General features: G+C 40.1%; 3 protein-coding genes, 1 long non-coding RNA gene and 3 pseudogenes across 16 annotated transcripts; 3 read left to right on the top strand and 4 right to left on the bottom strand.

The window, feature by feature from the left end:
* Positions 1 to 1,030: 1,030 nt before the first annotated feature.
* CLK4 (CDC like kinase 4) lies at positions 1,031 to 26,939 on the bottom strand. Of its 6 annotated transcripts, none has more exons than XM_059888225.1 (14): positions 26,854 to 26,939; positions 19,442 to 19,602; positions 18,577 to 18,643; positions 14,482 to 14,704; positions 13,304 to 13,394; positions 12,834 to 12,900; positions 9,344 to 9,460; positions 9,086 to 9,252; positions 8,793 to 8,887; positions 8,413 to 8,542; positions 5,564 to 5,646; positions 2,572 to 2,651; positions 1,785 to 1,875; positions 1,031 to 1,699 (listed from the first exon to the last, which is right to left on the bottom strand). In XM_059888225.1, exons 2-14 carry the CDS (start codon positions 19,542 to 19,544, stop codon positions 1,559 to 1,561), a joined length of 1,455 nt encoding a protein of 484 aa, XP_059744208.1. In that variant the 5' UTR covers positions 19,545 to 19,602; positions 26,854 to 26,939; the 3' UTR covers positions 1,031 to 1,558. The 6 variants fall into 6 exon arrangements, with proteins under 6 accessions (XP_059744208.1, XP_059744207.1, XP_059744209.1 ...); XM_059888224.1 differs by lacking the exon at positions 26,854 to 26,939 and adding an exon at positions 22,700 to 22,784; XM_059888226.1 differs by lacking the exon at positions 18,577 to 18,643 and having other exon boundaries at positions 26,854 to 26,937.
* On the top strand, positions 22,853 to 75,189 carry LOC132345731 (uncharacterized). 2 transcript variants are annotated; one of them, XR_009495237.1, is made up of 5 exons: positions 22,853 to 26,314; positions 64,540 to 64,609; positions 64,692 to 64,804; positions 73,828 to 74,027; positions 74,576 to 75,189. It is a non-coding gene; the product is annotated as an uncharacterized lncRNA (long non-coding RNA). The 2 variants fall into 2 exon arrangements; XR_009495238.1 differs by having other exon boundaries at positions 73,828 to 74,018.
* LOC100140058 (mitochondrial fission factor-like) lies at positions 42,230 to 43,979 on the bottom strand (annotated as a pseudogene).
* Positions 54,409 to 79,746, bottom strand: ZNF354A (zinc finger protein 354A). 6 transcript variants are annotated; one of them, NM_001256565.1, is given in 5 exon segments: positions 54,409 to 56,525; positions 72,807 to 72,902; positions 73,843 to 73,969; positions 78,512 to 78,599; positions 79,586 to 79,746. In NM_001256565.1, coding segments are annotated over 4 exon segments (1,821 nt in total). In that variant the 5' UTR covers positions 78,545 to 78,599; positions 79,586 to 79,746; the 3' UTR covers positions 54,409 to 54,960.
* Positions 79,747 to 106,085: 26,339 nt separating this feature from the next.
* PROP1 (PROP paired-like homeobox 1) lies at positions 106,086 to 110,122 on the top strand. Of its 2 annotated transcripts, NM_174678.3 has the most exon segments (4): positions 106,098 to 106,593; positions 107,765 to 107,997; positions 108,984 to 109,342; positions 110,025 to 110,122. In NM_174678.3, coding segments are annotated over 3 exon segments (681 nt in total). In that variant the 5' UTR covers positions 106,098 to 106,484; the 3' UTR covers positions 109,323 to 109,342; positions 110,025 to 110,122.
* Positions 110,123 to 114,682: 4,560 nt separating this feature from the next.
* Positions 114,683 to 116,635, bottom strand: LOC788672 (elongation factor 1-alpha 1-like; annotated as a pseudogene).
* Positions 136,590 to 137,546, top strand: OR7A132P (olfactory receptor family 7 subfamily A member 132, pseudogene; annotated as a pseudogene).

The raw sequence follows: 144,179 nt of genomic DNA on the forward strand, positions 1-144,179 counted from the left end.
GAGAATGTAAACATTAATTTGGGAACTCGGAAGTACTTGTAGGGAAAGGTTGGATGCTTAGGTAGTTCAGTGGCACTAGCAGTATGGAAATAGGAAATTAAAAGAATGGCTGACTCCTTAATCTCTGTAACTGTGTTCAGGAAAAACCTTTTCATCAAATGCGCCTTTAAAAAACCTTATTACATATAACATAATTGAATTACACGTGGACTGCATCAGGGGCCTTAACATAATTTATGCAGTGATGCTTTGCCAAAATTTATTTCAGCTCTTTAAAATTTCTAGCCAACTTCAGGAATGTATCTTTACTGTATGTGCAAATGCTGCCAGTGGATTCCATACAGAAACCCACCTTGGTTTCACTATTTGTCATACTAAAACTTACATGCACTTTATGTTCAAAAGCAATAAAACTCAAGTCTTTGGTAATGCACTTCAGAAATGGGGATACCTTTAACAAAAAACCTGTATCCGGATAATCAATCATGAATTCTACAACAAAAATTATTTTTACCTTGCAGACTGATCAACAGCTTTTTTTTTTTTTTAAACTAACATTTACCATTATCGTTTTTAGTGTGAAATTGGTAATAATAAGGAAAAATACCTTCAGGCAAACAAAAAGGTCATGTTAGCTAGGGTCTGAAAACTGCAGTTTTCTTATCCAAGTGTTTTCCATTCAAATCATGTTTTTTTTTTTCCCCCAATAAAGATTAACATAAATATAAGCTGCTTAATAATAACCTTAAAGTCTCATAGGCTGAGGTTCAAGTATTTATACTTCAAATGATAAGGAAATAGATACTAGCAATTTCAACACCTGAAGATTTGGCATTAAAAACCTCAGTAATCAGAACTTCTATTCCTATGTTTGTGATATAAATAGCCACTGGAAAACAGGGCTTTCCAAGCTAACTTCCCATTTAATCTTAAATGAAGGGTGTGTGTGGTTTCCTTAGCCTATCACGATGCACAAGTTGATGTCTTTCCATGCTACTTACCACCACTGACATGACCCAAGGAAACAGAACACAGTACTTAAAATTTAATGAAATTTCAACAGCAAACATTTCCTATGGGATCTGGTTTCTAATATCTTCCTACTGAGAGTTAATAATACTTATTACCTGTTCAACAACTACAGAAAAAAAAATTAAAAGTGTGAGGTATAGTCATTTAAGAATGAAGTAGTCAAGATTTTCTTTTACTCAAAAAAAAAAAAAAAAAGAAAAGGAAAAAAATCACTTCAAAGAGTCAACTTTCATGTACAAAACACAAGATCAATCACAATTATCACTGGACACAAAGGATATTCCAAAGGTTTTTAAAAATGGTAATTAATCTCAAAAAAGAAAAATTTTAGCTTTTATATTTCATTCATTATCAAGACCATGTTTGCTTAATAAGATAATTATGCTATTGATACAAAACATACAGTATTTACACTTAAATGTACAAAATAATTTAATGTTTACAAAAATATTAGAATGTTGAGCTGACTGACACAGTCTTAAGTAATCTCTTCTAGAGAAGTATAGTAAGACCACTGATTTCCATTTCATTTCTTTTTTAATAAGTCAAAGAAAGGATGCTGCAATGCTTCATCCAAAGTAATTCTTTTCACTGGATCATATTCTAACATTCTTCGAACTAGGTCAAACAGTTTCTCATGTTCTTCATCATGACAAAGCATAAATTCCTGAGGAGAAAAATGATGTTAAAGAAGGACATTAAAAAATAGTTAAAAGTTAAAAAAAAAAATTTAATTCTTTTTTTTTTCTTACCTTCAATGGTTTGCAGCGTCTCCTAACATATCTACCAGCAGAACTATGTTCATCCCAATCTAGCTGATTATGATGAAAATACTTGCGTTTTCTACAGGAAAGAGAAGTCTTGGTTAGTTTAAAAGAAGATTCACATGCTTACCCTGCCCTTACCAGAGAACAGGGGTAACAGACAGAACCCTGAACCATAAGCAGCTCTCTCTATATACATAAGCACACAATTTCTAAATATCTCAACAATAATTATTTATCAGATATCTTAAACTATATCTTTCTTAATCTTGTACCCTATAAGGTTTTAGTATCCCACCTAAGTTGTTCCCAAATACCACATGTGTAACAATGCCAGCTTTAAAACCAGGTTCCTATAACCATTTGTGTAAATTCTGATGTCATTAGATGTGGAATGAGGCTGAAAATCTTTAACAATTCTATGGGTGACTTGTGATAAAGCTATGTTTTGAAACCTCTTATATAATATCTTATCCAAAGACATAGAGCTAGTTAGCAAAAGTGTGGAATTCAAACTAAGACTGATATGATTCCAAATCAAGGTCTTTTTACTACTCCATGTATTATTTTTGTATTGACCTAGGAAAACATTTAAGCAAAGGTTAGCCTGAGTATAAAAACACCATTTTATTTACTAGATCACAAAGTAAACACTGCATTACTTTTCAAAAAACTTGACTTCATGAAAAAAAAATCCAGAAACAAAGATGGATTTTCTGTAGTTTGAATACAGGCCACTGTATGCACCCAAGGGCTTTAATCTTAAGAAACATACCTTGTTTTCTGAATCATGTGTGTTGGTATGGGTCCTAATATTCGTTCCATCATTGCCAGGTGCTCTTTACTATCATGAGTCTAAAAAAAAGTAGGAAAAAGAAACTTAGCACGTTCCATTTCTGTACATGCAATAAAGGGAAACAAAACAGTGCTTCTGTAAAAGGACCAGGTTAGACAATTATACAATTCATATTACACTCCATTTCAGAGGACTATAACTGCATGAGCTGTATTATCTAATACAAGCCCAGTAAAACTGAAGTCTTTCTGAACTGGATCAGTAAGGGCTGTATAGCAGATGGTGAATATGTTTTTAAAATGTATTTTATTGACATAGAGTTGATTTACAAAGTCTGAATAATTTGTTTAATGTAAAACTGAACAGTTTTTCCTTATTTATTTGTATTTATTGCAGTGTCTAAGATGCCTGGGGAAGATTACCAAAAATCTGTCTCATTTTATCAGCTGCTTAACTAACCTCCATTTACTGAATGGATAGCAACCCTGTAACACTTCCTAATCCTAGATAATAAAAATACAATCCCAGTAATTCTTACAACCCAGAGCTAAGTATGTGGGAACATGACTTTCAAGATACTACCTCAATATTATATAGTTCGTAAATGAGGAAACTTGAGCTGTGAATCCAAGTGAAAAAGTTTTATTCTTAAATCACATAGTAACAGAGTTTTGGCTAAAGTAGAATAAACTGTTAAACTGACAGCTGAAATAATACACTCCTTGAGCAGAGGCTGGCAATTTTTCTATAAAAGACCAGATAGCAAATATTTTAGGCTTGGATGGTCACAAATGGTCTTTATCACATATTCTTTTTCATTGTTTAAAGCAGGCATCAGGCAGGATACAGTTTGCCAACCTCTGGAGAGCAGTCTGTGAGCAATGCTTTTTAAACCCATTAACTACTGTGCCTAGCACACTGCTTTCAAAATGATATTCTTAATTCATGACAGGAATAAATAACACAAGCTCCATATCTTCACAAAGCACCTTAGCTGAAGACATTTTGGAGGGCAGAATCCAGATATAAACCGAATCTCAAACCAAAGTTAATAATCCATGCTTAAGATCCCAGTGATTTATAATTGTAAAACCATTTGAAAAATTTTTTATGTGTCAGAATGAAGAAAGCATGCACTGTGCTCAGCTTTTTCCTTGGCCCTACAGCTTACTACCACAAAGTCAGATACCACCTCCTAGGAGTGACGCAATAGCGACTTTCTAGATATCACTTTAATCTAGAGTACTTTTAACAAGCTCGCTACAGATCAGACAAAAGCATGAAGTGCCTCATAGCAGTAAACACATGTATTCTGCAACAGCCACCTAAATGACTTTTAATTCATCGCAGCTTCCTCCTCATCCTGCACTGTCATAACCTCAAATCAACCTTGACAGAATTAGCCAGGAACTCCCTAACAGCCCTCACCCTGCCCAGAACATACTTTGATCATATTACAACCCTATTTCAAGTTCTTCAATGTTACACCACTTGAAGCTTTCAAGAGTTTGAGCTTTCAGATATTAAGTAAAATTATGAGAAAAAATGTGGAGACCTAAATAACATTTTCGCCCTTTTACTTTGCCAAGTAAGGGCTTTTATCTTTTTAAAAATAACTATTATCTCATAAAAGGGACATTTTAATACTAAAAAAACACCAAAAAACAAAACCACCAAACAACAAAAAACAAAGAGGGATAATTTCTACTTGAAAGCCAGAATGGCAACTCTACAAAATCGTTTTCATTTTAGACCAGTCTGTATCTGGAAACCACTGACTTGTAGGATCAGCGAAGAACTAACTCATTGGAAAAGACCCTGATGCTGGGAAAGATTGGAGGCAGGAGAAGGGGACGACAGAGGATGACATGGTTGAATTTTATCACTGACTCAATAGACATGTATTTGAATAAGCTTTAGGAGGGCAGGGAAGCTTGGCACACTGCAGTCCCTGGGGTTGCAGAGTTGGACATGACTGAGGGACTGAACTGAACTGACTTGTAGGGTAAAACAAATATCTTTCTATGGCAAACAAGTACACTACAAGTGTCAGTACTTGCCTATTGACACTATTTTTCTATGTATCCAAAACACTTGATAGCACTATTCATTCTTCCTCAACTAGAGTACCCTTCTGTATGCCTGCTGCATTTATGAACACAATTTCTTCTTCCTGATATGGCCATCACACACTCTCTAGCTTTATGACAAACTCCTACTCCTCCTCATAGCATGGACTAAACTCTCTACTCCTCAGTGATGCCTTCTCTAAGGAAACTTAACTGTTCCGTTTCTGGGTTTCCACCACACTTTTTACATTGTTCCATTTTAACAAATAGCACATTATACTCTTCACAGTTCTTGCATTATCTATCTTGTGTATGACTTTCTTGAGGACAGAGATATTGTCTTCATTTTTGTACACATAGTGCTTAGAAATGTGCCTAACATGTCACAGATGCTTAATACAACGTACTGTTTCTGAATTCTTTTAAAAAACAAGTGCAACATAACCGGAACTGAATGAAAACTGACCACAGATACACTAATTTAAATTTATGAAAGCATGTCACACACACAAAAAATGGATCACATTCACATGAACCATGTTTTTCGTATTCAATAGGAACCATATGTTTAAAATCTCCAATCACATGCAGAGTGAATTATGACCATTCACTCAGAGTAGTATTTCATTCCATTATGGTTTTAGAGGATGACTACTTTGCATATGCAAATTTTAATCTTAAGAATACTGACACACAATGGCAACTTTTCAAAACAGAAACCAAAACTTCAACAGGCCTTTAACATTTAAAGCTCACTATAGAGCCGTGCAACTAGAGGAACCCCTGCTCACCATAACTAGAGAAAGCCTGTACATAGAGCAATGAAGACCCAGTGCAGCCGAAAATACATACATACATACATAAAGCAAAGAATTAGTAAATAACATTTAGTAAATACATACCTGAAAGACTGTGAAACCAAGGTAATATTCAATAAGAATGCAACCAATGCTCCAAACATCACAAGGCTGAGACCAACCTAAAGCTATTTAAAAACAAAACCAAGCATTTTATTATGTAACAATTTAACTGTTAATACACTAAATCTTTTCCTGTGTGGGTGCTCTCTTTATACAGCCCATTTAGAAGAATGATAGTAAATCCACAGCTTACATTTTTAGTTTTATATCAAACATTATTCAGTATCCTTTGAGTCCTCCATATCCTTATATCAAATTATAGTATTTTAACCTAGGGGAAGAGGCTTTTTATGTAAAACAAGAGACACTAGCAAATGTTTCATAGTCTTTTAATTGCTTGTGCAAAGAGGAACTCTGTTATATCCAGTTCATGGCTGTTCTATGAAACTTTACATTTTATTAATGCAAATACAGATCAACAATTATCCTCAGAATGTAATTACTAACCCCCTATCAATTATCAGCTTGGTATCTGCGTTTCTAGTTTCCATTAAAAGAAATACTGTACTACATAAATTATGTAGGAATTATAATAGATATTACAAATATTCTAAGCACCCATAAGCAGAATTACACAGTCATTTAAAAGTCCACACAGAGGTATCTCTATATGTACTTTCAGATTGTCTACACATGATCTATATTATACTTTCTCCTTCAGAACCCTCAACAGTAGTATTATTCAAAAAAGAAAAAGACACCTAGCCTTAAGTCTGTATTTAATTAGAAAGAAAAGAGGAAACCACACAGATGTTTTCATCTTTCAAAGTTTAAGTATTTAATACAACAATAATGTACAAAAAACCTACTTTAAAAAACATTTCAATTTCTTCCAGTAATATCACTGAATTTAAAGACAAAGAAACGATATATGCAAGGTATGATTCAGTTATTTTTGTTAACCCTTACAGGGCGTATCATTTGAACAAATGGAAGATGGAGCCTGTTTCTACTTACAGTAACAGTAACACATGAAAATTTTGCAAATGATTAAGAGCTTGGACCTAAGATGAAAGTTTTCTTTTGCAACCACTCCCTTCTCCCAGTCCAGCTTTCTAGCAAATGACTGTAACCTTCTGTAGCATACCACTGTACATCATCTCATTCTGTTATGGGTTAGCTCTAACACTCTTTGGAATTTCACGTCATTCAGTTTTACTGGAATTTCCCAACTTCTGTTTATTACCAACACCCAAGATGTAAGATCAACCGTCTTCCTCTTACATCTTCCTCTTCAATCTAATTCTGCCTTTATCTTCAGGAGTAACACTTCACACAAACACATAATGAATGCTTCTAATCTTTCCATCTCTTCATTTCTTCTCCTAAAGACCAAGAATGCCAGTTTCGGATTTATATCAGCTGTTTACAGCCTGGCCACCCATGGGACTGTATCAATACCAAGAATCACTATATCTTACCCAACCTAGAAAAAGGCCATTAACTGAGTGTAAGATACACTGCCGTTTTACATACCAATAACAAAGAAAGAAATGCCAATTGTTTCGTGTTCTCCCACAATGTTAAAATGTAGGCAAAAATCTGCTTCTTAAAATTGATAAAACACAGCAAGTTATCTTTTATTTTTTTGGCTGCACTGCACAGCATGGGCACAGCATGCAAGATCTTAAGTTTCCTACACCCACTGCAGTAGAAGAGCAGAATCTTAACCACTTAACTGCTGGGGATGTTCCAACAAGTTTCTCTCTTTTTAAGCTCTGAAAATACCTCTCCACCCACATTTCTTTCCACACTATTCTCTTACCTTCCTTGCAGCCTTCAGTCCTCAACCATGAACATACTTTCTAAACTACTGCAACAGAAGCAGATTCTTTCAGACCACACTAAGCAGAAATCCTAGTAACATCAACCTCAAAGACAAGCTCTACACCTGCACTGTCCTATGAGGTAGCCACGAACTACACATCGCTATTTAAATCTAAAATTTAAATTAACTGGCCACACTGCAAGTACACAGTAGTCTACTTACGGCTACTAATGGCTACCATATTCGACAGTGCAGATGTAACACTTCTATCATCATGGCAAGTTCTACTGGCTAGTTCTATAAAATATTCTTAATTTCCTTACCCTTTTACCAATCCTCTACTCTAGATAAACACATCATTAGTTTGATTTCATACTCCTATTCTGAACTACCAGTCTTCTTGGACAAAAAGGTAAAAAGTGGAAAAGACTGATTCCATGAAAATGTTTTTTACTATCCAACCTCAGTTGAAACTTACATTCAGCCAAGTATTATGGTTATTCCATTTAACTATTATATCTCCCAGTGTCACCTGATCTGATTTTTCCCCGCTGTTTCCAAGCCCCTCAAAGTCGTCTTTGACTTCCCAGCTCTATCAACATGACCTGGTGACTAACATAAATTTTGAGGCACAAGATGCTCTTTCCCTAAGCTCCCTCTTATCATCCACCCTGCACACAGATGTATGCCCACTAGATCTTCAGCATTTTCATTACCACCAAGCTCTAGTGATGAGACAAAAATAGGTGTTCCCATCATTTCAAAAACCACACTATGATGTCATTAAGCCAACAGAACTTGTTCTCTTATGATCACATAAGACTGACGTGTTCAAAAATAACGACCACTTGGAATATCTTTACAGATGGTATCATATTATTCCCACTCAGGAAAAATAATTATAGCAATGACCAGACAGCTTTTATGGAAACAGAAAACATTTTCTGTACACTACTAAGAAAATCATAGCTATCCACCCACTACCTGGCCCCCACAATAGAAACTGTAGAGAACAAAAATATCTTTTTCAATTAAAGTATCAGGAAGTCTGGTGTCTACTGACCCAAAATGACCTCTGGAGCTCTGTAATGCCGTGTAGATACCAAAGTACTATGATGTTCATCATCGTATGTTGCACTTCCAAAGTCAACAACTTTGATATCTGTGTTTTTCAGTGTGCGTTCATCACGTTTCTAGAAAACAGTTGAGTAAACACAAAGTTCAATATATAAAATACTTTACAGCACTATTCCAAAAGGCTTGCCCGTGAATTGCCTTTTTGATTTTCAATATAACCCTTTGAGAAAGGCAAAGGATTACCCTTTTTGGGTTAAACACCAGGATATAATAAGTCTTAGAGGTAAAATTTCTCATCCAAGCATCGTATCAAGCTAAATTAATTTTAAAGATAACTACCGAAATTAACACAAGTCTTTAACTTACCATTTTAGAATTATATTTGACTACATAGTCAGACTTCACAAATAAAATATTTTCAGGCTTCAGATCTGTATGGGTTAATTTATTATGATGCAAAACTACAAAAGAACAAAAAGACATTATTAGTTTCACTCACAAATTTAATCTATATTGCGGGAAGGGAGGAGTGGTGATAGACGTAGGAATCAAAAAAATTTCATCTTGTAATATGTGCAGTTTTAGCGACAATGCTTTGATATGTTACTTATATAATAAAAACTTTATTGGTATTTAAAAATTTAAGAAAGTGTACTTACAATTTATTGACTGGCAGATCTGATATGCCATTTGCCTGATGTGGTCAATTTGAAATGGCAGAAAGCTATTTTCTTTAATGAAATCATAGGTACTAAGTCCCAAGAGTTCGAATACAATACAAACATGACCATGATGATCAAACCATTCTAGCATCTGGACACATCGGCTAAAACAGATCAAAATAAAAATGATTCAGTTTATAGAACTCTGATTATTTCATGTAACGTGATGGATCACAGTTCCAAGTTTATACTTACAAAACACTATTGGGATCAGTACTATTTAAATGCTCTAATACTTGGATTTCTGAACGAGCTGCTTCACGATATCGTCCCACGTTTTTTACAATTTTCACTGCTACATGTATGCCATCCCTTAAAAACAAAATGAAAATGATAAATGTACAGGAGGTGGTTGAAGACATGTGTCCTAAAATAATCTTTCAGGGCATGTTATAGCAGCTCCTTATTAATGTTTTTTTTTTAAAAACATTTTAACAAAATTCACTTTACATGGAGTGATGATTCTCTTAATACCTGTGAATGCTAATATTTGTTTCCAAAAGTTTAAATTTACTGAGATTTTTTTCCCCCCCTTTTAGAGGAGGATAAAAATATAAACCTTGAACAGAATATACTACTGCTGAAAGCATTTGGTCATTCACTAAGAGAGACTGATAAGAGACTGACTGTGACAGACGGTACACAGGTATTAGTGATTAAAAAGGCTTGTCCTATGTATCTCAGTTTAATGGAAAAGACAGACACAAACAACTTATCATAAAGGTTACAAGTGCTTGATATGCAGTAGACAGAAGAAAGAACCTATTGATTGGGGTTAGGGGAGTTTAGACATCTTCAGAAAGGAGGAGACACACAACTGAGCCCTGAAAGACAACTAACTGTCAATTCATTAGATTTGGGAGAAAATTCCAGCAAAGGAAACACCATCATTAAGTCATGAAGCCGAAACAATGTTTAGTTCATTCAGGGATGCCAACAGGTAGAAACAGCTACAATCTAGGGCAGTGTGCTTTAGACTGGGCGTCCATGTGCACGTGTGTGCTAGGCTGCTTTAGTCGTGTCCAACTCTTTGTGACCCTATGGACCGTAGCCCATCAAGTTCCTCTGTCCACGGGATTCTCCAGCCAAGAATACTAGAATGGGTTGCCATGCTCTTACAGGGGATCTTCCGGACCCAGAGACTGAACCAGGTCTCCTGCACTGCAGGCAGATTCTTTACCAACTGAGCCACCAAGGAATACTTCCTACAAAGTATAGAGGGAAGTGATGGTCAAGTGGTTAAGACACAGGCTTTTACTGCCATGGGTTCAGGTATGATCACTGATGATGAACTGAGATCTTGCAAGCCATGTGAGGAGGCCACCTCCACGCCCCCGCAAAGATACAGCTCTGAATGATTTTGAGGAAAAAGGTTTCCAAATCTGCAACTTCCTTTTGTCCTCTTTCCTAAAGCTGACCTTTTTGAAGACAAGCCAGCATTCAAACCTGTTTTCTTCACTATAGCCTTTTCATGTTAGAAAAGAAAACCTCATGGATGTGAAGATTAGTATGGCAAGGTATGTGCCCTAGGATGTCAAAAAAAAAAAAATCTTTGAGGCAAACAAATTTTCTAGTGGCTGGATAGCAAATCTTTCCAATTCGCTTAAGAAGGCCCTAATGAAGTTACAGGCTGGTAAATCATTCAAAAATTATTTTGATGATGCATATATCTCAAGGCTTAAAAGAAACACTATAGGTAGCATGGAAACATATACACTACCATATGTAAAACAGATAGCCAGTGGGAATTTGCTGTATGATTCAGGGAATTCAAACCGGGGTCTCTGTGACAATCTAGAAGGGTGGGATGGGGAGGGAAGTTCAAGAGGGAGAAGACATTATGTATACTTATGGCTGATCCATGTTGATGTATGGAAGAAACCGACACAACATTGTAATGCAATTATCCTTCAATTAAAAATAAATGGATTTAAAAAAAGAATTACTACAAAACTGCTATGACAAAACTTCTTGTCTCATCTGTTTAATTGTACAGCCAAGTTTTCTAAGGGCTAATATAGCTATAAAAATGAAAGATGGGTAACAGTGTTAGTTAATGCTACTGTAGTAACCATGTGTGGTGAGTGCTTAGCTGTGTCTGACTCTTTGCAACCCCATGGACTACAGCCCGCCAGGCTCCTCTGTCCATAGGACTTTCCAGGCAAGGATACTGGAGTGGGTTGCCATTTCCTCCTCCAGGGGATCTTCCCCTCCCAAGGATCAAACCCAGGTCTCCTGTATTGCAGGCAGATTCTTTACCATTGAGCCACCTTGTGAAACCCATTTTAGGTCTAGTACGAAAATCTGTAACAGATCTTTGTGTACTTGATCAAATTGAGTACTATTAACTGGAGTGTCTCAAATACTCAAGTCTTGGAATCTCAAGATACTTTAAGAAAATTTTAATGGGACAACTAGTGAAATCTGAATCTAACCTGTAAATTAGTAGACAAAATTTGAAAATACACATAATATGCAAATATAGAGAATGAAAGAGTAAATACTATAAAATGTTAACATTTGTGGAATCTGGGTGAAGAATACATAGGAATTCTTTGGATTATTTTAGCAACCTTGATAAGTCAAAGTGGGGTTTCCCCAATAGCTTAGATGGTAAAGAATTGGTCTGCAATGCAGGAGACTTGGGTTCGATCCCTGTGTTGGGAAGATCCTCTGGAGAAGGGAATGGCTACCCACCCCAGTATTCCTGGCCTGGAGAATTCCATGGACAGAGGAGCCTGGCAGGTTACACTCCATGGGGTCACAAACAGTTGGACACAACTGAATGACTAACACTTTCACTAAGTCAAAGTATTTCAAAATATCTTAAAATGTTACTTTATGTTCACATTTTTGTGGTAGAGAGAAAAGGGTGATAAAACAAGACATTCAGGAAAATGTTCTTTATGAAAAGTGGAGTAAAAATAAGTTCAAGGAAAAACCATTTCTAAGTAGTCAAGAAAAGTTTGTTCCTGGATGACAGGAAGTATGAAGCTATTGTACTTACATTCCCCCAAACATAAGGATACATGTTTACTAAAAAAAATCAACACTTAAAATAATCTGGAAATTATACCCTCAGTTATTTTATGATGAGAAAGTTAGATGTCAATTTAAAAATGTGCACTTTTCACTCAACAGTTTTACAAGTTTCACTTACAAAAAAACTTGCAACCACAGAATACATATTCTAGAGCAAAACATGAAAAATGAAGCAGAAAGGATATCAAGTAACAAAAAGGTTATTATAACTCAATCTGAACTTTATTCTGTAGGCTTTAAGTAATTTCTTCATAGTTTAAGAAGCTGACCCTAATGTGCAAATAATATCTTTTGGAAATAAAGGTTTTTGAACCAAGATTAGCCATGCTTTATTGTCTCTGCAGTTCAGAAGTAGGGTAAAGCACTCCAAATCTTTTTTAGAAAGTTAAGGGCCTACGTTCTGAGAAACTCCTCACTGGAACACTCACTTTAATTTCAGTTGACTCCATCTGATAAGAATGTTCAACATTCCTGATCAAAATTCACATTCATAAGTAAATAAATCATACACAGTTAAAAGAAATTTTGAATACTTATACCTCCCAGGAAACACAGTTAACCAGTTAAATTCAATTTTATCCAAATTATGGATCCTTCCCCACCAAAAATATTAGAATATTCAAAAAAGAAAAAACAAACTTACATGTCATGATCAATGCATTCTACAACTTTGCCAAAGGCCCCTTCACCCAAAGTATCCACGATTTCATCTAAAGTGAGGGGGGGAGAAAGAAGTATAAGTACCTGAGCACAAAGTATCAGTTATTCAAACAATGAAAGCTTAAGTGTGGAATATTTTCAAATGATCTCTATCAAAGCATAACTAAGGTTTCAGCACTCAAAATTATTTTATTTTCAGCTGTTACAAAAACAATTCAGACAGAGCTATCTTTCTTGCTCTAATCTCAAATTCCACTGATTATTTTGGAACTTTAGTAGAGTAGAAATATTTAAACTCTATAGAAAAGAAGAAATACAAAAGAACAACAAACAAACCCACGAAAAACAAAACAAAAAAGCAATGAAGAGTTCTTTAGCCCCCCGCTGACAAACTATTCTTAAAAAGATTATTCTGTCTGCAAAGTTTAAAAAGTGTTGAAAAATATTCTATACATCTTGCTCTTAGAACGTCTCCACTTTGACAGATCAGGTGACCCTCCTCATCATCCTCTATACTCCTGGATCTTTTCCTTCGGTGGCTCTTCTGGAACGGCAAGTGGGCAGCACCAAGATCGTCCAGCCAATCAATATATCAGAGTGAATTCAGGGCAGAATACGCAATTCATTCAGCGGGGAGATATTCAGGCATTCAGATAAGCACCAGGCCACGAACAGTTGGCAGGAGCAATTTCAAATTCAGTCCCCAGAAATTCACAGGGCACAGTTTATGTTACAGAAGAAAAACATGGCAAGGAACAGATTTTCAGATAAGATACTTAAAGTGGCAATAGAAAAAAAACAACACAATTGTCTCTTTAAAATATTGACTTAATTGAAGTCTGAAATTTAAAGAATGCAAATGTCATGATCTATAATCTCTTGTTATAAAATAGCATATGCTGTGAGTTGGGATGTCTAGTTTGTCAGAAAAATGTTTTGAAATGTCAATATTAGTTCAACAAATTTATTATTTAGCAATATTTTTAAACATACACGATTAAAATATAAGGGGACAATAAAGGCTAGTTAATTTCAATGTTCAATGCTAGTTCTATTGAAGAAAACTTGGGAAGGAAAATAATTAACTCAGTTTACTTATCAAACAAGTGAAGATATGTGAATTAAAAAAAAGAACAGGCTTTTTGGACATTTAACTTCCCATTCGGCACCCACTTTCAGAACTCCAACCTAACTAATTGGAACAATGATGCACTGTGTTATGGGACTGTGTTATATTCAGGATTAAATATCCACCAGTGCAACGTTCTATATTTGTTTCCAAGTATTGGGAAATAGGTTTCTTTTAGAAAAAAAGTTTGAGATGAAAGAAAAGATGGGTGCCTTTACTTTTCATAAGATTGTTATAAAGCATAAAAATATTTTTAATATTAAAATGATGAAACTCATGATCTGGTCTACAGAAAATGAGTAAATGTAGGTAAATGAGGGCTAACTAATATCAACAAATACAGATTAGTTGTAATAATTTTGATACTTCCTTTAAGGATTCAAGTAATTTAAAGACAATTACATTCATACAGTATTATAAACTTTTCCAAACTTATTAGCCCAATAAGAGCTTTTACACACAAGTAAGTATCCACCCAAAATAAAAACAAAATGAATCATACCGAATGTGACTGATGACTTGAACAGTGTCTATTACGCTTCCTTTTAGGACTGCTTCTCCTGCTTCGGACTGAAGATTTACTGCAGTGGATTCGAAAACTGCTTTCAACGTCTCTGTGATAATGTCTAGGAACATATCTTTCGCAGTAGTCATTTCTGTATTCATCAATGTATCTCCGGTCCCGATAATCTCTCTCATTCAAGGACCTTGCTTCTAAATAATGACTGAAAACACATTAAAGTATTAAAAATTACACTCTTCATTCTAGAATAATATGGTTAAAAATAAAACATTCTCTCAAGTACTCCTGGTTTAAACAGCTAACTCAATAAAAAAAAGTACAAACTGATGGGTCAATTTATACTTAACTCATAAAACTTAAAATAATTTTACTTTAACCAACAAGTAAATGTGTTCATATATTTCTACTAATATATACTACTATCAAGAAATAAAGTTTGAGTCAAATCATTCAACATATTCAGTGCTTACTTAAGAGTCCCTTTATCTTCTGATCAAAGTTAAGACCAAAGAAAATTCACAAAACTGCTCTTCTGAAATTCATCAGTCTTAGGATATACCCATCTGTAACTAAGCTCTCTTCCTTTTTTCAGAACTGTACACAATACGAGACAGGCAAAAAAGGATTCCTTTCTTAATGTAAGTGAATTTTAGATTTCTCTGGCACAGAGAATTCTCTCAAGAAAGCTGAATCAGAGCTAAAAGGAATCAAATGTATTTCAGCGCTTTCATTTTATAGATGGCTAAACCAAGATCCCTAGAAGGAAAATGATTTGCTATGGTTGAAGAGCACATTCTAAATTCTACTGTGTGTGCCAGCTTTACACCTCATCTATCCCATCTTCTCTCTTTATTTCGAGCTTCCTATATCCTCTGAGAAATAGACAACACAGTTTTTGAAGGCTGCTTCATGTGCCAAAGATATCTAAAATACATTCCTCTTAAATGGGAAAAAGATCTTGTAATTGCTTGCCTAGGACTACTCAACCCCCTGCTTCCCTGTGCATTTTGAGTTTCCTGTCATTCCTGCGTGAGAAATAAACAAGAATTCAGGGAAAATAGCATCGCCTGGTACCAGAGTGCTTAACTTCTGAATCTACATATCCCTTTGAAAATCTGATAAAAGATATGGACCCTGTCCCATAAGAAATGCATAAACAAAACTTGGTGAGAAATTTCAGAGGCCATGGACCTCAGGAAGCAAATGGATTTCAGTTAAGCAGCCTTGATCTGATGGAAAGAAAAAGACACACATTCAATTGGCCCAGTTTCCCGTCCCCCTCTCTACCTGGGATGAGAGTCCTCTTCAACAGAGTGTGAAGCTTCAAGAGGGATGCACATGGAGCACTGAGGGAGAGAGGGGACACCTGCCCAGTCAGACACATCAGCTAAAATAATCCTAATAAGCAATGGAGTGACAGATGTTGACTAGATTGCCCTCACCAATAGGTTTCTTTTCCCCAGAATATGCTGTCATTCTTTTTCACAAAGGAGCTAAATGGTTTAGGCAGAAGTAAAGGAGAAGCATCTCTAAAACTCCTACTCAACAGGGCTGGCATCAAATCCAGGCTGGGGAGATGCAGAAACCCCTTTTCCCCTTTCTCCAGTGTCAGCCTTAAGTTCTAGCCACTGGAGAAACAACTCAGGATGTTAGGGCAAGACTTTAGGTCTATCAGTTGCTTGGAACCATATGGGATCGACATCAAGCTAGACATTACTATACTCTGAAGGGCACCTGTTTAATCCTGTAAGGCATCCTTCCCATAAAAGGCCAAAATTTATCAGAAAAAAACTAACACTATCTTTAGCTGGACTGGTGCATGAGATTAGAGATGCTGATAACCATAATCTTCAGAATAACACACACCAGGGTGAAGTAATACCATGAGAATAAACTAAAAAGCTGAGGACTTCTTCAACCTGTAACAACCAAAGCTTAGAGATTACATAAACAAAATCTACAGAATTATAAAGGCTACATGGACAGAGTGAACAGGATGAACAGATTGATTTTATTTCTAAAAATATTCACTAATCACCCAGTGAATATTTCACAATAGTTCTTCAAAATAGCCAAGACTAATGAGGCTATGCTCATTCCTTTTTATTTCCACACAGGTCCTGTGGGAGATAAAAAATATATATGAGGCAAAAATCTCTGCCAACAAATTAATGACTCAACAATGCAGGAAATGCCAAAAGCCTATATATGAGTGCTTAGGGTCACAGAGGGGAAAATCATCTCAAAATGCTTAAAACGGTCATGGAAAATCTCATGAAAAAGAGAAGAGTTGCATCTTAAAGGGAAATCAGAATTTGGACAAAGTAAAAAGTAGAAATGAGGGGAGAAAAATGGCATATTACCATCTTACATTTATAGAGCACTTTAACCACAGTGGCTCAGAGATGAGTTTGTCTACATATACTTAGGAAATAATTTCAGCAAGAGCAATTTTCAAATAGGGATGCATAAGCAAATAAGCTGCAAACAGATCATCCAGAATCTTGCATGCCAGCCTGAAGAGCTTAAAACAGTGTTTCTCAGAGGATGGTTTGTTTATTAACTATCAAAATACTGAATTATTTAAAATGAAGATCCCTGGCCTCAGGTGAGGCTCACTGAATAATCTGGTAATATGCATTTTTAACATACCTCCAAGGTGATCCTATTCACACTACAGTTTGAGAATCACTTGTGTAAGGCTTGATACTCTTAGGTTACAGGGACTTTCCTGGCAGCTCAGCAATAAAGAATCCCTCTGCCAATGCAGGAGACACAGGTTCGATCCCCACGTTGGGAAGAACCCCTGGAGAAGGAAATGGCAACCCCTCCGGTATTCCTGCCTGGTAAATACCATGGACAGAGGGGCCTGGAGGGCTGCAGTCAGAAGAGTGCAGACACAATTTAGCCACTAAACAACGACAGCTCTATGTTACAGGAAGACATTTAAGGATACAAAATGAGTGTTCATAGCTACATCAGTTTTCCTATGCAGAATTAACCGATCAAGCCTGTAGAAAATGGGCAATTCACAGGCTACTTACGAATCAGGAAAATAAAGACACTTCACAATATATGTGAAAAAAGGTACAATAACTCATATACAATAAAACTGCTTATAAATCAGTAAGGAAAATACACTTTAATAGAAAAAAAGGCTAAGAATACAAAAATAATGTTCAAAATGAACTACAATTAAAAAAAATAATGTTCAAGTGGTAAGTAAATATATGACGGAGGACAAACTCAACAGAAATTTAAAAATTCAAATGATAACAAAGCACTATTCTTGGCATTTCAAAATAACCAAGACTGATGAGAGAATGAAGGAGCAAGTTGTAGGGAATATAACTTGGTACAAACTTTCTGGAAAAATACATGAATATGTAGCAAGAGTCTTCTAAGAGTTCACACTCTGAACTATCCTGTCTCTTCTTAGAATCTATTTCCAAGAAACATGAGAGGCAAAGATTTGTACACATAGGTATTTTTTAAAATAATCAGAAATAATTTTATATCCAAATAATGGGGGATTAGCATCCTATCAAGATTACCTTTATACGTTTCTGTATTTTTCATTTTTTCCAGTAATTTTATTAAAAAACACTCTTGTAAAGTTTTGAATCTTAAAAAGACTATTAGACTACTCCAGATTATGGAGAGAAATTACCACCAGACATCTCTGGTGCCAAGAAGAAACTATTAGTCTAGTGGTTATTGGACAATCATGTTTATACAGTTAATTATTACATAAATGAACTGTTCATCAATCATACCAGTTCTTTTTTACCTACATAATGCATAATAAACTTATGAATAATTAGTATTATGACATTATGCCTTACAGAGTATTTTGTATTTATTTTAATATAGGATACAGATATTCTCTATAGTACTGGGATACGGATATTTTCTATAGCACATTAATTTAGCTCAGGTCATTGAAATCCTGGCAGAGATTCTCTTTTCTCTTCATACAATGTAAAGAATGATTAGTCTGCATTGATTACCAATAAGCTTACTGTTCTGCAGAACAAGTCTGTTTTAGCATGGAAAAGGAAAAAAATTACATACTGTTTTTTAAAGTAACCCCAGCTGGCTAATTTAGAAAGCAATCTGGCAAACAGTCCCAATGGAACATCTGCACAAAACAAGGAGAAAACATAGAACCAACAAAAACAAATGAGAAAGGGAAATTCATGGAGGACAAAATGAAAGAAACTACTCACCTAGGCTTTGTTTAATCATTTAGGAACTTTACAAAATTCCTCCAATTCTACATAAATGTATTACCTCCAAATTTTACACTGGTAAAAATACACTAAAACAGGACACATGCCATTTGGTATTTTTATTGCGGCCCTTCCCTAAATTACTGGCTACTGCCTACGCAAAGGAATGGTTCTTAAAACAGCCAAGCTTCGAAAAATTCCAAATATATTTACTGGTCTTATCTACAATACAGCATAAGCAACTAATCCCCAAAGCATGTTAACATTCTCACAGGGCACACTATTTTTCTAATCTGGGTAACTCTCCCCACCCTTCATTCTCTCATTTGTGGAGCCCTAAATAAGTGCCCAATGTACACATCTGCCTAGTATTCACATACAAATTGAAGGCACCTGCTGGTCCTTTAATCACTCACTTCACTCGTGTGTGTCCTATCACCTTTTGTGTCTCGTTTCACACAACTACGTTACTGGCAGCAAGACTCGGTCAACTATCTCCCATAAGTCCTAAATGGATTCATGAGGGTAGGCACTCTGTTCTACTCACAGTAATGTCTAGCATATAACAGGCACTCAGGAAATCTTTTCTGAATGAGTATTTGTTGACGGATTTATAAAAACAATTTGACAGATGAAAGCTATACAAGCTAATGGCAAATCATTTAAACTATTTGTGTTAAAATGGTAGTAGTTCAAGAGTAATTTACCAATCAGATTCTTTAAACTGGTGATGTGGTTTACAATATCTGTTCTCTTGCGTACTGCTGTGGGATCTCCTCTTCCGTTTGTGACTTCCACTGTAGCTTTCATGTCCCCAGCTTTCTCTGCTATCCCAATCAGGGCAGTGAGTTCTTTTGGAATGCCGCATCTGTTAATGGAAATGAAAAGTGAGTTGTGGAATCAGATGGCTTGTTTACTAAATACAGTACTTTACATTAATATTGATTAAATACAAAAACACCCAAGACATGGGGTCGCAGAGGTTCTAAAATGTTTGTAGGTAATGTTTCCCAAGGCATGGGGGCACTACCCCACTGGTATGTCAGATGATTGATTCTAAGTGGCACACAGATCCTGGTACTAAATAACAATGTGAGACCTTAATACTTTCTTTTTCAATTCTTCTGGATAAATTCTCAGTTCGGTGCTTGTCTTCAACTAACATTCGCTAACTGCTATTTTAAAAATAAAGAGTCAGGATTCAGGCTTAGAGTCTTTTCTCTTGTGTCTCCCGTCTTGGCAGGCGGATGCTTTACCACTGAGACATCTGGGAAGCTTTCTTACCTTTTTCCTATGGTAAATTGCTACTAACCTCTTAAATTATTGCTATTATCAAACTGTAGGTTATTGATGTTAACTGTAAAGGTGAGCTAGTTTAAAACAAGTATCATGCCTCTTTGGCAAAACATTGTAACACAAATAACTGAAGTCAGAGAAATACTTAGGGATACTAATACAGGAGATGATTTTGTTTTAAAGGTAAAGAGCCACTAATGCAGATCCTTTTTCTCAAACACTCAAGAGTTCTATTCTCTAAATCTTGAGAATGACTCTCAGCTTTGAATAGAACTCGGGGTGTGAATAGAACACAGTATTCAACTGAGAACCTGAAGAGCAATAAAAATTTTTATGAACTCATTTCTTCTAACCACAAGTTTATTTTCAGATCATCCTACAGCCTTCTTAAAATTAAACCTATCTGTTGTAGATCTCGCGTGACTAAGAAAATGAATGTGTAAGGATGCGTATGGTCACACTGAAATCAGACAGCAACCTACAAACTTCATTAGGTTTTTCAGGATCTGTATTCTAACAAGTCATCCCTATCTGCCTCTCCACATCTTAGCTCTTTCACAAAGCAGATTTGTTTTTAACAGATGTCCAAACTCTGTTGAAGGCCGTGAGTTTCACAACCCAGCAAGGAGCTGAAAAAGGTAAACTGGAGCAAAGCCAGCTTAGTTAACCTCCTTCAGTTTGACCAAATGACTCAGTAACAAGCAAATGAATTCAAGTAACACAACTTAAATGATTTCAAATGGTTTAAGAAAGATTTTGAAATGAGGCATCTCCTGGGAGGTATTTCCTAATATAGGTAAATATAGGTAAATGCCATCAGAGCCTGAAGCCACTAATATTCAGATCTTTTAACTCACTTCTCTTGCTGATTCTAACGCTATGCCCATCACACATACTTCTGATATGTAGCTTCTCTTTTAGCTTGCTTCAAAAAAGGAAGACAAAAAAAAAAAAAACAACAGCAAAAAAAGGAAGACAAGGCACTGGTTAAGTCCAACAAACTCTACAACTCTAGTGAGGGTTCTCACTGGAAATTGGTAAGTGAGCATTTGGATTTGACCTATGACATATTCATAGGTCATCTGAATATGGGAAACTGAAATAAACCACACTACAAATTAAGGAGCAAAAAGACCATCAGAAAAGCCATAAAAAGAACTGTATTTTTAGTGGAATTCTTCTGACCCTTTGATTACCCCAACTGTATTTTAATCACATAGGAACTTTAAAACTGCTTAGTTAAAAAAAAAAAAAAAAACTGCTTAGTTAAGCATTCTTAAATCATACCAAGCAAAATCCCATCTGATGATTGATGCTTATTATTATGACTAATACACATAGTTTTTGCAAAACATGTCTGCTGCAGCTTTTTTCCTTCTACTGTCAGCCAGTCATAACTGGCTCACCTGTGAACATAATTCTTATATAACCAGTTATCAATGTGAAAATATTAAAATAAGAGACTTGGGAGACCCAAAGTTTTTTTTCTCTAGCCAAGTTCACTACTTTCATTTTAATTCGTCTGTTAGGAAGCCCTCCTTCACTACTCTTCAGAAATATTTCCTCAGGAGGCCAAGAAAAGAATCCCAGACCCAGGTTACACAAATTAAGTTCCTTCACATACAAAACAAAAAAACAAAAACAAAAACCCACCCCCTAGAATTATTGCATTACCTCTACTTAATAAAGAACTCTACATGTTAGAATCATTAGACATCTTCCAATAAAAACACCAAATACAAAAAACATCAGATATGCTTATATCCCTCTTGGAAACCTGATTCTCTACTGCCTTTAACACTCTATTTTACCCAACAAATTTACATCTATATATATGGCTTTAAAATATCTATAAAGGTTAAAGTTATGATTAGATGGCTCCAAGAGGGACGTAACTGGTAACAAAAAGCCTGAAGGTGTATGTATGGAACACAAGCATATAAAGATAGCTATAAAATGAGATCAGGAGATTGACCCGGTCAGTTTGGACTGCTGTTTGCAAAGGACAGGATAAGCATACTACGGTTGCTTAAGTAATCAAGGACAATGTGATTCAAAAGCAACAGAAATGCAAATCTGCTGCAATAATGACACGCTCCACTTTAAAAACAGTTTGCACAATGGCTGAGTCTCTCCTATTTACATCTCATAAGCACGAGCTAAATTCCACCGCCTGGACTCGCAGACTTGCAGTTCCTCGGACGCCCAGTCCACAGTCCCAGCCTATCCGCCAGGGCACCTGGCCAGGGCCTTTGGCGCACTCAAGAGATTTGACCCCGGAAAATCCCCGAACGCTACCAACAGCTGAGGCCAGGCACCCAGGGGAAGGCTTGACCTAGGAGTATACTTGCTCCAGGCGGTTCTAGAAGGGTTCCTGACAGGTACTCACTCTGACCGGCGGGACGAAGCACGGCCTAAGAAGCCATGATGCGAGAGGCCTGGGTGCTCTGAAAAAACCTAGCGGCAGAGCCGAGGCCTTTTATCCCTAAGATTTTACATCTACTATGACGCCTGGGCAACTTTAGGTTTTAAATGTCACAAGCAGAGCTGTGTCCCAAACGCACCCCGGTCGCCGAGGCCCCGAATCCCGTCGTTTTTCCGACACCTGGCTTCGAGACTTACAAAACCGGGAAGCCGCCCAGCCCAGAGCACACTGCCCGAAGCCTTACCTCTGCAAAAACAAAAGGCCCTTTGGCCGCGAATTGTCGGCAAACCGCCGTCTTCTCTCTCCAGTAGCTGCGACAAACACCCTACAAAATGGCGGCCGCGCCGTCTCCCTACAACCCCCCGGCAGCCTCTAGCACCGCCCACACCAGGCGAACGCGCCTGCGTAACAGAGCTCCCGCGCTCCCTCTCCACCCCTAAGGGGCGGGTTCCACGTGACGTCAGGAATGGCCCCGCCCTCCACCACGCAGTTGTCCCCGCGGAGCAGTCACTGCCCCGAGACCTGCTTTGGTTGAGGCTGCGCCCTAGATTGTTTTCGTTCTGGGAGCACCTGGGTCAAACTGGGCGGAAACGCCCTAAACTTGTGGCGCCTGTCTGCAGCTATGGGAGGGATTATTCTGAATGCAGCACCTCTCAGCAGAGCCAACGAAGGCTCCGTTTCCTGCTCTTCCGCCCAAGTGGGCTGCACCATGGCACTTTGGCTGCCTGCCTTCCGCCTACCGGAGGACCTCAGTTCAGTTCAGTCGCTGAGTCGTGTTTGACTCTTTGCGACCCCATGAACCACAGCACGCCAGGCCTCCCTGTCCATCATCAACTCCCGAAGTTTACTCAAACTCATATCCATTGAGTTGGTGATGGAATCCAACCATCTCATCCTCTGTCGTCCCTTTCTCCTCCCGCCCTCGATCCCTCAACTCAGGCACAATCATCACGCAAGAGACAAGCCCCAAACCAGGTCCAGACTGGTGCTGGGGATAGTGTAATTGAGCCTGCTTGCAACTTCCTGTCTAAAAATGGATTCCGATAATTAAGAGGAGAGCCTAGGAAACAAGCTCAGAGGTACATATCTTTTTAAGGCCTATGCTCCTGAGAAAAACAGCAACAAAAAGAGAAGTTTTTGTTGAGACTCCTTACCTGTCTCCTGAGCAGATTTGGTAGCTAAAGTTTCCCTAACAAAGTTTTTCCTATTATTTACCCCTGTGGGTTTTATTCAAAGTATGAAAGTGAAATTGCTCAGTCGTGTCAGACTCTTTGCGACCCCATGGACTGTAGCCCACTAGGCTTCTCCATCCATGGAATTTTCTAGGCAAGAGTACTGGAGTGGGTTGCTATTTCCTTCTCCAGGAGTTCTTCCTGACCCAGGGATCGAACCCGCGTCTCCAAGCAGAATAATATATGAGAGATAGTGAGCCCAGTTAAAATAAGGTATTTCATAGTTGTAAGAATCCCTGGACAGTTTCCTTGTGAGCTGTAAGTAAGAAAAGAGGGTCAAAATTTAAGCCCTGGGGAGCACTTACGGGGCAAGAAAAAAGCCTGAAAATGAATGATCAGAAGGAGAGGAGAACCAAGAGTTTGGTGTCAGAGTAAAGTAGTAAGGACGGGTAAGGATATGTGTGCTCCTTAAGTTAAGTGGTGTCTGACTCTTTGCAACTCCGTGGACTGTAGCCTGCCAGAGTCCTCTGTCCATGGGGTTTTCCAGGCAAGAGTACTGGAGTGGGTTGCCATTTCCTACTCCAGTATTCATTAGAAGGACTGAAGATGAAGCTTCAGTACTTTGGCTGCCTGATTGGAAAAGCCAGCTTATTGGGAAAGACCCTGATGCTGGGAAGGATTGAAGCCAAAAGGATAAGGGGGTGGCAGAGGATGAGATTGTTAGATAGCATCACCGACTCAATGGACATGAACTAGAGCAAACTCCAGGAGACAGTGAAGGAGAGGGGAGCCTGGCATGTTGCAGTCCACAGGGTCACAAAGAGTCAGACACAACTTAGTGACTGAACAACAACTCCAGGGGCTCTTCCCAATCCAGGGATCAAACTCCTGTCTCTTGCATCTTCTGCATTGGCAGGCAGATTTTTTTTTTTTTTTTTTTTACCACCAGCACCACTTGGGAAGCCCAGGTAGCCCAGAGAAAGGGAGAGAAGGGGTTAAATGCGAAAAAGACTGACAGTGACAGATGCTAGAAAAGTGGCAGGAAGGGTTGGTGCTGAAAAGTGTCAGGATTTTGTGTTCTGACAAACAGATGAATAAAAGAGAAAGTCAGAAATCAAATTTGAGAGGGCAGAGTTGGGACTGTTGTGGGCTTAAACCAAATAGAATGAGTTTGTACCTTGTTGGGTGAAAGGAGGGCACTGCCATTTCATGATCTAATATCATAGAAAACGTGCCACCCACTTTGGATAAACTGAATTGTTATGGCGATTGTATCCCATGTCAAGAAGTGAAGAAGTGAAGTTGAAAAGATAATTGGAAAATTGGAAGTGAAAATTTGCTATCCTGTAGAATGAAACAGACAACTTTATTCTCCTCACCTGGAATAGCCACCATTTCTGCGTTTACAATTTTAAATCTTAGCCATCCTTCGATGTGTGTCTCTAAGATGCTGTCCCCGACTGCATTAGTTCCCACTCATCTCCCTCTTCTTGACTACTCCAGTTAGAGATGAAGCCCTCAAACAGTTGGCCAAGGCACACTGGTGTGCCTGGAGCCACCAATATACGCTGACCAATTTTGCCCGTAGACTGAAATGTATTGGTTCTACAACTGATTATACTTACTGTTTCAAGAACATGTATCAGTTAGGATGTTTAGCTGAGTAGACTGGGCCATCTTGCAAGGTAAAGTCAGACTCAGCTTGAGGCATACAGAGACATAAATTAAGCTGGCACCAAAGAAAACTTATCATTTTTGCTGGAGCATGAAAGATCTTTGTCTCATGAGGATCAGGAAAGTGGTCAGGAAAGTGCACAGTTTTGCTCAAACAGCAATATAAAGTTAAAAGACAGCCAAGTGGGAAGGACACCTACAGAGGGATAAATAGACCTCACAAAACATTACCCAGTAGCAGAGTCTGCTTTGTAGTTGTTGCTTTCTTGTTTTAGTGTCATTTTGAGTATTTAAATTTGTGTGCCACTTAAATATTAAGGTCTAATATTTGAAAGTGTGTTGTGATCAGGAGGAGGCTAAGAATGTCCCATGAGTAGCATTTGTCTTATTACATGTATGGTGCTCCTAGTTACTCTCTGCAGCTTATGTGCTTTGAATAGAGACAAAAACCTAATTCATATTATTTTTGGTGTCTTAGTGGCTACAACTAAGTACATATTTGCAGGTTGCTTATGAAAGCTGCTTTTGATTGTTTTGCTCAATTAAGTTGAATTAAAATTTGAAATTTACTCCCCAAATTCCTCTGCTAGTTGGCTTAATAATCTCATTTGACATCTTAACTCTTTCTATTAAGTCAATTACCTGGAAAGTGAACACCTTGAGTCAGAGGATTTAATGAAACAAATCTGTCTAAATTTCTCGGAATCTACTACTAACACCAAGGTGTCCCTGGTGGCTTGGTGGTAAAGAATCTGCATGCTAATACAGGAGACACAGGTTAATTCCTGGGTTGGAAAGATCCCCTGGAGAAGGAAATGGCAACCTGCTCCAGTATTTTCGCCTGGGAAATCCCATGAACAGAGGCCTTTGGTGGGCTACAGTCAACGAGGTCACAAAAGAGTCGGTCATGATTTGGCGACTAAATACCAATGACTACTAACACCAGAAAAAACTGTCTAATCTGGTATCTTCATCTCAGTACAAGAACAAGTATGTCTTAAGAAAACCTTAAGGTAAGCCATATGTAAAGAAAATCTTAGTTTTGAAGACCAAACAGAGGAAAGTTCTTATTATGTATTCTAGCATATATATTCTACAGGTTTAACTTCAGACATAGGAAAAGCAGAGTTCTAGAGTAAAAGTCATCTCTGAAAGCAGAGTTCCAGAGTAAAAGTCTGTATTGTTATGTAAATTAAGTTTAACAAAAGCTTGTCATTTTTATGGAGAAACCTTTTCAAAGGCATAAAGCTTTACGGGTTTATAATTTCTAAGTTGTTAGTACTGATAATTTATATTTAATTATATGTTTTTGTGTGCTTTTAGCTATCAGTTTATACTCATTTATGTGCTAACCACTTGGTATACATGATATCATTTAATAACCTTAATAGCTCTATAAAGTGATCTTTGGTTACGGACTTGCATTCACAATTATCAAGTACCAGAACCAAGGTTCAATCTCAGGCTTTACTTGCTCCAAAGCTCTTGTGTTTAACCCATTCTACTGACTGCTTCAAATCATATAGCAAACTATTGATACATAGCGACTTACTTTACTTAGCCATTAGGGAAAACTGGCTGAGTCCATCTTTCAGTAAGACCAAAGGAGTTTGCCTTAAAAAAATACCACTTTTCAAGATGATATATCATCGAAGGCTCCTCATGATGAAACAATGAGTCAGTTTATCACCAGCACATCAAGGTCATCAAAGATCTCAGGGTGCCATATTCACTGTTCAGCAGCAGGTCACAAAGGGTCTCCCATGCAGCCCATGCTGCCGAAGATGGATAACATCCCAGGTTTCTCCAATATTTTCTGAGATTGGTTATGAGGATGTTCACACAGCACACTGTGAAGCAGGATCCAGCCCCATAGAACACTGCCAGAAACATCTCCTGATACGCAGTGCACTTTGCAGCATGTGTATGAGGTGTGGAGTGGAAGAGTGCCAGAATGATTTAGTTCGGAGGTTGTGTTAGGAATAGTGTAGACTGATCTTTCCAATCTTATTGTCAGTTTTCACTACTTCTATATGAAAGGGCTTTGGACCTGGGTTAGTAAATTAGTTTGTCAACACATGCTACCAATAGTCTCAGCTGTCAACTATCCAGGGAAACCATTGAAGGGCAAACATATTTACCTACATTCTAAACTTCTTAAGAATATTGTAGAATCCTATATAAGTATATGAAAACGTGTAATACATATATTTGTCTCCAAATCTTCTGGGTTTACCTTTTATTTTAGTGTGTGAGTATCAAGTTCATATTTTATGTAATTGTAGGAAGTATAATATCCTTCAGAGTATTCTGATGATTTCTAGAGAGGGCGTTAACTTCTCTGGAGCTTCCTGTCACCTCTCTAAATTCCCATTCCTGGCTCTATCCCTCAGTTCCTGTATACTATATTATCTGCAGTAGCTATCCTTGCTTCATAACATTTTGTACCAAGTATTGACACAGACCTCTTCTCCTTGGTTTTCTAAAGACTATGTAGCTTTTATGAGGAATAGGCTTAAAATTTTGAGGATACTTGGGTAGGTACAGGGTAGAAACAAAAAGAACTTACCTTTTAGTAGCAGAATTCACAGTTCTGAAGGTGCCAATCATTTCTCATCACAGATAATTTCTTATTGGCTTTTACCTCCTTAGGACTCAACCGGCCAAGTTCCTTAGGATCATCCTCACATTTTCTCTCAAGAGTGTTCTCCCTTTTTCTAGTCATTCTTTCTGCCTTCATTCATTCATAAAATATTTATTGGGCGCCGACTTATACCAAACACTGTCCTAGGTGCTGAGGATGCAAAAAGCAAACAGGACAAAGTACATGCCTTTTTAGAGTTCAGGTTCCAGTGGGGAAAGAAAAAAAAGGAAATAAATATTTCAAAACTTTATATATCTTATGAAGAAAACAAACTAGAAACCAAAAGAACATCTGAGGAGGGCTGGCTAGACGTAGGATGGTAAGAGAAGTGTTCTTGGCAGATGTGACAGTTAGTTTAGGGCTAAAGAAGAGAAGAAGCTGGTCATGTGAAGATGAGACAGAACTCCACTGGAAGTCTCATTTAACCCCATATGGACATGTATGTGAAGATATTTTGACATTTTTTGATAGGAAGAAAAAATTGGAAACAATGTAGATGTCCATTACTAGGGGAATAGATAAGTAAAATGGATGTGTACTGTGTATTAGTTAAAAGCAGTGAACTTGATTTACAAATAGACCTAAAAACTTAATGTTGAGTGAAGAAGAAAATGTGATTTATAACACGATCTCATTTAGGCAGATTTTTAAAAACACCAACCACACGATATATTTTCAAGGATACATATATATTTAAATAAAGATTTGAGAGCAGATTGGAAGGGCACTGTGTTAAATACACTAGAGATGTGCTTCTCAGAATTCTGATCTTTAGAGTAGAAGACCGTTTAGGTTATGCACTCAATTTACTCTGTAGCTTTGTTGCCTTTAAAATTAGATCCTGTGTCTAATTTTCAACACAATCTTCCCTGTGGCTACAGGAGGCAACTGACTCTATAGTGTACCTTAAGCTGACAGCTGGCTGACCTGATCTTGTCGTTTTCCTTTTTTAAAGCTTTTAAAACAGCTAATCAAAGGCATTGTGTGTGTGGTAGTCACTCAGTCGTGTCTGACTCTGTGATTTTTTGGAAGGTAGCCCACTAGGCTCCTCTGTCCATAGAATTCTCCAGGCAAGAATACTGGAGTGGGTAGTCATTTTCCTTCTCCCTGGATCTTTCTGACCCAGGGATTAATCCCAGGTCTCTGGCATTGCAGGCAGATTCTTTACTCTCTGAGCCACCAGGGAAGCCCAAGGCAGACAACTCAATAATTCTTATAATTGCTATTGCCCCTATACTATTCAAGTGCTTCCTGCTACTGCATAAGCTAGTGTTTGACCTCTATTTGAATCTCATCCGAATTCACCACCAGTGAGAGTTCTTTCCTAGATCCAAGGGCTGTGTTCTTTGTTCTATTTCACCACCTTGTCTTTCTAGGAAGGAATGATAAGGGACATCTTTGCTTTATTCCTGTTTATAAAGCAACAAAGTTCCACAGTTTTACTTGTTTCATGTTGTAACTTTTCGTTGCAATATATTGTGGAAAAATGTCCAATAAATACCAATAAATACTTGTATATAACCAATCCTCATTGTTTGTGGGGATTCTGCATTTACAAATTTAGCTACTCATTAAAATTTATTTTTTTTATTGTTCAGTTGCTCAGTCATGTCTGACTCTTTGCAATCCCATGGATTGCAGTGTGGCAGGCTTCCCTGTCCTTCAGTATCTCTGGGAGTTTGCTCAAACTCATGTCCATTGAGTCAATGATGCCATCCAACCAGCTCATCCTCTGTCACCCCCTTCTCCTCCTGCCCCCAATTCCTCCCAGCATCAGAGTCTTTTCCAGTGAGTCAACTCTTCGCTTGAGGTGGCCAAAGTATTGGAGTTTCAGCTTTAGCATCAGTCCTTCCAAAGAACACCCAGGACTGATCTCCTTTAGGATGGACTGGTTGGATCTCCTTGCAGTCCAAGGGACTCTCAAGAGTCTTCTCCAACACCACAGTTCAAAAGCATCAATTCTTTGGCGCTCAGCTTTCTGCACAGTCCAACTCTCACATCCATACATGACCACTGGAAAAACCATAGCCTTGACTAGACAGACCTTTGTTGGCAAAGTAATGTCTCTGCTTTTCAATATGCTATCTAGGTTGGTCATAACTTTTCTTCCAAGGAGTAAGCATCTTTTAATTTCATGGCTGCAGTCACCATCTGCAGTGATTTTGGAGCCCCAAAAAATAAAGTCTGACACTGCTTCCACTATTTCCCCATCTATTTCCCATGAAGTGATGGGACCAGATGCCGAAACAATGTGCAAAAAAATGTTAACATAGCAGGCCTGAAGCTGCTCTTTTCAGAAAGACCTACTTTCACCTTGGCTCTTGGCTGGCATCTGAGACCTTGGCACTTGACCTATTCTCCTCACAATTTTTTTTTCTTGGAAATTTTAAGCTATATAATTTTTTTAAATTTTATTTACTTTAATTGGAGGATAATTACTTTACAGTATTGTAATGGTTTTTGCTATACATCAGCATGAATCAGTCACAGGCATACATGTGTCCCTTCCCTCTTGAACAGCCCTCTCATCTCCCTCTCCACCCCATGCTCCAGGTTGTCACACAGCACCAGCTTTGGGTTCTGTAGGTCATATGTCAGACTCCCCCTGGCTATCTATTTTACATGTGGTAATACATCTGCTTCAATGCTATTCTCTCAAATCATCCCACCCTCTCCTTCTCCCACTGTGTCCAAAAGTCTATTCTTTATGCCTGTGTCTTCTTTGCAGTCCTGCATGTTGGATCATAAGTACCATCTTTCTAGATTCCACATATATGCATTAATATATGATATTTGTGTTTCTCTTTCTGACTTACTTCACTCTGTGTAATAGGCTCTAGGTTCATCCACCTCCTTAGAACTGACTCAAATGCATTGATTTTTATAGCTAAGTAATACCCCATTGTATATATGCACCACAACTTCCTTATCCATTCATCTGCCGATGGACATCTAGGTTGCTTCCATGTCCTGGCTATTGTAAATAGCGCTGCAATGAACACTGTGGTACATGTGTACAGTGTAATAGGGTTACTTTTTCTCCACTCCCTCTCCAGCATTTATTGTTTGTTGACTTTTTGATGATGGCCATTCTGACCAGTGTAAGACGATACCTCATTGCGATTTTGATTTGCATTTTTCTAATAATGTTGAGCATCTTTCCATGTGTTTATTAGCCATCTGTATGTCTTCTTTGGAGAGATGTTGTTTAGGTCTTCTGCCCACTTTTTGATTAGGTTGTTTGTTTTTCTGGTATTGAGCTGCTTATATATTTTGGAGATTAAGTCTTTGTCAGTTGTTTCATTTGCTATTATTTTCTCCCATTCTGAGAGTTGTCTTCTCACCTTTCTCATAGTTTCCTTAGTTGTGCAAAAGTTTTTAAGTTTAATTAGGTCCCATATGTTTATTTTTAAATGTCTTTAGGAGGTGGATCATAGAGGATATTGCTTTAATTACTTTAATTGCTTTAATTACTTTAAGGAGGTGGATCATAGAGGATATTGCTGTGATTTATGTCAGAGAGTGTTCTGCCTATGTTTTCCTCTAAGAGTTTTATAGTTTCTGGTCTTACATTTAGATCTTGAATCCATTGTGTGTGGTGTCATAAAGTGTTCTAAATTCATTCTTTTCCATGTAGCTGTCCAGTTTTCACAGCACCTCTTGTTGAAGAGACTGTCAAAACAGTATAGTACTGGCACAAAACCAAATACAGATTGATGGAACAGGATAGAAAGCTCAGAAATAAATCCATGCTCTATGGCCAATTAAACTAGGACAGGAAGGTAAGACTACACAATATTGGAGATAGTCTCTTCAACAAATGGTGCTGGGAAAACTGAACAGCTACATGTAACAACTGAAATTAGATAATTCTTTAACAGCTTACACAAAAATAAGGTTAAAATAGATTAAAGACTTATATGTGAGATGGGACACTATAAAACTCCTAGAGGAAAACATAGGCACAACACTCACTGACGTAGTTTGCAGCAATATGCTTTCCAATCTTTTTTCCAGAATAATGGAAATAAAAACAAAAATAAACGAATAGGACCTACTTAAACTCAAAAGCTTTTGCACAACAAAGGAAACTAAACAAAATGAAAAAACAACCCACAGACTGGAAGAAAATAATTGCAAATGATGTGACTAGAAACAGTGACAGATTTTATTTTCTTGGGCTCCAAAATCACTGCAGATGATGACTGCAGCCATGAAATTCTTTAAAAGACACTTACTCCTTGGAAGAAAAGCTATGACGAACCTAGACAGCATATCAAAAAGCAGAGACATTACTTTGTCAACAAAGGTCCATCTAGTCAAAGCTATGTTTTTTCCAGTGGTCATGTATGGATGTGAGAGGTGGACCATAAATAAAGCTGAGTGCTGAAGAAGGGGACGAGGAGAAGAGGTGAGATGGCTGGATGGCATCATTGACTCGATGGACGTGAGTCTGAGTGAACTCCGGGAGTTGGTGATAGACAGGGAGGCCTGGCGTGCTGCGATTCATGGGGTCACAAAGAGTTGGACACGACTGAGTGACTGAACTGAACTGAACCAACTGATCTGACTCCAAAATTTACAAACAGCTTATAAGACTTAACATCATGAAAACAAACAACCCAATGAAAAAATGGGTGGAAAACCTAAATAGACATTTCTCCAAAGAAGCCATAGAGAAGGCCAAAGTCACATGAAAAGATCCTCAGCATCACTAATTATTAGAGAAATGCAAATCAAAACTACAATGAGATATCACCTCACACCAGTCAAAATGGATGTCATCAAAAAATCCACAAACAATAAATCCTGGGAGGGTGTGGAGAGAAGGGAACCCTCCTACGCTGTTGGTGGGAATGTAAATTGTTATACTGTAATATTATTAATATTCAGACATTAAAAGATTAAAATAATGCCATTTGCAGCAACATGGATGCCCCTAGAGATTGTCATACTGAGTGAAGTAAGTCAGACAGAGCAAGACAAATATCATGTGATACTGTTTATATGTGGAATCTAAAATATGTTAAAAGAACTTATTTACAAAACAGAAATAGAGTCACAGATGTAGAAACAAACTTTTGGTTACCGAGGGTGGAGGGGGAGGGGTAATTTGGGAAACTGGGATTGAAAAATACACACTACATTACATAAAATAGATAACTAATAAGGACCTAGTGTATAGCACAGAGAACCCTACTCAATACTCTGTAATGACCTATATGGGAAAAGAATCTAAAAAATAAATGGATATATGTATAAATGACTCACTTTGCTGTACGCCTGAAACGAACACAACTTTGTAAATCAACTACATGTGTGCTAAGTCACTTCAGTCGTGTCCAACTCTTTGAGACCCTATGGACTAGCCCACCAGGCTCCTCTGTCCATGGGATTCTCCAGGCAAGAATACTGGAATGGGTTGCCATTTCTTCCTCCAGGGCATCTTCCTGACCACACTCCAATAAAAAATTTTAAAAACAAACAAGTTGATCCCCCAAAACTTTCTTTTTAGAGAACATTCAAGGACAGAGGATGTTATATGCTTAGATCCTGAAGTGGGATGAAGATGCCCTGTTGATGTATAGGAAGAAATCTAGAGACAAAAGTGCAATGAAGATTAAAAAAATTATAGTCTTGTCTTATTTTTTCCCTGAAATCAGTAAAAAAAAAAAAAGGACAAGTAAATTCTTTCCCCAAATTCAATGGTTATTTTGGGGGTGACAACCTTCTTCCTATGAGGTATAATATACAAATTTTAAAAAAGTTGACAGCATTTGCCTTAGTTCAAAAGTAAAATACTTTGGTCCCAACAAAACAAGAGTGAATTGATCAATAGAAGCATATCCAGAGAAGACACTGTTGACCAATTTGGACAAGGGCCTAATAGATCAGTTATAAATATGCTCTTTCCTTTGTACAGGATAGTTAGAGGAAATTATGAGCATAAATCAGGTGCTCCTGAGCACATTCTAAAAGCTGGGACACATTAACTCCTCTGACTGGTTTCTGGGGGGAATGTGGGGTGACAGATGCCCTTGACCTCTGGGTCATTATGCAAACAGAGCATCATGGTATTCTACTGAGACTCCTAGAGACTTCTATGCTCTCTCACAGTGTGATGTTGTTGCTAGCATCCTGTGGCAGATGGGGGATGGGGAGAGGATGAACGAGGGTTAGGGTCACTCCATCCCAGGAAGCCCCCTGCTCTTAGATGAAAATTCCAGTGGCAGCTCCTAGAGTCCTTGATGAGTTTGGGTCTGCTTCTTCTGCCTGGTCTCTGGAGAGCCACTGGAGGACTTGGCACCTTTGGGACATCTGGAGCCCCTGGGCATCTTCTTCAGGGCACAATGAGTAAGTCCCATGGGGAAGGGCCACTGAGCCCAGGTTGGAGTGCTACAATCACATCTTGATATGATGCCAGTGACTACACCTGCCTATGTCTGGGGAGGCCTTACAAATAGCTGTGAAAAGAAGAGAAGCGAAAAGCAAAGGAGAAAAGGAAAGATATAAACATCTGAATGCAGAGTTCCAAAGAATAGCAAGAAGAGACAAGAAAACCTTCTTCAGCGATCAATGCAAAGAAATAGAGGAAAACAACAAAATGGGAAAGACTAGGGATCTCTTCAAGAAAATCAGAGATACCAAAGGAACATTTCATGCAAAGATGAGGTCGATAAAGGACAGAAATGGTATGGACCTAACAGAAGCAGAAGATATTAAGAAGAGATTGCAAGAATACACAGAAGAACTGTACAAAAAAGATCTTCACGACCCAGATAATCATGATGGTGTGATCATTGACGTAGAGTCAGACATCCTGGAATGTGAAGTCAAGTGGGCCTTAGAAAGCATCACTATGAACAAAGCTAGTGGAGGTGATAGAATTCCAGTTGAGCTATTCCAAATCCTGAAAGATGATGCTGTGAAAGTGATGCACTCAATATGCCAGCAAATTTGGAAAACTCAGCAGTGGCCACAGGACTGGAAAAGGTCAGTTTTCATTCCAATCCCAAAGAAAGGCAATGCCAAAGAATGCTCAAACTACCGCACAATTGCACTCATCTCACACACTAGTAAAGTAATGCTCAAAATTCTCCAAGCCAGGCTTCAGCAATATGTGAACCATGAACTTCCTGATGTTCAAGCTGGTTTTAGAAAAGGCAGAGGAACCAGAGATCAAATTGCCAACATCTGCTGGATCATGGAAAAAGCAAGAGAGTTCCAGAAAAGCATCTATTTCTGCTTTATTGACTATGCCAAAGCCTTTGACTGTGTGGATCACAATAAACTGTGGAAAATTATGAAAGATGTGGGAATGCCAGACCACCTGATCTGCCTCTTGAGAAATTTGTATGCAGGCCAGGAATCAACAGTTAGAACTGGACATGGAACAACAGAATAGAGTACCTATTAGTTTAAAAAAAAAACACCTACCAATAAGGTCTGTTTTATTGTGGAATATAATTGATGCTTTTGAACTGTGGTGTTGGAGAAGACTCTTGAGAGTCCCTTGGACTGCAGGAGATCCAACCAGTCCATTCTGAAGGAGATCAGCCCTGGGATTTCTTTGGAAGGAATGATGCTAAAGCTGAAACTCCAGTACTTTGGCCACCTGATGCGAAGAGTTGACTCATTGGAAAAGACTCTGATGCTGGGAGGGACTGGGGGCAGGAGGAGAAGGGGACAACAGAGGATGAGATGGCTGGATGGCATCACTGACTCGATGGACGTGAGTCTGGGTGAACTCCGGGAGTTGGTGATGGACAGGGAGGCCTGGCGTGCTGCGATTTATGGGGTCGCAAAGAGTCGGACACGACTGAGCAACTGATCTGATCTGACACCTGCCTAAGTGGCCTACCAACATATCCTTAGTACACAACCAAGGCGTCTGGCAGAGCCCCATGCATCACCTGGGGTTTCCCAAACAAGCCCAAAGGTCTTGACCTTCTTGAAGGATATTTCACCTTAAGGGCTACTGAATGGGGCCCTAAGTTGGCCACACAGTCAAGTGAGTTCTCACAAAACTCATAATCTCCTCCTAGAAAGCAATATTGGGCAAGGGATGCAATTCTCATATTTTTTGCCTTGTATTTTTATTATTAGAGAAGTGAAAATAAAGTGATGTGTGTGTGCATGTGTGCATGTGTGTGGAATAATAGTAAAAGTTGCTTAAGATGAAGACTTGTGAAAGTAGTGTCTGCACAGGGGAGAAATGCTTTCTTTCTGATAATTATCTCCTAGGACATGTGCAGAAAGTGATGAAAGAGACACAGAGATAATAACATATATCTATGTTATATTGTCAAAGAAACTGTGAAGGAAGAAACACCTGCTGCAAATTTGCCAGGAGGAACAGGAGGCTTGTTGTTGTCGCTCAGTTGCTGAGTCTTGTCCGATTCTTTGAGACCTCATGGACTGCAGCACACCATGCTTCCCTCTCTCTCACCATCTCCCAGGAGTTTGCCCAAGTTCATGTCCCTTGAATCGGTGATGCCATCCAACCATCTCATCCTCTGATGCCATCTTTTCCTTCTGCCTTCAATCTTTCCCAGCATCAGGGTTTTTTCCAGTGAGTTGGCGCTTCACATCAGGTGGCCAAAGTATTGGAGCTTCATCTTCAGCATCAGTCCTTCTGAAAAGTATTCAGGGTTGATTTTCTTTAAGATTGACTGGTTTGATCTCCTTATTGCCCAAGGGACTGTCAAGAATCTTCTCTAGCACCACAGTTCGAAAGCATCAATTCTTTGACGCTCTGCTTTCTTTATGGTCCAGCTCTCATATCTGTATATGACTACTGGAAAGACCATAGCCTTGACTATATGGACCTTTGTTAGCAAAGCGATGTCTTTGCTTTTTAATACACTGTCTGGGTTTGTCATAGCTTTCCTTCCAGGAAGCAATGGTCTTTTAATTTCATGGCTGCAGTCACTATTCCACAGTGATTTTAGAGCCCAAGAAGAGGAAATCTGTCATTGCTTCCACCATTTCCCCTTTTATTTGCTATGAAGTGGTGGGACCAGATGCCATGATCTTAGTTTTTTGAATGTTGAATTTTAAGCCAGCTTTTTCCACTCTCCTCCTTCACCCTCATCAAGAGGTTCTTTAGTTCCTATATGGGGGTCAAGAAGCAACAGTCAGAACCTTGTATAGAACAACTGACTGGTTCAGGATTGAGAAGACCTGCTGCTGCTAAGTTGCTTCAGTTGTGTCCAACTCTGTGCAACCCCACAGACAGCAGCCCACCAGGCTCCCCCGTCCCTGGGATTCTCCAGGCAAGAACACTGGAGTGGGTTGCCATTTCCTTCTCCAATGCATGAAAGTGAAAAGTGAAAGTGAAGTCACTCAGTCGTGTCCAACTCTTAGCGACCCCATGGACTGCAGCCTTCCAGGCTCCTCCATCCATGGGATTTTCCAGGCAAGAGTACTGGAGTGGGTCCCCATTGCCTTCTCCGCAGAAGACCTAGTATTGCTCAACCAAAAGATAATGCCTGTAAAAATTAACACAGTAATCTCAACTGTTGACAAATGGAGCCAGGAGGCCAGAAGGGGGAGCTCTAACATGCTACAACCATAGTGGAACGTGAAAGACTTTCTTCTCTTGCCTACAAGGGCTCAGTCAATGAAAGATGGTTACAGATGCTGGGAGGGATTGGGAGCAGGAGGAGAAGGGGACGACAGAGGATGAGATGGCTGGATGGCATCACTGACTCGATGGACGTGAGTTTGAGTGAACTCCGGGAGTTGGTGATGGACAGGGAGGCCTGGCGTGCTGCAATTCATGGGGTCGCAAAGAGTCGGACACGACTGAGCAACTAAACTGAACAGTGCAATCAATGAGAAGCTACTATAGTTTGAACTCTTTCCTTCACACCCCCCCCCCCCATAAATAAGTTATCTCTTTATTGCAAAAGATTGTATGTGGCTTGCCATGGTTGCTGATGCCAAATTGCAGTTCTTTGATGATCATGAACAAACTCATTTTTGCTGGAGAAATAACTGTCAGTCTATTTAATGTCAGCATTTTTGGCCCGCATAGGGATCCAGAGAAGACCTCCAACAACTGGAAGGTGGGTGCTCAAAGAGGTGTGATACCAACACTGAGCTCACTGATCCTTGATGCTTTTCTTAGGGACCCTGGGATTTGAAGGTTAAGTCTTTCTCCTGGATCTGAGTTGCCCTCTTTGCTTTGCGGATCTCCAGGTTTTATTCATGATCTATATTAAGGTTTTGTCCTTTCTGATTAAAGCCTTGTTTATCTTCAAATACTTGTTTGGCATATTGACCTGACTTGAAATCAAGCTGTTCCAACTGGAATTCCCTCACTTTCAGCTTGATTCCTTTTGGAACAGGGACTCTTCTATTAGATCTGTGCCATTAAGCATTCAGCCTGAGTCTTTCAGGACTGGGCTGTGCCCTTGAAACTGGCTGGTGTTAATGCCTTCAGGGTTTTTGAGCTGTTAGGGCTTTTTGTAAATTGTCCTTCTACTCTAGAGAAAAACTTCTGGGAAATAGGATCCCAGTTACCTAAATATTTTGAAGGAGCATTTGCCCCTGCCCCCCTCAACCACAGGGACCCTGGATTTTATGTTTAAAAACTGTGGTCCTTCCTCATGTGCATTTCTATGTGGACCTGAGGCAGGAGATAGATAGGCTCCAGGCCAGACATTTACAACTAGCCTCCTGTTCATATTTCTTAAGGCAGAGTATAGATGGACTCCAGATAAGAAGTTTACAGCCAGCCTCCTGTTTATATTTCAAGATAGAAATAACAACAAGAAGAGGGTAAATAGCTGGACTTTGTCTCCTGTGGACACTTTAAGATAAGAATAATGACAGGGACAGAGAGGGATTAAGCACTGCCTGGGTAAAAGATCAAGAGGTCACGTATTTCTCATCGTTGGGGTCAGGGAGACCTTGACTGCGCATGTGCAGAAAGGTTCTGTGGGGTCAAAAAGGGACGGGGCGCCAAACCATAATAAGTTTTACTAACTTTCCAAAGACCCTTGTGCGAAAATCCATCTTGGCTAAAGGATGTGCATGCACGGAGGGAAGGGGCCTGAGTCAAAGAACAAAGCAGGTTGATTGGGCAGAGAAAAACAGAACATGGAAGATTGCCCTCTTACAAATGATTTAAACTTCCCTGGAGAAAAGGGAACGCTCTTGCACTGTTGGTGGGAATGTAAATTGATACAGCCACTATGGAAGAGGTATGGAGATTCCTTAAAAAACTAGGAATAAAACCACCATATGACCCAGCAATCCCACTCCTAGGCATATACCCTCTGAGGAAACCAAAATTGAAAGAGACGTATGTATCCCATTGTTCACTGCAGCACTATTTACAATAGCTAGAACATGGAAGCAACCTAGATGTCCATCGACAGATGAATGGATAAAGAAGTTGTGGTACATATACACAATGGAATATTACTCAGCCACAAAAAGAAACACCTTTGAGTCAGTTCTAATGAGATGGATGAACCTAGAATCTATTATACGGAGTGAAGTAAGTCAGAAAGAGAAAGATAAATATCATATTCTAATGCATATATACAGAATCTTAAAAATGGTACTGAAGAATCTGTTTACAGGGCAGCAGTGGAGAAACAGACATAAAGAATAGACTTATGGACATGGGGAGAGGGGAGGAGAGGGTGAGATGTATGGGCAGAGTAATATGGAAACTTACATTACCATATGTAAAATAGATAGCCAACAGGAATTTGCTGTATGGCTCAGGAAACTCAGACAGGAGCTCTGTATCAACCTAGAGGGATGGGATGGGGAGGGAGATGGGAGGGAGGTTCAAAAGGGAGGGGATATATGTATACCTATGGCTGACTCATACTAAGGTTTGACAGAAAACAAAAAAATTCTGTAAAGTAGTTATCATTCAATAAAAAAATAAAAAGAAAAATGCATCTTTTATTGATAGCATATAGTTGAATATGGCTTTTATATGTAGTCTGACATTCTTTGCTGTTTAGTTGAAATAAATATTTCATTTACATTAAAAAAAGAAAAATGATGTCTTAGCATACTGAGAATATAAAGAAACAAAAAACAGCAATAGAGTGTCACTTTTTCCTCCCACCTCCAGCCTTAAACAATCACTAATCCACTTTCTGTCTCTACGAATTTGCTGTATTTAACGTTTCATATAAATGGAATCATATAATATTGGCTTTTTTTTGACTAGCTTCTTTCACTTAGTGTAATGTCTTCAAGGTTCATCCATACTGCAGTGTTCACCCCTTTATGTCTTTTATGAGTGAACAATATATAATGTATGGATAGATCACATTTTGTTTACCCATCATTTAAGCTGCTGTAGTCCACTTTTTGCTGGTTCCACTTTCACCATCTCTGGACCAAGATCAATGTCTCCTGTTCTCTGTCTTATTCACTGCCATCCACACCTCTCAGATCTGCTTAAAATGCCAACTCTTCTCAATGGTATCCTTGACAAAACACCTACTGCTGCTGCTGCTGCTAAGTCGCTTCAGTCGTGTCTGACTCTGTGCGACCCCATAGACGGCAACCCACCAGGCTCCCCTATACCTGGGATTCTCCAGGCAAGAACACTGGAGTGGGTTGCCATTTCCTTCTCCAATGCATAAAAGTGAAAGTGAAGTCGCTCAGTCATGTCCGACTCTTCGCGACCCCAAGGACTGCAGCTTACCAGGCTCCTCTGTCCATGGGATTTTCCAGGCAAGAGTACAGGAGTGGGTTGCCATTGCCTTCCCCGACAAAATACCTGTTAGGGACCCTTAAAGCTGGCATCTTCTTTCACCTAGATGGCAACTCCCTGTGGCAATCTAGCTGACTGTCAAGTTGAACACATGCTTTGTGGCATCAACAACTATAAAACAATTAGAGTGGAAGGGCTTCCCTGGTGGCTCAGACTGTAAAGAATCTGCCGGCAGTGCAGGAGATCTGAGTTCAATCCCTGGGTTGGGAGATCCCCTGGAGGATGGCATGGCAACCCATTCCAGTATTCTTCCCTGGAGAATCCCCACAGACAGAGGAGCCTGGCAGGCTACAGTCCATGGGTTCACAAAATGTCAGACACGACTGAGCGACTAAGCACAGCACATTAGAGTGGCAATCCAGGGCAGATGGCATGCATGGTCTCCAGTGCTTCCTCTTTGTATAAGCTGAAGTATGCAGGGCCCTCTAGAACCCATCATCTATCCTTTCAGTTTCTCAGCAGCTGAGCCTCTATCTTATGTTTTAGGAGTTTCCCCACTTTATGGTCTTGGGAAGAAATAACACAGTCTTCCCAGAAAATAACAGATGCTTCCATTTGCAGCCTCCTCACTGCACTTCTGGAATAAGATATACTCATGCAGACTCTGAATCTGGACATAGAAACAAGAAACTTGAAATTGAGCAACAGCTAATAGAATCTACCTCAGTGGGGCTCTGAGCTCAATTTCCTGTCCTCCTCAATGCTACAGGAGAGATGAAAACAAACAAACCACAACCCTCTATTGCACACAGCTAAGAACCTGACATGACAGAGCCTTGTGATTGTCTTGGAAGGGGCAAATGACCCAGTGTAGGGTGGTGATCAGGGGTTCTAAAATTGCCTTTCTGCAAAAGAAGATTTTTAAGATCAACTGAGGCAAACAAATGATTAAAGAAAGATAAAACAGCTCCTGAAGACTCACGTTCTTCTTCCCCAGCCTCTTTGTCTCAGGCTTTGCCTCTAGCACTGTCTTGCTCCCCTCTTCTGGGGACTTGTGCTCAGACCCTGCCTCCAGGGTCACCTTTTCCCTTCCCCCTTTATACTGCCTATTCCTCCTCTGTACCCTCAGTTTCCCCACACTAATTTTCTCACTGAACTTCCCTTTCCTCCTGAAGCTCTCCTCATCCCATTTTCTTCTGAATCCCTCAGAACCTGTCCCTTTGAATTAAGTAAGCCTTCTGAGAATCCAGAGGTTAAACTCTTAAATTTTTATATTCTTTGGACTAAAACTGAACTGTAAGCATTATTCAAAGTGTTTCTCAAAGTAAACAAAGATCCTTGCAGATTTGCTAAGGAATTTAATATATCAGTCTTACCAATCTTGTTTCTTTGATCTATATCAGTTAGATCATAAGCTTGTTGATGAAGGCTGTTTCTAGCATTGAAAGAAAATTTCTGATTGGGAAAGTCCTGAAAGGTCTAGAATTAGAACCAGGAGAGCAACCTTCTAACTTATACCATCAGGCCCAAGAAATCCCTAGATGACTTCATTGGGCAATTCCTAGCACTTTTCCAAAGCTTAATGATTGGACTAAAGGAACAAAACTCATGCTTACTTACAAACATCTGATTAATCTGTTCATCACTATTATAATCAACTTCAGGTTATTTTAAAGAAAAGTCTGGTCTTTCAGATGTTGATCCCACTCATGTAGATTTAACTCTGATTATTAATGGTCTGAACAAGGATCTAGTAAAAAGGAACAGGGTGTAATGGGAAACTGTCCACTCCAGATTTAGTTAATCTGATAAACCAGCTCTCTCACACTCTGGATGAGTCACCTAAAAGGAAAACTGCCAAAATTCTTAATCTTAAATTTCAGCAGATAAAATTTCCTAAAAGAAACAAAAAACTTCCTAGCTTCTGTTATTAGTGCAAAGAGGACACTGGAAAAGAGATTGTTAACAGACTCAAGCACTTCAGTCACCATCAGCCCTCTAACTGGGCTTTCCAACTTCTTCCCAATTCCCAGTTGTGGGGCTCCAAGGAACTGTAGGGGCTTTTCTCAATCCTCCCTCTTCGTCAGCTTGGAGAACCAGTCCTCCAGATTTGAGATGGATCTCTTCTAGTCCATCTGAGCCACTCTTGATGCTCAACCCCACTACTAGAAAGCAGTCCCTGCCTTGAGTTCAAATAATGGGGATCTCTAATGAGATTCATAAGAGATTCTTGTCTGTGAACTGATTCCTTTTTGTTTGGGCCCTTTGAGAGACACACACTCTTTTCTCCTTAGTTTCTCTGTCCCCTTTCATATATTACACTGATAATTCTTCTTAAAGTAGTATCATGCTGAAATTGCTTTCTTCTGAAAAGGGAAAATAATTCTGGAATTTGACAGTAGTCATCAAAGCAGCCAACCAGATGACTTAAGTGACTCTTTGACATCTTTTTTTTTTTTTTAAGTTTGCAAATTCTTTATATTTCCAGCTATTGAGACAACATTTCTGAGTTGAGGTTACCTCTAGCAGCAAAACCAGAGCCAGCTATTAAGCAGCCAGAATGCTACAGTATACACGACCATTTATTTTTAGCATGTTCTTTGTTCTCCTCTTCCAGAAGCTGCAGACATCTATTTAATTTATCTGTAGTCATAATCAAGCTGTATCTACAACTGTCATGTCTCCTGAAGTTCCTTCAATCATTGCATATATATTTGAAAAGCCATACATGGAGTCAGTTCTAACCAGCTGGCCATTTTGGTGAACAACATTTTCATTCATAGAGAGCTTTATTTTTAGCCTGCCAAGTGCATGGATTTTTTCATTTTGAGGGGATGGAGGAGGTCCTTCTAAATCCAGAAAATCTAGTGGTCTTTCACTTAGGGTAAGTACAGGAGGTGGTGTTTTTAGTGCCATAGGCTTAAAGGGAGTTGACTGTGTACGGTCTGGTCTTGAAATCTGCTGGTCTTGAAAATGGAATGTTCATTATTTCCTGCTACAATTCTCTCTGGAAGCTGCATAATCACACTAGCATTTGAAACTCCTTCTTGGAATCCTTGTTCCAGGTCAGCATTTGTTGGTGTTATCTTTCATTTTTCCAGGACCCTCACTTACTGACCTTTGGTGTATTACATTTCCTACTGAATTTGACTAATTTCTGCCATCTTAGCAGCAGTAGGAGAAGGAAATGCTGCCCCACTTACTAAATGTATACCAATGACTGCTTGTTTTCTGGCATTATCTGCTTCTTAGCTTCATATTAAATCCTTGAACTTGCCTCAATATGCATGTGCTGGACTAAGAGCCACTTCTGTCCCCTTGGGTCCACTGGAGGGTCCCCAGCAAGGGCCACCACCCACTGGCTCTCCTTTTTGACATCTTTTATCAGCTCGGTCTCTGAGCTGATTCTGGAAACACTGATCATTTATCTTTATTAAATCAACTACTACCTTCCCATCACTTCATGGGAAATAGATGGGGAAACAGTGGAAACAGTGTCAGACTTTATTTTTTTGGGCTCCAAAATCACTGCAGATGGTGACTGCAGCCATGAAATTAAAAGATGCTTACTCCTTGGAAGGAAAGTTATGACCAACCGAGATAGCATATTGAAAAGCAGAGACATTACTTTGCCAACAAAGGTCCGTCTAGTCAAGGCTATGGTTTTTCCTGTGGTCATGTATGGATGTGAGAGTTGGACTGTGAAGAAGGCTGAGCGCCAAAGAATTGATGCTTTTGAACTGTGGTGTTGGAGAAGACTCTTGAGAGTCCCTTGGACTGCAAGGAGATCCAACCAGTCCATTTTGAAGGAGATCAGCCCTGGGATTTCTTTGGAAGGGCTGATGTTGATGCTGAAACTCCAATACTTTGGCCACCTCATGTGAAGAGTTGACTCATTGGAAAAGACTCTGATGCTGGGAGGAACCGGGGGCAGGAGGAGAAGGGGCCGACAGACGATGAGATGGCTGGATGGCATCACCGACTAGATGGACGTGAATTTGAGTGAACTTTGGGAGTTGGTGATGGACAGGGAGGCCTGGCGTGCTGTGATTCATGGGGTCGCAAAGAGTCGGACACGACTGAGCAACTGAACTGAACTAAACTGAACCTTCCTTATAGACAAAATTGCCAATTGATATTGACAAGATTCACAGTGTATTATCCATTGATTCAAATAGATCCCTCAAAACCTCTCCCCAGAACTAATCCATATCCTGTAAGTAAAGAATCCTTTCATGGCATAAAGCCCATGCTGCTGCTGCTGCTGCTAAATCACTTCAGTCGTGTCCGACTCTGTGCGACCCCACAGACGGCAGCCCACCAGGCTCCCCCGTCCCTGGGATTCTCCAGGCAAGAACACTGGAGTGGGTTGCCATTTCCTTCTCAAATGCATGCAAGTGAAAAGTGAAAGTGAAGTCACTCAGTCGTGTCTGACCCCATAGACGGCAGCCTGCCAGGCTCCTCCATCCATGGGATTTTCCAGGCAAGAGTACTGGAGTGGGTTGCCATTGCCTTGATAGGACATTAGAAGTCTCAAAAGACCCATTTCTTGGAATAGTTCCTGTAATATCCCTATTTCAATAATGAGAAAACCTGACGGCTGAGGGTGGAGGTTTGCTGAGGACCTCAGAACAATGAACAATGTTATCCTGCCACACCCTGTTGTTATTAGCCCTCATACTTTACTAACATCCATTCCCACTGGATGTAAATGTTCCACTGTAATTCAATTTATGCAGTGCATTTTTTAGTATTTCAGTTGATGGACTACTGTGTATCATTTTTGCCTTTACGTTGGAATAAAACCAGTTCACCTGGACAGTAATCCCTCAGAGTTTTACTGAGAGTTCTTATTTCTCACAAATCCTCAAGGCTGATCTAGATAATATATAGTTCCCAGAAATTCTACTTTGTTGCAATATGTGGATGATTTGCTTTTTTGCTGTCCTCAGGCCTCTTCACAGGAAGACAGCATCCACTTGCTAAAGCTTTTAGCATTAAAGGGACATGAGGTTGTCAAGGAAAATTGTAGTTTGCCCAAACCCAGGTTTGATATTTAGGGCATCTGATATCAGAACAAGAGTTATACCTAGTTTCAGATAGGTTTTATGGTGTCTTTAAGTGTCCCCAAATGCCAAACATTAATTTCAAGGTTTTCTCAGATTAGTCAGCTTTTGCTGAAAATGTATTCCAAGTTTCTCTCATATAGACAAACTTCTGTATGTTTTGTAGCTTATTATTTTGGAATGTTGTAAATGCATCATGGCTTACTTCTAGCTGAAGTAAAATTTAAAATGGCCCTTATGTTTAGGTGTTATTAGATGCAATACTTTTACCTGCCAGTTTAGCTCTTAAGATTTCAGGGCATTCTAAACTTAATGCTCTAGAAGCTAAGGGAAATTTATCTTACTGACATTTCCACAAGGAATGCTTCTCTTAAAGGCACCAATAGCAGCTGAACCTCTGTCATGGTCCAAAAGGGTATTTCCCCAAATGATAACTTAGGTAAACTGGCCCGGAGAAGTTCAACAATTCGCCTCAGGAAAGGAAAAACAAGATTGGAAATCCAGTAATTGTTTTGATAAAAAGAGAATGCTCTAATCAGCCCAGTGCTCTGTGATGTTCTGAGGGGCTGGGGGCGGGGGGGAGCATGGGAGAGAAGCTCAGGAGGGAGGGGATATATGTATACTTATGGCTGATTCACATTGTTGTATGGCAGAAACCAACACAATATTGTAAAACAATTATTCTTTGATTAAAAATTAATTAAAAAAAAAAAAAAGAGAACACTCTGGTTTGGACCAAACAACAACCCAGTCTTACTGGAAACTTTAAAATTCCTACCCTAACTGGACCTGCACATCATCAGGTGACCTGAAAGTAAAGATTTCCCAGAATTGAAGCAGACCATGTTTGAGTTCTACTTCTTTTGCTGTTTGGGGGACTTGCCTGTGATTTGCCATGCTTGCAGACTGAATTGTAATTCTCTGTTGAATAAACCCAATTTTTCTGGTGAAATAACTGGCAGTCTATTTGTTTTCAGTCCATACAATTCAGTGACATTTAGTACAACCACTTTTGTGCAACCCTCACCATTACTTAGCTTCAGAACATTTTCATCATCCCCCAAAGAAAATCTTGTACCCATTAAGCAGTCACTCCCCATTCATCTCTTCTCCAGACCTTGGAAACCAGTAATTTACTGTCTCTTGGCTTGCCTATTCTGGATATTTTGCATAAATGGAGTCATACAATGCATAACCTTTGTGTCTGACTTCTTTCACTTAACATAATGTTTACAAGGTTCATCCATGTTTTGGCATGTATCTACATTTTATTCCTTTTTATTGCTGAATAATATTTCACTGTATGGATATACTACATTTTATTTATCTACTCACTGATGATAGATACTTGAGTTGTTTCCATCTTTTGGCTATTGTGAACAGTGCTTCTTTGAACAGTTGTGAACAGGTTTTTGTGTGAACAATTGTTTTCAGTTCTCTTGGGTATACACCTAGGAGTTGAATTTCTTGGTCTATGGTAATTCTGTATTTAACATCACAAAACTGTTTTCAACAGCAGCAGCACCGTTTAACAGTTTCATCATTCACGCACAAGGGTTCAATTTCTTCATGTCCTTACCAACATCTGTTATTAAAAAATAGCCATGTGGTATTTTTGGATTTATTATATCACATAATGGATCTGATATATCTCATTGTGGTTTTGACTTGCATTTCTTGCATTATAATTAATGATGTTGAACATCTTTTCATTTGGTTATTGGCTGTTTGTATATTTTCTTTAGGGAAATGTCTATTCAATTACTTTTCCCCCCTTTTAATTGCATTGTGTTTTTTTATTGAATTGTGTTGCATCATGAACTTTTAAAAAAATGTTTCAGACTTGAGGCTTTTAGAAAATATTTGCAAATATCATGTTCCATTCTATGAGATGTCCTTTTAATTCTCTTGCTACTGTCTTTCAATACACAGAAGTCTTAATTTCAATAATGTTCAATTTATTGACATTTTCTTTGTTTGCTTGTATTTTGTGTCATATCTAAGAAAATGTTGCCTAATTCGAGGTCACGCAGATTTTCACCTATGTTTTTTTCTAAGAATTTTATAGTTTTTAAAAATAGTTTTAGCACTTACATTAGGTTTTGATTCATTCAGAGTTAATTTTTGCATGTGTTGTGAAGTAGGTGTCCAGAATCATTTTTTTTTCTTTTGCATGTGGATATCCAGTAGTTTCAGCATTAGCCATTGATGAAACTATTTTCCCCACTGAAACAGTCTTTTTACTCTTGTAAAAAATCAATTTTGCAATTTTTTTTTTTGGTAGACTCTCAATTTGATTCCATTAAACTATACATTTTTCTACATGCCAATACCACACTGTTTTGATTACTGTAGCTTTGTAGTAGGTTTTGAACCTGGGAAATGTTCTTCTAGATGTGTTCTTCTTCCAGATTGTTTCCACTGTGTGGGATCCCTTGCAATTGCATATGAATTTTAGGATCTGCTTTTCCACTTCTGCAGAAAGGCTATTGGAATTTTGATAATGATTGCATTGAATTTGTAGATCATTTTGGTAGCATTGTTATTTTCACAATATTAGTTTTCCAGTTCATGAATATCAAATGTTCTTTCCATTTATTTACATCTAGGTCTTCTTTAATATATTTCAACAATGCTTTGTAGTTTTCAGCGTATAAGTCTTGGACTTACTTGGCTAAATTTTTCCTTAAATACATTATACTTTTTGATCCTATTGTACATGAATTTTCCTTTTACATTTTCTATTACTTGCATGTAGAAATAAAACTGATTTTTACATGCTGGTCTTGTATCCTGAAACACTGTAAACTCATTTAAAAGTTCTAATCGATTTTTGATGGTTGTTTGGATTTCTATATATAGAGTCATGTCATTTGAAAATTGAGGACATTCTTGCTTTCTAGTTTGAATGCCTTTTATTTCTTTTCCTTGCCTAATTTCTCTGACTACAACTTCCAGTACAGTCTTGAATAAAAGTGGCAAAATCAAGCATCCTTGTTTGTTCCTAATCTTAGGGGGAAAGCTGTCAGTTTTTCATTCTTCAATATGAGATTAGCTGTGGATTTTTCATTAGTGTACTTTATCATGTTAAGGAAATTTCCTTCTATTCCTGGTTTGCTCAGTAATTTTATCATGAAAATTTACTGAATTTTGTGAAATGTTTTTCCTGCATCAAGATGGTTGTGTGTGTGTGTGTTTTGCCTTCATTCTACTAGTGCAGTGCATTATATTGATTGATTTTCTTATGTTGTACATATCCTCATTTTCTGGGATAAATCCCACACAGTCATAGTTTTTTATACCAGATTTATGTTAACTTGGCTAGGAGTTGGGCAGCCATAGGTGCCAGAGTCTTCAAATTCCTCTAGTATCCTTGTCTTTGTCTCCACTATTGATAAAACACTAAACACTCCTGAAGTGAAAGTGAAAGTCGCTCAGCTGTGTCCAGCTCTGCGACACCATGGACTATACAGTCCATGGAATTCTCCAGGCCAGAATACTGGAGTGGGTAGCCTTTCCCTTCTCCAGGGGATCTTCCCAACCCAGGGATCGAACCCAGGTCTCCTACATTGCAAGCAGAACACTCCTCAAGGAGAGTCTGTATCTTGTAGCTCTTTCTGCTGTAATCCAGAGTTGCTGGTGTGGTGGCAAGTTCTGGGGTGGGGGTCAGGGTGTGGTGGAGTCTATAATTTTCCAATTAAATCTCAGTCTTAGTGGGACTGTCTAGGACAAATATTTATCCAGTGGTACAGCTTTCTCCCAAGTTCCTTGCTCTGTACTCCCTCCTCTGATTGCAGCATTCCTAATCTTTTTCCTTGAATACACCCCCACCCCCCCCAACTTCATGTTTATTTTTTTCCCCTCCTTAGTGAGACAGGAAGGTTAGATGGGGCTAAATTTAGTAGGAGGAATGTCCTTATCTCAGCTAGCATAAGACTCTGGTAAACTCTTTCCCCCAGGAGAGTAGACATTTTTGGTGAACTCGAGATGTGTTTCACAATGGTTATCCTTCATCTCTTAAAGCATTGAGGGAATATTTCTCAGGTCTCCACCACACAAATCCATTGGAGTTTCTGAATCTAATGGCAGTGGAAATGTGGGTGACCCCCTAAGACTGTAGCCTCCAAGGAATTTCTCACTCTCAAGACAGTCCACATTCAACCTTTGGCAATTTATCAAAATGAGCATTTAATATTTCTAACATTTTGTGGTTCCTGTAGTTTCTGTTCCAGGTAAGCAGATCTGTATTTCTCTGGAATACAGGTATGCCTGTCGTACCAGATTTTGCATACCAGTGTTGCAATTTGCCCAGCAATCTCAGTTCTCAGGAATATAAAAGGAAAGTCATTGATTTTCAGCCTGTCCAACTTATTCTTGTTGTAAGGATGTGAGTGATCACTTTCAAGCTGTTCACCACATAGAAGCTAAATCAGGAAGTCCAAACAAGTTTTTGAATGCTAGAAATTTGAAGATTATAAAATGCAAACAAAGTCACAAAAATTCTTTAACTTCTTAAATGTTTAAATGCTCAAGTAATGCAACAATTTCACAATAATTAATCTGGGGTCAGTAGAATGTCAGATGTCTGTGCAGAATTATGCAAAAGTGCAGAATTGTGTGCAGGATAGCCAAGACCTTGCATAGAATCCACTACACTTTGATTCATAAATTGTTTGCACTCCTGCATAAACACCAAAATTTGCATTTTGTATTATCTCTATGAAAAGCAGTACACTTCTCATTAAGTGAGCAGCAGCCTTCTAAGCAAGCCTTTTTCATGAGAAAAACATACAAGGAAAGGGAATTTTTTTTCTGATATTGTGATTACCTGCACCTTGGGCTATGTTTTAAAAAGATGAGGTATTTTAGATCTTTAATAATCTCTGTAATAGTAAATAGAGCTATTACATTTTTTATTATTGTAGCATTTCATCCTGGCACTTAAAATTTGCTTTCAATTTTAGAATCAGAAAACACTCCTGGTATGTTTGACCAGTTATCTGTGCTGAAAAGGTTGATCATGATGATACACAATGCGGACAATCTTACAACTTCTGCTGTGATTATTTTCATCTGAATTTGTTTAATTAGAAAATGTATTTTTTTTTTAATAGCTGAGGAACCACATATCTCTTAGGTTTAGCTGTTAATAGATACTGGTTTATAACTGACTTTCTATCATTTTTTGTATTGAATGAACAGTTTCATACTGCAAAAAAAGTTTCAAAAGGACTTTTCCCTCATTTAATGGATAACCAATGCTCTGAAAGTTAATCACACATCTACATTTGCATTCAAGATTCAAATACACAAATAAAAAATAGATCTTAGCAAACACCACAGAAATTGAAAATATTGAATTTGATAGTCTCATAGTATCATTAATGTATTTGTCACTCATGAAGCTAAATTTATAACAGTAAATTGGCGTTAAACTGTTGAAGTGGTTGCAACCTAACAATAAACTGAACTTTGGTATGTGCTGCAGAAAAAATGAACTTCATGTATGGCTGCAAAGGAGAGCTGTATCTGCAAGGAACAACCTCTACAATGAAAGCCACAGCTGATCTTATACAAGGTTTTGGGAAGCTTGGTCCAAGGATTGGTGGATTTTCAGAAGCAGGAGTGTTTATGGAATGACAGTCTTTCAATTATGTTAGTGTGATCACTAGAATAAAGCTGTTATTGACTGGCATACTTTCAGAAATATAGTTACTGAACTGAGGCATTTGCTGATTGACTGTTTACAGGCATGGGATGGTAAATGATAGACTGACTTTCAGAAGCTGGAGTCTCATTAACTTGCTAACTGTCAGATGCAGGGGTCACTGCTGCTGATTTTTAGAGGATGTCTACTAATCCAAAGTAATCTCTAACTAATGGTGATTACTTGCTTACAACTTGAGACTATGACCAACAAAAGTCTTTTCTTTAACATGGAAAAGAAGACTTTCAATTCTCAGTTACCTTCTCCCACCCTACCCACCGGGCTTCCCTGGTGGCTCAGACAGTAAAGAATCTGCCTGCCATGTGGGAGACCTGGGTTTGATCCCTGGGCTGGGAAGACCCCTGAAGGAGGGCATGGCAATCCACTCCAGTATTCTTGTCTGGAGAATCTCCAGGACAGAGAAGCCCAGTGGAGTACAATCCATGGGGTCGCAAAGAGTCAGATGTGACTAAGTTTAGCACATACCCCACCCTCACCCCGCAACCCTCCAACTTTGGTCTTTTCTCAGCCAAAAATATAGGAGAGACTATAAAGAATTGTTCAGATCTCTGTGGAGGTACAATTTCCAGCTAGCATTGCTATTTAAGTAATTTAAGTGCCAATTATTGAAACAGAAATACAGCTCTAACTGCTCAATTTTCATTATTGGGAAAAAAAATTCAACCAATTACATTAATGGAGACTTAAAAAAAATCAACACAAGATGCAGTTCAAAATCAGTCCATATAAGACATATTCACTATATATAGGATACCTGTCAAACTTACTGGCCATCTTAGCTTTCTTCTCACCCACCAACCTCATTTATTTGCTTCTGAACACCATCTTATTTGTTCTAATATATTGTATCCTATTCTCCAAATGTGCTGTTCCTGTTTCAGTTTGGACTTTCATTCATCTATCACTTGAATTATAGCTCAGATTTTTAGGCATCAGTCTACACAGTTTGAATAAATCCTAGATACATTCTCTACAGACTGTTGCCAAAACAATGTCCCTTGCTTAACATCTTTAACTATCAATTTCAGGATAAAATCTAAACTTCCTTGCATGGCAAACAGGGCTTATTATCTTGCCTTCTACTCAAACTTTAACATCTGCCATTCTCTTGATCATTAGTTTTATACTTGAATTTCCACAGAGATGTCACAGTATTCCCCACCTCTACCTTTCCTCTTATTTGGAAAGCTTATCTCTACCTCTGGAGAGTTCTTATTCTTTCAAAACCTGACTCAGGATCATTGCTTCTGGAAAACTTTCTCTGATGTAATCAGGCTTCCTTCAGTTCAGTTCAGTCACTCAGTTGTGTCTGACTCTTTGCAACCCCATGAATCACAGCACACCAGGCCTCCCTGTCCATCACCAACTCCCGGAGTTTACTCAAACTCATGTCCAGAGTCAGTGATGCCATCCAGCCATCTCATCCTCTGTCGTCCCTTTCTCCTCCTGCCCCCAATCCCTCCCAACATCAGAGTCTTTTCCAATGAGTCAACTCTTCGCATGAGGTGGCCAAAGTATTGGAGTTTCAGCTTTAGCATCAGTCCTTCCAATGAACACCCAGGACTGATCTCCTTTAGAATGGACTGGTTGGATCTCCTTGCAGTCCAAAGGACTCTCAAGAGTCTTCTCCAACACCACAGTTCAAAAGCATCAATTCTTCAGCGCTCAGCTTTCCTCACAGTCCAACTCTCACATCCATACATGACCACTGGAAAAACCATAGCCTTGACTAGACGGACCTTTGTTGGCAAAGTAATGTCTCTGCTTTTCAATATGCTGTCTAGGCTGGTCATAACTTTCCTTCCAAGGAGTAAGGTCTTTTAATTTCATGGCTGCAATCACCATCTGCAGTGCTTTTGGAGCCCCCCCAAAATAGTCTGACACCATTTCGCCATCTATTTGCCATGAAGTGATGGGACCAGATGCCATGATCTTAGTTTTCTGAATGTTGAGCTTTAAGTCAACTTTTTCACTCTCTTCTTTCACTTTCAAGAGGCTTTTTAGTTCCTCTTCACTTTCTGCCACAAGGGTGATGTCATCTGCATATCTCAGGTTATTGATACTTCTCCCAGCAATCTTGATGCCAGCCTGTGCTTCTTCCAGCCCAGCGTTTTTCATCATGTACTCTGCATATAAGTTAAATAAGCAGGGTGACAATATACAGCCTTGATGTACTCCTTTTCCTATTTGGAACCAGTCTGTTGTTCCATGTTCAGTTCTAACTGTTGCTTCCTGACCTGCATATGCATATAGGTTTCTCAAGAGGCAGGTCAGGTGGTCTGGTATTCCCATTTCTTTCAGCATTTTCCACAGTTTATTGTGATCAGGTTTCCTTAGTTAGGTTCAATCTCTTTCTTCATGTCCAAATTGCTACAATGTTCTTGCACTGCAAAATATTTTCACAATCTATTTGCCTGTTAAAACAACCACACTTGTATACTGACATAATTTGCTTTACTCATCTGATAGTCCCTCAACTCTATTCCCTTTACTTCTTTCATAGCTTCTTAAAGGCCTGTGACTTTTTTCTTAAAGTTTCCAGTGTGCAATACAGTACCTGCCCCAAGGCTAGGAGAAAAACAAACCACTGAGTTGTTTATAATTGTTCCTTTTGTTTTCCTGAAATTGTTTTGACACTAAAGAACACCAAGAAAGAAAAACATACTCTATTTCATGATGTGATCAATGTACCTTTCAACATTTTGGCACATATAGATTCATTAAACTACTTTTGACAGCCCCTTCTGGTGTGAAATTAGAATCTATATTATTAAATACATATATATTAAACATTTAATAACTTTCAATATTGTATTAAATACTTTATATAGCTTTGAAAACTGCTTATTTTTCCATTTAATATCCCTAAGATGGCAGCTCACAGTATTTAACAAGTATACTTTCATAATAAATTAATTCAGAGCAAAAAAAAGTAAAAATTCTGAGTAGAAAATTTGCAATTTATAGCAATTACTAGAAGAACAAAGGAAGAAGAGAACATACTTTTATTTCTATTTTTAAATGAAATCCATGCACAAAGTTTGACAGCAAGTCAGGAAGAGGACAAACCCCAGAAATTGAGAGGTAGTTTACAGTTCATTTTTATCTTTTATTTGGTCCTTTTTTCTAAAAATGTATAATTTCTTTTATCACATCTGTTATATGCTATTACAATGTCAGTTATTTAAAAAAGCATTAACATTTATTTCAATGGGAAATCAAGTGCACATCTCCCCTCATCACCCAGATGCATGTAACAATTACATATGACAAGTAGACTATACTGCTGTAGAGAGAAAACAATTAATTTACAAATGCCCAAAGTCAATGTCTCCAGTCAGGGATTCTTCATTTTAGGTTATTACAAACTGTCTGACAGGCTTCCTCATTATGCATTTCATAGGTTTGTCCTTAGACTTGATAATGAGGACTAAACTACAGAAAGGCTTTTCATATCCATTACATTTATTATATCACTCTCATGTATTCTGGTGAACTTTGGTTTCAGAAACATGCAAATCTACTTCCTAGGGGTTCTCTTCAATATGAATTTTATAATGATTAGTAAGAGATGACCTGTGATTGAAAAGTTTCCCGCATGTATTACATTCATAGGGTTTCTCTCCAGTATGAATTCTCTGATGGGCAATACGTGATGAGCTTTGTCTAAAAGTTTTCCCACATGTATTACATTTGAAGGGTTTCTCTCCTGTATGAATCCGCCTATGTTGAATAAGAGCTGAACTTTGGCCAAAAGATATCCCACAGTCTTCACATCGATATGGTTTCTCTCCAGTGTGAATTCTCTGATGATTACTAAGGGATGAGTTACATCTGAATGTTTTTCCACACTCATTGCATTTATAGGGTCTTTCTCCAGTGTGCATTCTCTGATGTTGAATGAGAGCTGAACTTTGTCTGAAGGCTTTCCCACACACTTTACATTTACATGGTTTCTCTCCAGTATGAATTCTTTCATGAATAATAAGTGTTGAATGGGAACTTAAGGCTTTACCACATTCATTACAATTATAAAACTTCTCACCAGTATGAATTATTCGGTGTCTATTAAGTCGTGAAATAGAAGTGAAGCCTTTTCCACATTCATTACATCTGTAAGGCTTTTCTCCAGTGTGAATTCTTTCATGTTGAATAAGAGATGCACTCTGACTGAAGGCTCTCCCACACTCACTACATTTAAAAGGTTTCTCTCCTGTGTGAATTCTCTGATGATAACGAAGGGATGAACTAGACTTAAAGGTATTACCACATTCATTACATAAGTAGGACTTTTTTCTGGAATGAATTCTCTGACATCCAGGAAGGGATGTACTGCAACTAGATGCCTTCCTACCTGGATTATATTTATAGGGGTTTTCTCCAGCATGGATTTTTTGATGTATAAAAAGGCCTGATCTTCTGCTGAAGGATTTACCACATTCTTTACACCTATAGGATTTCTCCACAGTATGTGTTCTTAAGTGTTTATAAAGGGATGTACTGAGAGTGAAGGCTTTCCCACATTCTTTACATATATAGGGTTTCTCTCCAGTATGAGTTATTTGATGTTGAATAAGTGCTGAACTTTGGTTAAAGGCTTTTGAACAGTCTTTACATTTAAATAATTTCTCTCCACTGTGGTTTTTCTCATGTTTACGAAGCGATGAAGTATTTATGAAAGTTTTCTCACACATACTACATTTATAACGTTTCCCAGCTGTGTTGGTTTTTTGTTGATTAAATAAACTGAAATTTTGTTTGAAGCTGTTTCCTTGTATTTCACATTTTGGTGGGGCTTTCTCTCTTGGGATCACCTGCTGCCTAAAAAAGACTGACTTTGGGCACAAGTTTTGCCCAAATTGAGTATTTTTATGTTTTCTCTCTATAGTGAGGATTTTCCTGTGAGTGACTGAAACTATCTGTACACTTTCTTTTTTCTCCTGCTTTTTCTCTAATCTGCCTTCATATCTGCAGGGTTTTTCTGATTTGAAGTCCCAGGGTCCACTCCTTTTGGATCTTTTCATTATCAGTTCCTGAAATGAACGATCTTGTGTTTGAGTTGACTTTGTGGTTTTATAACTGTTCTTCCATCCTGGAGAGGAAAGAAAAAACTGAAAATGTTTCATGTGATACAGCATTTGGCTACTAAATGTATAGACTGAATACTGATGGTATTCAAATAAGGTCTCAAAATCTGGCCAAAAGCTAATAAGAAAAACTTAGGAGTTTTAATTAAGCAGTACAGAGAAATAAGCCAACACAAGCTGAGAACAAGAGGGTGGAGAAAATACTAAACAAACCCATTTAAAGAGTGTGAGTGTAAGAGTGACCAGGAGAATCAGTTAATGGGAAAATGGAGAAGGATTAAAAGGGGAGCCATAAATTGGAAAAGGCAGTCTGGGATCAGAGTCCAAAGCCCATGACAGAATTTTAAATTATCTTCATGAGATTTCTCTTACTTGTATAATCATTCATAATCTGGAAAGTCTTCATCCCTTTTCCCTCATGGCAAATTCCTTCATATCAATCAGAGTCCATTCAAAAGTTAACTGAGTGTTTTTAATTGTTTTGTAGAAAATAATAATATTTATTGTTAATTGGAGGATAACTGCTTTACAATAGTGTTGGCTTCTGCCATACAACAACATGAATCAGCCATAAGTATCCACATGTCCCCTCCCTCTTGAACTCCTTCCCCAACTCCCACCCCATCCCACTCCTCTAGGTTGTCAGAGCACCAGGTTGAGCTCCCTGTGCCTATAGCAACTTCCCACTGGCTATTTTACACATGGTAATCTACATACGTTAATGCTACTCTCTCAATTTGTCCCACCTCCTCCTTCCCCTGCTGTGTACAAAGTCTGTTCTCCATGTCTGCATCTCTCTTCTTGCCTTAAAAATAGGTTCAATAGTACCATTTCTCTAGATACCATATATATATTATTAATATATATTAATGCACCAATGCATAAGTATACTTTATTATTATATTAATATTAATATATTGATTGATAATTATAAAATATAATTAATATCAATATATTAATACATATTATATGTAATATACAATGTATCAATTTTTAACATATATTAATACATATTAATATATGTTAATCACTGTATATTAATATATTATATTATATATTTATAATTATATTGATATTAATAATATATTAATAACTAAAATGTATCAATATATTATTAATATACATTAATACATTAATCTATATTAACACATTATAATGCATATATATGCATTAATATATTAAATTTATTTTTCCTTTCAGATTTACTTCATTCTGTATTATAGGCTCTAGGTTCATCCACCTCATAAGAACAGACTCAAATGCATTCCTTTTATGGCTGAGCAGTATTTCATTATGTATATGTACCACAACTTCTTTATCCATTCATTTGTCGATGGACATCTAGGTTGCTTCCATGTCTGAGCTATTGTAAATAGTGAACATGGGGTACTGTGAGTTTACAGTCCATTCCTCTTATTATAGGCACTCACCATGGCACTAAAATATATATATATATATATATTCTATACATGTAATTATACTTATCTATCTACCTATATCTAAATATATTTCACTTTCCTTTTCTATCCTAAGTATTCTTTGCAAGCAGATTAGCATGCTCTTTTAACCTACAGATCCTCCTAATGGCATCTGAATTATATACAAAATGTTTTATTAATCTTCCTCAACAAGTTATATATAAATTTTTGAACAATGTCAAATAGTTTCAATAACTTATATATTAATTTCACACACACACACATGATTCAAACACTTGTAGCAGTTGCCTCCAGGATAGTACATTATACAAGTAATGAGATGGCTTCAGAGCTACTTCAAACAGGAAGGAATTAGATCAATCTACTGAGGTAACAACAGGTAGGCATGAAACTAAAGGTTGCAAGATAGAAAAGTAACCTTGCTAATGATTCAAGCAAGAGAGGCTATGCAAGCAACATACAAAAGAGTTAAAGATCAAATATAAAAAAGGTAAAAGGGCTAACATGATAACATGGTAAAGAACAGAATTAAGTTAAATAAATTTTAATTGGGTAAGGATCAATTAATTGAATATTAAATTTTGCCAGGGGAACAGGTATACATAGAGTTATTTATTTTCTCCTGGGTTAGAGTAACCATTTCAAGGGTTCCTCTGCATCTTACTGTATTTTGACATTTCTACTTGACATTCACAATCTGTGTACAGATTGTCTCTGCTTGGTGAACATAATATAGTCTGCTTTTCTCTTTTCTTCTACCAGAGTTAACTTCTCAGTTTCCTTCATGGGTAACTTCTATTCCCCCTTTAAAAATTGCTTTCTCTAGAGTTTGGGATTTTTTTCCCTTCACTCTACACATTCTCTTTGACTAATTTTATATGCACCCATCTTTACTATTTCTTTTCCTCTTTTCCAAGGCACTGGTATTTGCCATGCAGAGCAAGTGAGAATAACACTCATTAAAAAACAACAACTAAGTATCAATAAATCATTCATTCAATTAGGGACCACATCTTCTGGAAAAGCCCACAGTGTGTATTTAGTGTAATAATAGCTTCTTTTCACTTAGCCAATCACAAAATCTTTCTGCTGTTTCAAAATCTCTCTCATCTTTCCTATTTACTGTTATGGAAAGAAGAGTTTTTTTTTTTTTTTTTTAATTTTCTGTTCATACCCTCCAAGTTCCTTGTCCATCTAAATCTTGCTAAATATCAACTTTCAATAAGATTATTTGGGTAGAAGAGTGGGAGGCAGTCATAAAACTAGAGTACTTTCCCTGTTGGTTGCAGGCTACATGTGCTGGGGAAAAGACAGAAAGATTCCAAAATTGTGGACTGTCATTTATAATGTAAAGTTAGAGACCCTGCCTTAGTTAGAGACCTAGACTTCCCTGGTGGCTCAGACGGTAAAGCATCTGCCTACAATGTGGGAGACCTGAGTTCAATCCCTGGGTTGGGAAGATCTCCTGGAGAAGGAAATGGCAGACCACTCCAGTACTCTTGCCTGGAAAATCCCATGGACGGAGGAGCCTGGTAGGCTATAGTCCATGGGGTCGCGAAGAGTTGGACATGACTGAGTGACTTCACTTTCACCTTTATATAGGTCTGTATGTAAAGACTGCTGTTTTATGACCAACAAGTTTACTAGAGCTCTTGAGCACTGGACTCGGGTACCTAAATGGTACTCTGCTTCTCACGCTTTAATGTTTCTACCATAGTATCCTAATTCTGGTGGCTAAGTGGTAAAGAGTCCACCTGCCAATACAGGAGATGTGGGTTCGATCCCTGGGTTAGGAAGATCCTCTGGAGAAGGAAATGGCAACCCACTTCAGTTATTCTTGCCTGGGAAATCCCTTGGACAGAGGATCCTGGCAGGCTACAGTGCTTGGGGGTCACAAAAGAGTTGGACACGATTGGTCAACTTAACAACAACCAACACCACTTCTAGACTTCAGTCAGTTCAGTTGCTCAGTCATGTCCAACTCTTTGCGACTTCATGGACTGCAGCACGCCAGGTTACCCTGTCCATCACCAACTCCTGGAGCTTGCTCAAACTCATGTCTATCGAATTGGTGATGTCATCCACCTGTCTCATCCTCTGTCGTCCCCTTCTCCTGCTGCCTTCAATCCTTCCCAGCATCAGGGTCTTTTCTAATGAGTCAGCTCTTCACATCAGGTGGCCAAAGTATTGGAGTTTCAGCTTTCGCATCAGTCCTTCCAATGAATATTCAAGGTTGATTTTCTTTAGGATAGATTGGTTGGATCTCCTTGCTTTCCAAGGGATTCTCAAGAGTCTTCTCCAACACCACAGTTCAAAAGCGTTGATTCTTTGGCACTCAGCTTTATAATCCAACTCTCACATCCATACATGACTACTGGAAAAACCTTAGCTTTGACTAGACAGACCTTTGTCAGCAAAAGTCTCTGCTTTTTAATATGCTATCTAGGTTGGTCACAGCTTTTCCTTGAAGAAGCAAGCATCTTTTAATTTCTTGGCTGCAGTCACCATCTGCAGTGGTTTTGGAGCCCCCCAAAATGAAGTCTCTCACTGTTTCGATTGTTTCCCCATCTATTTGCCATGAAGTGATGGGACTGGATGCCATGATCTTAGTTTTTAGAATGCTGAGTTTTAAGCCAAATTTTTCATTCTCCTCTTTCACTTTCATTCTTCTTCACTTTCTGCCATAAGGGTGGTGTCATCTGTTTATCTGAGGTTATTGATATTTCTCCTGGCAATCTTGACTCCAGATTGTGCTTCATCCAGCCCAGCATTTTGCATGATGTACTCTGCATATAAGTTAAATAAGCAGGGTGACAATATACAGCCTTGACGTACTCCTTTCCCAATTTGGAACCAGTCCATTGTTTCATGTCTGGTTCTAACTGTTGACCTGCATCTTGACCTGCATACAGATTTCTCATGAGGCAGGTAAGGTGGTCTGGTATTCCCATCACTTGAAGAATTTTCCACAGTTTGTTGTGATCTACACAGTCAAAGGCTTTGATGTAGTAAATAAAGAAGTAGATGTTTCTCCTGGAACTCTCTTGCTTTTTCGATGATCCAGTGGATGTTGACAATTTGATCTCTTGTTCCTCTGTCTTTTCTAAAATCCAGCTTGAACATCTGGAAGTTCATGGTTCACATACTGTTGAAGCCTGGCTTGGAGAATTTTGAGCATTACTTTGCTGGCACGTGAGATGAGTGTAATTGTGTGGTAGTGTGAACATTCTTTGGCATTGCCATTCTTAGGGATTGGAATGAAAACTGCCCTTTTCCAGTCCTGTGGCCACTGCTGAGCTTTCCATATTTGTTGGCACTGCTGAGTTTTCTGCATTTGCTGGCATATTGAGTGCAGCACTTTCACAGCATCATCTTTTAGGATTTGAAATAGCTCAACTGGGATTCCATCACATCCACTAGCTTTGTTTGTAGTAATGCTTCCTAAGGCCCACTTGAGTTCACATTCCAGGATGTCTGGCTCTAGGTGAGTGATTATAGCATCATGGTTATCTGGGTCATGAAGATTTTTTTGTATAGTCTTGCTCTCTGCCAATTCAGTCTCCACACTGTAACAGAGTAATCTTTCTAAAATTCACATTTTACCATGCTACAAACTTCCTTAAGATCCTCCAACTTATCTTCAACTTATAAGGTACACAGTACTTAACATGGTGAACAAAGTTTGTCATGATCTAACCTTTGCTCAGCTTGGAACTCATCTCCTTTCCCTGGCTTCTTGCCAGGTATGCTGAACTACATGCAATTTCCAGAGCCCTACATTTTTGTTTTTGTGTGTGTGTGTGTTATCTCTGCATATGCTGGAGACATCCTTTCCATTCCCAAATACTTATTAAGTGCCTACTATGGGCCAGGTAAAGTTCTAGGGAATGTAGAGAATGTGATGACTAAGAATTTCAGTCTTTAAGGAGCTTATACCTTGGTTTTGTGTTTTGTGTTGTGTGTGTGTGTGGAGGGGGAAGGTGTGACAAATAATAAGTAAATAAATGACAACCATATGGATGTGTGAAGCACGAGCTTCCTAGGCAAAGCAAACAGCAAATTTCAAAGTGTGGTGACTTCTGAGACACAGCAAAGAGGCTGTGTGGCTACTAGAGTGCATTGAGCATGAGAGAAAATGGTAAATAATATTGAAGCAATAGGTAGAGGCAAGTCATATAAGGCCTAACAGGTGATGTAAGGACTCTGGAATTTTATCCTGTGTATGCTGGGAAGTCACAGGCCATTACATCCTCACTTAAGTTGGCTACTGTGTAGAGAACAGTGTTGACACACAAGTAGAAGCAGGGAACAGGGAAGATCACGAGGCTCCTGTAGTTAAGTAGGTGAGAAAGAAGGTAGAGTTATGTGGTAACTGCATTCTTATCACCTACTAACGGAAGTGGAATTGCTAGTTGACTGTGTGTGTTAAGAACTAAAAAGTTAACCCTGATTGTGCCAAGATGGAGACTATCTGGGATTTAATAACTACTTTTCATGGAACAGGAATAAAGCCCCACTGGAGTGCACAGCGGAGAAGGCAATGGCACCCCACTCCAGTACTCTTGCCTGGAAAATCCCATGGACAGAGGAGCCTGGTAGGCTGCAGTCCATGGGATTGCTAAGAGTCGAACATGACTGAGTGCCTTCACTTTCACCTTTCACTTTCATGCATTGGAAAAGGAAATGGCAACCCACTCCAGTGTTCTTGCCTGGAGAGTCCTATGGACGGGGGAGCCTGGTGGGCTGCCGTCTATGGGGTCGCACAGAGTTGGACACGACTGAAGCGACTTAGCAGTAGGAGGAGTGCACAGAAGAAACACTGGGAGAAACATCAAGTATAGAAACACTTTTGAAAAGCTTTGTTTAAAGGAGAATAAAAAAACAGATTTGGGCCAGTTTTAATTTTTTAATGGAAGTAATTACAGCTACAAGGTTCCATACCAATAACAGGAAACTCATTTCACTCTACTTCAAGTGCCAATACCTTAGTCCAAAATTCATGTTTCTTGCTGAAGGGGACATGAGTCCTGGATTGTGGACATCCTAACTGTTCTTTATGATCTGTTGAAAGTTTCTGGTTAAGTCTACAGATGTGTCTCCTTAAGTGCAGTTCAACTTCTGCTCTTCTCAAGAGTCAAGCCTAGGCCTGAGCTATGTCATAAACAAGGCTATAACTTAGGTCAGAAGTTTAGAGACCAGGTGATTTTGCCAATGACTACCACCCCAACTAAAACCTGTCATTAGGTCTAGATTCTTTTCCCTTGGTGCTTATGAATCTCTGTGCATCTCTCTTCAATCTTCTCTTCCCACATGATTTCATCCACTCCCACACCTCCGATGTCAATGACTATACTGACTCTCAAAACACTTTACAGAGTTATTTCCAGTTGCCTGCTAGATTTTCCATTTGTGCATTTTTCTTCAAATTCAGTTTGTCCAAATCTGAAACCAGTGCATTCCTTTCAAACTTTTCTTTCTGTGCTTCCTAGGTCTGAATTATATCATAACCTCCTCAGCTCCTTTGCCATAAATTCTTAGTTTCATCTCAGAACCTTCTCTCTCCTGCATTCCATGTCTAGTCAGTCATCAAATTCCCTTAAGTTGTATCACTAAGATGTTTCTAACAACCATCATTAATAAATCCAAGTTCAGGACCTTCTTACTCTATAGTGACTATTGCTATTGACCTTCAATTTAATCCTTTGATCTGTTTTTCACCTTTCCAATATTACTTTCTACCAAATTTAACCTTCTTACTATATAGAACTCTTATTTCAAAAAGCATTGATTGTACTTTATTTAACTCATTCTTCAAATTTTTAAAAAGCACCTACAATATGTTAGGCTCTATCCTAGGTACATGATCCACAAGACATTTCAGATCTGGTAATGAAAAGAAACAGTTAACTTCTTGAAGGAGTTCACTGTTTTGCATTAGAGACAAAAAAGGAGTAGGCAATCACATTGCAATGTGATAATTTATACAACAAAAACACAAGACAGAAATGGATACAAATGTGAGCTTAGAACACATCCAAACTACCCTCAGATAGTAGTGAGTGCAAGCAGGGAAGGCATACAGGTGTGGTCAAAAGTTTGGGGAAGAAATGTCTAAAATGGGATTTTAAAGGCTTAGCCATAGGTTAGATGGATGGGGTAGTGTGAAGGCTAAAGGCAGCATTAAAATCTTTGAACCCAAGTCAACTTTCCAGACCTATATCCTTCCCCACCTTATTCTACAGATGTTCAGATTCAAAATTATTCCTATAAAAATGTCACATGCATTTGAAGTCTCAAGACTTTTCACAGTCAGAGAACTGAGGGAGCTATTTGCTGAGAATTAAACATAATACCACAATGGGGATAGAACTACACATCTGAAAATGTATTCCATAATGCTTATATGTTCATGAAAAAGAGAAATGCTGTTTTAAAAATTTTGTTGTTTGTAATTCTAATTTTTAAAGCTTTGTATTACAGAAAATGTTCAACACATACAAAAGTAGAGTGAATTGTACAATGAATGGCCAAGCCAGCATCGACAATTACTAATGCTGTTACATTCATTACCTTTTTATAGGTAGAATCGTATCACCAAAAAGATGTGTTGAAGTCCTAATTTCCAGTAACTCAGAATATGACCTTATTTGGTAAGAGTAACTTCACAGATTCAATCAAGTTAAGATGAGATGATTAGTGTGGGATCTAATATGACTGGTGTCTTTATAATAGGAAAATTTGGACACAGGCAAGCACAGAAAGATCATGTCAAGATACCCCTAGAAACACCAAATAACAACAGAAGCATAGACTGGAGTGATGCAGCTGCAACCCACCACAAGAAGGTAGGGAGAGGCAAGGAAGGACCCTATCCAGAGTTTCACAGAAAGCACAGTCCCACAAAACTGTGAGACAATAAATTTCTGTTGCTTAAAGCCACACAACCATGGTACTTTGTTGGAACAGGCTGAGAAAGCCAAAAAGTTCACTCAGGTTTTTCTGTAAGATGTTATGGAAAAGCTCAAATGAACTTTTTGGCCAACCCAATATAACTCCCTTACATCTCTTCCATTAGAGTATGCTAAAGTATGCTAATGCCCTATTATATCATTTCATCAATATTTCAGAACACAGTTCTCAAAGATAGGAATTCCACTTGTAAACACAACCACATACTTTTACTATATCCACCAAAATCAACATAATTGTTTGAAGTTATTTTTGCCTGTAAGATAGTAAATGTTCTTTGCTCAAATCCAATGTGCTTCTCAGGGGTGGTTAAAACATCAATAAACAATTCTTAGATACCAACTGGGTGTCCTACAATTCAACTCTAACATTATCTATAATACCTAGTATGCATGCTCAGTCATATCCAACTCTTTGTGACCCCAAGGGCTGTAACCCAGCAGGCTCCTCTCTGTCCATGGAATTTCCCAGGCAGGAATGCTGGAGTGAGTTGCCATTTCCTACTAAAACCTAGAGATAGTATCATAGCCCACAGGTTATGGGCTCAGTTCTATAAGACTTCCCCCTGCCTCCTTCAGACATCTGTCACAAGCCCAGGTTATCATCTGTACTTCTGACCAATTGGCTATAAATCAAAGGTTCCCACAACCCCTTTCTTAGGTTTGATTAATTTGCTATAGTGGCTCATAACTCACTTTTGCTTACTAGATCACCAGTTAATTATAAGGATATACCTTGAGAAGAACCAGATGGAACAGATGTACAGGGCAATGTATGGGGAAAGGGCATGGAATTTCTATGCCCTCCCCAAGTGAATCACTCTCCCCAAATCTCCACATGTTCAGCAACTCAGGAGCTTTCTGAATCTGTCCTTTTGGGGTTTTATGGAGGCTTCATTACATGGGCATGATTAATTACATCATTGGCCACTGGCAACTAGTTCAACCTCCAGGCCCCCTCCCCTCCCTGGTGTGAACTAAAAGTTTCAACCCTTTCATCACATGACTGGTCCTGGAAACCAAATCCCATTCTAAGGTAGGGTCCAAGAGAAACATCATTAACATAACAAAGACAACTTTGGGACCCTCATCACCTAGGATTTCCCACAGTTTTAAGAACTGTACCCAGGTTCAGGGGTAAAGAATCCTCCTGCCAATGCAGAAGACGCAGGCTTGATCCCTGGGTCGGCGAGATCCCATGGAGTAGGAAAAGATAACCCACTCTAGTATTCTTGCCTGGAAAATTCCATGGACAGAGGAGTCTGGTGGGCTGCAGTCCATGAGGTTTCAGACACACTGAGCACTCATGCACCAAATGTATATTTTTTATTATAAATCATAACACTGATATAAACCACTACGGATCTTTATTTAAACTGCTGTGATTTAAAGGCAATTGAGATAATTCTTCTCTATGTGACTAAACCACGACATGATATACTATTAGAGTCATTTGTTTCATTTTGCTTTTAATATTTATGGAACACTTTTTCCAGTTTTATTTAATTCTATCCTTATTCTCTTAATCTTTTTTGTTTTTCTTCTTTCACCTTACAGGTAACCTTTTTTATTGATACATGTGTGCATGCTAAGTAACTTCAGTCATGTCTGATTTGCAACCCTATGAACTGTAGCTCATCAGGCTCCTCTGTCCATAGGATTCTCCAGGCAAGAATACTGGAGTGGGTTGCCATGCCTTCCTCCAGGGGATCTTCCCAACCCAGGGATGGAATTTGTGTCTCCTGCACTGGCAGCTGGGTTCTTTATTGATCTGCTTTTATCTTTTTTTTTTTAATACAAGCAAATACACACTTTTTCTTTTTTGGTATCTCCTCTTTTCTTTGCTATCTATATTTTTCCTCACTTAGTAATATTATCATTCCACAATGGAATTTATAGAGATCTCCCCTCATTCCTTTTCACAGTTGCAAAGAATTTCTTGGTGAGAATGTACCCAGTTTATTCAAGCAGATTTCTTGATGGATAGTTGGATTAACTGGGTTAACATTACCCAAAGCCACACACAATCAAAATCACCTCTTCTGCCTAGAAGAGAGCCAGCCGAAGACCACAGAACTACTCCTTAGAGTGAGAAAGCCCTCTATGAACTGACATGCAAAGAGCTTCAATATATACCAAGTGAAAGGGGTAGAATAATGTATGCCGTATAATATAATTGGAGTGGACAAAGGAAAAAAAGAAATATGTATGTATATTTCCATATAAGAGCTCTGCCAGCTGCTGCTGCTACCTCCTCATCACATCTCACCTTCTATAGTATCCTCCATGTGTTCATTTCCTCATGCACCTCTCATGGGCTCATTTTTGGCTTCTGTTCTTACCACCACTCTCTTTAAGGCAACAATGACCTCCATGTGAAAAAAGCAAGACGTGCTCTTCAGTCCTCACCTAACTCACGTTTCAGCAGCAGCCAAGAGTGACTCCTCCTTTGCACTGAGAAGTTCTTTGCCTAAGCCACAGTAGGCAGCTGCCGGAGTTCTCGGCCTGAGCTCGCCTCCACATTCTCCTCATGGTCCACCAGCCTCAGTTTCCTTTGCAGCTTTTCAGTCTCCTTTGTGCACTCCTTTTCCTCTATCTGATCTTTAACCCTTGGAGTTCCACAGGGTTGAGTCCTAGGCCCCCAATTCTTTTCACTCTGTACCCTTTGCACAGGCCAGGTTCATTTACAGACATATTCTAGGCAAGACTTCTCTATTCTCCATACCTAATTATACAACATCCTACTCAAAACAGCAATTAGATGTCTCAAAGACAGCTCAAATTCAACAGGCCTAAAACTGAATTTATGACTATTCCCTCCTTCCAACCTGTATAACCTATAAATGGCACCAGTTCTGAATCAAAACTTTAAAAGGCATCCTTCATACTTCTCCCTCAGTTAATCGATTACCAAGACTTGTTTCTTCTAACATCTAAATAAGTCTCAAATTCATTTAATTTTCCCCACCTCTATTGATACCATCCTTTATGAGCCTTGACTTCAATGACACTAGACTCCTGAGTTTCCTTCTATAGTACACCTTATTTTTATCATCCCTACAGGTTCATTTCTCTCTACCTAGCCATGAAATGCCAGAGTTTCTCTAGATTGAGTCCTATTCTCTTTCTTGCTCTTGCTGTACCCTGAATCCACTCTACAGGTTAACTCAAACTCAAGCATTGCTTCAATTATCTTTTAGTGACCGAGTCTTCACATTTAATGCTCAGTGTATATTATGAGGGATGGAACTCTAAATCTACTAGGCTATTTGACATCTTCACTTGAATACCTGGATCAACCAAAAGATGATTCAATTTAATTCATCTAAAACCATATTTATACTAACCCCCAAATCTGATCTCCTAGCACCACTATCTCAGTGAATGATATCACTGTCCATCCCAGAATAGGCCACAAACCAAGCGAAGCATCCTTGACAACTCCATCTCTTCTATCTTCCATATCCGATCCATCTCTAAGTCCTGCTGCTTTTATCTGCCAAATACCTCTGAAATTGGTTCCCTTTTTTCTAGCTCTGTCACCACTACCTAACGAAGTTATTCATGGATTCACTAACTGGGAGCTGACTCTAACCAAGCACTACTTTAAGTACTGAGGAGATGGGAACAAATAAACAGACAATCCAGCATAAGGGAACTTACAATCCAGCATAAGGGAACTTACAGTCCAGAGTAAGAGCAGATAATACATAAATATGTACTATTTTGCAGTGAGGAGTACTCAGAGAAAATAAAGTATGGTGAAGGAAAAAAGAATGTGGAGGATAAAAGACCATGTTCAGATGAGCTGTGACTAATTGATAAAGTGCAAACTGAGCAGAAACCTATATAGTACAAGGAAGTGAGTCATAGGGGCTCCTGGCTGCCAGGAAGAAAAATGGTCCAGGAGAGGAAAAAGCAAGTGCAGAGGCCCTGACGTGGGAGCCTGTTTGGCCTGCCTGACAAACTACAAAGAGACCAGGGTGGTTAGAGTTCTCCAATACAGGGCAGAGAGGAAAGAGATGAAGGTGAAAAGGCAGCCAGAACCAGACCACAGAGGCCTCTGAGGGCCATGCTGGGGGCTTTATATTGTGTTCTATGTGACAGAAGCCACAAGAGGCTTGGGCATGACAGTAAGATAACCTGATCTACATTTTAAATAAACCATTCTAGCAGCTACAAGGAAAAAAGATATTGGTGGCAGGAGGTGAGGGCAGGGGACAAGCACAAGACTAACTTAAACATATTAAACACACTTTCACCTTGTAAGGAATCCACTGTTTAAAACCACTGCATGCTCTTTAATTAGATTGCTGCTATATCCTCTACAGCACTTCTCTGCAAATTAGAAAAAGACCCCTACTCTCTGTGCAGATGCAGCCCCAACAAATCTCAGCAAGTTGAAGGCAGCCCACAAATGACTGCTCAGCTGACCATCTGGCCAGGTTCAATCTGCCCTGAATTCTTGCATAAATACAACAAAGGAAGAGAAAAAAAAACAAAGAAAAGCACTTTCTCATTGGAGGGAATTGTTTACCCAGATCATCATTGGGTTTTTAAATTTTCGAATTAAAGAATATTTTTACATTGGGTGTAAACCAAACTCATGAGATGTTCAAGTTGATTTAATCACATTATTCCTGTATGTGTGTGTATATATATATACCACTGCATGCTATAGCAACAATCTAATGAGACTGCTCCCTGAAAGGAAAGCTATGACAAATCTAGACAATGTAGCCCATATAGTCAAAGCTACAGTTTTTCCAGTAGTCATGTATGGATGTGAGAGTTGGACCATAAAGAAGGCTGAGTGCCAAAGAATCGATGCTTTCAAACTGTGGTGTTGGAGAAAACTCTTGAGAGTCTCTTGGGCAGCAAGGAGATCAAACTAGTCAATCCTAAAGGAAATCAACTCTGAATATTCACTGGAAGGACCAATACTGAAGCTGAAGCTCCAATACATTGGCCACCTGATGCAAAGAGCCGACTTAATGGAAAAGACCCTGATGCTGGGAAAGATTGAAGGCATAGGAGAAGGCGATGGCAGAGGATGAGATGGTTGGATGGCATCACTGACTCAATGGACATGAGTTTGAACAAACTCTGGGAGATAGTGGAGGACAGAGGAGCCTGGCATGCTGCAGACCATGAAGTCAAAGAGTAAGACACGACTGAGTGGCTAAACAACTATTATACACACATACACACATATACATAATATTTCAGAAAACTGATTATAGACTTTGGACTCATTTCTTAAGGAAGAGACTCAGATGAGATGTGTACCTTTTGAGCCATTCCCTCCTATCTCTCAATATAAAACATATGGATCCAAGGATGACAGTTTGTTTTCCCTTTTTGTTTGTTTTTCCTATTTATGAATAGTTTTGAAGTGAAAATAATATTTTAAAAAACATATTTGCAGGCAACTAGAGATCCTAGGCAGAGAAGGCAATGGCACCCCACTCCAGTACTCTTGCCTGGAAAATCCCATGGATGGAGGAGCCTGGAAGGCTGCAGTCCATGGGGTTGCTGAGGGTCGGACACGATTGAGCGACTTCACTTTCACTTTTCACTTTCATGCACTGGAGAAGGAAATGGCAACCCACTCCAGTGTTCTTGCCTAGAGAATCCCAGGGACGGAGGAGCCTGGTGGGCTGCCGTCTATGGGGTTGCACAGAGTCGGACACGACTGAAGTGACTTAGCAGCAGCAGCAGCAGCAGAGATCCTAGGAGTCCTACCTCGGAAGCATAAGCTTTTCTGTCACTGGTTGTTCAAAGGGTTGGTTTTTGGCTTTGGTTTAGAGTTAATAATCGAAGTGCTTCCAAGAACATCCAGGTCCTTAACCTGAGCTCCCAGGGAAGTGAGTTCCTCTTGGAAGGAAATTGTTCCGAGGGTACTTTAGCCGAGGAAGATGGGGGATTCACCAGGGGTGCAGGAGGGACACGACACATGCCAGCACTCCCAGGACACCCCATCTGACTGTCACCTTTGACCAAAGAGAGGAAGTTCATTGCATCAAGAGAAACGCACACACTGGTTGGCTCTGACGTCTTTACTCCCTCCAGACACCCACTCAGAGTTTTCCTCCAACATCCCAAACCTGAGAAGGACTCCAGATCTCTGCTAGGTGGCCTTGGGGTCTCTCTGGACAGCTTTGGACTCCAGTCATACTTTCTATTCAGTTTAATCCAACTAATACTTCACTCAGGAAGGGGGACTCCTCATGGATCAGAGTCTCCTGAGGTGAAGGGAAAGGGAACAATTCTTCCTTTTCTTCCTCTGATCTTTCATGCCAGACTCGGCCCACACCTCACAGTGGGACTGATATCCTTCCTAACTCTTCACTGGTTCCTTGCTGCCTGAATTCTCTGTTTACTCTGTGGTGGTCTCCAGGAATTCCCACAAAATTAGTGTATTTCTCCCAAATTACAGTTAAAAGATATAAACAGAGACAAGTGTGGTTTCCAGCTCAAAAGATCTCACCTTGTACAATCTCACTTTAGGAAGAAAGTGTTCTAAAGGTGTGTGGGCTTTAGGGATGGATATAGCCTGTCCTGCAGTCCATCTGCTGGTGACTTCTTCTCAGGCTCAATCACAGATTCTTCCTTCTTAACCCATCTCATAAACACTGAGGTTTCCTAGGACTCTTGTCTGCTCCTCTATTCCTTTACCTGCACAGTTAAAGACTTCAAATGCCACCTTTGCACTGACGCCTCCCTGACCTCCCTGTTCAGTTCCAACCCATAAATTCTTTTACAGCTGTTTACCGGTAACCTGTACCTGTATTTTGCTCACATCTCAAATGAAACCCATCCCATACCAAACTTGTCCTATACCGTTAAAAAAGGGGCCCCTATTTTTTCCTCCTGAACCCACTGCATGTGCCTTCTAGGTAATGTCTTGCCTACATTATGCAATAATCTCCAGAAGGTTCCCACCTCTAATTTTTCCTCACTTCAAATCTAAGCCCAACAATGTTTCTGAAGTGACCATTCTTATTAAATTCAAATTACAAAATAAGGACTTAATTAATATATTCTCTGTGAAAATTTTAATTATATTACATGTAAATAAAGTCGCTTTTCATCATGTCCATTCTCAATCCTAATCCAAATGGAACTAGTTACCAGGTTAGGTGTCCCCTGACTTTTCTCTCAGGACTTAGACACCTAGTATGCATACAGACAAACATACATGTAAGTTTCTCTAGACATAAATGGTGACATGTCATAATCATGCTCCATGATGCGCTTTTTAGTCCCTTACATGCCTTGGAGCTCTGCCTCCACCAGTGCTCCTGCTTTATGACTGTGGTGTTATCTGCCAGTGTAGGTGTGCTCAGCGTCTTTAGGTATGATTTTATCGAAGGTTATCTATAGTGTCTCAGACTGAGGCCATTTTTTCTAGAATATGAAGGACTATATAATTCTTCAGTTTAAAATCCTTGAATTTTGTCCAGTCAACCATGGACAGCTCCCATCCCTAAGAACTGAACCAAAGCGCTTCATAGTGTGGCCCCCACCTGGCTTTCTAATCTATTTCCTTCCTCATCTCTTTCTTTTCCCATGATCCTGGGCTTCAGTCAGAATGAATCTGCTGCAGTTCCTTCAATACACTAAGCTTGCTGAATGAATACTTAAAAATGCGGCTCTCCTCTGAAACAACAGGAAAGAATAAGAAAAAAGATCCTGAGAGATTCACCTGTGAAGTATCAGAGAAACAGAGGAAGCTTGCAAGTGGGGGCCTTGGCATCCCTTCCCTACCACTTCTTGAGCACTGAGAAGCCAGAAAAACTTCCCTGACCAACATCTTCAAGTCACACACCCACTCATTTACCAGACTGCTGCCTGCAGAGATTCCCCACCCACTCACCTAGAGAGGAGCCTCCAGGGCTTTCTTTCTCTACCTTCCAGGGATCTTCTCCTTGCTGCAACAGGGAGATCACTTTGGGTTTGGGAAATAGGTGTCCTGCTCATAGAGCAAAAAAGAAAACAAAAAGACTTGATTTTGCCTTGATGCAAAGAAGACTCTGAAATCTGAGTAGAAAACTCAAAGGATGATACAAAGAACTTCTGTGGGGTGTTTGGGTTGTGACCCACGATGTGAGGGCGTATGTTAGGGCAAAGGCAGGGGACAACGCAACATTTAGTTGTATGTCAGTGAGGCATGATACTTGTACAGCCTTGATTAATAGGGAAAACAGTTTTCTATACAAGAGGGAATATGCACACTCTTAAATGCATTGTTATACATACAGACTAAATTAACATTTGTAACAGGTATCTATGGAAAGGATTATGTATCAAGAAGCTTGTCTAAAATGAGAAAACACTATCTGACCCCTTTGAAAGATGGCAGCGGTCAGCAAACTATGGGTCTCATATGCCAAATCTAGACTACCATCTGTTTATGTGTGGCTCTTGAGCAAAGAATGGTTGAAAAAAAAAGAATATGTTAGAGAGACCATATATGGCCCACAAAATCTAAAATACTTACTCCCTGGCCCTTTAAAGAAAAAGTTTGCTGACCCCTGTAAAAGAGAATTGAGAAAAGCAAGTGTTGGGTCAAAGAAGAGGGTTGAGGGATGCTCTGTTAAGAGATGAGCAAACACATCAAAGCTCAGTCTCAGAGGGAAAACAAGGGAAGTGCCTACAATGAGGGAATTTCTAATGTGCAGCTCTGTAGACTGTCCCATCCAAGGGGCAATTCCATGCCTGTGAGGGGGAAAAAGTTTTTCGGATTTATTTATGGAGATCCAATTTGTACAGTGCTAAGGCAAAACAAAACAAAACAAACAAAAAAAACCCTCAGATAAAGTTTTTAAATGACCCAGGGCTTTTATCCAGGGAATCAGGTACTGAGGTATCCAGATTTCTGAATTCTGTATCTACAGGGGAAATTTCCTTACCCAAGGAGACAAGATTATTATAGTTCTCCAGCATCACATCTTGGTACAAGTTTCTCTGAGGAGGAGCCAGCTTTCTCCACTCATCCCGTGTAAAGAGCACAGCCACATCTTCGAACGTCACTGACACCTGTAGAGACAAGCCATCCCAGCTCAGCCAGGACCACCCATCACACAGGGTGAAAAAGGTGGCAGTGGGTAGTAGATGGGCTACCATGAAATGCTTCTATACTATTCTGGGTTGTGAAACTTCCAGATCATTTGTTTAATGAACAATTGACCTGTGACAAATATATACTGAGTAGCATGAAGTATGAACCAGGCCCTGTTAACCACTACAAAAGATGTGTGGAGGTATTAATGCCATTAGTTGGAGTGTCAATTAGAATAATCTTTCTGATGGCAATTTGATAACACACATTACAAGCTTTAAAATGTGCATATTCTTTAATGCTCCAATTACTGTATTTGTTTGATAATGAACAGTGAACAAAAATGTACATAAAAGGATGTTTATCATGGTCCTAGTAACAGCAAAGAAATGGAAACAGAAATAATCACTGAGAGGGATTAGTTTACATAACTTAAGGCACTATCTTTGTGCTCCCTGAAACTTGAAGACAGTAACAATGGAAAGTAAAACAGCTATCATTTATTGAAAGCTTTTTTCAGGCCAAGTACTATTCTTAGAACTTTATATTAATCTTTAGTATAAACCTTTATTTTGTCTTCACAGCAACCCTATGAAACTGTCTCCATTTTACACATGAGAAAGCAAAGGAGAAATTTACCCAAGTCACACAGTTGGTATGAAGGAAACATCACTCTCTTGCAAGTCTCTTCAACTCTAAATACAGTACTATTTCACTTTTGACACCAGATGTGGGGGGTTTTCCATACACCAAGCAACTGTGCAACACCAGCTGGGTGTCTTACAAGGATACTCAATTCTGACACTGAGGATAGTGTCAGATCCACAGGTTAAAGGGTCAGTACCACAACACTGGCCCCTCTTCAGTGTCAATCACAAGTCCAGGTTGTTACCTGTGTTTCTGACTGACTGGCTATAAATTGGAGGTTTCCACAACCCTCTCCTAAGGTTTGATTAATTTGCCAGAGTGGCTCACAGAACTCAGGAAAACATTTACTTACTAGATTACTGGTTTATGATAAAAAGAATGTAACTCAGGAACTGGCAGATGAAAGAGATGTACAGGGAGGGGGTGCACCATGGATTTGCCATTCTCTCTGACTCTTTAAAATGTTCACCAACCTGGGAGAACTCTGAACCCTTTTGGATTTTCATGAAGGTTCATTACATAGGCATGAGTGATGAAATAATTGACCATTAGCAACTGATTCAACTTTCATCTCCTAGGGTGGTGGTGGGTATAGGGGGGCAGGACTGAAAGTTCCAACCCTTTAATCGAGGTTCCCTGGCAGTTAGTCCCCATCTTTAGGTGGGGTCCAAAAGTCACCTCATTAACTCTGGTGTGAATGAAAGGGCTTGTTATGAATAACAAAGTACATCCATTTTGCCTTCATTGCTCTGAAGTAATTTCAGGGATAAAAATCATTTATTACTAATCCCTTAGGAAATCACAAGGGTTTTGGAAATTATTTGCCAGAAACAAGGACAAAGACCAAATATATACTTCATATTATAAGTCACAATATCACAGCTGGTCAGTGGTAGAGATAGAATTCCAATCCAGGGAACATCCAAGGCTTCATACTTAACCACTCTGCAAAACTTCTTCTCAACGCCTATCTAACAGGGTTAAGAAATAAATGAGATAATCCATACAGTGAAGATAAACAGTATTGATGTAACGCAACAATGTGAATGTATTTAATGTCAATGAATTATATACTCAAAAATGGTTAAAGTGGTAAATTTAATCTTATGTATATATTATCACAATGAAAAATTAAAAGAGATCAGATCTGGTAGACAGTGCCTGAAGAACTATGGACGGAGGTTCATAACACTGTACAGGAGGTGGCGACTAAAACCATCCCCAAGAAAAAGAAATGCAAGAAGGCAAAGTGGTTGTCTGAGGAGGCCTTACAAATCTGAGAAAAGAAGTGAAAGGCAAAGGAGAAAGGGAAAAATATACCCAACTGAATGCAGAAGTCCAGAGAACAGCAAGGAGAGAAAAGAAAGTCTTCTTAAGTGAACAATGCAAAGAAAAGAAAAATACACACATACATATGTACATAAATAAATAATGAATAAATAAAGGTACATAGAAAATTATTCTGAAGGCTGCATACCAAAGGAATGACCATTATTTTGTCCAGGGGATGTTGGGGTAAGAGTGATTTTACTTTCTTTTTTATATATGTATTTTTTATTTTCTGAATTTTTAAACATTAACATCCAGTGCCATATAATAAGATAATTTATTGGCACAGGGGAGGGATACAAGAAATGATCTTTGCCCTCAAAAGAAATAACAATCCAATTGGCAGACAGGAAAAATGCATGAATAATTTGAGCAATGAAAGAAAAAAGTGTTGCTAGACAAGACTACATACCATTTCCTAGTTTAATCCTCATTTTAGAGATGAGGAACATAAGATCCAGGGCACATACTTTATCCAGGGCAGAGACAAGACAGTAACTGAAGTTTTCTTTTAACCCAGCACTTGGTGGGTATATTCTCTCTCTGGTCTTAAATGTCCTGTCACTGAGTTTTATACACAAGTCCATGTAGTACTGATGTACAGGCAGCAGGTGAGGTTAGGGAGAAAGGTCATACAGGACTTCTACACTGGGACAGAGAAGATTTGGGGCAAGAGAGCAGCTTGGCTCTGCTGGAATGGAATGTGAAAGCCTTAGAAGAAAGCAACCCCAATGTGCAAAGGCAGGTCCTAGCCATAGGCGCAGAAGATCAACCACCACATTTCATGGGTCCAGAAAATATACAATATCCCATTGCAGACAGCTCCGGTAACTTGGGGGTTAGGCTTGCCCTGTGTTCTGAAAAGAGGTACAAGAGGAATGACTGGACAATAACCAACATGAACTTAGAACCTGGGTTTGATTTCAGATTACCTGACTTTGTTGAGCCTCAGTGGCAAGTGTAAAATGGGGGTAATAACTTCTACTTTGCTGTAACAGTGAGAATAAAGCTAAAGCCCTTGGGATATTCCCTAGCAACATTACCTATTATGGTTAGATGAGGAAGGACACTGTACAGGCATTTCTATCTACCAACAATAATAGTATCACATATTATATTATTATCATTCAGCCACCACAGCCATCACATGCTGCTGCTGCTGCTGAGTCACTTCAGTTGTGTCCGACTCTGTGTGACCCTATAGACGGCAGCCCACCAGGCTCCTCCATCCATGGGATTTTCCAGGCAAGAGTACTGGAGTTGGGTGCCATTGCCTTCTCCCAACCATCACATACTGAACATCTATTATGTGCCTGGCCCTGATCAAAACTTTTTCTACACACTAACTCCCAGGATCCTGTCATCTATGCTAGGAGGTAGGTATGGTTGTTGTTTTCTTTTCACAGGTGAAGAAACTGAGGCACATTAACAGCAACAGAGAAGATGGGCACAAACCTGGCCATACAGCTCAAAAGAACCACTCAGTAATCACTGTATACCCTGCTCTCCACTACTAATATCCTATGGAACTCTCACTGCTGCTTCCTGAGGAGTCTTCTCTCTACTCTTGGAGTCAAGAGACTACTCTATCTATGTCCCCTCCAACATGGTTATCCTTTATTTGCACACTGGCTCACCTGGATGGGGTCCCACTCTCATTTTCACAGCATAAAGATGAAAATGGCAGGTCAAGATCAGTTTTCAAGACAGTGATGGAAACAAGCTGCATGATCCAGAAAGTTAAGAAGGAGAAAAAACTAAAAACTAGGGACTGGGCAAAGCCTTGGAAAGTATCATGAGGATTCTCAGGGGTGGAAAGAAAAAGAAAAAGAAAACCATTCTGGCCAAGGGTAGGGAGGGGGACATGAATGAGCAAAGGGAGTATATCAGAAAGGAACTCTGTCAAGAGTGTATGTTTGTTTGTTCTGACCCCAAGTGGTATAAGACATGTGGTATCTTACTTCTCAAACCAGTAATCATATAGTAAATTGAGGTTAATGACTAAAAGAGCACCTATTAGGGAAAAAAAAAAAAAAGAGAAACACTAGACATGGATGCGGAGAAGGCAATGGCACCCCACTCCAGTACTCTTGCCTGGAAAATCCCATGGACGGAGGAGCTTAGTAGGCTCTAGTCCATGGGTTCACCAAGAGTCAGGCACGACTGAGTGACTTCACTTTCACTTTTCACTTTCATGCATTGGAGAAGGAAATGGCAACCTACTCCAGTATTCTTGCCTGGAGAATCCCAGGGACAGAGGAGTCTAGTGGGCTGCTGTCTACGGGGCTGCACAGAGTCGGACACGACTGAAGTGACTTAGTGGCAGCAGCAGACATGGATGGGGATGGGTGGGGTGGGGAGGGGGAAGGCAAATATTCTCTACAGAACCCATCATCCACCACGGTGGACCAGTTGTAAGAGTTCTTTCAACAGAAAAGGACTTGAGCTCCAAATCCTGGCGAAAACTGTATTAGGTAGAGAATTTTACTTTGAGGGTTAAAAACCCCACCTGTCCCTAAGACTTGAGATGACAATGAACTCACCTGAGACCTTGCTTCCCTCTGTTCAGTAGCCATATCTTCTTTCTGGGCAGTGTCCCCTGAGGATGGGTGAAGTCTCCAGAAGCCAGATCTGAGGGAAGACAAAGCGAGCCAGGAGGAAGCCCCTTGTTTTCCACCCCTCTGAATCAGCAGCTCTGAATCATTTACACTCCCTGAGAATGATGCCAAGTGTCCTCAGAGAAGGAAGTCAGAAGCAGCCAGGGGTAGACAGGACCAGAGAGAGGAGCTGGGTCATCCTGTTCCCGGCCCAGCTCTTTCCCTGGCTCAGTGAAAAACGTCCTAGGACTCAATCAGCAGCAGCAGCAACTCCTTGAGCCTCAAGAAGTGCCAGGCACTACCTGCATTACTGAGCATGGTTGACACTGTCAGCTCCCATTTTACAGATCAGGAAACTGAGGGCAGAGTGGGAGCAACTTGCCAGGGAGGCTGGCATCTGCTCTAAACTCCGTGCGTGCATATGTGACAACTTTTCTGCATTTCGAGTCTTCCCACCCAACTCGTCCTCCTCCTTGCAAGGAAATAATTTCCAGATTTTTAGAGAAAACTGCTTTGGAAAGGGAAAGTATCAGTACTCCTATGGCGGAGGAGGCTGCTGTCTTGAGAAACGAGGTACAGACAACCAGAGACCTGGATTCCAGTCCTGATTCTGCCACTGGGGGAAGCCGGCGATTCACTTCTCAGGCAAAACAAGCCTGTCACTAGGGAGAGCTGCGGCGATGGTAGGGGAAGGAAATTATTTTCTCACGTTCACTGCCGGCCCAGAGCAATTCAAACGCCGGAAGGAGCCGGGCAGGTAGCGCGAGGGGAACCTATCTGGAGGAAGCAGGAGGATGGCTGAGCCCGGCCAAAAGGGAGGAAGTGTCCGGCTTCTGGCGTTCAGGGCACGTCTGTGGGAGGCGGTGGCGTCAGGAGGACGGAGCCCGGATGCCCGGCCCTCGGCCCGCTGGCGCCCACAAAGGCCCAGCTTGCTCCTGCTGGGCCTGTGTCCCGCGCCCCAACGCATCCTCCCGAGGCCGGGTCTTCCCTCCCGCATTCCGCCGACCCTCCGCCGCTCACCTCTCCTAGGCCTCTGGGGTTCCGTGGGCTGCAGGCGGGAGGCTCCGGAACTGCCACAGCCTGACAGCAGCTTGGGGTTTGGACTCGCCCGAGGTGCTGCCTGGGCCAACCTCAGGTCGGGTGGCTGCTCACGCCAGCTGCAAAAGCTGGGCACCCCAAGTAGGTACAGGAGGGGCGGGGCAGGGACTGTCGCTATACCCCTCTGGGAAATGTAGTTCACGTGAGAACCCAAGGATTCTGGGACGTGTAGTTCGCTGAGCTTGTCTGCGAGGAGAGGGCTCGTTGAGCTCCTTACTCGCACAAACCCAGACCCCTGTTCGTCGTCGCGCTTTGTGGGCTGCTGACTCCTGGGTTCCCAGTTCTTCTGCGAGGAAACGGACGTTCATCGAGGACAGTGTCTTGTAGCTCTGCATCTGTGTAAATGATAGGTCAAGTAGACCACCTATTTCCCCTAAGGTCTTTCAACAAAATTAGCTGTAAGGGAATTAATGTCTAGGCTACAATTTCCATTGTTCTCCTGCGCAAGGACGGTCCTCTTCTCTTTTAATTCTCTTCAAATAGCCCTCTTCCCAGTCACCAGAGGACTCTTAAAATTATGCAGTGCCCATGATGTTAAACTCTCTGGAGTACCACAATCTAGGAATACTGAAATGAGTCTTTTCTAGAAAGACTTCTTCCCTGATTACTGAAAGACCCTACATATGGGACTTCCCTGTCTTCAGTCATGTTTCTCTTAAAAATGGGGTTTACAGGCCCTAAGCGGGAGAAGGTGATGGCACCCCACTCCAGTACTCTTGCCTGGAAAATCCCATGGACTGGGGAGCCTGTTGGGCTGCGGTCCATGGGGTCGCTAAGAGTCGGACATGACTGAGCGACTTCACTTTCACTTTTCACTTTGATGCATTGGAGAAGGAAATGGCACCCCACTCCAGTGTTCTTGCCTGGAGAATCCCAGGGATGGGGGAGCCATCTATGGGGTCACACAGAGTCGGACACGACTGAAGTGACTCAGCAGCAGCAGCAGGCCCTAAGCAGGCTCTGGAACTAGATACTTATGTGCCAGTTGTGGTAATTTAATAGTGCCTTCTCATCTAGTCGGGGCTTCCCTGATAGCTCAGTTGGTAAAGAATCCGCCTGCAATTCAGGAGACCCTGGTTCAATTCCTAGGTCAGGAAGATCCACTGGAGAAGGGATAGACCACCCACTCCAGTATTCTTGGGCTTCTCTTGTGGCTCAGCTGGTAAAGAGTCCATCTGCAATGTGGGAAACCTGGGTTTGATCCCCGGGTTGGGAAGATCTTCTGGAGAAGGGAAAGGCTACCCACTCCAGTGTTCTGGCCTGGAGAACTCCATGGACTATACAAAGAGTCGGACAGGACTGAGCGACTTTCACTTCACTTCACTTCTCATCTAGTCAACAAACCATCTAATAATGCACTGCTTTTAAGAAAGAATGTATGGTGAGAACAAAGCGATGAGGGCTCTGATAAAGACAATATTGAATGGTTAAAATGGCACATACCCACTTTTTTTTTTTTTAAAGCAAGCATTGTTCTTCTGCAAGAGATGATGTGAAAAATATTTCTAAATGGATGCCAACCAGAGAACCATAATGAGCTTACTCATTGAAGTCAACTTTGTCTTCAGCTCTGCTCAGTATTCATCTACAGGAGAGGATGTTAAATGCCAGACCTGTCTTTTTTTTTATAACACCCACCGAACTGTAAACTCAATTGTGACATAGTTTACCCAGAGATTCCATGGACAGAGGAGCCTGGAAGGCTACAGTCCATGGGGTCGCAAAGAGACTGTAGAGTACATCATGAGAAATGCTGGGCTGGATGAAGCATAAGCTGGAATCAAGATTGCTGGGAGAAATATCAATAACCTCAGATACACAGATGACACTATGCTTATGGCAGAAAGTGAAGAGGAACTAAAGAGCCTCTTTATGAAAGTGGAAGAAGAGAGTGAAAAAGATGGCTTAAAACTCAACATTCAAAAAACTAAGATCATGATATCCAGTGCCATCACTCCATGGCAAATAGATGGAGAAACAATGAAAACACTGACAGACTTTATTTTCTTGGGCTCCAAAATCACTGCAGATGGTGACTACAGCCATGAAATTAAAAGATGCTTGCTTCTTGGAAGAAAAGCTAGGACCAACCTAGACAGCATATTAAAAAGCAGAGACATTTCTTTGCCAATGAAGGCCCATCTGGTCAAAGCTATCGTTTTTTCAGTAGTCATGTATGGATATGAGAGTTGGACTATAACGAAAGCTGAGCACCAAAGAATTGATGCTTTTGAACTGCGGTGTTGGAGAAGACTCTTGAGAGTCCCTTGGACAGCAAGGAGGTCCAACCAGTCCATCCTAAAGGGACTGAGTCCTGAATATTCATTGGAAGGACTGATGCTGAAGCTGAAACTCCAATACTTTGGCCACCTGATGTGAAGAACTGACTCCTTGGAAAAGACCCTGATGCTGGGAAAGATTCAAGGCAGGAGGAGAAGGGGGCAACAGAGGATGAGATGGCTGGGGCGACAGAGGATGAGATGGCTGGTTGGCATCACTGACTCGATGGACCTGGGTTTGAGCAAGCTCCGGGAATTGGTGGTGCACAGGGAAGCCTGAGTGCTGCAGTTCAGTCGCCAAGTCACACAACTGAGTGACTGAACTGAACTGAACTTACCAGGAGAGGGCATCAGATGCCGCAAGTTAAGGCTTCAGTCCCACAAAACTGTCCCGCACTCCTAGGCCCACCCCCAATTCAGACACCAATCTCAAGTTTAGGTTGTTATTTGTGGCTCTAACATACTGGCTATAAATCAGAAGTTTCTTCGCCCCCTCCTCCAGTTTGATTAATTTACTAGAGCAGCTCACAGAATTTGGGAGAGGATTTTACTTACTAATCAGTTTATTATAAAAGGGTATTAATCAGTAACAGCCCAATGGGAGAGATTCATAGGGCAGGGTATGGGGAAAAGATGCAGAGCTTTCTTGCTCTCTCTGAGGACCACTCTTCCAGCACCTCCACAGATTCACTCTCTGAACCCTAGGTCATTCTGAAATTTTATAGAGCTTTCATTACATAGGCATGATTGATTGAAGCATTGGTCATTGGTGATTGAACTCAATCTCCAGCCCCTCTTCCCTCCCCTGAGAATGGGGTGGGGCTACTTTCAACCCTCTAATAACGTTTGGTCTCTGGCAGTTAGCCCCCATCCTTAGGTGTTTTCCAGAAATTACCTCATTAACATAAAGTCTGCTGCTGTTTAGTTAGTTGTGTCTGACTCTTTACAACCCCATGGACTATAGCCCACCAGGCTCCTCTGTCCATGGGATTTTCCAGGCAAGAATACTGGAGTGGGTTACCATTTCCTTCTCTAGGGGATCTTCCTAACCCAGGGGTCAAACCTGGGTGTCCCACATTGCAGGCAGATTCTTTATCATCTGAACCACCAGAGAAGCACCAGAACATAAGATCTGGTGTGGTTGAAAACGGGGTGTTATGAATATCAAAAGACACATTTATCACTCTTTGTTGTCGTTGTTGTTTAGTCACTCAGTCGTGTCTGACTCTTTTCCACCCCATGGAGTGCAGCACACCAGGCTCCCCTGTCCTTCACTATCTCCCGAAGTTTGCTCAACTCATGTCCGTTGAGTCAGTGATGCCATTCAACCATTTCATCCTCTCTCACCCCCTTCTCCTCCTGCCTTCAATCTTTCCCGATATCATGGTCTTTTCCAGTGAGTCAGCTCTTCACATTAGGTGGCCAAAGTATTGGAGCTTCAGCTTTATCATCAGTCCTTCCAATGAATATTCAGGGTTGATTTCCTTTAGGATTGATGGGTTGGATCTCTTTGCAGTCCAAGGGACTCTGAAAGGTCTTCTCCAACACCACTTTTAATTTCATGGCTGGAGTCACTGTCCACAGTATGAGGAGTAGAAGGGACGTGTGCTTATCTTCTCTGCAAGAACACCAAAATCACAACTAGCTACTGAACAATTGTTACTTTGTCCAAGCTCACTCTGCTTGCTGCATGACAGGCCACTGAATCTGAGAGAGGAGGTGTTGAGACAAGGAAAATGACTTTAATTGGGGAGCTGGCAGACTGAGAAGATGGCAGGCTAGCAGCTCAAAATAACCATCTTATTGGGGTCTGGATACCAGGTTCCTTTATAGATCAGAGAGAAAGAAGCAATGAGGAACTAAAATCAAAAGGCGGAATAGAGAGGGAGAGGCAATGGGGAAGTAAACCGAAAGGGTCTTCAGTCTTCCAAAACATCTCCAGGGGAATGTCCAGCCTTTGGAAGGGGTGTGTTAATCTCTTCTATTCACAGGTGGTCAGGGACAAACTATCTCCATGAGCTGTACAAAGGCACTTTAGTTTACAGTCAAGCAGAGAGGCAGGGGCCTCCAGGCAAGCCATTGAGTATGACTATAATAATAAAAGCAGTGAAAAGCAAGTCAAAGAAACAGTTTCCAACATGGAGTCAGAATTGGCTTCCTCCCTGCAACACAACCATTGACAAGAGGATGTTGGAACCCACTGAAAAAAAGACACTCCATGTCCAAGGACAAAGGAGAAGCCGAAATGAGACTGTAGGAGGGGTACAGTCCTGTTAAAATCAAACCTCATGCCTGCCAGACTCTTGGAGGCACAAACAAAACCTTGTGCACACCAGGATCCAGGGAAAGGAGAGGTGACCCTACAAGAAATTGAACCAGACCTGCCTTTGAGTGTTTGAGGGTATGCTTCGGAGGCATGGGTCAGCAGTGGCCTGCTGTGGGGACAGAGCCACTGACAGCAGCAGTCCTGGGAGGTGTGGTGTTGTGGCATAACTCCTCTTGGAGGAGGTCATCATTAGCCCTACGATACAGCCACAGGCAGATGATCCACAAACTGGAGAACAGTTATACCGAAGAGGTTCTTGCACTGCTGGTAAAGGTCTAGGCCCCACAACAGACTTCCCAATCTGGGGATCTGGGAAAGAAACTGGGAATCCCCAGGGAATCTGACTTTGAAGTTCAGCAGAATTTGATTATCACTTAGGAAATCCCAAGGGTTTTGGGAAACTGGAAGAAGATCATCATCATATATACATATATATATATAAATATATATATACTTGTTTTATAAATCACAATATCACAAACTAGCCAAAGCAGCAACTTTCAGCAGTTCTGTTAATGATGCTTCTTAGTTTGTCTATTCTCTTTTTTAACTGCAGATTTTTAAGTGTACATTTTCATAGATGTTGATAAATTTGTTTGACCCCAAGTAAAACATAGAACATTCTCATCATCCCAGGAAGTTCCTTCAAACTACTTCCCACTCAGAACGACCCACCCAGAAGCAAACACTGCTCTGATATCTTTTGCTGTAAATTAGTCTTGCCCGTTCTAAAACTTCATATAAATGGAACCATGTGGTATATACTTTTTGTGTCTCATTTTTTCCCTCAACATGATATTTATGAAATTCTTTTGTATTAATTTTATTTAATTAATTTGAATTTAATTCTTTTGTATAATTTTTTCTGTGTATTGATATTTCTTTTTATTACTGTATAATATTTTATTGCACAAATGTACAATGTTTATTCATTCATCTGTTGATGGACATTTGGATTGTTCTCAGATTGTGGTGCTGGAGAAGACTCTTGAAAGTCCCTTGGACTGCAGGGAGATCAAACCAGTCAATCCTAAAGGAAATCAACCTTGAATATTCATTGGAAGGATTTATGCTGAAACTGAAGTTCTAATACTTTGGCCCCCTGAAGCAAAGGGCTGACTCACTGGAAAAGACCCTGATGCTGGGCAAGATTGAAGGGAGTGGCAGAAGATGAGATGGTTAGGTAGCACCACTGACTCAGTGGACATAAATCTGAGCAAACTCTGGGACATAGTGGAGGACAGAGGAGCCTGGCAAGATATAGCCCTTGTGTTCACAAAGAGTCAGACACAACTGAGTGACTAAACAGCAACAATAACAAGTTATTATGAATAAAGCTTCCACAAACATTGGTTCACAGATATTTTGGTGGGCATTCATTTATTTCTCTTGAGTAAATACCTAAGACCAGAACAGCTGATTGTGGGGTAGGGGTATTACTGTGCTTGGGCTGCCATAACAAAATACCGCAGACTGAGTGGTTTAAAAAACAGAAATTTATTTCTTACAGTTCTGGAGGCTACAAAGTCCTGGAAAGTTCTGATCTGAGAAGTCTAAGATTGAGGCATTAGCATGGTGGATTTATTCTGAGGCCTCTTCTCTTGGCTTGAAGGCTGTTGCCACATGACCTCTTCTTTGTGAGTGTAGGAAAGAGAAAGAGAGCAAGCTGTTTAGTGTCTTTTCTTATAAAAGCCCTAATCCCATCAGGAGGGCCCCCCCCCCTCATGACTTCATCTAAGCCCTAATTACTTTCCAAAAGGCTTCATCTTCAAATACCATCGCCATCTCATTGGGGTTAGGACTTCAACATATGAATTTGGGAGGGACATAGACATTCAGTACATAACAATAGAGAATGTTTAACTTTAAAACAAACTATTAAATATTTTTCCAAAGTGATTGTATCATTTTATACATGCAGGAGCAATGTAGGAGAGTTCCACTTGTCCGACAAGTTCACCAATGCTTGATACTGTCATCTCTTTCATTTTTGCCTCTTTATTGAGTATTCATGGCATCTCATTGTACTTTTAATTTGCATTTCCCTGAAAACTTATGATTTGAGCCCTTTTTCAGGTGTGCATGGGCCATTTTTATATGTTCTTTTGTGAAATGTCTGCTCAAGTCTCTTTAAAGTCACAATCACAGTTTTCAAGGCCTTTGTGAAATATGATTTATTTGGTACCAAAGGATACAAGCAGGCCTGAGGGGAGATAGGAATTGCAGTGATGTGCAGTGCCCTCCATTACAGCTATTTTTCTTATTTTCCCAGCCATAAATTAAATTTTATTAAACCTCTAGATGCTGTATAAATGTAAACTGTCCCTTAGTCTTTTGATCACATTAACTTAATTTAGCTGCTCTTAAACTTCCCCTGGTAAATTTAATTGTGTCAATGATTCTGTAGGTAGGGAATTCCTTTGAAAGGCCTGGCTGAATTGTTTCAAACTCAGATTGATAAAAATTTGTATCAAAACTTATCAACTCAGTTCAGTTATTTCATGCTGTTAAGAAATTTATCCTGAGCAGAGATTCTACATTCTCATTATATGCTGTGTTCATCATTGCTCAGTTGTGTACCTGAGCACAGCTCTGTGTCTGCAGATGACCCCAGTTGGCAGCACACTGCTCATTCTATCAGTAGACTTCAGGGGTCACACTGCACAGCATCCTTGGTTCCAATCCTTGCATCATCTTAAAAATTTTTCTATATAAGGTTTAATTATTGAACTGCCTAATACATAACAACATATATCTGTAATCAGTACTGTATATCATTATACCTATTGTTGTTGTTCAGTTGCTCAGTCCTATCTGGCTCTTTGTGACCCCATGGACTGCAGCACGCCAGGCTTCCCTGTCCTTCACCATCTCCTGGAGCTTGCTCAAACTCATGTCCATTTAGTCGCTGATGCCATCCAACCATCTCATCCTCTGTCATCCCCTCTCCTCCTGCCTTCAATCTTTCCCAGCATCAGGGTCTTTTCAAATGAGTTGGCTCTCGGCATCAGGTGGCCAAAGTACTGGAGCTTCAGCTTCAGCATCAGTCCTTTCAATAGATATTCAGGGTGGATTTTCTTTAGGATTGTATGGTTTGATCTCCTTGAAGTCCAAGGGACTCTCCAGAGTCTTCTTCAACACCACAGTTTGAAAGCATCAGTTCTTTGGCATTCAGCCTTCTTTATGGTCCAACTCTCACATCCATACATGACTACTGGAAAAACCATAGCTTTGAGTAGACAGACCTTTGTTTGCAAAGTGATACCTCTGCTTTTTAATATGCTGTCTAGATTTTTCATAGCTTTTCTTCCAAAGAGAAAGTGTCTTAATTTCATGGCTGCAGTCACCATCCACAGTGATTTTGGAGCCTAAAAAAATAAAGTCTCTCACTGTTTCCATTGTTTCCCTATCTTTTTGCCATGAAGTGATGGAACTGGATGCCATGATCTTAGTTTTTTTGAACATTGAGTTTTAAGCGAGTTTTTTCACCTTTTCTCTTTCACTTTCATCAAGAGGCTCTTTAGTTCCTCTTTGCTTTTTGCCTTATACCTATACCAGTTAATAACTTTGAAATACAAATCTAATCTTGTCCTACTGTTATTCAGTCACCCAGTTATGTCTGACTCTTCATGACCCCATGGACTGCAGCACACCAGGCCTCTCTGTCCCTCACCATCTCCCAAAGTTTGCCCAAGTTCATGTCCATTGCATTGGTGATGCCATCCAGCCATCTTATTCTCTGACACCCTCTTTGCCTCCTGCCCTCAAGCTTTCCCAGCATCAGGGACTTTTCGAGTGAGTCAGCTGTTCGCATAGATGACCAAAATACTGGAGCTTCAGCAAAAATTACTGGTTGACTTAGGTGCACATATTTTGAAACATTTACAATTGATCAAGTTATGGCAAGTAACCCACACTTTTTCTGTTCTCATTCATGTTGTTGATGACATTACATTAATACTTTCTTTCATTTCTCAGCTCAGCAGTACACTGGCCCAAGAAATGTGACTTGGTGGTGCAATATCAACAAACAATTCTAGTCTTAAATCACTTCTAGTAACCTATGAGTGGCAGTATTTCAACCTAGGCTACCTTTGTTTGATACAAGAATAATATTTTGAAGAGGAAAAATTCATAAAGTCTGAGTTCCCTTCATTAACAAAAATCAAGTAGTGATAACTTGTTTAGCAAACATCAAGTAGCAGCAAACTGTGGCATGTTAACCTCTTGGTACCCCAGCATATATTTTGTAAAGATTTCAAGATACCCTTTACAGATTTCCTCCTGTGCCCAAAGCAGTATGCTCATAAGGCATGTGATTCTGTGTGTTCTAAGGGCCTCCAGACACCAGGTAAAAATGAGCCCACATAGAAGGACAAATCTGAGAAACAGTCTCTTGGCTGAAGTGAGCATTCTCTATCCCAACAGGAAAAGGTGGAAAATTATGATTAGTAAATGTACGCATACATCTTAACATACAGAAAATTTAGATGTATCTTCTATCCAAGAATATATAGTTAAGGTTTAGTTCAGTTCAGTTCAGTTCAGTCACTCAGTCGTGTTCGACTCTTTGCGACTCCATGAATCGCAGCACACCAGGCCTCCCTGTCCATCACCAACTCCCGGAGTTCATTCAAACTCATGTCCATTGAGTCGGTGATGCCATCCAGCCATCTCATCCTCTGTCGTCCTCTTCTCCTCCTGCCCCCAGTCCCTCCCAGCATCAGGCTCTTTTCCAGTGAGTCAACTCTTCGCATGAGTTGGCCAAAGTATTGGAGTTTCAGCTTCAGGATCAGTCCTTCCAATGAACACCCAGGACTGATCTACTTTAGGATGGACTGGTTGGATCTCCCTTGCAGTCCAAGGGACTCTAAGAGTCTTCTCCAACACCACAGTTCAAAAGCATCAATTCTTCGGTGCTCAGCTTTCTTCACAGTCCAACTCTCACATCCATACATGACCACAGGAAAAACCATAGCCTTGACTAGACAGACCTTTGTTGGCAAAGGAATGTCTCTGCTTTTCAATATGCTATCTAGGTTGGTCATAACCTTCCTTCCAAGGAGTAAGTGTCTTTTAATTTCATGGCTGCAATCACCATCTTCAGTGATTTTGGAGCCCCCCAAAAATAAAGTCTGACACAGTTTCCACTGTTTCCCCATCTATTTCCCATGAAGTGATGGGACCAGATGCCATGATTTTAGTTTTCTGAATCTTGAGCTTTACACCAACTTTTTCACTCTCCTCTTTCACTTTCATCAAGAGGCTCTTTAGTTCTTCTTACCTTTCTGCCATAAGGGTGGTGTCATCTGCATATCTGAGGTTATTGATGTTTCTCCCGGCAATCTTGATTCCAGCTTGTGGTTCTTCCAGCCCAGCATTTCTCATGATGTACTTTGCATATAAGTTATAAGCAGGGTGACAATATACAGCCTTGCTTATATTGTAAAGTGAGCCATTGACAACCAATTTATTTTTAAATAATTAAGTGACTTTTTAATCAAAATAATTTTTAGTATCATGATATTTTTATAGGAAAATTTCTAGCAAATAATAGTATAACATTATTTAACACACCAAACACCATGTTAATTGACAGAGTTAGCAGTATCATTTTCATCCTTCAGCAAGTGTCTCTTTCAGGTATCTCAAACTCAGTATTTAAAAAAAATTTTTTTTTCTTTATTGAAGGATAATTGCTTTACAGAATTTTGTTGTTTTCTGTAAAACCTCGTCATGAATCAACCATACGTATACATATATCCCCTCCTTTTTGTAATCCCCTCCTGTCTCCCTCTCCATCCCACCCCTCTAGGTTGATACAGAGCCCCTGTTTGAGTTTCCTGAGCCATACAGCAAATTCCTTTTGGCTATCTATTTTACATACGGTAGTGTAAGATTTCATGTTACTCTTTCCATACATCTGATACTCCCCTCCCTTCTCCCCATGAGTCTATTCTCTATGTTTGTTTCTCCACTGCTGCCATGCAAATAAATTCTTCAGTTCCATTTTTCTAGATTCCATATATGTGCATTAGAATATGATATTTATCTTTCTTTCACACTGTATAATAGGTTCTAGATTCATCGACCTCATCAGAACTGACGCAAATGTGTTCCTTTTTATGGCTGAGTAATATTCCATTGTGTATACATACCACAACTTCTTTATCCATTCATCTGTTGATGGACATCTAGGTTGCTTCCATGTTCTAGCTATTGTAAATACCACTGCAATGAACAATGGGATACATGTGTCTTTTTCAATTTTGGTTTCCTCATGGTATATGACTAGGAGTGGGATTGCTGGGTCATATGGTGGTTTTATTCCTAGTTTTTTAAGGAATCTCCATACCGTCTTTCATAGTGGCTGTATCAATTTACATTTCCACCAACAGTGCAAGAAGGTTCCCTTTTCTTCACATCCTCTCCAGCATTTATCATTTGTAGACATTTTGATGATGGCCATTCTTACTGGTGTGAGGTGATATATCATTGTAGCTTTGATTTGCATTTCTCTAGTAATGAGTGATGTTCAGAATCTTTTCATGTATTTATTAGCCATCTGTAGGTCTTCATTGGAGAACTGTCTGTTTAGGTCTTCTGCCCAGTTTTTGATTGGGTTGTTTGGTTTTCTGGAATTGAGTTGTATGAGCTGCTTGTATATTTTGGAAATTAATCCTTTGTCAGTTGTTTCACTTGCTACTATTTTTTTTCCCATTCTGAGGGTTATCTTTTCCTTTGGTGTGCAAAAGTTTTTAAGTTTAATCAGGTCCCACTTGTTTACTTTTGTTTTTATTTCCATTACTCCAGGAGGTGGGTCATAGAGGATTTTGCTTTGATTTCTGTCATCTACTGTTCTGCATATGTTTTCCTCTAGGAGTTTTATAGTTTCTGGTCTTACATTTAGGTCCTTAATCTACTTTGAGTTTATCTTTGTGTATGGTGTTAGGAAGAGTTCTAATTTCATTCTTTTATACAAAGCTGTCCAGTTTTCCCAGCACCATTTATTGAAGAGGCTGTCTTTGCCCCATTGTATATTCTTGCCTCCTTTGTCAAAAATAAGGTACCCATAGGTACATGGGTTTATTTCTGGGCTTTCTATCTTGTTCCATTGGTCTATATTCCTGTTTTTGTGCCAGTACCATGCTGCCTTGATGACTGTAGCTTTGTAGTATAATCTGAAGTCAGGAAGGTTGATTCCTCCAGCTCCATTCTTCTTTCTCAAGACTGCTTTGGCTATTCTGCATCTTTTGTGTTTCCATATGAATTGTGAAACTTTTTTTCTAGTTCTGTGAAAATGCCATTGGTAATTTGATAGGGATTTCATTGACTCTGTAGATTGCATTTGGTAGTATAGTCATTTTCACAATATTTATTCTTCCTACCCAGGGACATGGAATATCTATCCATCTGTTTATGTTATCTTTGATTTCTTTCATCAGTGTCTTATAATTTTCTATGTACAGTTCTTTTGTCTCCTTAGGTAAGTTTAAGTGAGTGAAAGTCACTTAGTCGTGTCCAACTCTTTGTGACCCCATGGACTATACAGTCGATGGAATTCTCTAGGCCATAATACTGGAGTGGGTAGCCATTACCTTCTCCCAGGGATCTTCCCAACCCAGGGATCAAACCCAGGTCTCCTGCATTGCAGGCAGATTCTTTACCAACTGAGCTATCAGGGAAGCCATATTCCTAGGTATTTAATTGTTTTTGTTGCAATGGTGAATAGGATTGATTCTTTAATTTCTCTCTTTCTGATTTTTAATTGTTAGTATATAGAAATGCAAGTGATTTCTGTGTATTGATTTTGTATCCTGAAACTTTGCTAAATTCATTGATTAGCTCTAGTAATTTTCTGATACTATTTTTAGGGTTTTCTATGTACAGTATCGTGTCACCTGCAAACAGTGAGAGCTTTATTTCTTTTCTGATCTGGATTATTTTATTTCTTTTTCTTCTCTGATTGCTGTAGCTAGAACTTTCAGAACTATGTTGAATAACAGTGGTGAATGTGGACACCCTTGTCTTGTTCCTGATCTTAGGGGGAATGCTTTTAGTATTTCACCATTGAAAATAATGTTTGTGGTAGGCTTATCATATATGGCCTTTACTATGTTGAGGTAGGTTCCTTCTATGCCCATTGGAAGGAAAGTTATGACCAACCTAGATAGTGTATTAAAAAGCAGAGACATTACTTTGCCAACAAAGGTTCGTCTAGTCAAGGCTATGGTTTTTCCAGTGGTCATGTATGGATATGAGAGTTGAACTGTGAAGAAAACTGAGCGCTGAAGAATTGATGCTTTTGAACTGTGGTGTTGGAGAAGACTCTTGAGAGTCCCTTGGACTGCAAGGAGATCCAACCAGTCCATTCTGAAGGAGATCAACCCTGGAATTTCTTTGGAAGGAATGATGCTAAAGCTGAAACTCCAGTACTTTGGCCACCTCATGCGAAGAGTTGACTCATTGGAAAAGACTCTAATGCTGGGAGGGATTGGGGGCAGGAGGAGAAGGGGACGACAGAGGATGAGATGGCTGGATGGCATCATCGACTTGATGGACATGAGTTTGGGTGAACTCTGGGAGTTTGTGATAGACAGGGAGGCCTGGCGTGCTGTGATTCATGGGGTCGCAAAGAGTCGGACATGACTGAGTGACTGAACTGAACTGAACTGAATCAGAAATGGGTGCTGAATTTTGTCAAAGGCTTTTTCTGCATCTATTGAGATTATCATATGGTTTTTATCTTACAATTTGTTAATATGATGTATCACTTGGGTTGATTTACATATATTGAAGAATCCTTGCATTCCTGGAATAAATCCAGCTTGATCATGGTGTGTGAGCTTTCTGATGTGTTGCTGAATTCTGTTTGCTAAAATTTTGTTGAGGATTTTTGCATCTATGTCCATCAGTTATATTGGCCTGTAGTTTTCTGTGTTGTATTTGGTTTTGGTATCAGGGTGATGGTGGTCTTATAGAATGAGTTTGGAAGTGTTCCTTCCTCTGCAATTTTTTGAAAGAATTTTAGGAGAGGCATTAGCTCTACTCTAAGTGTTTGACAGAGTTCTCCTGTGAAACCATATGGTCCTGGGTTTTTGTTTTTTGGGAGATTTTTGATCAAAGTTTCAATTTCAGAGCTTGTAATTGGGTTTGTCCATAATTTCCATTTTTTCCTGATTCAGTCTTGTAAGATTGAACTTTTCTAAGAATCTGTCCATTTCTTCCAGGTTATCCATTTTATGGCCATACAGTTGTTCATAAGAGTCTCTTATAATTCTTTGTATTTCTGCATTATCTGTTGTAACCCCTCCTTTTTTATTTCTAATTTTGTTGACTTGATTCTTCTCTCTTTTTTCTTGATGAGTCTGGCTAAAGGTTTGTCTATTTTATCTTCTCAAAGTAACAGCTTTTAATTTTATTAGCCTTTACTATTGTTTCTTTCATTTCTTTGTCATTTATTTCTGCTCAGATCTTTATGATTTATTTCCTTCTACTAATTTTGGTGTTTTTGTTGTTGTTCTTCTTCTTTTTCTAGTTGTTTTAGGTGTAAAGTTAGGTTGTTTTTCTTGTTTCTTGAGGTACGATTGTATTGCTATAAACTTCCCTTTTAGAACTGCTTTTGCTGCATCCCATAGGTTTTGTGTTGTTGTGTTTTCATTGTCATTTGTTTCTAGAAATCTTGATTTCCCTTTTGATTTCTTCAGTAACCTGTTGGTTATTTATAAATGTGTTGTTTAATCTCCATGTGTTGTATTTCTTACAGTTTTTATTTTCTTGTAACTGATACCTAGTCTCATAACGTTGTGGTCAGAGAAGATGCTTGATATGATTTCAGTTTTCTTAAATTTACTGAGGTTTGATTTGTGACCCAAGATGTGGTCTATCCTGGAGAATTTTCCACGTGCACTTGAGAAGAAGGTGTATTCTTCTGCATTTGGATGGAATGTCCTGAAGATATCAATGAGATCCATCTCATCTAATGTATCATTTTTAAGACTTGTGTTTCCTTATTAATTTTCTGTTTTGATGATCTGTCCATTTGTGTGAATGGGGTGTTAAAGTCTCCTACTATTATTGTGTTACTGTCAACTTCCCTTTTTATGTCTGTTAGTGCTTGTCTTATGTATTAAGGTGCTCCTATGTTGGGTGCATAGATATTTACAATTTTGTGTCTTCCTCTTGGATTGATCCCTTGATCATTATGTAGTGTCCTTCCTTATCTCTTGGAATCTTTTTTATTTTAAGGCCTATTTTGTCTGATATGAGGATTGCTACTCCAGCTTTATTTTGCTTCCCATTTGCAAAGAATGTATTTTTCCATCCTCTCACTTTCAGTCTATATGTGTCTTTAGGTCTAAAGTGGGCTTCTTGCAAACAGCATATATATGGATCTTGTTTTTGTATCCATTCAACTAGTCTGTGTCTTTTGGTTGGAGCATTTAATCCATTTACATTTAAAGTAATTATTGATATATATATATATATATATATATTCCTATTGACATTTTCTTAATTGTTTGGGGTTAATTTTGTAGATCTTTTTCCTTCTCTTGTATTTCTTGACCATATAAGCCCCTTTAACATTTGTTGTAAAGCTGGTTTGGTGGTGCTGAATTCTCTTAACTTTTGCTTGTCTGAGAAGCTTTTTATTTCTCCATCAATTTTGAATGAGATCCTTGTTGGGTACAATAATCTTGGTTGTAGATTTTTCCCTTTCAGTACTTTAAATATGTCCTGCCATTCCCTTCTGGCCTGCAGAGTTTCTGCTGAAAGATCAGCTGTTAAGTGTAAGGGGTTTCCCTTGTATGTTACTTGTTGCTTCTCCCTTGCTGCTTTTAGTATTCTTTGTTTTTGTTTAATCTTTGTTAGTTTCATTAGTATGTGTCTTGGCATGTTTCTCCTTGGGTTTATCCTGTATGGGACTTTTTGTGTCTCTTGGACTTGATCGACTATTTCCTTTTCCATGTTGGTGAAATTTTCAACTATAATCTCTTCAAAAATTTTCTCATAGTGTTGGTGCGTTTGATATTGTCCTAGAGGTCTCTGAGACTATCCTCAGTTCTTTTCATTCTTTTTACTTTATTCTGCTCTTCTGAAGTTATTTCCACCATTTTATCTTCCAGCTCACTGATTCATTCTTCTGCTTCAGATATTTTACTATTGATTCCTTCTGGAGTATTTTTAATTTCAATAATTGTGTTGTTTGTCTATGTATGTTTATTCTTTAATTCTTCTAGGTCTTTGTTAATTGATTCCTGCATTTTATCTATTTTGTTTTCAAGGTTTTTAATCATCTTTACTCTCATTATTCTGAATTCTTCTCCAGGTAGTTTGCCTATTTCTTCTTCATTTAATTGGACTTCTGTGTTTCTAGTTTGTTCCTTCATTTGTGTAGTATTTCTCTGCATTTTATTTCTCTTTTTTTTTTTAACTTATTGTGTTTGAGGTTTCCTTTTCCCAGGGTTCAAGGTTGAATTCTTTCTTCCTTTTGATTTCTGCCCTCCTCAGGTTGATCCAGTGGTTTGTGTAAGCTTCATATAGGGTGAGATTTGTGCTGAGTTTTTGTTTGTTTTTCTTCTGATGGACAAGGCTAAGTGAAGTGGCAATCCTTCCTGCTGATGACTGGGTTTGTATTTTTTGCTTTGTTTGTTGTTTAGAGCAGGTGTCCTGCACAGGGTGCTACTGGTCTTTGGGTGATGCCAAGTGTTGTATTCAAGTGGCTTCCTTTGTGTGAATTCCCAGTACTTGATACTCCCTAGGGTTAGTTCTCTGGTAGTCTAGGGTCTTGGAGTCAGTGCTCCCACTCCAAAGGCTCAGGGCTTGATCTCTTTAAGCAGTAGACAAGGTGAGAGTGGATTTTGGTGCTGTGTTTCTTATGTTTTATTTTCTGTCTCAAACTTAGTATGTTTTAAATTGGATATTTCATCTTTTCATCCAAACCAACATTTTTTTTTTTTTTTGGTTTTTTAGTTAGTTTTAGTGTTAGTTTATGGTACCCCACTCCAGTAGGAGGAGGCTGGTAGGTAGTCCATGGGGTTGCTAAGAGTCGGACACGACTGAGCGACTTCACTTTCACTTTTCACTTTCATGCATTAGAGAAGAAAATGGCAACCCACTCCAGTGTTATTGCCTGGAGAATCCCAGGACGGGGGAGACTGGTGGGCTGCTGTCTATGGGGTCGCACAGAGTCAGACAAGACTGAAGCGACCTAGCAGCAGCAGCAGCAGCAGTGTTAGTTTTACTAATGTTTTTAATAGATTTTGTTTGTTTGTTTGTTTGTTTTAGATCAGTGTTAGTTTCACAGCAAAATGCCTCTCTGGGAGGGAGTTGTGAAAGAGGAAAGGTTTCCATATATTGAGAAGTCCCCTCACTGGTGAGAATAAGGAATGGAGGGGGAGTTTTGGAGCCTCAGAGAAGAGCACAGAAACAAGTGTGCAGAAGGCAAAGCAGAGAGAGATCTGCACAAAGGGTCAGTGCCAACCAACACTCACTACTCTGAGACACTTGTCTACTGGCTCACTGCGCTGGGTGGGGACTGGATACTGAGGCTTGGGCTTTGGAGCTCAAACCCTGGGGAGTGGACTGGGGTTAGGTACAAGAAGACAGCCTGAGGGAGCTAGGGTGTAGTGCACCACAACTGAGGGAGTATGGGGAGAAGCCTGGGCCTGGACAGGGAGACAAGGGACCCTTGAGGGACACTCAAGCAGGGGGTGGGCCTGCCATAGGAGCTGCTTTCTCCAGTTGCTCTCAGGTGGCAGGGCATGCCCACATGTGCTTCAGGGGCAGGTGCCAGTCATGGCTGCAATCTTAGCTCCAGAGGTGGATGTGGATCACTGCCAGTGCCACTACCAAGGCTCCTATGAGTGTTGCAGGCCACTGCCTCATCTTCCTGGGAGCCAACACGGCCTGTCACTGCTGCCAAGGGCCCTGGAACCTGGTGCCAACCACATGCGATCTGCCACTGCTATCACTGCTGCTGCAAAGCGACCTATGCCTGGGAGCCAGCCTCATCCCCTGCCCTTCCTGGGAATCTGTACAAGCTGTAGGCCTTCATACCTGCATGCTGCCTATTGAGGGGATATCAGCCAGCACGTGCTGAGGCAAGACAGAGCAAGCATCCAAACCAAAAACAGCCCTCATCCCCCCAAAATATTAAACCCACACCAGCCACACAGGGATGCTCTCACTTATAAATAGCCCTCCAAGACTGCAGTAGATAGTTGTTTCTCCTAAACTCACATAATAAGAGAAATACAAACAAAATGAAGAAGAAGAGGATGCACTCTTAGTCAAAAGACCAAGAAAATTCCCCTGAGCAATGAAACAGAACTCTTCAGTCTAACAAACACTGAGTTCTAAAGAGAGGTAATGAAAATACTGAAGAAAGTAAGAAAGGTTATTAAAAAATGAAGATTACTGTAAAAAAGGAACCAGAAACTCTAAGAGGGAGCCAAAAAAATTAGAAAATCCATTTTCCAAGATGAAAACTGAGCTCAAGGCAATGAATAGCAGAATTAACAATGCAGAAGAAAAGATAAGTGACCTGGAAGATAGACTAATGGAAATTATCTAATCAAAGAAGCAGAGAACCAAATTTAAAAAAAGAAAAAATGAAAGCAATGTAAGAGACCGATGGGATAATATAAAGCAAGCCAATTAAGCATAATAGGAATTCCAAGAAGAGAAGAAAGAGAAAAGGTATTGAAAATATATTTAAAGAATTTATGGCTAAAAGTTTCCCAGACCTAAAGAAGGAAAATATCCAGATACAGGAAGCACATAAGGTCCCAAACAAGATGAACCCAAAAAGACTTACACCAGGATGCATTATGTGTAATAAAAGTAACTAACTATTAAAGAAAGAATTCTAAAGGCAGCAAGAGAAAGTTAAAGAGTTAATTACAAGGGAACCCCTGTAAGACTATCAGCTAATTTCTCTACAAAAGACTACAGGCCGTAGTTCAGTTCAGTTGCTCAGTCGTGTTCGACTGTTTGCGACTCCATGAACCACAGCACACCAGGCCTCCCTGTCCATCACCAACTCCCGGAGTTCACTCAAACTCATGTCCATCGAGTCAGTGATGCCATCCAGCCATCTCATCCTCTGTCGTCCCCTTCTCCTCCTGCCCTCAATCTTTCCCAGCATCAGGGTCTTTTCCAATGAATCAGCTCTTCGCATGAGGTGGCCAAAGTATTGGAATTTCAGCTTCAACATCAGCCCTTCCAATGAACACCCAGGACTGATCTACTTTAGGATGGACTGGTTGGATCTCCTTGCAGTCCAAGGGACTCTCAAGAGTCTTCTCCAACACCACAGTTCAAAAGCATCAATTCTTCGGTGCTCAGCTTTCTTTATAGTCCAACTCTCACATCCATACGTGACCACTGGAAAAACCATAGCCTTGTCTAGACTGACCTTTGTTAGCAAAGTAATGTCTCTGCTTTTGAATATGCTATCTAGGTTGGTCATAACTCTCCTTCCAAGGAGTAAGCGTCTTTTAATTTCATGGCTGCAGTCACCATCTGTAGTGATTTTGGAGCCCAAAAAATAAAGTCTGACACTGTTTCTACTGTTTCCCCATCTATTTCCCATGAAGTGATGGGACCAAATGCCATGATCTTAGTTTTCTGAATGTTGAGCTTTAAGCCAACTTTTTCACTCTCCTCTTTCACTTTCATCAAGAGGCTCTTTAGTTCTTCTTCACTTTCTGCCATAAGTGTGGTGTCATCTGCATATCTGAGGTTATTGATATTTCTCCCTGCAATCTTGATTCCAGCTTGTGCTTCATCCAACCCATCATTTCTCATGATGTACTCTGCATATAAGTTAAATAAGCAGGGTGACAATATATAGCCTTGACGTACTCTTATTTGGAACCAGTCTGTTGTTCCATGTCCAGTTCTAACTGTTTCTTCTTGACCTGCATACAGGTTGCTCAAGAGGCAGGTCAGGTGGTCTGGTATTCCCATCTCTTTCCGAATTTTCGACAGTTTATTGTGATCCACACAGTCAAAGGCTTTGGCATAGTCAATAAAGCAGAAGTAGATGTTTTTCTGGAACTCTCTTGCTTTTTCAATTCAAAATGGCTCCCAGACATGGTGTTGCAATGATTTCTACTGTTCCTAAGTGCAGGAAGGCCATGATGTGTTTAATGGAGAAAATAATCTTTGTTCAGGCACCAAGTACAGTGCTATTGGCTATCAGTTCAATGTTAATGAATTTACAATATATATATTAAGTAAGGTATCTTTAAGCACAAACACACATACAACAAGGTTATGTATTGATTGGTTGACCAATAACAGTGTGAGCAGAGGTTCACAGGAACCTATTTCTCCTAATAGCAGTGGTTCAGTATTCACTGATTAAGTGTTTATCATGACTTCATTGAATATAACTACTTCACATAGAGAGAATTGATTGTATTATTATCCCTAGATGATAAAGCTGAGGTGCAGAGATATAAGGCATTAGCCTAGCCTGGGATCACATAGCTAGTAAATAGTATAGCTTATATTAGAACTTGGGGCAGTCTGACTCCAGAACCTGTATTCTTCCCCACCACACCATCCTGCCTCTTGTATGGTGAGAGTATCCTGGGTATCAGTCTTCCTTGAAGGTCAGGGTTGGAAGTAGGAAACAGGATGCCCTGGAAAACCAACTCTTCTCAGCATCCCAGCCTCTTTAGAGATAATAGTATTCTGGGTTGTTAAGTCAAACCTGTAATGTCTCAATGTCCTTGGGAAACAGGGTAGTAGCATTTCTTTGTAACATCTGAGTGTCCTGGGATCATCAGGCTGCTCTGGATGGCTAACCTGAGTTCCCTTATAAGATTAGGGTCTCTTGAGGCAGCAAGAGTATGGGAATTCAGTGTCTGCTTGTGGGTCCAAGTTGGCTACAAGAGACTTTTTGCCATGGGGCTCAGGCTTCTCTAGGAGGTCATAGTATATTCTGGGGTTGAGGGAGAAGTTTCACATCTTGGACCACTGCTTCTTGACTCTCATGTTGTTATGAGTTGAATGTTTGTGTCTCCTCTCAGTTCAGTTCAGTTCAGTTGCTCAGTTGTGTCTGACTCTTTGCAACCACGTGGACTCTCTGTCCATCACCAACTCCTGGAGTTTACTCAAACTCATGTTCATTATGTCAGTAATGCCATCCAACCGTCTCATCCTCTGTTGTCCCCTTCTCCCCCAGCCTTCAGTCTTTTCCAGCATCAGGGTATTTTCCAAGGAGTCAGTTCTTCACATCAGGTGGCCAAAGTATTGGAGTTTCAGCTTCAGCATCAGTCCTTCCAACGAACACCCAGGACTGAATTCCTTTAGGATGGACTGGTTGGATCTCCTTACAGTCCAAAGGACTCTCAAGAGTCTTCTCCAACATCATAGTTCAAAAGCATCAATTCTTTGGTGCCCAGCTTTCTTTATAGTCCAACTCTCACTTCCATACATGACTACTGGAAAAACCATAGATTTGAGTATACAGACCTCTGTTGGCAAAGTAATGTCTCTGCTTTTTAATATGCTGTCTATATTGGTCATAACTTTACTTCCAAGGAGCAAACATCTTTTAATTTCATGGCTACAGTCACCATTTGCAGTAATTTTGGAGCCCCCCAAAATAAAGTCTCTCACTGTTTCCATTGTTTCCCCATCTATTTGCCATGATATGATGGGACCAGACGCCGTGATCTTAGCTTTCTGAATGTTGAGTTTTAAGTCAACATTTTTACTCTCCTCTTTCACTTTCATCAAGAGGCCCTTAAGTTCTTCTCCACTTTCTGCCATAATGGTGGCATCATCTGCATATCTAAGGTTATTGATATTTCTCCCAGCAATCAGCTCATATATTAAAACCCTAAACCTAATATGGTGCAATGATATTTGGAGGGTGGGCCTATGGGAGAGAGAGGGTGATGATCTCTCTCTCCTAGGGTTGAGAGAGATCATGAGGGTGAGACCACAAGATGAGATTAGTATCTTTTTAAGAAGAAGAAGAGAAACCAGGGCTGAGTTTTCCATCTTGTGAAGGCAGAAGGTGGCTGTCTGCAATCCAGGAAAAGGGCTCTCAGGACCTGAATCAGCTAGCACCTTAGTCTTGGATTTCTCAGACTCTGGAAATGTGAGAAATGGAAATCTATTGTTTTAACCACCCATCCTTTGGTATTTTGTTATGGCAGCCAGAGCTAATGAAGACAAGTGTATAGTCAGTTCTCCTGGGGATCTTGTTACAGTGAAGATTCTGATTCAGTAGGACTCAAGTGGGGTTCCCAAATTTGCATTTCTAACAAGCTTTCATGTGCTGCTTATTATTCTGATCCATGGATCATATTGTAATCTTAAGAATCCTAGAAGATTACCATGCTTTCTGAATTGAATTGTACTTTTAAAGGATATGCTTAAAGGATTAGCATGACCTTGGGGATTCTATGGGTACAGTGTGTTCCAAGACTAATAAAGTATTCTCATGGATTCAGTCTATACTGAGATTTCAAAACTTCATGGCGGGTGACAGGGATTATCTCCTAGTAGAGGTGAAATGTTCTAGGTTTCAGTGTGTCCTAGAGAACCCAGAGTCCGAGGATACTGGGTTCTCTTTAAAGGGTCAGAATGTCCTAGGGACGTCAGAATGTACTTCCTGGAGCTAAGTAATCTCAAGAAGCAGACTATTGCAGGTGTCAGAGTGTCCTGACTGCTCAGGGACGCTTGATGTGTCAGGGTGTCCTTGAAGAATCAGAATGTCTGGCCTCTGCAGAGTTTTGGGGTCTGGGAGAATCAGGATGTACCTGGAATTCAGACGCTCTTCAGGGTCAGGGTACTCTGAAGTTCTGCACAACCTTGGAAGTTCAGGGAGTCCTGCGGGGTTCTGGATGAATAAGGAGGTGACATTTGGGAAAGGAAAGCAGAGAATACTTGAGAACTATGCTTGGCCAGAAGACTCATCCTATGCTTTATGTTGTTCTGAGAGGGTGTCCAGAGTATTCTGAGAATCAAGATATGGGAGCGGTGGCTGCGCGGGCACAGGAGGGCCTAGAGGAGCTATCCCACGTTGAGGGTCAGGAAGGGTGGTGGTGAGGAGATACCCCTCGTCCAAGGTAAGGAACAGCGGCTGCGCTTTGCTGGAGCAGCCGTGATGAGATACCCCACGTCCAAGGTAAAAGAAACCCAAGTAAGACGGTAGGTGTTGCAAGAGGGCATCAGAGGGCAGACACACAGAAATAATCACAGAAAACAGTCAATCTAATCACACTGGGACCACAGCTTTGTCTAACTCAATGAAATTAAGCCACGCCTGTGGGGCCACCCAAGACGGGCTGGTCATGGTGGAGAGGTCTGACAGAATGTGGTCCACTGGAGAAGGGAATGGCAAACCACTTCAGTATTCTTGCCTTGAGAACCCCATGAACAGTATGAAATGGCAAAATGATAGGATACTGAAAGAGGAACTCCCCAGGTCAGTAGGGGCCCAATATGCTACTGGAGATCAGTGGAGAAATAACTCCAGAAAGAATGAAGGGATGGAGCCAAAGCAAAAAGAATACCCAGCTGTATATGTGACTGGTGATAGAAGCAAGGTCTGATGCTGTAAAGAGCAATATTGCATAGGAACCTGGAATGTCAGGTCCATGAATCAAGGCAAATTGGAAATGGTCAAACAAGAGATGGCAAGAGTGAATGTCGACATTCTAGGAATCAGCAAACTCAAATCAACTGGAATGGGTGAATTTAAGTCAGATGACCATTATATCTACTACTGTGGGCAGGAATCCCTTAGAAGAAATGGAGTAGCCATCATGGTCAACAAAAGAGTCCGAAATGCAGTACTTGGATGCAAGCTCAAAAACAACAGAATGATCTCTGTTCGTTTCCAAGACAAACCATTCAGTATCACAGTAATTCAAGTCTATGCCCCAACCAGTAACGCTGAAGAAGCTGAAGTTGAACGGTTCTATGAAGACCTACAAGACCTTTTAGAACTAACACCCCAAAAAGATGTCCTTTTCATTATAGGAGACTGGAATGCAAAAGTAGGAAGTCAAAAAACACCTGGAGTAACAGGCAAATTTGGCCTTAGAATACGGAATGAAGCACGGCCAAGACTAAGAGAGTTTTGCCAAGAAAATGCATTGGTCATAACAAACACCATCTTCCAACAAGACAAGAGAGACTCTACACATGGACATCACCAGATGGTCAACACCGAAATCAGATTGATTATATTCTTTGCAGCCAAAGGTGGAGAAGCTCTATACAGTCAGCAAAAACAAGACCAGGAGCTGACTGTGGCTCAGATCATGAACTCCTTATTGCCAAATTCAGACTGAAATTGAAGAAAGTAGGGAAAACCACTAGACCATTCAGGTATGACCTAAATCAAATCCCTTATGATTATACAGTGGAAGTGAGAAATAGATTTAAGGGACTAGATCTGATAGAGTGCCTGATGAACTATGGACAAAGGTTTGTGACATTGTACAAGAGACAGGGATCAAGACCATCCCCATGGAAAAGAAATGCAAAAAAGAAAAATGGCTGTCTGAGGAAGCCTTAAAAATAGCTGTGAAAAGAGGAGGTGAAAAGCAAAGGAAAAAAGGAAAGATATAAGCATCTGAATGCAGAGTTCCAAAGAATAGCAAGAAGAGATAAGAAAGCCTTCCTCAGCAATCGATGCAAAGAAATAGAGGAAAACAACAGAATGGGAAAGACTAGAGATCTCTTCAAGAAAATTAGAGATACCAAGGAAACATTTCATGCAAAGATGGGCTCGATAAAGGACAGAAATTGTGTGGACCTAACAGAAGCAGAAGATATTAAGAAGAGGTGGCAGGAATACACAGAAGAACTGTACAAAAAAGATCTTCACTACCCAGATAATCACGATGGTGTGGTCACTCACCTAGAGCCAGACATCCTGGAATGTGAAGTCAAGTGGGCCTTAGGAAGCATCACTACGAACAAAGCTAGTGGGGGTGATGGAATTCCAGTCGAGCTATTTCAAATCCTGAAGATGATGCTGTGATAGTGCTGCACTCAATATGCCAGCAAATTTGGAGAACTCAGCAGTGGCCACAGGACTGGAAAAGGTCAGTTTTCATTCCAATCCCAAAGAAAGGCAATACCAAAGAATGCTCAAGTTACCACAAAATTGCACTCATCTCACACACTTGTAAAGTAATGCTCAAAATTCTCCAAGCCAAGCCTCTGCAATACATGAACTGTGAAATTCCAGATGTTCAAGCTGGTTTTAGAAAAGGCAGAGGAACCAGAGACCAAATTGCCAACATCCACTGGGTCATCGAAAAAGCAAGAGAGTTCCAGAAAAACATCTATTTCTGCTTTATTGACTATGCCAAAGCCTTTGACTGTGTGGATCACAATAAACTGTGGAAAATTCTGAAAGAGATGGGAATACCAGACCACCTGACCTGCCTCTTGAGGAATCTGTATGCAGGTCAGGAAGCAACAGTTAGAACTGGACATGGAACAACAGACTGGTTCCAAATAGGAAAAGGAGTACGTCAAGGCTGTATATTGTCACCCTACTTATTTAATTTATATGCAGAGTACATCATGAGAAACGCTGGGCTGGAGGAAGCACAAGCTGGAATCAAGATTGCCGGAAGAAATATCAATAACCTCAAATATGCAGATGACATCACCCTTATGACAGAAAGTGAAGAGGAACTAAAAAGCCTCTTGATGAAGGTGAAAGTGGAGAGTGAAAAAGTTGACTTAAAGCTCAACATTCAGAAAACTAAGATCATGGCATCTGGTCCCATCACTTCATGGGAAATAAATGGGGAAACAGTGGAAACAGTGTCAGACTTTATATTTTTGGGCTCCAAAATCACTGCAGATGGTGACTGCAGCCATGAAATTAAAAGACGCTTACTCCTTGGAAGAAAAGTTATGACCAGCCTAGACAGCATATTGAAAAGCAGAGACATTACTTTGCCAACAAAGGTTCGTCTAGTCAAGGCTATGGTTTTTCCAGTGGTCCTGTATGGTTGTGAGATTTGGCCTGTGAAGAAAGCTGAGCGCCAAAGAATTGATGCTTTTGAACTGTGGTGTTGGAGAAGACTCTTGAGAGTCCCTTGGACTGCAAGGAGATCCAACCAGTCCATTCTGAAGGATATCAGCCCTGGGATTTCTTTGGAAGGAATGATGCTAAAGCTGAAACTCCAGTACTTTGGCCACCTCATGCAAAGAGTTGACTCATTGGAAAAGACTCTGCTGCTGGGAGGGATTGGGGGCAGGAGGAGAAGGGGATGACAGAGGATGAGATGGCTGGATGGCATCACTGACTCGATGGATGTGTGTCTGAGTGAACTCCGGGAGTTGGTGATGGACAGGGACGCCTGGCGTGCTGCGATTCATGGGGTCGCAAAGAATCGGACAGGACTGAGTGACTGAACTGAGCTGAGGAGGGATCAGAATGTACTTGCGTGTTTTAGCTTTTTAGTTTCCTAGAAAGAAGTCTTTGGGAATCACCTGCATAATGAGATACCAGGCAGGCCCTACTCCTGGCCCCCATTTGTACCCCCTCTCCCTTCTCATGATGGGGTTCTGAGGAGGGGTCTCAGGCATAATGCATTTTCTCCTCCTTCCCCTGTCTGCTCCCAGGAGGGGATTTAAAAGGACAAAAGAATTTGGCCTTCTGGGAATATGAGCTCTTGGCCCCAGTCCCTGGACCCTCCAACAGAGCACCTTCTCTCATCCGGCTTGTGATCCTCCCTTGATGATGGGGGCTCTGGTGACCAGGCAGTGATTGGATGGGCCCACAGGGGTGAGGAGGAGGTCACTCCTCCAAGGCTCAGGGAGAATAGAGGTAGTGTGGGATTGCAAGCTGGGAAAGTAGGCAGCTGAGAGCAAAGGGAGAGAACGGCAACCCAGAGAGAACGGGTAGGGAGAGAAAAATGGAGACTAAAACAGAGGAAAAAGAGTGAGGGCAAGACAGCCAGAAGGAGAGCATACTTAAGCGAGAGAATGGAAAATTAGAAACAAAAGTTAGAAAAAAGGAGAGAGGGAGGAAGACAGAGATATCTATCTATATCTATATTTATATTTACCTAGGGAGAGAGATTCAGAGAGGTATAAATAGAGGGAGAACAATCAAGATACCAGGCATAGAGGGGAACAGAAACTTAGAAAGACTGATCCAAAATCAGAGACTTAGGACACGGGACTGGACTGTCTTTGGTCTCTTTTGTGAGCCATGGACACAGAAGGGAGCAGTGAGCAGGGTAAGCAAACGAAGGAGCAAGTTTGCAGCAGCCTGTGGCCTGAGGGCTACCCAGCCGCTGAGACTGTGACCTCCTCAGTGGGTGAGTGAATCTTTGGGTGGTGTTCCTGAGGAAGCAGCCGGTGTGTGGGCACCATGGGGGCAACTGTTTGCCATGAGGAAGATGAAGAGGAGAAATAGAAAACCAGAATCCTAGAATGTTAAAAATAAGGGAACCTTAGAAGGCATGGGGTGGTACAACTTGTCTGCTTTACAGAGTTGGTGTCACTGAGGCCCTGCCCTGAGGAGGGGGCAGAGTCAGAGCTGAAATCTGTCTCCTCACTCCTGACCTCAGAGTTCACTGACTGCATAGCCTTCTCTGAGGAAGAGAGCTGGAGGGACCAGAGCTTTGGATCTGAGTAGAGTAAGGGGCCGAGGTGGACACTGAGCACCAGGTGGGGACACCTCCTGGGTCCCCATGGGGATGGGATCTTCACTCCAGACGTGTTTTTTTCTGTGTGTGCCTTCCAGGTGTTTCCTTTTGCTCCTGTTCTCTCTTCCCTGACTGGCTCTCAGACTAATTAGTGTGGGGGCTTAGTAAGCCTGGAGGGAGAAGAGGCAAGCCTTTCCCACGAGCTCAGGTTCCTGCAGCCTGGTGGCCGGGCCAGGACTGGGATAGGGGAGAAGATGAAATGCATGCATGGGGAGGGTGCATCTGAGCAGAAGAGGGAGGGATGTTCCATCTTCCCAAGTGAAGGGTATAGGATGGGAACAATATAAAGTTTTAAGTTGCATATGAGCCATGAGAGCAGGGAGCAAGTAATAGGGGTCTTAGAGACCTGGGCAATTTGTTACCGTGTCAGAGTGAACATAAGGTACATAGGGTAAGATCAGGAAGGTGGTATGTATGCTTAGAGAGGTGGAAGGCTGTTGAGGAGCATGCCTTACATGGGGACCCATCTGGGGGAATGTAATAGGTAGTGGGCATATGGGTGCAGAAGTGAGACAGAAAGAGCGTGAATGTCCAGGACAAATGAATCTGAGGTGTGGACCTCATCTGGAGATGGCAGCCTGAGTTAGGGGACTGAGAAGCAAAGTGGAGCCAAGGCTGAGCTAGATTCAGCTGGTTCTGAAAGCTGAAGAATTTCTGGCTGGGGCAGAGTGTATGAGCAACACATTGGCCCGAGTAGACTCTGGGGATTCCAGCATATGTGGTCTGGGATGGATGGATGGGTCTCTGAGGCAGCAACCTCTCCCTCCCCTCTTCTCCTCAGATATGAACACTCAGCCCTATCGGAACCTCTCTGGTGTAAGAGTGGGGAGACCAAAGCTTTCCCTGCAAGGAGTACAGAGGGGTCGGCCACACTCCCGGCGCCGTCACCGCACCACCTTCAGTCCAGCGCAGTTGGAACAGCTGGAGTCAGCTTTTGGGAGGAACCAGTACCCTGACATTTGGGCACGAGAAAGTCTCGCTCAGGACACAGGCCTCAGTGAGGCCAGAATCCAGGTGATGGCCCAGAATTCCGTGCCTCCACCCCCCAGGAAGAAATGCAGATTCAGTGCCTGGGAACTACTGGGGCATAAATTCTCAGGGCATTATAACCCTAACCCAAACCTTCACCAGAACAGAGTCTTATCCAACAGTCAAGGTAACCTCATCTGTACCAGGAATGTCACTTGAGTTTAACCCTGACACTAACCTAATGTAACTTAAATTCCAACATCAACCCCCAGTATCGACCCCCAACCTTAATAGTGATCTGAACCACAGAATTTCAGTCCTAACTATTTCTACACATATGTAACCTTGTCTCTAACCATGGCCTTGAAACTTGATCAGCCTGATACACCCTTATTTCTAACCATATCTTGTGTGTGTGTGTGTGTGTGTGTTAGTTGCTCAGCTGTATCTGACTCTTTGCAATCCCATGGACTGTAGCCCATCCATGGAATTCTCCAGGTAAGAATACTGGAGTGGGTTGCCATTTCCTTCTCCAGGGGATCTTCTTGACCCAAAGATTGAACCCAGGTCTTCTGCAATGCAGGCAGATCCTTTACCATCTGAGCCACGAGGGAAACCATATCTTAGGAATCTTAATCTTAGAATAAACTATACTCTAAAGCCAATCTGGTCTATGACAATTAAACTCATCCATAGTCTTAAACTCTAATAACCCTAGAGGAAGTTTCCCATTCTCTGGGGAAGGGAAATGTCATTTTGTCATGTTTATCTCTTTCCTGTTGGAAGTTGACATTTATTACTCACCTAAAATTGAAGCAGGGCAAATTTAGACATGGACTGGAGGAATGGTGTGGTCTTACTTTGTCACTGGGCCTGGCTCAGTTATGCCTTTTGCAAGAGCTTTGCCTCCTCTGGGGATGTGGGGGAATTTTATGCCCTGTACCTTCAGTCTTCAAGGAGAGAGTATGCATGTGATAATGCCACCTATTTGAGAGAGAGGCTCTGATGCGGCTCTTCTTCCCCCTCTTCAGGTCTGGTTCCAGAACCGCAGAGCTAAGCAGAGGAAGCAAGAGCGGTCACTGCTCCAGCCACTGGCCCACCTGTCTCCTGCCACCTTCTCTGGTTTCTTGCCTGAGCCCCCTTCTTGTCCCTACTCGTACCCAACACCACCTCCCCCAATGACCTGCTTCCCTCACCCCTACAACCATGCTCTTCCATCTCAGCCCTCCACAGGTAGTTCCTTTGCTCGACCCTACCAGTCTGAAGACTGGTATCCCAACTTGCACCCAACCCCTGCTGGTCATCTGGCCTGCCCTCCACCCCCACCCATGCTTCCCCTCAGCCTTGAGCCACCAAAGTCCTGGAACTAAAGTAAACAAGTACTGATAAGGTAATTTCCCAGTCTGTGACCCTCACAAAACAGAGAAAACTGGGTGATTTCCTTTCCTTCTAAGGGTGAAGTAAAAATATGGTGAGGGGTAGCACAGAAATTGGGAATGTAGAAATGGGAGATTATGATGAAGTCTCACTGAGGTGACTGAGTAAATTTAAGGAGGTGAAACTACTGGAAGATGTAGGGAAAAAACCCCAGTGTAGGTGACTGGTGGAAGGGTGGAATTGAGGGAAGCAATGGTTGCTGCTGATGAATGGAAATGGTTGTAGGGTATAGAACTTTGTGGGTTTCATTCATTGAGATCACAGCTGAGAACCTTTATTCCTGTTGTTTCTAGCTGATTTCAGTCAGGCATTTGATGTGTAAGTCTACTTATATATCCCTTCCCCATCACCACCGCCCAAATCTGTCATTAACTTTTGTTCATTCTATTCTGAAAATCCTGGAGAAGGGAAGGGCAACCCACTTCATTATTCTTGCCTGGAGAAGCCCATTGATAGAGGAGCCTGGTGGGCTACAGTCCATGGGGTTGCAAAGAGTCAGACATGACTGAAGGGACTTAGCAAGCACACATTCTGAAAATAGCTCCTGAATTTATTCCTCTCCTTTCTATTCCAGCAGACACTTTGCTTTTACTGGCCCACATTTTCTAATTAATCCTCCTTCTTGGTTCCCTTAGGTCCAGTCTTTCCCACTTCCAACAGGCCGTGCACGTCTGATAACATAAGAATAGCTCTCCAATGTGTTATAAACAATAAATAAATAATAACTGATAAAACACATACTCAGCCTGTAAGAATCTTCAATGTTACTTTCAACCTAACTTTTAAGTCAACTGCATGTGGTTTTGTTATTGAGCAAAGGCTCCTGTGGCACAGAAAGCCAAACTCTGACGGTGAATGTTTACAGCACAGTAAGGTTTTATCGCAGGGCTCCAAGCAAGGGAATGGGAGGCAAGTCAGATCCACTCCCACTTGGTCTTTGGGTTGGGGGTGTTTTTAAAGGAGAAGAACAAATAAGTTGAGATTAATCATCATCTTGTGACATTTCTGTGACATCTCTTAATCATAGTTGTGGAAATAAGAATATCTCTAGTTTATGATTCTCTAGTCAGGTGGTCCATGCCTGGGGCTTCTGTGAGCTTATCCTACTCTGGAGAAACAAACCTGAGTTTGCGTGTTAATAGTAATACCTACAGCAGCAATTTTAGTTGTCTGATTCTGATTGATTAGTGTTCGTTTGACACAGGATTGAGGTCAGAATAAAAGTGAATACAGTTTTGAATAGAGAGATTAATCACAAACTCACAAAAAGGAACTCAGTTTTAGAGAGGCTCAGTTTCAGAGAAGGAACAGTTTGATTAAAGGAAAACTTTTCCATTCGCAAACCATGAGTCTTGTGGCTCATAAGAGGTCATTCCCGGTGAAGTACCTCAGTCTGAGCTCTCCCAACAGAAACATGGTGTGGTATAGTTTGTGATGTCATTTATATACCTTATTGCTTATAAGGTACTTATTTTACTCATAACTTATTTAAATGTAGGCCTACCTCACTTACTGGTAGGTCCATAGAAGAATTCTGAGTAAACAAGCCTCTAGGGATTTTGTTTACAGTTTTTTATATGTATTGATATTACATAAAAAATGTCAAAACCTCTGTGAGGGACAATTCCATTTCCATGTAATTATCCCCTTGGGCCAGACTGCCTTCCAGAAAGATAATACTGGTTTGCATGCCTCTCAAAATATCAGTATCAGTATCAAAAATGATTGACATTGATCATTTTGGAAAATGTATTCCCTGAGAGTGACGTTTCCTTGCTGGTTACTTTTTTCAGTTTTCATTAATCAATTGCTAGTGAAAGTTGAAGATAGTTTCATGTTTATTGACAATTTACTTTTTTTTCTCTTCTGCCTTGCTTCTCTGAGTTATTTGTATAATTGTGTATTGATCTAGTCATCTTTTATTAGTGTTTCAGGAACCACAGGTGAGGGATCGCCCCTTCTTTTTTCTGGATTCACCCATATTTTCCTCATTATCTGGATCAAAATATTATGCCTTGAATCATCTTAAATTTATTTTAGTTTGTGCAGTAAAATAGTCATCTAATTTCCCCTCAATCAGCTAACTGGTTTTTCCCAAAATAATTTATTTAACAGTTTAACACTGGTTTGCAAAAACATTTCCCCACATACTAAGTTCTCATATGGGACAGTTGTAGATGCCTAATTCTTTTCCACCAAGTAGCTTCTCTATTCTGGTATCAGTTACATAGAGTCTTAATTATCAAACATTGTAAGGATTATTGATATCTCTAAAATGTTAAATTTCCTTATTCAAATACAAGGTGACTCTGGTCATTTTTTCCCAGCCTTTTCTTATGTTCCTCAGGAAACTTCTGGATATTTTTTCATAAAACAAATCTTTTTATTTACTTATTTATTTTTAACTGAAGGATAATTGCTTTAAAATGTTGTGTTGGGCTCTGCCAGACATCAGCGTGAACCAGCCATAGGTATGCATATGTTCCTTCCCTCTTAAACCTCCCTCCCACCTCCTACCCCACCACACCCCTCTAGTTTGTCACAGACTCAGATTGATCTCCCTGTGTTATACAGCAACTTCCCATCACCTATCTATTTTACGTATGGTAATTTATATATTTCAAAGCTAGTCTCTCAATTTGTCCCACTCTCTTTCCCTATCTGTGTCTGTAAGTCTGTTCTCTATGTCTGAGTCTCTATTCTTGCCCTGCAAATAGTTTCATCAGTACCATTTTTCTGGATTCCATATACGATAAAAAAATCTTAATAGGAGTTTTATAACTTACAAAAGTTAAGTATGCTGGTTGTAACAGTCAACTCAAAAGATTTATATATATATATATATATATTTGACATATATATGTGAATATATATTACCTTGAATATATATTTATATATATTAACTGGATTAATCACAAAACTTCATGTTAAGCAAACTCAACTCAACATGAGATAAACAACATTAGTAGTGTGTATCTGTCCAAAATTTAATTTACTCATAGAAAAATATATAGGTATGCACACACTAATTTTTTCCTTTTTAAAAATAAAAATGAGATCCTACCATAAGTGGATATAGACATAAAAACATCTTTCAAGTGGATCACATAGATTTTACTGTTTTCATTCCATTAACTGGCAGTTTTATGAGCCACTTAACCATTCACCTGTCATTTGAGACTCACAGTTGATTTGATACTTTGTTTTGTTTTACCACCACAAATGTCACTGCAGTTGTCTTATTAAAAGATAATTCTCAGAAAAAGGTAAAATCATGACTTTCATAGATATGAAAATTGTATTTAACTCATTGTTAATAAGGCAAAGAATGATAAAGATGTGCATCCCCACCCCCATGGAAACATGGATACAATTAAGTATTTGTCCAGCCTGACTGTTGCTGGCTTTTCATGACTTTAAAATAAATTGTGATCAAATAATAGTAAAAAAAAAAAAAAAGAATGATAAAGATGTCAAAGCCAATTCATAGGACAAAGAACAAACATATTTATAGATAAGAAATAGTGAAATCAATGTGTAAATGGAGGCAAAATTGTCTCCTGGTTGAGGAGGGAAGTCAACTGACCCTCTAGGGAATGGGATTTATGCATATGTCTATAAGACAACATTCAAAAAACTAAGATCATAGCACCTGGTCCCATTACTTCACGGAAAATAAATGGGGAAACAATGGAAACAGTGACAGACTTTATTTTCTTGGACTCCAAAATCACCGCAGATTGTGACTGCAGCCATGAAATTAAAAGATGCTTGCTCCTTGGAAGAAGAGCATACCAAAAGCAAAGACCTTACTTTACTGACAAAGGTCCATCTGGTCAAAGCTATGGTTTTTTCCAGTGGTCACGTATGGATGTGAGAGTTGGACTATAAAGAAAGCTGAGCGCCGAAGAATTGATGCTTTTGAACTGTGATGTTGGAGAAGACTCTTGAGAGTCCCTTGGAGATCCAACCAGTCCATCCTAAAGGAAATCAGTCCTGAATATTCATTGGAAGGACTGATGCTGAAGCTGAAAGTCCAATACTTTGGCCACCTGATGCAAAGAACTGACTCATTTGAAAAGACCCTGATGCTGGGAAAGATTGAAGGTGGGAGGTTAAGGGGCTGACAGAGGATGAGATAGTTGGATGGCATCACTGACTTGATGGACATGAGTTTGAGCAAGCTCCGGGAATTGATGGTGGACAGAGAAGCCTGGTGTGCTGCAGTCCATGGGGTCACAGGGTCAGACACGACTGAGCAACTGAACTGAACTGAAGGTTTTAAAATCTATTCTTGGTTCTATACTCCAGAGTTGGTTCTCTCGGTAGCTTTCCAGGATCATACAAGCATTGGCATGTACCTGGGGTCCCCCTTCACCTTTCGCCTCCTGCTGGTTGTGAAATGAAATATTTTTGTGAAATGAAATATTTTCTGCTATACCAATAAACAAGCCATGCCACAGCCATCAGGGATTCCAGACTTCCAAATGTAAACTTCTGAGCCCAGGTGAAACAATACCAGCTATCTGACAGCCATCAGCCAGGGCTGAGGACCTGGGGTAGGTGTGAGAAAGCACAGGAGGCAGCCAACTGCCACATCCACTACCCCTTATGGTAAATGAGGAATTAAGGATGGGAACAGTCAAAAAGCAGGCTTTGGTTCCAGATAGCTGAGATACATATGAAAGAAATGATTTCAGTAAGCCTGGACACTTTCATCTTCCCATACATTGTTTAGTCGTTTAGTTGTGTCCAGCTCTTTGCGACTGCAGCACGCCAGGCTTCTCTGTCCTTGACCATCTCCCAGAGCTTACTCAAACTCACATCCATTGAATTGGTGATGCCATCCAAACATCTCGTCCTCTGTCGTCCCCTTATCCACCCGCCCTCAATCTTTCCCAGCATCAGGGTCTTTCCTAATAAGTCGGCACTTTGCATCATGTAGCCAAAGTATTGGAGCTTCAGCTTCAGCATCAGAGTGCTAAATTCCTTAACACGAGAGATTTGGTTTTGTTAATGAGTCCAAGTTTGCTCTGCTTGCCCCAGGATATACCAATAAATCCAAGGGACAAGATGTTGAGATAAAGAAGGCACTTTATTCTGGGAACTGGTTGACTGAGAAGATGGCAGGCTAGTGGCTCAAAATTAAGCTCAAAAAACCCATCTTGTTGGGGCCTGGATGCCAGGTTCTTTTATGGATCGGAGATACAGGAGGTGAGAAAACAAAATAAAGACCATTCAGTTCTTGCAAGTATCTTCTACAGCTGCAAGCCTCAGAAGGGGGATATGTTAGTTTCACTTCCTTCATTGGTGGGCTGAGTTGAACAGGCATGCTCAGTTGCGTCTGACTCTTTGAGACCCCATGGACTGCAGCCTGCCAGACTCCTCTGTCCATGGGATTTTCCAGGCAAGAATACTGGAGTGGGTTGCCATTTCCTTCTCCAGGGGATCTTCCCAACCCAGGGACTGAACCCATATCTCCTGTGTCTCCTGCATTGGCAGGTGGATTTTTCTTTTTTCTCATTAAACTTTTTTTTTAATGGGTCTCAAATTCTGTGACATATTTTTGGTCAAGTTGTTTTCTTTAGAAAGTACTGATTTTAAAAACCAATAACTTAACTTAAATTGCCACACACAAAACATACGGTCCACAAAACATTCTCCTTTCCTTCTGAAGGAAGATGCATTGTTGTAATTAACCAGTCTTTTACTATTAAACTTAAATGGCCAATTGAGACAAACAGTTATGAGACTGTTCTTTCACCATTGATTAAGACTGGGGTGGCAGGTATTGGGGATAATACTCATTTAACCTTCTGAGCTTTCTGGACAGACTTGGTGACTTTGCCAGCTCCACCTACCTTCTTGTCCACTGCTTTGATGACACCCACAGCAACCATCTCTCATGTCAAGCACAGCAAAACAGCCCTTGAGAGGATAGTTAGAGAAGGTCTTGACACACATGGGCTTTCCAGGAACCATATCAACAATGGCAGCAATACCAGATTTCAAGAATTTAGGGCCATCTTCCAGCTTTTTCCCAGAGTGACGATCAATCTTCTCCTTCAGCTCAGCAAACTTGCAAGCAATCTGAGCTGGGTGACAATCCAGCACAGGTGCATATCCAGCACTGATTTGGCCTGGATGGTTCAAAACAATCACCTGAGCTGTGAAGCCAGCTGCTTCCATTGGTGGGTCCTTTTTACTATCACCAGCCACATTGTCACGACGAACATCTTTGACAGACTCGTTCTTGACATTGAAGCCCACATTGTCCCCAGGAAGGGCTTCACTCAGTGCTTCATGGTGCATTTCTACAGACTTCACTTCAGTTGTTACACTGACTGGAGCATAGGTGACCACCATGCCAGGTTTGAGAACACCAGTCTCCATTCGACCCACAGGGACAGTACCAATACCACCAATTTTATAGACATCCTGGAGGGGCAAACGCAAGGGTTTGTCAGTTGGGTGAGTTGGTGGCAGGATGCAATCCAGAGCTTCAAGCAGGGTGCTTCCACTGGCATTGCTGTCCTTACAGGTAAATTTCCATCCCTTGAACCACGGCATGTTAGCACTTGGCTGCAGCATGTTATCACCATTCCAGCCAGAAATTGGCACAAATGTTATTGTGTCAGAGTTGTAGCCAATTTTCTTAATGTAGGTGCTGACTTCCTTAACAATTTCTTTGTATCTCTTCTGGCTCCGTGGAATCCATTTTATTAACTCCAACAATTAGTTGTTTCACACCCAGGGTGTAAGCCAGAAGGGCATGCTCACGGGTCTGCTCATTCTTGGAGATGCTGGCTTCAAATTCACCAACACCAGCAGCAACAATCAGGACAGCACAGTCAGCCTGGGATGTGCCTGTAATCATGTTTTTGATGAAGTCTCTGTGTCCCGGGGCATCAAAGATGGTAACATGGTACTTGCCAGTCTCAAATTTCCACAGGGAGTATCAGTGGTGATACCACTCTCATGTTCAGCTTACAGTTTCTCCAAGACCCAGGCATACTTGAAGAACCCTTTCCCAACTCAGCAGCCTCCTTCTCGAATGTTTCAATTGTTCTCTTGTCGATCCAGCCACATTTGTAGATCAGATGGCCAGTCGTGGTAGACTTCCCTGAATCTACTTGTCCAATGACAATCATATTGATGTGGGTCTTTTCCTTTCCCATTTTCTCTTAGGTTTAATGGTGGTTTTTACAACACCTGTGTCCTGGTGGCAAACCCGTTGCGAAAAAGCTGGTAGGTGGATTCTTTACCACAGAGTCACCTCAGAGGCCCCAGGTAGGCAGGGTCAGGCTATCTCCCTGAGGCAGGCCATTTTGTATGCCTATAATAACAAAAGCAACAAGATAAGGGATAAAATCACAGAAGCAAATCCAGGATGAATTCAAAACCCTTCCTGGTTATAGTTTTTCTTAATTAATCTTTTAATATTCAGATTACCTGCCCCTTGTTGCAAACTTCTATATAACCTGGCTCCTTTCCTCCCACCATACCCACCCTCCCCTCCGCAACCGCCCCCAACAGAGAAACAGTTCTCTCCAGGTCACCTGAGTTGCTGTGTCTTGGGCTTGAAGTCCTCAGGATTCCCACTGAATAAACCTCTCAACTTTTCGGCCCCTTATATTTTTTCAGTGGACAGGGTGAGCTGGCAGACTGATGGTCAAGTTCTCTGCTCTTCATCCCTGCCTTCCCTAGGCCTCTCAGCCTCCCGCCCACTGCCCCACCCACTAACCCACTACAAGAGAGAGAAGAGGAGCCAGGGAAGGAAGGCAGAGGGTATTTCTGCACCACTGACCCCCTCCACCCTCAGCCTCTCTGAGTACAGAGACTGAACTGAGGGGCTGAGGCTGGCCAGGTTAACAAGGCATCTCAGTGTCCCTGCTGGTCTTAGAAAGCCCAGGAGGCAAGACAAGGCATACCTCAACTCTTCACATTCCTCTGTCCTTCCTTCCTGGGAAGACTGTAATCTTCCTGGCAGAAGATTGCAATCTTTGCCCCAGTTAGGGTTAAAAAAAAAAATAGAAAAGAAAAGGAACAAAAACTGTTTTTCAAGCAGCAACATCCCCTCCCTTATCCCCATCAACCAAAGGGGAAAAGAAGCCAGTTGAGGGTAAAGACATCATGAATTTGTCTTTTCATTGGGAAATCTAAATTCCTGGCTTTTCAGGAAGATTCATTCCTAGCAGGCTTCAAATACAAGTTCAGAAAGCCAAATGACATGAGCCTGAAATGGGCTTCCCAGCTGGCGCTAGTGGAAAAAAAAAAAAACCCGCCTGCCAATGCAGGAGACATAAGAGACTTGGGTTCTGTCCCTGGGTGGGGAAGATCCCCTGGAGGAGGGCATGGTAACCCACTCCAGTACTCTTGCCTGGAGAATCCCATGGACAGAGGAGCCTGGCAAGGTATAGTCAACAAGGTTGCAAAGAGCTGGACATGACTAAGGCCACTTGGCACACAGCATAGAGGTAGAGGGTAGGAGCTCTGGGGTAGCAAAGCAGAGCTCAGGGCTCCTGGTGATGAAGCCAATTAGGGTGCTCCAGTTCACTACTGAAGACTGCTGGACTGGACCATGGAGCTCATGGGATACTCTAAGAGGGCTGGGAAGCGCAGTCCCAGAGAGCCTTCTGGTCTGGACTGGGAACGTGTGGGCCGAGCATGGTGATGTAATAAAGCAACCAGGTCTAAGAAAGCAGAGGAGTTAAAGCGTTCAGCTTATGTGAGAAATTATCCAGATTGGCTGGACCCTGCAGGGGGCCTCCCTCCCAGACACCTGGGGACTTCAGTGTTGGGCCACTTCTAGCTCTATCAGCCTCAGCTCTCTGGGAGAGCTCAAGCAATGTGTTTCTAAGTGCTCCAGACACTTCTTGGTCCCAAGATCTAGCTTGGCTGTCTGCCCAATGCAAACGATACCAGATGCCTTCAGGTTGCAGGACCAGGTCTCCAAGTTCTGAGCTTGTAGACTTAAGGGTCTTGAGAAGTCCCTCCCTGCACATCTTCAGTTTTTCCTCCAAACCTAGGGGTTCTGGTTCCCAAGATTGGGAAGAGAACATGTGAAGACCCCATCCACTGCCTGCCTGGCATCTCTTGTTGTTTACTCTGGTGTTTCTTTTCTTGTTCAATTACTCAGTCATGTCTGACTCTTTGCCACCCCATGGATTGAAGCATGCCAGTGTTCCCTGTCCTTCACCATCTCCTGGAGTTTGTTCAAACCTATCTACTGAGTTACTAATGCCATCCAACCATCTCATCCTCTGTCATCCCCTTCTCCTTCTGCCTTCAGTCTTTCCCAGCATCAAGGTCTTTTCCAGTGAGTCAGCTCTCACCAGATGGGCAAAGTATTAGAGCTTCAGCTTCAGCATCAGTCCTTCCAATGCATATTCAGGATTGATTTCCTTTAGGATTGACGGGTTTGATCTCCTTGCAGTCCAAGGGACTCTCAAGAGTCTTCTCCAGCACCACAGTTTGAAGGCATCAATTCTTTGACACTCAGCCTATAAAAAAGGTCCAGCTCTCACATCTGTACACGACTACTGGAAAAACCATAGCTTTGACTAAATGGACCTTTGTCAGCAAAGTAATGTCTCTGCTTTTTAATACACTGTCTAGGTTTGTCATTGCTTTTCTTCCAAGGAGCAAGAGTCTTTCAATTTCATGGCTAAAATTGTTGCAGGGAGGAAGCCAGTTCTGACTCTGTTGCAAACTGTTCCTTTGACTTGCTTTTCATCGCTCTTGTTACTATAATCATACTCAGTGGCTTGTTTGGAGGACTCTACTTTTCTGCTTGACTGTAAAGTAAAATGCCTTTGTTCAGCTCATGGAGAGATAGTTTGTCCCTGCCCACCTGGAAACAGGAGAGATTAATATACCCCTTCCAAAGGCTGGCCATTCTCTTAGAGATGTTTTGGAAGACTGAAGACCCTTTCACTTTACTTCCCCACTGCCTCTTCCTCTCTCTTCTGCCTTTTGACTTTAGTTCCTCATTGCTGCTTTCTCTCTGGCATAAAAGAACCTGGCATCCAGACCCGATAAGATGGTTATTTTGAGGCACTAACCTGCCATCTTCTCAGTCTGCTAGCTTCCTGATTAAAGTCATTTTCCTTGCCTCAACACCTCGTCTCTTTGATTCACTGGCCTGTGTTGCTGTGAGTAGAGTGAGCCTGGAGTCAACAACATAGTCACCATCCACAGTGATTTTGGGGCCCAAGAAATAAAGTCTGTTACTGTTGCCATTCTTTCCCCATCTATTTGTCTTGAAATGATGGGACTGGATGCCATGATCTTCGTTTTCTGAATGTTGAGTTTCAAGCCAGCTTTTTCACTCTCCTCTTTCACCTTCATCAAGAGTCTCTTTAGTTCCTCTTTGCTTTCTGCCGTAAGAGTGGTGTCATCTGCATATCAGAGGTTATTGATATTTCTCCCAGCAGTCTTGATTCCAGCTTGTGCTGTCTCTACCTAGACACACTCTCCTGTATGAGAGACTTCTCCAGTTCACTCACATTCCTAGACTGCACATCTAGGTGCAGTCTCCACCATCCACCAGTGCAAACAGCGTACTCTTTCATTCAACGTCTCCGTCTTTTGGCTCCGCTGCACTTCAGAGGATAACATCTAGGAATAGCTCTTGCAGACTCAGGAAGCAAGATCAGTGCCATTCGGGTAGGGATTCATGGTACAGGGGACCTAGGTATGAGATCTAAGGGAGAAGGAGCCAGGGATCAAGATGACAAGCACCATGGACCCCAAGAGCTTCTCACCTAGTAGAGACAGGAGCAGTTGGATGAGGACCAAAGAGGGCCCTCAAAGCATTGGGTCCAGAGTAGGGGTCCCCATGCCAGGCTCTAAGACTGTACTGGGTGGATTTTCCACACAGGGGCTCCTCCTAGCCAAATCTTCCCACTATTTGTCAGGTTTATTTTCTTCCATCAAATCTCCTGTAATTAAAATGCTCACTCTTTTCTACACTAGAAACAAAAGCTGAACCCAAAGTCCAGGTAACAAGAGCAGCTCTAAGACTCTATCTCTTTTGAATTTTGTCAGTTAGCTTAAGGATTTTCCAAATTCCTTCTTCAGAAATTGTTGCTGGCCAAAATCTTGACCTTCTCTGCCTACTGAAGCCGAATGAAAAAATATGGAGACAAAGTTTGGAGGAAACAGAAAGGTGGTTTTAATTCTCAGCTGGCAGAGAGGGGAACACAGTAGGCTCTTGCCTCAAGAACTGTGGCTCCCTATCCCCGCCTTCATGAGGAGTCTAAGGGCTTATATAAGGCAAGAGCTTGCAGTAGGGAGTCTGTGATGGGGAATAAAGGTGATAGGATCTTGATTTCTTCCTCTTGCATTGTTTCAAAGACAGTCATAAACTGGCGTCAGTAACCGAGTAATTGAGTGTGGCCATTTGGTAGCTTTGAGGCCTTATTTCTGATATGTAACTACAAGGGGAAGGGTGTTGTAAACACCAGATAGGGGATGTATTTAGCTAGAGCACCCCACTCCAGTACTCTTGCCTGGAAAATCCCATGGGCTGAGGAGCCTGGTAGGCTGCAGTCCATGGGGTCGCTGGGAGTCGGACACGACTGAGCGACTTCACTTTCACTTTTCACTTTCATGCATTGGAGAAGGAAATGGCAACCCACTCCAGTGTTCTTGTCTGGAGAATCCCAGGGACGGGGGAGCCTGGTGGGCTGCCGTCTATGGGGTCACACAGAATCGGACATGACTGACGTGACTTAGCAGCAGCAAAGGGAAAAATGTGAATTGTAGCTCCTGCAGAGTTAAGGGGCAGAAAAGCAAGCTTAGTTACAGACTTTCAGAGTTAGGAGTAGGTAAGTAAAAAACTAGGAATGTTCAGGCATGCTTACCATTCTCTTTATCTTCTTTGTTCTCAGGAAAGGGAAAAACTCCCTCCTCTTTTTCCCTTTTCACTGCAACAAATTCCCCGCTGTCAGTGTACTCCCTCCATATCAATGGAGGAAGGGAACTGGGTGCTGTTCTTACCTGGCTGAGGACAAAACTTCAGTTTTTCTTTGTTTGACAATCACCAGCTATTCAGCCCAGTGGCCCATCTATCTCCTACTTCAAGTATTCCTTGAGAGACGTGAACCCCAAGAAATTTTAATTGAGGTTATGAAGGACAGATGGACAGTCTTCTGCTCGTAGACTCTACTTAGTTAGGGTCACAGAGCTTTCACCTTGTTTTATTAAGGGGCCCCAGGGTGACTTTTGTGGTTATTCGTGCAGGATCTGTTCAGAGGAATAGCTGTAATCTTTTGGGGGCATGGGTTTTCTTTCTGCATCATAATTATCTTGATGTAAATCTGTTGTCATCTGAGGAAGATAAAACTTAACAGATATTAAAAAAAAAAAAAACAGAGGTTATAAATCAGTGAAAGAGTTATTGTAACTAGGGGTCAAAGAGAGAATAAGAACCAAGTTATGTTTGGTGACAATTTTGATTGTGGTCCAGGCAGGGTCAGTGCTTGGGTCATCCTCTCCATAGGAATGGACTCAGAAGTAATTGAAGGAATTGCAACCTGAACACTAATAGACAAAATAGAAAAAGTTAAGCCTAAGATTTAAGCCTGAATCTTAATTTAGGTTTAACACTTGGAGGAGACTTGTAGCCAGGTAGCCAGTTATCTAGGTTTGTCTAAGTAGGTCTTAACCCTTCATGTGGCTATTGGTCATTATGCATTTTTTCTCCCAACATATGATCCAGAGTAATTTCATTGTCAAAATATATAACAGTTAAAAGAAAAGACCTTTAAAAAATAAGGTTGTAGTCACCTGCTGATGGCAGATTTTGTTTTTAGAATGTCTGATGGCATCTTAAGTTTGACACAGCTCAGAAAACTCAAGTTCTTAACAATACAAGGACTTGTCTGAAATCACACCACAGTGTCACCTACTTATTTTCATAGCTACTCTATTTTGACTTTAACTGTAATTTTTCCTTAATAGCCAAAGCAACTGTCCCTGTCAATAATGTTAGTGTTTCTCTAGGTATGAGAAGATGCAAGAATCAGGGCTCATAAAAATCTCCTGAAAGTGTCTAACTATCTGAAGTCCCCTTCAGGCAGTTTTTTCCAGAGCACAGAGTGCCTCATTCCTAATTTCCACCCCGAATTCCTTTCAGAGAGTGTTGAAGGTGAGCAGCTTCAGTGGCCATGATTTAAACTTCTTGATGAAGGTCAAAGAAGAGAGTGAAAAGGAGTACGTCAAGGCTGTATATTGTCACCCTGCTTATTTAACTTATATGTAGAGTACATCATGAGAAACGCTGGACTGGAAGAAACACAAGCTGGAATCAAGATTGCTGGGAGAAATATCAATTACCTCAGATATGCAGATGACACCACCCTTATGGCAGAAAGTGAAGAGGAACTCAAAAGCCTCTTGATGAGGGTGAAAGTGGAGAGTGAAAAAGTTGGCTTAAAGCTCAACATTCAGGAAACGAAGATCATGGCATCCGGTCCCGTCACTTCATGGGAAATAGATGGGGAAACACTGGAAACAGTGTCAGACTTTATTTTTTTGGGCTCCAAAATCACTGCAGATGGTGACTGCAGCCATGAAATTAAAAGACGCTTACTCTTTGGAAGGAAAGTTATGACCAACCTAGATAGCATATTCAAAAGCAGAGACCTTACTTTGCCAACAAAGGTCCGTCTAGTCAAGGCTATGGTTTTTCCAGTGATCATGTATGGATGTGAGTGTTGGACTGTGAAGAAGGCTGAGTGCCAAAGAATTGATGCTTTTGAACTGTGGTGTTGGAGAAGACTCTTGAGAGTCCCTTGGACTGCAAGGAAATCCAACCAGTCCATTCTGAAGGAGATCAGCCCTGAGATTTCTTTGGAAGGAATGATGCTAAAGCTGAAACTCCAGTACTTTGGCCACCTCACATGAAGAGTTGACTCATTGGAAAAGACTCTGATGCTGGGAGGGATTGGGGGCAGGAGGAGAAGGGGATGACAGAGGATGAGATGGCTGGATGGCATCACTGACTCAATGGACGTGAGTCTCAGTGAACTCTGGGAGTTGGTGATGGACAGGGAGCCCTGGCGTGCTGCAATTCATGGGGTCGCAAAGAGTCAGACACGACTGAGTGACTGAACTGAACCGAACTGAAATATATTGGCAAGTGCCAATTTCTAATTAGCAGAGCCCCTTCAAGGTCATGAATCTGACCTTGGTTTGGGGGCATTACATGACCATTTTGTCCCATGGTGCCAGGAATGGTCATTCCCAGATCTTGTGAAGATTTCATTGACAGGCCACTCAATGTGCTGTTACTAGCTGCTGCTGCTGCTAAGTCACTTCAGTCGTGTCCGACTCTGTGTGACCCCATAGACGGCAGCCCATGGGCTCCCCCATCCCTGGGATTCTCCAGGCAAGAACACTGGAGTGGGTTGCCATTTCCTTCTCCAATGCAGGAAAGTGAAAAGTGAAAGTGAAGTCGCTCAGGTGTGTCTGACTCTTAGCGACCCCATGGACTGCAGCCTACCAGGCTCCTCCGTCCATAGGATTTTCCAGGCAAGAGTACTGGAGTGGGGGTGCCATTGCTTTAGACTAGGCCATAAAAGAGTATTCAAAATTCTCTGGACTACTTGTCCTTACTGGTCTCTTGTGGTCCAGGAAGATATTCCCTTTTGTTGTTTATTCTCATATCTAGAGTCACACTGTTACAATCATTGATCTCATATGAATTGTATACTATCATTTTATCAGTGGCTCAGTCACACACTTGGTAACCTAAGGGGCAACACTTTATGAAACAGGCAATATATGAAACAGTGTAGCTAGCAGTAATAGTAAAGTCATAAGTAAGAACTTCAGAACTTCCATTAGGTGTAGCCCAGTATATCCCAGTATATACCTAAGTCATCTGACTCAGTTTGTTCTATACCAATCCTTATTTCTTAGGGAAACTATATATTGGTATTGTCCATAAGGCACCCACACTATTTTCTAGTGTTACTGACTGATTATCCTTAATATGATTTAATTGTGCCCAGTATAGAAGAGCCTTTAAATTTAAATTACTGTAGCCTAATGTTAGGAGAAGGAAATGGCAACCCACTCCATTGTTCTTGCCTGGAGAATCCCAGGGACGGGGAGCCTGGTGGGCTGCCATCTACGGGGTCCCACAGAGTCGTACACGACTGAAGCAACTTAGCAGCAGCAGCAGCAGCCTAATGTTAACTACATAAATCCATCCCATAACTGTGGGAGGTTTTATTCCTTGGTTGAAATTTTGTTTGTTGCTCTGATTGAGCTTGAGTAATAGTGGAAAAATTTTATTTATGGCCAAGGTCAGGGCAGGTATTATTGATTGATAACATGAGGGGACCTCATCTTGTTATATCAACAGTGGACTGAACATGAGTAAAAAAAAATTTTTTTTATTGTGAGGGTGTTAACCTCTCGATTAGGGGAGGCTTTATCCCATCAAATAAAAATGAGGTTTGTCAGGGGGACGGGAAAAGCCAAGTGGCTGTCTTGGATCTCCCATAGCCTTGACTGTTTGATTTAAATGTTATTCACTTAGCCAAGGTAACAATGGAAGATTTCACAGGCAAAGTTCAACATCTGAAGAAAACTTGTACTGTGGACAAAATTCTTTCTTCAGGTTCCACTTTTCACAAGCCTTTTTAAACTTTCTGTATCTTTTTCCATTCAAAAACAGTCACCTGTAAGCCAGACCTACTTCCTCTGTTTTTTTGGGGGATGTTTAAATTTCAGCCAAGGTGGGCTGTGTATCTCAAGGACATCATAAGAGTTAATGTTAAGTTTTTTTTTTTCTAGGGATGTTTTTAACAAGCCAGCTGTTTTTAATTGCACATGCAAAAAGAACTGGCTTGTAATCGCAAAAGAAATTTTGTCTTAGCCAATTTTCTCTGGGGTCTAAAGGATATTGTGGCCACACTTTTCTCTTTCTGTGGTCTTAATTTTGATATTACTTTTTAGAAGTAGAGATATCTCATATACAATGTGTACATAGACATAAACAGATGGACTAGAGATCTCATATTGCTCATTGCTCTTTGGGTAATATGGATATTTAAATAGTATTCATTCTTTCAGCTATGAGCAGGGTATATCTTTCCATTAATTTGTGTCTGCTTCAATTTCTTTCAACAATATCTTATACTTTTATTGTAGAGATCTTATGCCTCCCCAGTTAAATATATTCCTAGGTATTTAATTTTTTTGATGTAATTTTAAAAAGGATTATTTCTTAATTTCTATTTTGATAGTTTGTAGTTAATGTATAGAAATGCAACAGGTTTGCAACCTATTTTCTGTTCTGCACATTGTTGACTTCATTAATGTTTAACAATTTTTAAATGGTATCTAGCATTTTCTAAACATAAAATTATGTCATCTATACCTGGTTAAAATTTTACTTCTTCCTTCCAATTTAAAGACATTTTATCTTTTCCTTGCACTATTTCTCTGACTAGAACTTCTAATACGTTTTTGAATAAAAGCAGCAAGAGAAAAGACAATATATGGAAGGAAAATTTGTAAACCTTAAATATAAGAGATTAATAAAAAGTGTGTTGCTGTTATTCAGTTGCACAGTCGTGTGCAACTCTTTGCAGATCCCGTGGGCTGCAGCACACCAGGCTTCCCTGTCCTTCACCATCTCCCAGAGTTTGCTCAAACTCATGCCCACTGAGTCGGTAATGCCAAACAACCATCTTGTTCTCTGTTGTCCCCTTCTCCTCCTGCCTTCAATCTTTTCTAGCATCAGGGTCTCTTCCAATGAGTCAGTTCTTCACATCAGGTGGCCAAAGTATTGGCACTTCAGCTTTAGCATCAGTCCTTCCAATGAATATTTAGGGTTGATTTCCTTTAGGAAACTGGTTTGATCTCCTTGGAACCCAAGGGACTCTCAAAAGTCTTCTCCAACACCACAGTTTGAAAGCATCAATTTTTTGGTGCTCAGCTTTCTTTATGGTCCAGCTCTCACATCTGTACATGATTACTGGAAAAGCCATAGCTTTGACTATACAGACCTTTGTCAACAAAGTCAAGTCTCTGCTTACCAGGTGAGTCTGAGAGCCCATAGATGCTATAGGACTGGGTCAGAGAAAATGAAATCCAAGAATGTTTACTTGAGGCCATTTGAGATCCATTCCTGCCTAACCTGGTGCATGAAAATTACTGTGGCTTTTTGTTTGATTGCCTCATTAAATAACTAATATATTTATTTATTATGCCCAAAGAGAATGGAATATTTTACTCTGCAATGCAGGGTCAATGTTGAAAGTTAAATGGAAGTTGGATTAGAAGAGTGAATGGAAGGGGTGCAGTGATTTCAGTAAAAGTAGAATATAAGTTCAAGGACATTTGCAATTAACTGGAATAGAGAAATATCCTTTTAACTGAGGAGAGATACACAGTGAAGTGATGAGATTTCTTTTTAGCTTTAAGACGGAGCATATTTGACTGTTTGCATATTAATGAGGAAAACCCAGTCCAAGGAATGCTTGAAAATGTATTCTTGCAACAACAGTTCTTGAGACACACATCTCAAGACACACATCTCATTGTGTGTGTTCACATGAAAGGAAATGATATAATATGTTTAGTTTCCATTTATTTTGTTATCCATGAAGCTGAGTGTATTTATGGGTTTGTTAGATACATATTTTCTCTACTGTAAATTGTCTCTAGGAGTCCTTTCCTTTTCTATAGTGAGGTCATAGTGTTTTTATCCCCATTTTCCCATTTGTTAAAAAGATAAAGAGTTTTTTGTTGTTATTGTTTTAACCAACTGGGTGTTTTATATTTGGTTAATTTGTGTACACATAGGTTTCTTGTTGAGGAGAGGATACTAATTTTCTAGAGATATTGGGAGATATCCCTGTCACAAGTCAGTATTTTGGAAGTTCATGGGACCTAGTAAACACAGGTAATCAGTCTCAGATTTGGAAGAAACAGTAACTCAAGGTTGGGATAATGATAACTTAACGGTGACCTGCGTCAGACTTGTGATCTACAAAGGAGAGAATTTCACTATGGGACCAGAGACGTGGCTTCACAGTTTCATATGGCAAAAGTTTTATTACGGTGAAAAAGGGATAGCGAAAGCTTCTAACACAGACATCAGAAGAGGGCAGAGAGTGCCCCAACACTAGTCTTTAGCAAGGGAGCTATATAGTTTTCTCAGTTGGTTACTAACAATAGATCAAAAGAATGTCTCAAGTTTGGAAAGGTCTTACCAGATCCACTCCCACAACATACATCTTACGATAACAGAATTAGTCAGAAGGTTCTTAAGAAGGAGAAATGTGTTCTCAAGCAAGACACATTGTTGTTATATAATCATTAGTATGAAGCTTAAGAAAAAACATACCACTGAGCAAGAGGAATTATTTTGTTGTGTAATCAATAGCTCTGGGCTAAAAGAAAGTTTTCATTCCAATCCCGAAGAAAGGCAATACCAAAGAATGCTCAAACTACCGCACAATTGCACTCATCTCACGCTAGTAAAGTAATGTTCAAAATTCTCCAAGCCAGACTTCAGCAATATGTGAACCGTGAACTTCCTGATGTTCAAGCTGGTTTTAGAAAAGGCAGAGGAACCAGAGACCAAATTGCCAACATCCGCTGGATCATGGAAAAAGCAAGAGAGTTCCAGAAAAACATCTATTTCTGCTTTATTGACTATGCTAAAGCCTTTGACTGTGTGGATCACAATAAACTGTGGAAAATTCTGAAAGAGATGGGAATACCAGACCACCTGATCTGCCTCTTGAGAAATCTGTATGCAGGTCAGGAAGCAATAGTTAGAACTGGAATGGAACAACAGACTGGTTCCAAATAGGAAAAGGAGTACGTCAAGGCTGTATATTGTCACCTTGTTATTTAACTTAAATGCAGAGTACATCATGAGAAACGCTGGACTGGATTAAACACAAGCTGAAATCAAGATTGCCGGGAGAAATATCAATAACCTCAGATATGCAGATGACACCACCCTTATGACAGAAAGTGAAGAGGAACTAAAAAGCCTCTTGATGAGAGTGAAAGTGGAGAGTGAAAAAGTTGGCTTAAAGCTCAACATTCAGAAAACGAAGATCATGGCATCTGGTCCCATCACTTCATGGGAAATAGATGGGGAAACAGTGGAAACAGTGTCAGATTATTTTTTTGGGCTCCAAAATCACTGCAGATGGTGACTGCAGCCATGAAATTAAAAGACGCTTACTCCTTGGAAGGAAAGTTATGACCAATCTAGATAGCATATTCAAAAGCAGAGACCTTACTTTGCCAACAAAGGTTCATATAGTCAAGGCTATGGTTTTTCCAGTGGTCATGTATGGATATGAGAGTTGGACTGTGAAGAAGGCTGAATGCTGAAGAATTGATGCTTTTGAACTGTGGTGTTGGAGAAGACTCTTGAGAGTCCCTTGGACTGCAAGGAGATCCAACCAGTCCATTCTGAAGGAGATCAGCCCCGGGATTTCTTTGGAAGGAATGATGCTAAAGCTGAAACTCCAGTACTTTGGCCACCTCATGTGAAGAGTTGACTCATTGGAAAAGACTCTGATGCTGGGAGGGATTGGGGGCAGGAGGAGAAGGGGACGACAGAGGATGAGATGGCTGGATGGCATCACTGACTTGATGGATGTGAGTCTGGGTGAACTCCAGGAGTTGGTAATGGACAGGGAGGCCTGGCATGCTGCAATTCATGGGGTCGCAAAGAGTTGGACATGACTGAGCGACTGAACTGAAAAGAAAGTTAGTCTTAGAAGAAGTAGTTTGTTGCCATAGCAACTCAGAGTTTAAGAAAAAAATGTCTTGTGTGACTAAGAGGCAGAAATGTAGAAAAAAAGTTTGTCCTTTTCTCCTCCGGACCACTTTCTCCTCCTTGAGGGTACCAGACTCCTTATCAATCTATATAAGAATTAATTCTCTCAGTAAGCTGTAAAGAGGTGAAACCTATGGAACGCAGGAGAGTTCATGGAGAAGGAAGAATAAAGACTAGATTCACCTGATTTCTAATCTGGTCTCCTGGGAACAGAGAATGAACAGGAATCATTTTCTTTGTGTTTAGACCAGTGTTCCCACAGGGAATTCGTGTGCTCAGAGATGGGAGTAACAATGGAAACTGTGCCTAATGGGCAGTCTAGGGAGCTATAACTATTTCTACTACAGCCCTACAGTGTGTAAATCCCTGGTACTGGAAAGACTTGGTTGTTGCATTTGGAGTCCCTATTGTGGCTCAGAAACCAATGTTTTAGTCGTTCCTACTGGCCTGTTTGGGAACAGAGCTTCAACTTCCATCATCAATTACCGAGAGTAATTCAGACATCTGCACAGAGATTCTCCTGTTAGAGACATTACCCAGGTACATCTGAGAACTCAGTAGGTATGTGAAGAAAGGTTCAGAGAGAAATGAACCTGAAAATTTTTACCTAAGTTCACCTGAGATCCAAACAACCCTAGCCCTGAGATGAGAGATTGTCATGTTTCTTTGTTAGGTAGACTAATTTATCTACAATTCATTAATATATATATACCTAAAAAAGAAATGTCTTTTCAACTCAGAAATATGAGGGTCACTGTTATAACTAACAGCAGGGAAGGAAGTTCAGTTTAATGAGGACAAAGAAGGAAAGGAAGCATAAAATGGTTCCAGTAAAATTAGAACACAGTTGAGGTTTACAGTTAAGGGGAATTGTAAACTAGAGTATTAAGTTTGAAGATGTGTGCACTGAACTGAAGTCACTCTTTAAATATTTAAGATGGGATGAAATTGAACATGTTTGTATGTTTATTAGAAAGACTCAGACTAAGGGAGATGAATTAGTTCACAACATCAGCTCCCAAGGCAAAGAATTCACAGTTGTCTCAGTTCAGTTTAGTTGCTCAGTTGTGTCCGACTCTTTGCTACCCCATGGACTGCAGCACGCCAGGCTTCCCTGTCCATCACCAACTCCCAGAGCTTGCTCAAACTCGTGTGCATCAAGTCAGTGATGCCATCTAGCCATCTCATCCTCTGTCGTCCCCTTCTCCTCCTGCCTTCAATCTTTCCCAGCATCATGGTCTTTTCCCATGAGTCAGTTCTTTGCATCAGGTGGCCAAAGTACTGGAGTTTCAGCTTTAACATCATTCCTTCCAAAGAAATCCCAGGACTGATCCCCTTCAGAATGGACTGGTTGGATGTCCTTGCAGTCCAAGGGACTCTCAAGAGTTTTCTCCAACACCACAGTTCAAAAGCATCAATTCTTTGGCGCTCAGCTTTCTTTATAGCCCAACTCTCACATCCATACATGACTACTGGGAAAAATCATAGCCTTGACTAGACGGACCTTTGTTGGCAAAGTAACGTCTCTGCTTTTCAATATGCTGTCTAGGTTGGTCATAGCTCTTCTTCCAAGGAGCGAGCATCTTTTAATTTTATGGCTTCCGTCACCATCTGCAGTGATTTTGGAGCGTCCCAAAATTGGTTATTCATATGGGAAACAAATTGTACTTAGTATGAAAAAACTATTTTGCTAACAAGCTTTACAATTATTGCACTATCTAGAGGTGGGGAAGCAATGGTGACATTTGAAAGGTAGAAGAAAAAAATCAGGCACATCTCATCAACAGCTAAATACCTTTCATTTATTGCCAGAAAGGAACTATTCTGAGATTTTTACATACATTGAATAAATATGTCAAGCACCTCCAGACAATGGACACTACTCTGCTCAATATTTATTTAAAAATTTTTTAAAAATAATTTAAAAAGTTTATTTGTTTATTTGTGGCTGCGCTGGTTCTTCGTTGCTGTGCGGGCTTTTCTCCAGTTGTGGTGAGCAGGGGCTACTCTCTAATTGCGAGCGTGAGAGCTTCGCACAGCAGCGAGTTCTCTTGCTGCAGAGCACTGGCTCCAGGGCCCGCAGGCTTCAGTAGCTGCAGTGCATGGACTCAGTGGTTGTGGTTTCTGAGCCCTAGAGCGCAGGCTCAATAGTTGTGACGCCTACGTTTAGGTGCTCATGGCATGTGTAGTATCTTCCCAGACCAGGGATTGAAACTGGGTCTCCTGCATTGGCAAGCAGATTCTTTACCGCTGAGCCATGAGGGAAGCCCCCAATATATATTTTTAATGGAACTTTATTTTATAATGTTAGCATACCGAATGTGTTTTACATATGTGATCATTAATATATCATTTAGGTAAATATGTGAACTCAAAACCACCATACTCTTTGGTCAAAGATTTAATACTCATAATCAAAATAGCAGTGTTCAGGGTCGGTTTATACACAGAAGCATTTTAATGGTTAAGCTCCCTGAGAGAGTGTAAAAAGTTTAACAGAAAGTCAAATATTGTTCTGCTTAGTATTTGAAAGAGAATTATTAGCCAATGGCAGTACCATACAAAATGCACCTGACCTCTTATGATCTCAGAAGTTAAGCAGGATTAGGACTGGTTAGTACTTGGATGATGGGGAACCACCTGGGAATACTGGGTGCTGTAGGCTTAAAAATAAAGAAAGAAAAGAAAATAGTAACACTTACAGTGGTTCAGTTGGCTTCTCATGGAAAAGCAATTAGCCTGTGATAGATCCACGATTCAAAGCTCAGTTTTCTGATGCCCCAAATTTGCATATAATACCATTTAAAAAATCTCTCATATTTTCATCTTTCATCTTTAAAAATGTTCAATGGTTATTTTACCTTGCATATTTTCTGTTGTAAATTGATAATTTATTTCCTAAGTGAATTTATCTAACAGAATATTTAATCAGTAAAAGGTTGTAACATTATAAAATATTCCTTGTTTCTCTGGAGAATAAATTGTGAGTTTTTCCCATCCTTCTATTAGGTATTCTATGCATTTAGGGGATATGGTTTGGAATGCTGCCAGAACCAGAAAAAAGTCCTTTTCATCATAATCTCTCGGAAACTACCTGAGCATTCTAGACCATTTTATCTCTGATGTGTAGATCTCTTCTCTCACTTTCCATTTTTGACTCTTTTTTATGTTTCCTTAAATGCTGCTGCTGCTACTGCTAAATCGCTTCAGTCGTGTCTGACTCTGTGTGACCCCAGAGACGGCAGCCCACCAGGCTCCCCCGACCCTGGGATTCTCCAGACAAGAGCACTGGAGTGGGTTGCCATTTCCTTCTCCAATGCATGAAAGTGAAAAGTGAAAGTAAAGTCACTCAGTCGTGTCCGACTCTTAGCGACCCCATGGACTTCAGCCTACCAGGCTCCTCCTCCATGGGATTTTCCAGGCAAGAGTACTGGAGTGGGTTGCCATTGCCTTCTCCGGTTTCCTTAAATACTAGACATAAAATGGGCATATAAATATAGATCTCCATGTTGACATGTCTTTGAGAGAATTATCAATTGGAATTGTGTGCTATTTCTACATTCTTTTTTAATTCAAGTGACCTTGGTTTATAACATTATGTAGTTTTCACATATGCAACATTATATTTTGAGTTCTACTATACTGTATTCACTACCAAAATATGTTTCCAACTATCACCACATAGTTGTCCCTCTTTATTCATTTTACCTCCCCCTCCTCTCTCTTCTGGGAACCATTCTGTTCTCTATATCTAAGTGTTTTTGTTTTTGTTTTTAATGTGAATTGGTTTGTTCATTTATTTAATGTTTTTTTTTCCTTTCTCATATACCACACATGACTGAAATCATATGGTGTCTGTCTTTTTGCCTCTGACTTATTTCCTTCCATCATACCCTCAAGGTCTAGATGGACCTTTGTCAAAAAATGTCAATAGTTCTTTTATTTTAGCCAAGCAATATTCCATTGTAGATACATATCACATCTTCTTTATTCATTCATCTGTCAATACACACTCAGGTTGCTTCCATATCTTGGCTATTGTAAATAATGCTGTAGTTAATGCATGTATCTTTTCAAATTAGTGTTTGAGGGTTTTTTGGGGGGAGGGGCATAAATATCCAGAAGTAGAATTGCTAAATGATGTGGTAGTTTTATTTTTAAAATTTGAGAAACCTCCATACTATTTTTTATAGTGGCACCACCAATTTACATTCCCACCAATAGTGTATAAGGTTTACCTTTTCTCCCCATTCTCTTCAATATTTGTTATTTCTTTTCTTTTTTTTTTTTTTTTGGTAACAGCCATTCTAATGGACCCGAGCTGATAGTCTGTGTTTTCTCCCAAAAGTTTTATGGTTTCTCAGGTCTAATATTCAAGAATTTAATCTATTCTGAGTTGATTTTTTAAATAATATTTTGTTGCAATTTTAAATAGGATGGTATTCTTAATTTATTTTTTCTTTAATTCACAGTTAGTGTATAGAAACAAAATTTTGTATGTTGATTTTATACGCTCTAACTTCACCATATTTATTATTTCTAATGGTTTCAGGGTTTTCTACACATATAAAATAATGTTATCTGCAAATAGTGATAGTTTTACTTTTTCCTTCCTAATTCGACTTTTCTTTATTTTATTGCTTGAGTGCCCTGATTAGGACTCCAAGACTACCCTGAATAAAGTTGGGGAGAGTGGGCATTTTTGTCATTCCTGACCTTAGGGAACTAGCACTTAGTATTTCAGCATTGATTCTGATGTTATCAGGGGGGTTGTCAAAGATGACTTTTATTATGCTGAGGTACATTCATCTATATTCACTTTATTGAGAGTGTTTTTTTTTTTTTAATCATAAAAGGGTATTGAATGTTTGAACACCTTTTCAACATCATCATCTTTTCTGCATCTGTTGAGTTGATCATATAGTATTTGTTTTTCATTAGTTTCTCATGTTTTTTCATGTTGATTACCTTTCAGATATTATACTATCCTTGCATCCCAGGAACAAACCTCACTTGATATGGTATGTGGTCCTTTTAAGGTATTGTTGTATTCAGTTAATAATGTTTTGGTGAGACTTTTGGCTCTACATTTATCAGACATAGTGGACTATAATTTTCTTATTTTCCTTGTTGTCATGGTCTGGTTTTGCATAAGGGTAAATTTGGCTTCATAAAATTAGTAAGGATGGTCTTCTCTCCTTTAATTTTTTGGTAAGAATTTGGGGAGGATAAGTATTAAATCTTTGAATGTTTTGTAGAATTCACCCTTGAAATTGTCATCCTAAACCTTTCATTTTAAGGAGCTTTTTGATTACTGCTTTAATACCTGTACTAATAATTGGTTTATTCAAATTTTGTATACCTTCAGTCTATAGTTGTGTGAGTCTAAGATTTTATTTTTTCTAGTTTGCCCAATTTGTTGCTTATAGCTGTTCATAATAGTCTCACAATCCTTTGTACTTCTATTGCATGTATTGCTATTTCTGTTCTTTTATTTCTGATTTTTTTTTGATGTGGACTGTTTTTAAAGTCTTTATTGGATTTTTTACAATACTGCTTCTGTTTTTATGTTTTGTTTTTTTGGCCACAAGGCATATGGGATCTTAGCTCCATGATGAAGCATTGAACGCATAGCCTCTGCACAGGAACGAAGTTTCTACCACTGGGCCACTAGGGAAGTCCCTGTTTCTGACTTCACTAATCAGAGACTCTTTTTTCCTTTTCTCTTAATGAATCTAGTAAAGTTTTGTCTATCTTTGCTTATCTTTTCAAAGAACCGCTTGATCGAACCAAATCATTGATTTTTTCCCCCGACATCTTAATCATTTTCATTTCATGTATTGCTGTTCTGACTTTTATTATGTTCTTTCTTTTACTGACTTTTGGCTCTTTGTTCTTCTTTTTCTATTTCCTTTAGATGTAAAGTTAGATTGTTTAGATCTTCCTTGTTTCTTGAGGTAGGTAGGAATTACTGTAACATTCCCTCTTATTACTACTTTTATCAAAAAGATTTAAGTATGTCATATTTTCATTTGTATGCATAAATATTATGACTCCTTTGATTTGTAATATTCTAATTGCAGTTAAGTAGCATGTGGTTTCATGTGAATATATTTTTCCAGCTTTTCCTTATAGTTGATTTGTAGTTTCATACCATCATGATCAGAAAATGCTTGATATAATTTCAGTTGCCTAAATTTGTTAAGACTTGTACTGTTTTCCAGCATATGGTCTATTCTTGGAAGCTTCCATTTGCGCCTGAGAAGAATGTGTATTTGGATGGAATGTTCTGAATAAAATTTATCATGTCCTTCAGATCCAATGTTTCATATAAGGCTATTGTTTCCTGTTGACTTTAGGTTTCAATGATCTACTCATTGCGGTCAGCAGGGTGTTAAAATCCTCTACTATGACTGTATGGCTGTCACTTTTCTCCATTTAGGTCTCAATAACTGCACTAAACATGCCAGTTCCTCTATTTTAGATGCATATATATTAATAACTATTATCAACTTTGTAATTTTGTCTTCATCATATTTAGATATTCCTGAACTCTCAGTAATAAATAAGCCCTCATCCATTGTTTTTTTTTTTCTGCTTATATGTGAAGTGGCTACTACAACCTGTAAATTTCATTCATGTGAGCACAGTGTTATCATACTCTTAATTTCTGAAAGCCACAGAAATAGTTGGACCTTGTATACATGTAAACAAAGGTTTAAATTATGTACCAATAAGATGCTAAATCAGCTATGTATATTCAAATGGAAGTTGGCCTGGCTGCATATACTAAAGGCACTCAGTACTCTGCAAGAGTTATTGGAATCCATATCTTAAGAAGAATAAATGGAGAAGAGGGTGGTGGCACTATTTATTTCATATCTAATTTCACATCATGGTAGCTAACATTATTTGGATGAAACTCTCTGGTACATATTATAATGATGATTTCACTATCCTTGTATCTTTTGGCTTTTGTTTCTTAGCATCTTAAACCTAGAAAATGGCCAGTACTCACCGTATGTTCCTCAAATGCATGAAAATATTTCTCATTAAAATCATTTAATGAATGATTCCTTGGGAGAAATTCTGAAAAATTTCTCCACATTATAATCTAGGATCACCTGAGAATTTTAGATATTTTTTCCCACTGGAGTCTATATATTTCCTCTCTTTTTAACAGAATTCCTAGTCAGAGATGTCACAGAACATCCCTTAAATGTGAAGATTCAGACAATACACGTATGTATGTATATATATTATATTCATATACATATACTTACTTTATACATTGTAGCATTTCAAATGAATAATACCCATCAGTGCAAATTCATATATGCATTTTTTTATTCTTAGTCATCAACACCAGCACATGGTACCAGGAAATGATACACAAAATTCAGGATTTCTTCTTCAGGGTTTATCAGTGGAACCAGAACTGCAGTCATTCATATTTGGAATGTTCCTCTCCATGTATCTGATCACTTTGTTTGGAAATCTGCTCATCATCTTGGCTATCAGTTTAGACTCCCGTCTTCACATTTCCATGTACTTCTTCATCTCCAACTTATCTTTTGTAGACATCTGTTTTACTACCACAACAATCCTAAAGATGCTAATAAATATACAGATCCAGAGCAAAGTTATATCCTATGGAGGGTGCATCACCCAGATGTATTTTTACATACTGTTTGCAGCATTGGATGATTTTCTTTTGACTGTGATGGCCTATGACCGCTTCCTGGCCATCTGCCACCCCCTGCACTACAGGGTCATCATGAACCCCTGACTCTGTGGACTGCTGGTGCTGCTGTGCTGGATCATTAGTGCCCTGCTTTCCTTGTTAGAAAGCTTACTGGTCTTACAGCTGTCCTTCTGTACAGACTTAGAAATCCCCCACTTTTTCTGTGAAATCAAACAGGTTGTACAACTTGCCTGTTGTGACACTTTCCTTAATGATATAATTATGTATTTTACATCAGTGTTGTTGGGTGGTGGCCCCCTGGCTGGTATTCTTTACTCTTACTCTAAGATAGTGTTCTCCATACATGGAATCTCATCACCTCAGGGGAAATACAAAGCGTTTTCCACCTGTGTGTCTCACCTTTTAGTTGTCTTCTTATATTATTGTTCAAGCCTAGGAGTGTACCTTAGCTCCGCTGCTACTCACAGCTCACATTCAAGTGCAACAGCCTCGGTGATGTACACTGTGGTCACACCCATGCTGAACCCCTTCATCTATAGTCTGAGAAATAAGGATATAAAGAGGGCTCTGAAAGGATTCATTCAGATGGTAGTTGAGAAAAGGAAAATCATTCTGAGTCTGAAGAAGTGTCCTTGAAGAAGGACTCAAAACCTTAAAACAAGGAATTCCTATTCTTTGATCAGATTCTGAATGTTGAATTTGCTCCTTCTGTTAATTTCTTAAAATTTCCATTTCTGTGTGTACACCCATGGCGGATGCATGTTGATGTATGGCAAAACCAACACAATATTGTAAAGTAAAAAAAAAAAAAAAATTCCATTTCTTTGACTTCAACACTTTAGACAATTTGTATATTCACCTGTTGAAGTTTTTCTCTCTAATGAAATTTTTTCTGTTCGTTTTCTTTTGCCCATTTCCCTACGTTCCCATTTTCATTTGTGTATTTCCCTACGTTCACAACGTTGTTCCCAGCCTTAGAGAAGAAAGACTTGGAAATTTTGATTAATTGGTGCAACATGGATTACTTAAAAATAATTTTTCTCAAATGACATATATTATCCAAAAAACTGGAAAATGAGTAATAAAAATTTTTAAATTACATATATATCAATAATTTCTTTAAGTGCCAATGAAGTAAATGATTCAATAAAGAGACATAGGGTGGCTGAGAGGATAAGAAAACAAAACCCATATAAATGCTGGGGCTTCTCAAGTGGTGCAGTGCTAAAGAATCCACCTGCCAATGCAGGAAATGTAGGAGACGTGGCTTAGATCTCTAGGCTGGGAAAATCAACTGGAAAAGGAAATGGCAACCCGTGCCAGTATTCTTGTCAGAAAAGTTCCATGGACAAAAAATCCTGGTGGGATAAAAAGTCCATGGGGTTGCAAAGAGTTAGATGTGAGTGAGTGACTGAGCACATATATATATGTGCTCACATATATGCTTTATATAAGAGACTAACTTCAGAGCTAAATTTTTCACAAATAATAAATGTAAGGGACTGCAAGAAGATATTTTATGCATATGAACATTATAAGAAAGAGGGGTTGCAGTATCCATATCAGACAAAATAGACTTTAAAACAAATTTATCTTTATTACATGAGACAAAGAAGGGTATTATATAATGTGAAAGGAATCAATACAAAAAGAGAATATACTAATATATATGTATTTGCTAGTATATATGTGCCTAAGATAAGAGAAACTAAAGGATAAAGCAAATATTGACATATAAAGGGAGATATTGACAATAATACAAGAACAACAGGAAATGTTAACATCCCATTTATATCATTGGACTGATCATCTAGACAGAAAATCAACAGTGGTCTTGAATGACATGTTAGAATAGTTGTACTTAATAAATACAGGACTTTCCTGGTGGCTCAGATGGTAAAGCGTCTGCCTACAATGCAGGAGACCTGGGTTCAATCCCTGGGTCGGGAAGATCTCCTGGAGAAGGAAATGGCAACCCACTCCAGCATTCTTGCCTGGAGAATACCAGAGATGGAGAAACCTGGTTGGCTACAGTCCATGGGGTCGCAAAGAGTCGAACACGACTGAGCTACTTCACCCTCACTTTCACTTAATAAATACATATAGGAGATTCAATTTAGAAAAACAACATGACACACGTTTTTATAGTGCACATGGAGTATATACTCCAGGGTAGATCACATGATAGCCCAATAAACAAGCCTCAAATGTAAAAGCATGGAAATTGCTTTTGCATTTTTGGAGCACAAAGGTATGAAACCAGAAGCCAATTATAAGAAATAAAATGAGAAAAACACAAACATATAACTAAAAAAACACCTTATTACTAAGTAACACCATAAAAACCCAAACTAATGGGTAAATGAAGAAATCAAAGAGGAAATCAGGAAATAGTTAAAAAAATAAAAATAAGAGCACAACTTTCCAAAATCCATAGGATGCAACAAAACTGTTATGAGTAATTTTAATACCAACAAAGGTCTCAGGCAGTTCAGTTCAGTTACTCACTTGTGTCCACCTCTGCAGCCCCTTGGACCACAGCATGCCAGGCCTCCCTGTCTATCACCAATTCCCTGACTTTACTCAAACTCATGTCCATTGAGTCAGTGTTGCCCTCCAACCATCTCATCTTCTGTCATCCCCTTCTCCCACCTTCAGTATTTCCCAACATCAGGGTCTTTTCAAATGAGTCAGTTTTTTGCATCAGGTGGCCAAAGTATTGGAGTTTCAGCTTCAACATCGGTCCTTTCAACACATATTCAGGACTGATTTCCTTTAGAATGGACTGGTTGGATCTCCTTGTAGTCCAAGGGACTCTCAAGAGTCTTCTCCAACACTGCAGTTCAAAAGCATCAATTCTTCAGCATTCAGCTTTCTTTATAGTCCAACTCCCACTTACATACATGACTACTGTAAAAACCATAGCCTTGACTAGATAGACCTTTGTTGGCAAAGTAATGTCTCTGCTTTTTAGTCACCATCTGCAGTGATTTTGGAGCCCCCCAAAATAAAGTCTGTCACTGTTTCCCCAGCTATTTGCCATGAAGTGATGGGACCAGATGTCTTGATCTTAGTTTTCTGAATGTTGAGCTTTAAGCCAACTTTTTCACTCTCCTTTTTTACTTTCATCAAGAGGCTCTTTAGTTCTTCTTCACTTTCTGCCATAAAGGTGGTGTCATCTGCGTATCTGAGGTTATTGATATTTCTCCCGGCAAACTTGATTCCAGCTTGTGCTTCATCCAGCCCAAGCATTTCTCATGATGTACTCTGCATATAAGTTAAGTCAGAATGGCCGTCATCAAAAAGTCTACAAATAGTAAATGCTGAAGAGGGTGTGGAGGAAAGGGAACACTCTTGCACTATTGGTAGGAATGTAAATTGATACAGCCACTGTGGAAAATGGTATAGAGATTCCTTAAAAAGCTAGGAATAAGACCACTATATGATCCAGCAATCCCACTCCTCAGGCATATACCCTGAGGAAACCAAAATTGAAAAAGACACATGTATCCTAATGTTCATTGCAGCACTATTTACAATAGCTAGAACACGGAAGCAACCTAGAAGTCCATTGACAGATGAATGGATAAATAAGTTGTGGTACATATATGCAAAGGAATATTACTCAGCCATACAAAAGAACACATTTGAGTCAGTTCTGATGTGGTGGATGAACCTAGAACCTATTATACAGAGTGAAATGTGTCAGAAAGAGAAAGATAAATATTGTATTCTACAACATATATATGGAATCTAGTAGAATGGTATTGAAGAACTTATTTACAGAGCAGCAATGGAGAAACAGGCATAGAGAATAGACTTATGGACATGGGGAGAGGGGAGGAGAAGGTGAGATGTATGGAAAGAGTAACATGGAAACTTACATTACAGTATGTAAAATAGCCAATGGGAATTTGCTGTATGGCTCAGGAAACTCAAACAGGGGCTCTGTATCAACCTAGAGGGGTGGGAGGGGGAGGGAGATGGAAGGGAGGTTCAAAAGGAAAGGGATGTGTGTATACCTATGGCTGATTCATGTTGAGGTTTGACAGAAAACAAAAATTCTGTAAAGCAATTATCCTTCAATAAAAAAATAAATTAAAAAGAAAAAAAAGAGTGAAAAAGTCAGCTTAAAGATCAATATTAAAAAAACTAAAATCATGGCATCTGGGTCCTCTGCCCACGGGATTCTCCAGGCAAGAGTACTGAAGTGGGTTGTCGTGCTCTCCTCCAGGGAATCTTCCCGACTCAGAGATTGAACCTGGCCTCTTATATCTCCTGCACTGGCAGGTGGGCTCTTTACCACTATCGGCACCTGGGAAGCCCCCTCATCACCAGTTCCAAAACTTTTCATCACCTTGAGCAGAAAGTCTGTACCCACTGAGTTTCACTTCCCCCAGTCAGTTTGTGATCTGTTTTTATTTGTGAAGCACTTTTCCATTTATATTTCCATTCAACTGACACTGAGGTTTAGCCCCAGAGGCAGGTAGTAGGAATCACAGTGACAAGACAGGCAGTGCCGCTACCCTCATCTAGCATTGACAACAGACAGCTTACAGGAGAATAAATGTTTAAATAAATGATTTCAGAAGCAGTAAGAGCATCAATAAAGAGACATGGGGAAAGCAGCGCTACCCAGAGGTCTGGGGTACCTCTCTGTGCAGGTGACATCTGCGTTGTGTTCCAGTTTGGCAAGAAGGATTTGGGCATGAAAATCACTTTAGACAGAGTGAACAGCATGGGCAAAGATCCTGGCATGGGAATGAGCTTGATATGTTCAATTAGCAGTGAGAAAGCTAGTGTGGCTGAGCCAAGAGAGGGCAAGAGAGAGAGGAGATGACATTCCAGACAATCAGCAGTTCTACATCAAGGAGAGTCTTGGGGGAAGTTGAGTTTTAAATTGTGGTAAAATATAGGTCAAATAAAACGTATAATTGGAAATATTTGTATTTATTTATTTTTTGGAGGCTAATTAGTTTTAAGTGTACAGTCCAGTAGTGTTAAATATATTCACATTGCTGTGTAACCAATCTTGAGAACATGCAAAACTGAAATTCTATGTCCAGTAAACAACAGCTCTCTATTTCCATAAAATTCCCCAAATGCTGGAAGCCTCCGTTCTGCTTTCTGTCTCTAAATACTTGACTATTCTGGGTAGGCCATGTAAATGAAGTTATCTGTATTTGTTATTTTGTGACTAGCCTATTTCATTTAGTATAATATCCTTTAGGTTCATCTTTACTGTGGCATGTATCTGAATTTCCTTCTTTGATAGCCTGGAAACATTCCACTGTGTGGATGTACCACATTTGGTTTACTCATTCGTCAGAACTTTGATTTTTACACAGAGCAGGAAATATGCTAGCTGCTGGGGTACAACAGGACAAAAGTGAGCTAGATTTCCTGACTTTATGGAGGTCAATATGTGGAGAGAACAGAGACAAATAATATATGGTCACAAAGAAGGTAACCAGGTCTGTACTGGGACAAAATTGTTGTTTGTGTCCTGGACCCTTGGGTTATGGGAGAAATCATGGCCTTATAAAGGATGGTGATTTAGAAATTTTGCACCTCCCCAAAGAACAGTGCACCATTCCTACAAGGAATCTCCACCCAGGGGACACAGACTGTCTGTCCTCAAAACCCCATACCACTGTCGTGCTGGGCCACCTGCTTCAGGATGGTTGGAAAAGGGACCGGTGAATTTCATGAGCAGTTGCTCACTGTCACACTTCATTTCCTGTGCAGTGTGTGTGGGACACCATGACGATTGATAATACACCTAGAAGCATTGCATGCAGGAAATGGAAATCTGTATCCAGGATGAATGTCTATCCCAGAGAAAACAAAACACTGCCCTTTCATTGGCCAAAATGAAAGGACTGATCATCCCAAGGATTGTTCTCATCCCAAGGAAAGGACTCTGTTTTGGATCTCATTATGAATTAAAAATACCTATCTTACCTTCATTTTTCACTTTACTCAATGTAATTTGTTGAAAAAATCTGTCCCTTCCACATTGAATGATACACAGTTTCGCCTCACTACTTGAATTTATTGCTAAGAATTTTTATTCTTTTTTGAACTGTTCTTCATGAGCATGTATAAGCACAATAACTTAGGTGTGTTGATTTTTTATTGTGCAACTTTGCTGAATTTCCCTAGTGAGTTGAAATGTGTGCATTGGTTCTTGTGTGTCTCTGTCTGTGTCTGTGTGTAATCTGAGGGTTTCTACACATTACACCATTTCATCTGTAAAGAGGGATGATTTTTTTGCTTCTTTTTTAATATAGATTTTTTTCATATCTTTTTTCTTGCCTATTTGCTCTAGCAGGGTCCTCCTGCACTATGTTGAGTAGAAATGGCAAAAGCAGGCATCATTCTCTGAAAGAGCATCAGTGTTCTACTCTTAGCTATTACATTTATTTCTTTCCATACATTGGACCATCTTTCAGTTCAGTTCAGTCTCTCAGTGCTGTCCGACTCTTTGCGACCCGATGGACTGCAGCACGCGAGGCCTCCCTGTCCATCACCAACTCCCAGAGTTTACTCAAACCCATGTCCATTGAGTCGGTGATGCCATCCAACCATTTCATGCTCTGTTGTCCCCTCTCCTCCAGCCTTCAATCTTACCCAGCATCAGGGTCTTTTCCAATGAGTCAGTTCTTCCCATCAGATGGCCAAAATATTGGAGTTTCAGCTTCAACATCAGTCCTTCCAATGAACACCCAGGACTGATCTCCTTTAGGATGGACTGGTTGGATCTCCTTGCAGTCCAAGGGGCTCTCGAGTCTTCTCCAACACTACAGTTAAAAAGCATCAATTTTTCAGCTTTCAGCTTTCTTTATAGTCCAACTCTCACTTCCATACATGACTACTGGAAAATTCATAGCCTTGACTAGATTGACCTTTGTTGACAAAGTGATGTCTCTGATTTTTAATATGCTGTCTAGGTTGGTCATAACTTTTCTTCCAAGGAGTAAGCGTCTTTTTATTTCATGGCTGCAGTCACCATCTGCAGTGATTTTGGAGCCCAAAAAAATACAGTCTGCCACTGTTTCCAGTTTGCCATCTACTTCTCATGAAGTGATGGGACCGAATGCCATGATCTTTGTTTTCCGAATGTTGAGCTTTAAGCCAACTTTTTCACTCTCCTCTTTCACTTTCATCAAGAGGCTCTTTAGTTCTTCACTTTCTGCCGTAAGGGTGGTGTCATCTGCATATCTGAGGTTATTGATATTTCTCCCGGCAACCTTG

The sequence above is a fragment of the Bos taurus genome, chromosome 7 (assembly GCF_002263795.3).
Source record: "Bos taurus isolate L1 Dominette 01449 registration number 42190680 breed Hereford chromosome 7, ARS-UCD2.0, whole genome shotgun sequence".
Lineage (NCBI taxonomy): Eukaryota > Metazoa > Chordata > Mammalia > Artiodactyla > Bovidae > Bos > Bos taurus.

Excerpts from the sequence above, each read along its gene's own strand:
- PROP1 (XM_015472155.3), top strand. The coding sequence starts at position 106,485 with ATGGACACAGAAGGGAGCAGTGAGCAGGGTAAGCAAACGAAGGAGCAA. Across the intron at positions 106,594-107,764 it reads GACTGTGACCTCCTCAGTGG|ATATGAACACTCAGCCCTAT; the intron begins GTGAGTGAATCT and ends TCTTCTCCTCAG. Across the intron at positions 107,998-108,983 it reads TCAGTGAGGCCAGAATCCAG|GTCTGGTTCCAGAACCGCAG; the intron begins GTGATGGCCCAG and ends CCCCCTCTTCAG.
- ZNF354A (XM_010807154.4), bottom strand. The coding sequence starts at position 78,544 with ATGGCTACTGAACAGAGGGAAGCAAGGTCTCAG. Across the intron at positions 73,970-78,511 it reads AGAGGGAAGCAAGGTCTCAG|GTGTCAGTGACGTTCGAAGA; the intron begins GTGAGTTCATTG and ends TTGTCTCTACAG. Across the intron at positions 56,526-73,842 it reads TAATAATCTTGTCTCCTTGG|GATGGAAGAACAGTTATAAA; the intron begins GTAAGGAAATTT and ends TTTCCTCTCCAG.
- CLK4 (XM_059888225.1), bottom strand. The coding sequence starts at position 19,544 with ATGAAAGCTACAGTGGAAGTCACAAACGGAAGAGGAGATCCCACAGCA. Across the intron at positions 9,461-12,833 it reads GAATGCATTGATCATGACAT|GGATGGCATACATGTAGCAG; the intron begins GTAAGTTTGTTT and ends TTTGTTTTTAAG. Across the intron at positions 1,700-1,784 it reads GACGCTGCAAACCATTGAAG|GAATTTATGCTTTGTCATGA; the intron begins GTAAGAAAAAAA and ends TTTTCTCCTCAG.